The 144179-nt window shown below is 43.9% G+C and overlaps 1 protein-coding gene across 2 annotated transcripts; it reads left to right on the top strand.

The window, feature by feature from the left end:
• Positions 1 to 66362: 66362 nt before the first annotated feature.
• On the top strand, positions 66363 to 140261 carry SLC24A4 (solute carrier family 24 member 4). Of its 2 annotated transcripts, none has more exons than XM_072116542.1 (17): positions 66363 to 66701; positions 71410 to 71523; positions 94093 to 94169; positions 115141 to 115215; positions 117791 to 117875; positions 118978 to 119081; positions 119161 to 119235; positions 121648 to 121673; positions 124350 to 124403; positions 125933 to 126081; positions 133263 to 133435; positions 135566 to 135719; positions 137386 to 137552; positions 138351 to 138465; positions 138793 to 138905; positions 139009 to 139074; positions 139439 to 140261. In XM_072116542.1, the coding sequence occupies exons 1-17, from the start codon at positions 66545 to 66547 to the stop codon at positions 139589 to 139591; spliced, it is 1857 nt and encodes a 618-aa protein (XP_071972643.1). In that variant the 5' UTR covers positions 66363 to 66544; the 3' UTR covers positions 139592 to 140261. The 2 variants fall into 2 exon arrangements, with proteins under 2 accessions (XP_071972643.1, XP_071972644.1); XM_072116543.1 differs by having other exon boundaries at positions 66367 to 66701; positions 125933 to 126018.
• Positions 140262 to 144179: the final 3918 nt, after the last annotated feature.

Raw genomic sequence — 144179 nt, 5'->3', positions numbered from 1 at the left:
GTCTCTTCCGCTTCAGCTCTAATTCAACACCAGGCGTTCACGTGCACGATAGACCTGAAGGACGCCTACTACCACGTCCCAATATACCCCAACTTGCAGAAGTTTCTCAGGTTTGCAATTCTGTCACCAGAAGGCGAGGAAGTTCACTTTCAGTACAAAGCCTTTCCCTTCGGAATATCTTCTGCACTGAGAACTTTTTCGAAGATAATGGTCGAGGTAGTAGCGTTCCTGAGAAAAGAAGGAATATCCATCATTCCATACCTAGACGACCTTCTGGTAGTAAGTGCCTCACGACAGGAGCTGATTATTCACAGAGATGTCACTATGAAGACTCTTCGACAGCTAGGCTGGATTATCAACACAGAAAAATCCAACCTAGACCCGAGCATGAATGTAGTATTCCTGGGAGTACTAATAGACTCCACACAACAAATGTCCTTTCTCTTGCCGGAAAAAAGAGAAAAGCTAATTCTCCAGGCACAGACATTCCAGAAGAAGAGGTGCTGCTCCATAAGAGAAGCGATGAGAATCCTTGGACTCATGACTGCATGCATCCAGTGCGTGCCATGGGGTCAAAGCCTAACAAGGACACTACAAAACTGGGTGCTGTCTTCCTGGGACAAAGATCCTCGTCACCTAAACCAGAAGGTGGAAATTCCCCCTTCAGTCTCACGATCCATGGATTGGTGGACAGATCCGGCAAATCTAAGGAAAGGAGTGCCCTGGCATCCTTGGCCAGTTACAGTTATACAGACGGACGCAAGTCAGTCAGGATGGGGAGCGATTGTTGCAGATCATCCTGTTCAAGGACTGTGGCCAGATTCAGTAAAATCCCGTTCCTCAAATTATTGGGAACTAAGAGCTGTGCTAGAAACCTTAAGATCCAGCACACAACTGCTGAGGGGGAAGCACATCAGGATATTCTCGGACAACGTCACTACGGTGGCATACCTACGTCACCAAGGGGGAACCAAAAATCCGGATCTCCTAGCTCTCTCAAGCAAGATCTTTGCCTGGGCAGAAGACAATCTTCAATCCCTCTCCTCCATTCACCTCAAGGGGGAAGAAAATCTGGCGGCAGACTTCTTCAGTCGGAGAAAAATCGATCAGAACGAGTGGTGTCTGAACGAGGACATCTTCCTTCAGTTAATAAAGAGGTGGGGACATCCGTCAATAGACCTGTTTGCCTCCAGCAAGAACGCGAAGCTCCCGCGTGTCTTTTCTCTGGAACCCACAGTTCCATTCAGCCAAAGGGACGCATTCAGCCAGTCCTGGGGGGGGGGGGGGCTTTTACTGTATGCCTTTCCCCCCAATACCACTCGTGTCCCGAATCATACAAAAAATCAGGGAAGACCGGTCGGAAGTTATCCTCATCGTTCCTTGGTGGCCAAAGAGGAACTGGTTTCCTTGGCTAAAGAAGATGGCACTGGCAGATCCATTCCTGCTACCGCCTCGTCCCGATCTCCTGTTCTAGGGTCCAGTCCTTCATCCCAAACCGCAGGCTCTCCAGCTCGCTGCATGGATCCTGAAAGGAAGATACTAACAGCCCAGGGGCTATCCGACAAGGTAATCTCCACAATGAAAGCCAGTCGCAAGGTGGTCACCCACAGAATTTACTCCAGAATATGGATGAAATTCGTGTCCTTTTGCGGCTCAGATCCTCCTAACCAGTTGTCTCCTAACATATCGCAGATACTGGATTTCCTGCAAGCAGGATTTGAAAAAGGGCTGAAGACAAGTTCGCTCAAGGTCCAGGTGTCGGCCCTTAGTGCTTTCTTTGATACCTCCCTGGCGGAGCACAAGTGGATCCAGAGGTTTGTGAAAGCTACTTCCAGGTTAAGGCCTCGCTTAAAACAAAATATCCCAAACTGGGATCTGTCTCTGGTGTTGAATCACCTGATGGGGCCTCCATTTGAGCCTTTAGAGCCTAAACCTTAAGCAGACCTTCCTTATAGCCATAACCTCAGCTAGACGGCTAGGGGAGATTCAGGCTCTCTCCCTCAGAGAGCCCTATCTTAGAATCACTCTATCTTCCAGAACTCTAACTCTAGATAAGACTTTCGCACCCAAGGTGTCTTCCAGTTTTCACCACAATCAAGAAATTGTGTTACCTTCTTTTTGCCAGAACCCAAAGAACAGTAAGGAGTCAGCATGGCATACTCTGGATGTGAGGAGATGTCTTCTTCACTACCTGGACATCTCTAGACCTTGGAGAAAGGACGACAACATCCTCCTGCAATACACGGGGAAGAACAAGGGGAAAAAAGCTTCCAAGGCGTCTATTGCCCGTTGGATCCGAACTACCATCAAAGAGGCATATGATGCCGAAAATATGGACATTCCAGGGACTGTGAGGGCCCACTAAACCAGGGGGGTGGCAGCCTCATGGGCTGAAAAACGTGGGGCTTCTCTAGTAGACGCCATGGAAAAGGAGAATTATTCTCACCGTTAATTCAGTTTCCATTAGTCCACCATGACGGCCCATATATTTTCCCATTCCTTTTTCCTTTATAAGACAGAGTAGTCTTAGTATTGTTATGATTGTTGTATCTGTGTGTGACTATAACATACAATAAATGGGTTGCATCCACAGCCGGTGTAGTTATTTGGTAGCCACTGTGGATGCGGGGGAGGGGCATTTAACCTCTCTGCTTCCTGTCCCTACAGAGGTCAAGCGTCATCCTCCAGTTGGGGCCGTCATGGTGGACTAATGGAAACCGAATTAACGGTGAGAATAATTCTCCTTTTGAAGGTGGGGAGCAGAAAATTAACGTAAAAAGGCTGCAATGCGAATGGGTTAATAATCTATATACATTCCCCCCAACATCTATAAATAGTGCTCCCACAGTCTACAAGCAGACCTCTCATAGTCATGAGTCCCTCCAGTTTATTTATATGCATCCGTCTGATTGTTTAAATATATACAGCACCGCCCCCCATTTTTCTATACTATCCCCCCAAGAAAATTAATAAATAATAAAACTAATATTCATTTCCCTGTTCCTGCGCCACTGTGGCTCATCTTCCTTGGATCTTCTGTTGGTTCTCGGCTCTGTACTATCACAAGCCACCTGGGTCCTCCAGAGCGGCTCAGACAGTGGGGTCTGTTCTGTGCTGCTCGGCATCTCAATGCCACCTTAAACACACCGATGCAATTCATAGGTGTTGGATAGTTCGGACTCACCGGTGGCAGATGCAACTGATAAGTGATGGATAGTTCAGACTCCAAAATTACAAATGGCAATTCTGCCGCCCCCCCTGGGCCAAGTCATCTGCCTCCTGAAGTGGGATGCATTCAAGTTGCTTAATTCATTTGGGGGGAACTTATGTTCACTGTGAGTTTCCTCAGTTTTGGAATCTTGGGTCAGCTGGACATGGACAATTAACCAACCTGGATTTCTAATGGTTGCTACATTCAGATGGGAGGGATATTAATTAATCTTAGGACAGCTGGGCATGGACAAGGAACCATCCCGGTTTTCAAATGGTCGCTAGATTCAGATGGGACCCTCACTCTCTGAGCAGTGGAGGTCCTAGCAGTGGAAAGGAGGATAAGTTTAAAATGTGGGGAAACCCCTTTAATACTGCCAATACAGGGTAGAATAATACAAGTTGTCACTTGTCACATGCATTATAATACATGCTTATTACTCATTGTGTGCCTTCATCTTCTCTTTGTCTTAAAGGGGTTTGCCCACAAAAGAAAATGATCAAATTTCAGTCCCCTAGTGATGCTTACACAATAAAGATCATTTTTAACCCCTTACTTTACAATTTTATTTTAGTTTTATAGCTGTTTTAGCTCCTATAATTTAGTGACGGTCAGTGAAAAATTACAGGGTGTGGGCGGGGACTCTCAGAACAGACACTTCGTGATCCATTTAGTTCTGTGAGCTGGCAATTATCAGGGTACAGGTTTAAATACTTTCATTTAGCTTATGAACATTGTATTAGTATCTGACACACAGAAAGAGAGACGAGACAGAGCATAGATGTGATCCATGAGCTGCATATTACACATAATGACACAGTCAGCTCTGCTACGTCCCTGCTCTCACACTATCAGATCTGATTTGCCTCCCTCACCCGAATAAAGAACTTATTTGCCTGTTGCTCTCCTCTCCTCTCGCTGTGGCTGTTGTTTGCTTCCAGGATGTCAGTGTCTGTGTATTAGTGTGAGCTCCTCCTGGAATGCAAAGGAGGGGGCTGCTGCAGGGAGAAGGAGCGAGAAGCTCAGCTTTAAGGCATACTGTGGTGCACACCTTGAACCCATTGATGTTCCCATATGCCAATTATCCCGATTAAAGAAATGATGATGAAGTAAGGAACCTTAACCCGCACCTTGACATAGAATTATGTCACGACGATCACCTGGGCTCAGAAGATGAGCCCATGGGGTCCCGGCGCTACGTGGTAGCCGGGATTCCGCAGTAACAACTAGGATAGTGACTATCGCAATCCTGGCTGTTTAACCCTATAGGCACCATGGTTGTAGACCCTGATAAGGACCCCAGGGCTGCCTGCAGTAGCAGCCTGTTAGGATTGTGCTGAATGCACGATCTAACAGTGCTAATGTCAGCCTATGCAGAATACATTCGCCGACTGTAATATGCTGCAATACATTATTATGATCAAATGAAAAAAAAGTTTATTTTTTTTTAAAAAGTGCAATTTAAAAAATGATTAAAAAAGAATAAAAGTCCCCTGAAGTCCCATCCCATGTAATAATCAAATAAAACATAAAAAAGTGAAAATCACCCCAAAACCAACATATTGGGTGTCACAATGTCCGTAAAAACCCGTTCAATAAAATAAAATTGTCACTGAACCCGTACAGTGAACGACTTTAAAAAAAAAAAAAAAAAAAAAAAAAAAAAAATTCACATCATAAGTAAAACAGTTACATGAAGTGTTAATAGCTTATCTGCATGGTGAAGTGGCTTCGGCAGTAATGTTTGTGTTGCAACATTTTCAGGAACCCTGGAGACTTAATACTTTTTGCTTAAAACTGGTGGATAAGGATCAGGTGTCTTCTCAAATAAGGGAACATTCAGACTTTAATGTGGGTGTGGTTGTGGGCTTGCATGAAATCTTTTTTTTTCAGGGAATTCTTTTGTGAGAAATTGCTTGGGTAAGGATTAGGTCAAAGATGGTAGGGTCAGCACTGTGTGCTGTTGTAGTGGATAGGAAAAGCAATATATTAGGCATGGAGGAATCTGAGAGAAGGTAGAAGCACAGGAGCAGCTGACAAAGCATCACTTAGAGCAAGCAGATAACAGGCGCATGCTTACGAAGCAACAGTTCTATATGGAAGGGGAGCAGACGGGTTTCCTGCTGGTGCGAATGGCGAAGGCTAGGAAGCAGAGGTCGCACTAACATTTTTCCATAAGGGTAATAATACTCCTCTCAACATTTTTGAGGAGTAATCTCAGCCGAGGAGGAGTATGAAATTTTCAGTAATACAAATATATAACTCCTAGTCGTATATAGTGTTAATAGACTTTTGTTCCATATGACTGTTTTTACCCTGTACTGTCTTATTTTATTTGTATATGTCCCCTATGATTTGTAAAGCGCTACGGAATATGATGGCGCTATATAAATAAAGATTATTATTATTATAGATGTCTATTTATAGAAGAAAATTTGTTACAGCCCCTGTTTTTGTAGCTTCTTGGGACAATTCTAGTACTATTTGGGTCCGACGCCGACCCCAGACCCCCAACCACCCACAGAGTTGCCCAAGGCTGACGCTGCGCCCCAGACCTAACCCACAGAGAGGGCCAGAGCTGACGCCCGCCCAAGACCCCTCCACCCATAAAGTGGGCCAGAGCTGACGCTGGCCCCAGACCCCCACCACCACCCACATTGCGGGCCAGGGTTGACGTTGAGCCCCAGACCCCTACCATCACCCACAGAGCGGGCCAGAGCTGACGACGGCCCAAGAACCCTCCACCCACAGAGCGGGCCAGGGCTGACTCTGGCCCCAGATCCCCCCACCACCCAAAGAGCGGCCCTGCGCTGACACTGAGCCCCAGACCCCACCAACAGAGAGGGCCAGAGCCGACGCCGGCCCAAGACCCCACCACCCACAAAGTGGGCCAGGGCTGCCGCTGAGCCCCAGACCCCACCTACAGAGCGGGCCAGAGCTGACGCTGGCCGCAGACACTCCACCCCCAGGACCCCCTCCCCCATAGACCTGGCTGATGCCTGACACCGCTAAACTTATTTAATTTTTTTGGGGGGGGGTTGGGGACATATCGCTTTTTTTTAAACTGTTTAATTTTTACTTTTAATGTCATTTTTTTGGGTTTTTTTAATTACATTTTTTTTTTTTTTTACAAGGTCGCATGTGTTCCCTGCTAAACTTATATATAGATCACAGATAACAGTGACCTAATGGTAACAGTCTATTGGATCACTGTTATCAGTGATCTGTATACAGAGTCATGCAGGGAGGATGCATATAGCACCTTCCCTGCAGCCTCTCACTGTATACAGGGGCTGCTCTGGCTACAAGATTGGTCTGTCACATAGACAGCCCAATCTTGTTCATAGCTCTGTGTGCACGGTCGCACACGGCCATGGGGGGGATGAGCAGAGCTACTCACTGCTTCAGCCCGCTGCCGATGTAGAACGTCATGTGACCTGTGCTCCGGTCACATGACTTTCCATCGGAGCCGCAAGATAGCTCGGGAGGAGAGGAGGGACGGCACTATATTGTGGGTGATGCCGAGTGTTGCGGGCGTGAGCTGCGATCCTGGGCAGCAAGCGCCGGCAGCCAAGCACCCAGCCGGCAGATAACCACCAAGCGTATCTATACGCTTGGCGGTTTTTTGGAGGGGTAAATCAGCCTCTACAAGCGTCATAGACGCTTGTAGAGGCGTTATCGCGATCTCTGCTAGGAAGGATAGCACTTTTATACATGGGGTTAAGGGCTCACAAGGGAATTTACAGTAGTGTGTGATACAGCAGTTGGACAGTTTTTAGTTTACCTCCATCTTGTTATGAGACCTTTAGGTAGTTCTGCTCAATGAATTCAAGGACGCTCGGCTTCCAGATTCCTACAGACTGGTTTCTTTGCTGACGTCAGACATAAGGATACCGGCTGTAGTCCTATCTAATAGGCTGCTACAGGTGGTAAGGTCTGTGGTGCATACAGACCAATCTGGGTGCTGTCTAAGTCTGCTGCTAAAAATTTGAGATGCCTATTTGTGAACCTTCAGGTAGACCCCTGAATTCTACTGTGAGAGCAACGTTATCTCTTGACGCCGCTAAGGTGTTTGATACTGATCTGGTGCTGCTTTTATATACTGAGATTGGTTCTGGTGCTGTGTTCTTTTACTAAGCTGCATCCTGATGCTGTAAATATGTTCAAACTTGGTTTTGGTGCTGTATTTACTGTATATACTGGGCTAGTTTATGTAATTGGGGTTTTATTTATCATAAGATCTTGGCTCTATATTCCGGATCTATGCAGTTAACAGCATTATTATTATTGAATTTTTATTAATATATTCGTTGTTTTAAAGGAATGTAAATGTCTATAAGATGATATACATTTATAGTTAAATAGCCAAATAGGTATGTAAATTATTCTATTCATAGAACGCTATAACTTTAAAATGTAAAAATTAAATTGTTCTTAGATACAAAAGATTGCTTGAAATATCATATTAATATGTATTTTAAATATTGTAATTATTATAGTAGGTATCATTTTATCACGCTTTGCACTACTTAGCTGACTTCCTATTCCTGTTGTTTCATCTGACCATGTTATTGCTCTGTAATGTCTTATTTAGTTTGTATATGTACCCTACGATCTGTAAAGTGGTGCGAATAGGATGGAGCTATGTAAAGAAAGATTTATTGTTTTTGAACCCAGGGCCGGCGCCAGCAGTGGTCATACCTGGGCAAGTGTCGGGGCCGAGGAATGCTGGGGGGGCCCATATAACGCTATTAAGGCTGTACAAAAGGAATCCATTGGGGTTAGGGAGGCTGCATTTTATGAATCCATAGGTGGGTGAGGGGATCTGTATATAAAATAACCATGAAAGTTCTGTTTGGTATGAATAACTAGGGATTGTTTTAGGGAACAGGAGACTGTTTTCGTTTCTGAATTTTTAATGCCGCCATGTGAGTTCACTGAAAAGGGGCCCACTGAGGCTCTGTCGCCCAGGGTATACTGAAACCTTGAGTCGGCTCTGATTGAAATACTGCCTTACCAAGCCCTACTTTTGTTTTTACATGTGTATTTTTTACTTGCTGAGTTCCAAAAGCTATAACTTATTAATTTTTGCATTTACAGACCAGTACAAGGGCTTGTTATTTGTAGGACAAATTCTTCTTCTTATTGGTACATTGTAATATTCCATACAGTGTACTCCAAAGCTGGAAAAAAATCATAGAATGTACAAAAAATGTAGTTGTGCTATTTTCTTACAGGCTTTGTTTTTACCTCTAACACTACATTGTCCAAATGATATATTTTTTGTGTGTCTGAAAACAAATAAGAGTGGCTGAGAGAAGGTCGGGCCAGCTTGACTGTAACCTGGAGCTGGCCCACCTCCTTGACTTCAGAAATCAAAAGGATGAATAAAAGTTATTTTTACAGCAATGGTGGCAGCAATAATAAAACTAAATTCAGCGAATGAGCGCTATTAAAAGCTAATAAACATTATATCAATTGATCTAACACCCCCTCCAGCAGAAGGTGAGGAGGGCTGAGCCACAGAACAGTAAAGAGATCTCACATATCAGTGCAGCAGAGTACTCCATGTCCAGCTACAATCTTGGAATATAAATGCATTTTTCACTGTCCTGCTGCTACTAACAAAACACCTAAAGGTATGACTACACAGATCTCCAGGGCTTCTACCTAACTGCTGACAGATTCTCTGAACATGATTGGATACATATAATTACATATAATTTTCCAAATTTTTTATTTATAATTTGTTGTTTTGAGGTGTGACCTGAAGTTACATGACAGAATGTGGGCTTGTGGCCAGACCTCACATGGGATTTTTAATCTGGAACTATTATGTGAACACTTAAGAAATGAATACTGTAATAATGTATCAATGCAGTCCAAATTGCATTTAAATTATTGAAGCTTTTACATTTTTGAATCTTTCTCTATACCTATTATACATATTCTATTTTAGCATTCTTTTGCTCCTTGGAGACATTTTTTTCAAAAACAAGACTATAGTGGTGAGCTGAAATATTTTTCTTTTTTGGCGACTACAGGCAGTTTTGTTCTTAAGTTGAATTTGTATGTAAGTCGGAACTGTATACTTTATAATTGTAACCCCAGCCAAATGTGGCCTATGTGACACTTGGATTTTAAAAATGTTGGATTGTCATAAGAACCAGGATTAACAATAAAGCTTAATAACTGTTTTAGCTGATCACTGTAGCCTAGGGCTAAGTACAGTGAATTACCAATTACCAGAGATCTGTTTGTAACTAGGAGTCGTCTGTAAGTCGTGTGTTCTTAAGTAGGGGACCGCCTGTATCAACATTTTTGTTTGTACCCACTAAGTGATTACAACTCATTTTTACCTGCAAAGTGACATGGTCCTTGGGTACCCTGAGGGGGTAGGGCTTCAGTTGCAGACAGTTGCCACACTGGCTATACCCTAGGGGTCAGGGGATGTACCTCTAAATAATTAACATTTTTACAGACTTTTTAAACCAAAGCATCAAAATTGGTGTACAGTATGTTTCCCTTGTTCAATGTTGTTTCAGCTGTTTTGAGGCCCCCATCTACCATTATATTAATAGTCACCCAGAAACAGATTGACATATTTTGAGTCCTTGACCTCTTTATGTAGTAGATTTCTTGGCAGTGGATTAGTAAAGTATGCCCCGTATTTACTCTATATCAAGCAATTTTATTCTTGAAATGATGCCCCTCTGCCACTATATCCCCAAGCTATTGGTGCTAATCATGTTCTCCTACATGGCTGAGTCACCTCCATCTGTAGCGGGTCCCCAGTGGCCAGACAGACAGGTCATCCGTGCCTGATCCGCAGACCACACGCTGATATTGCGTCGGCTTTATGAGGTGCAGACTGAGGCTCAGCACACTTCAACTTTCCTTTTCAATTATCCAGAAACTGTCAATGTGACAAATCGTTTCTGCAGGGTCAGAGCGTTGAGGGGGCGGCGGTGGGCGAGCGACTGGAGGTCTCTTCTCTTTTAGGAAAAATAGAAAAAACTTTTTAACACATTTTCTCTTTTTATCTGAAGTTTCTGTTTTATTTCTTTGTGGCTCTTTCTACACTGAACCTCCGACAGTTTCTTAGAGCAACCACTTACTTTTAACATGGAAACAGCAAGAACTTCTCTGCCTGGAAATAACTGTCCTATAATGTTACACTTTCTAAAACCTATTTTTTTGAGCGGATTCAGACATAGGCTATACAGAATGTCAGCCAGCTTTAATTAAACCTTGAATTATATGTAATTATGTTTCTTATCCAGTAGCATCCTCTAACCGTGTCCTAGTGCTGCTACTGCACATATTGCATTAAATCAGTATGTACATCCGCATCAAATATGCAGACTTATTATGTGTTGTGTGTTTGTGACATGGATTTACATGCATTTTTTTACTTTTTTTTTCAACTGATCTGCTGTCATTTCAAGGAATAACCTACATCAAATTCATGATGCGGATTGAGTGGGCCCCCAACCAACTGTTTTACCTGCAAAGGCACATACTACTATTTGAGTGCTGCTAGCAGTCGGCAAGTCCTTGGCTGAAGCAGAAGAACGCTGTGTGTGCTGTGAACTCTGCCCATGTCAGAGCGTCATTGTGTTATGACCATCACAAGTGTCTCCTACTGACCAGAGCTCCCAGCACACACAGCGCTCTTCTGCTTCAGCCCAGGACACAGGGGGCGCAACCGGGCACGCCAGTAAGGGGATGCAAAACTCACAGTAAGTTGTCCTGCTGTGAGTGGAGCGTGCAGGCTGTTTGCACAAATACTTCACAGAATCTGCTGCTGATGCTTGCTCCCGACTCTTGCCCCTCCCCGCCCAGAATCCCCTCTTAGGGCTCATTCACACGGCCGTTCATGGGGAAGTACATCCCATAGACGGCAATGGCGGCCTGGAGGCAGTATCCGCGCCGCACACTGCAAAAATATAGAGTATGCTGCAACATTACATCATGAACCTGAGCTACTATTTTATCACAAAATGTTGCCTTTATACTAGAATCTAAGCCAATATATATATATATACAGGGGCGTTGCTAGGGTGGGAAAAGATCCGGGGCACGGGCCCCAATGCGTTTGTATCAGACTTTCAGTAATGCCCCCTCCTGTACATAACCCCCTCACATGTGGTTGCGCCAATAACAACTTTACTGAGGGTGTATATAGCTACAGAAACACAGGAGAAATCCTGACTTACATCCAGTGACTGCAGGTGACATGTCCACTTCACTATTAGGATGGTGGCACACGTGACGTTTTGAACCTGTTTTTTCTCAAGCATTTTCAGTCTGTTAAAAATGCATTCGTTTTTGTCCGGTTTTCCCAATTATCTTAATTAAAAACGGACAAAAACGGATGCGTTTTCAAAAAACGGACTAAAACCTGGATCAAAACGCCACATGTGCCACCACCCTTAGGCCCGGCATCACCACGTCTCCTTCCTGTGGAGTTCACCGCACAGACATCTTATGTCCTTCATTGTCCCGAAATCTTGGTTCTCCGAAGTTGCGTTCACATGTTGCAGTTACAACTGCATCACAATCAGTTTTGAGAAGGTTTTAGGTTCAGTTTTGTTATTTTATCAAGTGAAAGACATTTGTGGAGCAGGTTTCCCCTTTAATCTCAAATTCACACATTCAGTTCATGTCTTTCACTTGTTAAAGTAACAAAACTGCACCTAAAACCACCTCAAAACTGATTGTGATGCAGTTGTAACTGCAACGTGTGACTGCACTCTGACAGTGTTGTCCTGCTGCTGCCCCTAACACTCTCCCAAAATACTGTAAGGCTGCGCACACAGGTTTGCATCTAAACAAATACAAGACACCAGGTGCTCTTATCCATCACATAACCATCACTGGAAACTCATGTATGAGCAAACCTAGGCCCTTCCTACTGCCACGTGTGAACACGCCCCAAGAAATGTCCCTATAGCCCCCAGTAATGTCTCCCACACAGCCCCCACTAATGTCCCCCACACAGTCCTCCCAGTAATGTCCCCCACATAGTCCTCCCAGTAATGTCCCCCCCCAAGTAATGTCACCCACTCATCCCCCAGTAATGTCACCCAAACAGCTTCCAGTAATGTCTACCACACAGTCTTCTAGTAATGTCACCCACTCATCCCCCTGTAATGTCACCCACACAGCTCCCAGTAATGTCACCCAGGGCCGCACCTGCCATGAGGCGAGATGAAAATCTCGCCTCAGGCGGCAGATGATGAGAGCGGCAACTTGGGTGAATGCAAAAAAATTTCATGATGGGTGATTCGGGCGGCAGCACAGCAGCTGCCCGGGCCGTAGATGGTGATGGGGGTCCGTGCAAGTCAGCCCCGAACTCTCACAGCTGCTGCTCCTTCTGCTCAGGATACTGGCACCATCGGATCCCCACTGATGTATGTATATGATATATGTATATAATGTGTCTATGTGTTTACGCTGTGTGTGTGTATATATATGCTGTGTGTGTGTATATGCTGTGTGTGTGTATATGCTGTGTTTGTATATATGCTGTGTGTGTATATGCTGTGTGTGTATATGTTGTAAATTGCGATATATATGTACAGAATGTGTGTATATGATGTCTATATATTGTGTGTGTATAAATGTATGTGTACATATTTTGTGTGCATATATTTTATGAGTTTATATATAATGTATATATGAATGTGTATAAATATATATATATATCACTACATAAAAGTGTGCGTATAAGTTTATACATTTGTGTGAGTGTATTAATGTGTGTATGACTATAGAACTTTATGTAAATGTACATAAATGTGAATGTATGAGTTTGAATGAGTGTGATTTTACAAATCTGTATAAATCTGCTATTGAGCTGTGTGGGAATGTAAACAGAGGTTTATTTGGGGGGGGGGGGGCGCGCAGCATTTTCAAGTTTCGCCTCAGGTAGCAAGAAGGCTAGAATCGGCCCTGATGTCACCCACTCATCCCCCAGTAATGTCACCCAAATAGCTCCCAGTAATGTCTTCCAAACACCCCCCCAAGTAATGTCACCCACACATCCCCTCAGTAATGTCCCCCACACAGTCCCCCGTAATGTCTCCAAACATCCATCCAGTAATGTCCCCCAGTAATGAGCCCCACACAGCTCGCCTGTAATGTCCCCACACACAGCCCCCCTGTAATATCCCCAGTGATGTCCCACCCACACAGCCCCCCCTGTAATGTTCCCCCCATACAGCCTCCCTGTTATGTGCCCCACACAGATCCCCCTGTAATGTGCCCCACACACATCCCCGTGTAATGTGCCCCATACACAGATCCCCCTGTAATGTGCCCCACACACATCCCCCTATGTGCCCCACACAGATCCCCCTGTAATGTGCCCCACACAGATCCCCCTGTAATGTGCCCCATACACAGATCCCCCTGTAATGTGCCCCATACACAGATCCCCCTGTAATGTGCCCCATACACAGATCCCCCTGTAATGTGCCCCACACAGACCCCCCTGTAATGTACCCCACACAGACCCCCCTGTAATGTGCCCCACACAGATCCCCCCTGTAATGTGCCCCACACACAGATCCCCCTGTAATGTGCCCCATACACAGATCTCACTGTAATGTGCCTCATACACAGATCCCCCTGCAATGTGCCCTACACAGATCCCCCTGTAATGTGCCCCATACACAGATCCCCCTGTAATGTGCCCCATACACAGATCTACCTGTAATGTGCCCCACACAGATCCTCCTGTAATGTGCCCCACACAGATCCTCCTGTAATGTGCCCCATACACAGACCCCCCTGTAATGTGCCCCACACAGACCCCCCTGTAATGTGCCCCACACAGATCCCCCTGCAATGTGCCCCACACAGATCTCCCTGTAATGTGCCCCACACAGATCCCCCTGTAATGTGCCCCACACAGATCCCCCTGTAATGTGCCCCACACAGATCCTCCTGTAATGTGCCCCACACAGATCCTCCTGTAATGTGCCCCACACAGATCCTCCTGTAATGTGCCCCACACAGATCGCCCTGTAATGTGCCCCACACAGATCTCCCTGTAATGTGCCCCACACAGATCCCCCTGTAATGTGCCCCACACAGATCCCCCTGTAATGTGCCCCACACAGATCCCCCTGTAATGTGCCCCACACAGATCCTCCTGTAATGTGCCCCACACAGATCCTCCTGTAATGTGCCCCACACAGATCCTCCTGTAATGTGCCCCACACAGATCGCCCTGTAATGTGCCCCACACAGATCGCCCTGTAATGTGCCCCACACAGATCCCCCTGTAATGTGCCCCACACAGATCGCCCTGTAATGTGCCCCACACAGATCACCCTGTAATGTGCATCACACAGATCCCCCTGTAATGTGCCTCATACACAGATCCTTCTGTAATGTGCCCCATACAGATCCCCCTGTAATGTGCCCCACACAGATCCCCCTGTAATGTGCCCCCCACAGATCCCCCTGTAATGTGCCCCCCACAGATCCCCCTGTAATGTGCCCCCCACAGATCCCCCTGTAATTTGCCCCATACACAGATCCCCCTGTAATGTGCCCCCCACAGATCCCCCTGTAATGTGCCCCCCACAGATCCCCCTGTAATGTGCCCCCCACAGATCCCCCTGTAATGTGCCCCATACACAGATCCCCCTGTAATGTGCCCCACACACAGATCCTCCTGTAATGTGCCCCATACACAGATCCTACTGTAATGTGCCCCACACTGATCCCCCTGTAATGTGCCCCACACAGATCCCCCTGTAATGTGCCCCACACAGATCTCCCTGTAATGTGCCCCACACAGATCTCCCTGTAATGTGCCCCACACAGATCCCCCTGTAACGTGCCTCACACAGATCCCCCTGTAATGTGCCCCACACAGATCCACCTGTAATGTGCCCCATACACAGATCCCCCTGTAATGTGCCCCACACAGATCCCCCTGCAATGTGCCCCACACAGATCCCCCTGTAATGTGCCCCAAACAGATCCCCCTGTAATGTGCCCCACACAGATCCTCCTGTAATGTGCCCCACACAGATCCCCCTGTAATGTGCCCCACACAGATCCCCCTGCAATGTGCCCCACACAGATCCCCCTGTAATGTGCCCTACACACAGATCCCCCTGTAATGTGCCCTACACACAGATCCCCCTGTAATGTGCCCCACACAGATCCCCCTGTAATGTGCCCCACACAGATCCCCCTGTAATGTGCCCCACACACATCCCCCTGCAATATGCCCCACACACATACCCCTGTAATGTGCCCCACACAGATCTCCCTGTAATGTGCCCCATACAGATCTCCCTGTAATGTGCCCCACACAGATCTCCCTGTAATGTGCCCCACACAGATCCCCCTGTAATGTGCCCCACACAGATCCCCCAGTAATGTGCCCCACACAGATCCCCCTGTAATGTCCCCCACACAGATCCCCCAGTAATGTGCCCCACACAGATCTCCCTGTAATGTGCCCCACACAGATCTCCCTGTAATGTGCCCCACACAGATCCCCCTGTAATGTGCCCCACACAGATCCCCCTGTAATGTGCCCCACACAGATCCCCCTGTAATGTGCCCCACACAGATCCCCCTGTATTGTGCCCCACACAGATCCCCCTGTAATGTGCCCCACACAGATCCCCCTGTAATGTGCCCCACACAGATCCCCCTGTAATGTGCCCCACACAGATCCCCCTGTAATGTGCCCCACACAGATCCCCCTGTAATGTGCCCCACACAGATCCCCCTGTAATGTGCCTCACACACAGATCCCCCTGTAATGTGCCTCACACACAGATCTCCCTGTAATGTGCCCCATACACAGATCCCCCTGTAATGTCCCCCACACAGATCCCCCTGTAATGTGCCCCACACAGATCCCCCTGTAATGTGCCTCACACACAGATCCCCCTGTAATGTGCCCATATACACTCACCGGCCACTTTATTAGGTACACCTGTCCAACTGCTCGTTAACACTTAATTTCTAATCAGCCAATCACATGGCGGCAACTCAGTGCATTTAGGCATGTAGACATGGTCAAGACAATCTCCTGCAGTTCAAACCGAGCATCAGTATGGGGAAGAAAGGTGATTTGAGTGCCTTTGAACGTGGCATGGTTGTTGGTGCCAGAAGGGCTGGTCTGAGTATTTCAGAAACTGCTGATCTACTGGGATTTTCACGCACAACCATCTCTAGGGTTTACCGAGAATGGTCCGAAAAAGAAAAAAACATCCAGTGAGCGGCAGTTCTGTGGGCGGAAATGCCTTGTTGATGCCAGAGGTCAGAGGAGAATGGTCAGACTGGTTCGAGCTGATAGAAAGGCAACAGTGACTCAAATCGCCACCCGTTACAACCAAGGTAGGCAGAAGAGCATCTCTGAACGCACAGTACGTCGAACTTTGAGGCAGATGGGCTACAGCAGCAGAAGACCACACCGGTTGCCACTCCTTTCAGCTAAGAACAGGAAACTGAGGCTACAATTTGCACAAGCTCATCGAAATTGGACAGTAGAAGATTGGAAAAACGTTGCCTGGTCTGATGAGTCTCGATTTCTGCTGCGACAATCGGATGGTAGGGTCAGAATTTGGCATCAACAGCATGAAAGCATGGATCCATCCTGCCTTGTATCAACGGTTCAGGCTGGTGGTGGTGGTGTCATGGTGTGGGAAATATTTTCTTGGCACTCTTTGGGCCCCTTGGTACCAATTGAGCATCGTTGCCATGCCATAAAGCTGGAATCATCTCAGACTGGTTTCTTGAACATGACAATGAGTTCACTGTACTCAAATGGCCTCCACAGTCACCAGATCTCAATCCAATAGAGCATCTTTGGGATGTGGTGGAACTGGAGATTCGCATCATGGATGTGCAGCCGACAAATCTGCGGCAACTGTGTGATGCCATCATGTCAATATGGACCAAAATCTCTGAGGAATGCTTCCAGCACCTTGTTGAATCTATGCCACGAAGAATTGAGGCAGTTCTGAAGGCAAAAGGGGGTCCAACCCGTTACTAGCATGGTGTGCCTAATAAAGTGGCCGGTGAGTGTAGATCCCCCTGTTATGTGCCCATATAGATCTTCCTGTTTATATGTGCCCATATAGATCTCCCTATGTTCTCCCTCTCACCTGACTCGTGCAGCTCCGTGCACTGCTTCCCCCTGCAGGTCATGTGATCGTGACATCGTCACAGGTCCTGCAGGGACTGTACTGTGCCTGTCTCATCACGATCTATGTCCAGAGGACATTCACACGTTGCGCTAGTGTTGCATTTACAAACCCAATACTAGGGACCAGGGGTAGGCCTCTGCCAGATTCTTTATTTGTTTCCAGTGGTTATCAATGGCATGCGTTTCCTCAGAAATGGATATGAGATTGGGCTGTGGCGCGCCCCCGTGCGCATTGATTTGGCTTCTAAACTGAAGCAAAGTAGTGTGTGTGACCACATCCTTAGGGGGAGGGGGGCCCTGTTAGGAATTTTGCCTTGGGCCCAGATGACTCTAGTTGCGCCACTGCCAGAACCTGCCGTCTGCTAGCAGTGCTCAGAGCGCACGTCCTGAGATGTGCAACATCCCCCCACCGGGGCCTAGCCCTTGAGGTGAGGCCTGGTGACAGCCGGGGCCCGCGGTACCGGAGTGGCTGGCGGTTGCGGCCTAAGCACGCTATTGTCACGGTGCTTGGTACGGGGGAACCGGAGGGCTGTCCTACAGCCTGGCAGGTCTCCAGCAGGGTGGTGTTGGCAAGAAATGATGAGGGAGAGGCTGCTATAGCGAATCTCCCTGGGGCAACCCTTTGGTGTCTAGAGTGTAAGTCTCTGTGTGGTGGACAGGGTGCCGGTGATGATGGTAGTTGTAGTAGCAGGGACCAGACGGAGGCAGAGGTTGAACAAAACAACTTACAGTTCTTTATTGGAACCGCAGGAACTTCAGCAAACGTGCCTTTAACAGAGTAGATGGAGTGCTGGAGAGGTACTTGGAGGGAGCCGCAGGAGCAGAGCACCAGCCTGGGTGCAGATGGCAGGCTGGGCGGTAGCTGTGTCCTAGTAGGATGCTTCAGCTTGTTCTCAGGGGCTTCAGGTATCACCCTTAAAGGTAGGATGATACCCCTTTCCTCACTACACTAACTCCTAACTTCCCTCTTCAGAGGCAGGGGCTAGGCTCTTCCTGCTCTGGGTCTGGTGTGCTGACTGACTAGAACTCTAGCTGGTGTCCTGCAGACCCTCAGGTCTGACCAGGACCGGTCTCTTCTCCCTTGTGGGAGAGACTGCTCTCTTCTCTCTCCTGAGAGAGACTCCTCTAGAACATTCTGAGCAAGGGGTTTTGTAACTCTCCTTGGTCAGGTGGTGGCTGCTCCTCCAGTTACCTCTCAGCTTACAGAAACAGAATGCAATACATGTGATTGGTTGTTATGCTTTTACATCACACATTACATTTAACTTCTGCCTTGCCAGGCAGGATTAACCACTGCAATGTCCCCTGTGTTATGTGATGACATGCTGTGGGGCTCATTCGCAAGCACTACCTCGCCACTTGCATTGGCGAGGGTGTTGCATACCCCGGGGGCAATTGAAAGAGCCGCCCTCGGCTCGACTACAGATGGCTTGGGGCACGGAGGGGGCTAAGGACACTTCTGGGAAGTGCAGGCTATGTGAGGTGTAGGGACAAACCGCCCATGGTCCTGGAGACAGGCACCTGGGTTGGTGTCGGACTAAGACAAAAATATGTAGCTGCATGACAGTTGGTCGCTGACGCCATTAAACCGAACTGTACAGTAGGAAAGGTGTGGTGTCATGTCCTGTAATCCACCCCTTGCACCAAGGCCTGTATATTTGTTTTGTAAACACTTCTTCCCTGGCGACAAATATATAATGTGTCTATCTGCATTGCCGTAGCATATGCGACACGAGTACCTCCTGACGTCCTTACCCATAGAATGAGTGGCATCCAGGTGCTAACTCTGTAACACCCCCGGTCCCCGTAGGACCCGCAGTTTACGGACTACCCCCATGTGCAAACCTCGGTTTGGGGTTAAGGTAACAATCAGTGTTTAACACAAAAAGACGGTCCGACACAGCCACACTACAACCTGGAAAGCCTATGAAAGGGTTAATGCATACTACTAGCGTATAGACAGAGTACAAGCTTACTGTAAGCTCACATTGGCTTAGGAGCCCAATGGGTACAAATCTTTAAACGTTGCAAACGTTACAGAGGTAAATAGGCTACTCAGGGTAGCAGCATAAAATGTCTCTTTTCCTGAAAAGGAAAGGCATGAATGTGCAAACAGAATGTCCGTACCTAAAAAAGGAAGGCATTAAGTGCAAAATGATAATAAATAAATGGCAACTTTTCCTCAAGATTGGCAACAGTCTCTCAGAAGGTCTCCAATAGGAAAGTCCATCTTCTGGGCACAGCCCTTGATGGGGGGAAAAGTGCAATAGAGTTGCAAAGGGTCTCCTCTAGTGTAGAGGGACAGAGTCCTTTGAAGAAATCTCTTGACTGAGATAAATAAGGGTAAGAGTCTCAGAAAAGTCTCTGGCTCTATAGGGATAATGGACGGAAAGATACAATATGTACATGGGGACAAAGTACCTGAAGAAGGCTTTCAGCCCATCAGGGGTCACTCAGTATCGCTGAGTTCAGGATCCAATGGGGAATCCTGTATCTCCCAAGCAGTAGGAGATTCCGGCTGGGGACACCCGGTGGCAGTAGCGGGTACTGCAGGTGCAGCAACATCCTCCTGACTTTCAGGGGAAGGAGCGCTGTCGCCCGGGATGTCGGCTGTTCCAGCCGGGGGCTCAACTGAGCCAGGGACCACAGAGGGGTCCAGTAGTACATAAATGGGGGCCTGCGGCAGCGACGAGGCTCCTTCCAGCTCCGGTTCTTCCGGGGCCAGGTCATCACCCCATCGGTAACCAGCAAGGGGAGATGCGGGCCTAGACGGAACCTCCGGACAAGGTTCGCCAGCCGGGACGTCCTCTCCCACAGAGGAGCTATGGGACCTAGCAAGGCTCCCAGCAGGGGAGACAGCGGGGGTGGCGCCCTGTATCAAGCCCGGCCCATGGATGGCAATGGGACCCGTACTCACAATTATTGTGGATGGGGCATTTACATGGGTCACCGCCTGTGGACTCGCAGCCGAAGAGGAGGAAGTGTCTGGAGACTCCGGCCACTCGTCGTCCTCGTACGGGAAGTAGCGGTCCTCATCCGAGACAGCGTCCCGGAGTCGCTGGCGGGTGGCCTCACCTCGGCCTCGAGGCTGCGGAGGTGCCGGTGCTGGGGCCCGTGGCTCCGGTGCAGGCTCGGATCTCCTCGTGGGTCGGGCAGGTGCCGGAACAGGAGCGGGAGCAGCCGGAGGATCTGGAACCATCTCAGCAGGGCTGGCAGGCCGAATAGCAGGTACAGCAGGCCTCGCAGCTGGTGGTGCCGCGGCAATAGGCCCAGGCGCGGGCTCGACCGGAGTCGGGGCCTCACCACGTGGTGCCTCCACGTGGGCCCGGGGCATCGGCCTGGCCACCGGGAGAGGCATGAGGATCCGCCCGGGATGCAGCTGGTACTCCGTCACCGTTTGGACGTACCTCCTGGTGACGAAGGCCCGGGTCAGTCCTCGGTGCAGCCGATGCCCAGCAAAGGGCCTCCGGACCGGCTGTGCAGAAACCACGACCATGGACTCGAACATCTCATAGAACTCCGGACGCTCCACAGAGGGAAGTGGCGGAGGACCCCACATGATGCAGTCCTCACTGTCCAAAATCCGCATGAGTTCTGGCGTTTCTCTGAGGCGGGGCAGGAAGTCCGCGTCGCGCCAGGGGGAGGAGTCCAAGTTCTTCCCGCCAAGAGCTGTGGCGGGCTCTAATTTTTCCTGCGCCACAGGAGGCGGGGTTCGCGCCCTTCGCGCATGGGTGGAGCTTGGTGTGTCGTCTGGGTTTCCCGCCAGTGAAGATTTTGGCGGGCTGGAATTACTTGCTGCGCCACAGATTCTCTGAGGTAAAATCTCGATGTAGCAGAGCTGGTACAGTTCGTGTAGGGATTAACCTCTTGTGTGCTGGAGCGGAGCTTCGACAGCACGTGGCAGCAGTAACACAGTCCAATGCAGAAACACACAAAGTCTCTTGGGCCTATACCCGAATGGCAGCAGGGTTAGGCAATGCAGTTTTTAGTAATAAAAGATAGTCTTTGAGCCGTAATAAGGCACAGAAGTAAATATCCTGTTCGTGACGCCACTTGCAACATCCCCCCACCGGGGCCTAGCCCTTGAGGTGAGGCCTGGTGACAGCCGGGGCCCGCGGTACCGGAGTGGCTGGCGGTTGCGGCCTAAGCATGCTATTGTCACGGTGCTTGGTACGGGGGAACCGGAGGGCTGTCCTACAGCCTGGCAGGTCTCCAGCAGGGTGGTGTTGGCAAGAAATGATGAGGGAGAGGCTGCTATAGCGAATCTCCCTGGGGCAACCCTTTGGTGTCTAGAGTGTAAGTCTCTGTGTGGTGGACAGGGTGCCGGTGATGATGGTAGTTGTAGTAGCAGGGACCAGACGGAGGCAGAGGTTGAACAAAACAACTTACAGTTCTTTATTGGAACCGCAGGAACTTCAGCAAACGTGCCTTTAACAGAGTAGATGGAGTGCTGGAGAGGTACTTGGAGGGAGCCGCAGGAGCAGAGCACCAGCCTGGGTGCAGATGGCAGGCTGGGCGGTAGCTGTGTCCTAGTAGGATGCTTCAGCTTGTTCTCAGGGGCTTCAGGTATCACCCTTAAAGGTAGGATGATACCCCTTTCCTCACTACACTAACTCCTAACTTCCCTCTTCAGAGGCAGGGGCTAGGCTCTTCCTGCTCTGGGTCTGGTGTGCTGACTGACTAGAACTCTAGCTGGTGTCCTGCAGACCCTCAGGTCTGACCAGGACCGGTCTCTTCTCCCTTGTGGGAGAGACTGCTCTCTTCTCTCTCCTGAGAGAGACTCCTCTAGAACATTCTGAGCAAGGGGTTTTGTAACTCTCCTTGGTCAGGTGGTGGCTGCTCCTCCAGTTACCTCTCAGCTTACAGAAACAGAATGCAATACATGTGATTGGTTGTTATGCTTTTACATCACACATTACATTTAACTTCTGCCTTGCCAGGCAGGATTAACCACTGCAATGTCCCCTGTGTTATGTGATGACATGCTGTGGGGCTCATTCGCAAGCACTACCTCGCCACTTGCATTGGCGAGGGTGTTGCAGATGCTTTCATACGAGGTCAATAGTGTTACTTAGTGGCCCAGCAGGGCCGGGACAAGGCATTTTGGTCCAGTAGGCAGACATGCAAAATTGCACCACACCCCTCCCCTGTAAAATTGTAGAAAATTTCACTGTCAATGTAATGATCCAATGTAACAGCTCCACAATGTGCCTGCCCCCTGCATATACAGATAATACACTTAGACCACTCAATATTTTATTATATAAACTACTGTATACTTCCCTCTCATTCATTCATATTTAACACCAACAAATCCTCATAGATAGCAGAGCACCCCACTATATGTAGCCCTAGCATATTCCCCCCACTATATATATGTAGCCCCAGGCTCTCAGCACATGCCCAGTATACAGGTAACCTCTAAAGACGCACACCTCTCTCTGATCACTATGAAGGGCCGGGGTAGGTTAGGCGATCGCCTGCCTCACACCCGGGGCACCGGAAATCCAATGGCCCAGAGCACCCGCTCCCCCTGCTCTCCTTCCCTGGTAGCTACGCCAAGGGTAGCAACCCACAGCAAGTATACATAATGTCAAATAGCAGATGATGAGATGGAAACAAACTAGTAAAAAGACTTAGGACCATACCGAAGAATGACACTAGGTGTCAGTATTATCTCTGAAAGAAAGCCTAGGGAGATTTTTGAACAGAAACCCACAGAAAAAAAATACCAATGTACAAATGTCAAAGGAAATGGCTACTGCTAGATCATAGAGTTCCTAAAACTCACCCTGAATGGTCCCAGTCAGTGCCCCGGCACGCTTTTTGTGGTAACTGTCCTTCAGGAGGCGTCTATAGAGGGGCTAAGTGGCTGGATATTTAAACAGAGGTTGGACCATTGATGATTGAGAAATGGGATGATGTGGAAATCTAAAACGTTATCTGAGAACCTAAGAGAGATCTTATTGGTCGGTGCACTGATCAGTGCCTGTCTGCCCTCATCCAACCTGGACAGCACATGTATAAGTTCCCGAAACAAGGCTTTAATCGCCTTCTGCAGTCTTTTTTAGCAGGATTGTCACAGCCTTCACACCATCTATAGATTGGCAGAATCCCATTACACCTAGATTACAAATATACCTTTCTGCCTTCTGTGAGCATTTGCATTAAGAGATGATTGTGTGTTATAACTTACCTTGCACCCTGTGTAGCCCCAAGGGTTGGGCTTTGGTTTTGAGGCATTTTAAAAAACAACATGTGACTTGTCTGTGCTGCTCACTCCTCAGCTCTCAGCCCTCCTTTTGGGCTTATTGTAACAGCCTGTGAAGATACAACCATTAGAGGCCTTCTGACTCCTTAGCATAATTCTAAAAGTTGATTTTAGAAGAAATGGATAACAAATATAAGAAGATTACCACTGTCATAGTGCTTGGATCTATGAGTAAGTGTCTGTGGTTTATCATGCTTGATTTTGTCGGTAGATTTTGATATGAAGGTAGTGTGAACACTATGCCTAAGCAGCCCGGGACTACCAGACTGCAGTAAAAACTCCACTTCCTTCTCTATGCATGGGTGATATTTAGAGCCCAATCTACTGGCTTCAGGGAACCCTTGCTGACCCCAGGTGGTTCATCAAAAGAGATGTCCTTAGGCTTGTACAGTACAGCAAAATTCCAATAACCCCTTAAAGACTCAGCCTTTTTTTGTATTTGCGTTTTCATTTTCACTCCCCACTTATTTTTCCATGTGGAGAGCTGTATGTAGGCTTGTTTTCTGCATAACAAATTGTATTTCCTAATGTTGGTATTTAGTATTCCAGGACTTGTATTGGGAAACTGGGATTATGCAGCGAAATTGATAAAAAAAACACATTTGTGCCCTTTCCCTTTTGGACCTACTATTTTGGCTTTCATTAAGCATTCCAAATGACACCTCTCCATTATTATATGATTATGGAGATACCAAATTTATATATGTTTTATTAGGTGTCAGTAGAAAAAAAATGAAAGGGGTTGTCCGATTGTTTTTAAAATTCTGCAAGCGGGCTGGAGAGGGATTTAAAAAAAAAACCAAGCCTATACCCTCCTGCTCTGTTGCTTCCAGAGTCCCGCGGTGAGGTCAGCTGGTCACGGGTGTGGCCGGCCGGTAGCTGACCTTAGCGCAGCTTCCATGCCCCTGTAAACAAACAGGGGCACAGCCCGGCGTGGCGGCGACGGGGGATGCCAGGAGAGACAGAGGAAGTATTTTTTTTTAATTCCTCCCCAGCTCGCCTGCAGAATTAAAAAAAAAATGTGACAAACCCTTGAAAATCTTTTGTACAAAAAATATCTTCATATTCTGAGGCCAATTTTTTCAAACTTCGGTGGATGGTATTGTGTAAGGTTTCATTTTTTGCCGGACGTGACGTTTCCATTGATATCATTTTGGGCACTGTATGATCTTTTGTTTGCTTTTTATTAGAATTGTAATGTGTAGCAAAATGGCAAAAAAGTGTCGTTTTGATCATTTTCCGTTATGGGGTTCAATTACAGGAATAACCTCAAACATCAAATACATGGATATACAGGCAGTCCCCGGGTTATGTACAAGATAGGGTCCGGAGGTTTGTTCTTAAGTTGAATTTGTATGTAAGTCGAAACTGTATATTTTATAATTGTAGATCCAGACAAAAAAAATTTTGGCCCCAGTGACAATTGGAGTTTAAACATTTTTTGCTGTAATGGGACCAAGGATTATCAATAAAGCTTCATTACAGACATATTACAGATGATTATTGCAGTCTGGTACTATAGTAAAGCATTCAGAAAGCTTCACCAGAGGTCAGAGGGGTCTGTCTGTAACTATGGGTTGTCTGTAAGTCGGGTGTCCTTAAGTAGGGGACCGCCTGTAACATCAAACTCTCTTCTCTTCTACATGTATATATCTCGGATTGCTGAATAAATTTACACCCATCTACTTTGTCTTTAAATTCAGTCTCACTTTCTGCAATGGTATAGATCTCTGATTGCCCTGGTATTGCATGTGTCTGTTGCTTTCTGTAACATTTGACCCTTTTATGTCCTACCTGATTAAACCCCTTATCACCGACACTCAGAACGCTTTAACATATCCAGTTGATTTTAAGATTGTTTTCTCGTGACACACTGTACTTCATGTTAGTTGTAAAATTTAAGTGAAAAGTTTTGCGTTTCGTTCTGAGTAAAAATAAAAATTTGGCAAAAGTTTGTAAAAATTCTTCATTTTCAAAGTTTAAAATGTTTCGCTTTCCAGGCAGGATATAAAACTACCAAAAAAGTTTGATAATTAACATTTACAGAATATCTGCTTTATGTTGGGATGATATTTTATGCTTCCGGTCATTTTTCTAGGAAGTTATGAGGCGCAGAACTTTAGGTGCAATTTTTCTCATTTTCATGAAAATTGCCAAAACTCACATTTTGAGGGACAACTCAGCTTCCAAGTGACTTTGAGAGGCCTAAATATTAGTAAAACCCCATAAATTACCCCACTATAGAAAGTTCACGCCTCAACATATGTAAAACAACTTCTATTAAGTCTATTAACCCTTTAAGTGTTTCACATGGGTTTAAAAAATATGGACCTGCGATTTAGAAACTTTAGAATTTTTTGGGAAAATACATTCATTTAGGCCAATACTGACTGTTTCATAATGAATAAAATGATGAAACGCTCTGCAAAGTTTGATACCCAATTTCTCCCGAGTGTAGCGACACCCCATATGTGGTGGTAAACTGCTGTATGGGCGCACGGCTGGGCATAGAATGAAAGCAGCGCATTCACAGCAGATTTGTATTGTCACATTGTACAGGCTATAAAATTTACATTTTTTTGGTAATGTGAACATATGAGGCTTATTATTTGCGGGGTGAGAAACACTTGTAAAAATAATTCACTTTGGGGGTCTATAGCTTATTCATGAGATTTTATTAACTATTTAAAGGGGGACACAAACAAAATCATACATTTTTCATGATTTTTAGCACTTTTCCCCCTGCTGATCATAATGTAAAACTAATATTATATCTTTATTCTCTGGTTCACTACGATTGCGGTGTTACCTCATTTATATAGGTTTTCTCATCTTTGCTCTATTTTACTGAGCAAAAACAATATTTTAGAAAATCGCATTGTTTTTACTATCAACAACTTTTCAGGGCCATAACTTCTGTATTTTTCTGTTGTCAGATCTGGTTGGGGGCTTATTTTTTGCGAAAAGAGTTGTTCTTTTCTGTCATATCATATTAAAGTGCATAACTTTTTTTGATCACTTTTTAGGACATTTTTTGTGATGGTGTTTGATGAAAAATTGTATATTACGGGAAGTTTTTCGTGTTTTTTTTTTTACGTCGTTCACCGATCGGGTTCAATATTGATTTAGATATATTGTAAAGTTTAATACGGACGCAGTGATACCAAATATACACTCGAGTATAAGCCTAGTTTTTCAGCACAAAAAAATGTGCTTGGCTTATACTCCAGTAAAAAAATATATATCAAAACTCACCTTTCTGGATTCCCCCGCTGCTGGATATATACTGGGGGAAGGCTGGGCTGGCTCTATACTACAGGGTGCTGGCTATATACTACAATGGGCAGGCTGGGCTGGCTGTATACTAGAGGGGGCAGGCTGTCTGTATACTATAGGGGGCTGGCTATATACTACTGGGGGCTTGCTGGCTATATACTGGGGAGACTGTGACCAATGCATTTCCCACCTTCGGCTTATACTTGAGTCAATAGGTTTTCCCAGGTTTTTGTGGTAAGATTAGGGGCCTTGAGTATATACGGTACGTTTTTTTGGTGTTTTTGTGTTTTATATACTTTATTTGCATTTTATGTGTAACTGGGGAGATTATGGGACTTTAATTTTATTTATTTATTTAATTATTATTAGAAAATGATTTTTACTTTTTTAAAAAATTTTGTACACATTTCATATAATGTGGACCGATGTGTGTTTTCTAAAAACAGGCAGTCCTGGGTTACATACAAGATAGGGTTTGGAGATTTGTTCTTAAGTTGAATTTGTATGTAAGTCGGAACTGTATATTTTATCATTGTAATCCCAGCCAGAACTTTTTTGGTCTCTGTGACAATTGGATTTTAAAAATGTTGGGTTGTCATAAGAATCAATATTAACAATAAAGCTTCATTACAGACATATTTGTAACTGTTACAGCTGTTTATTGTAGCCTAGGGCTAAAGTACAGTAAATTACCAATATCCAGTGGTCCGTTTGTAACTAGGGGTTGTATGTAAGTCAAGTGTTCTTAAGTAGGGGACAGCCTGTATACTACAGTGGAGTGGTCTCTGACATAGCCTTGCAACCCTGGGCAGCTTGCTTTCCTTCTCTGCGTTTCACAGCTTTCCCAGATTTTGACTTTCCCCCAGTGCTGGGCCTTTCTGGCTCCTTGGGGTTCTTTTTATACTACATTTACCTCCTTTCCCATTCTAAAAGCTGCAATGGTTCCATATGATGCCTTCTACTAAATAGGTCACTCCCTCACCTGCATTAGTCTGCCTCTCTTTCTTTAAGTGTTAGTAAACTTTCGAAGATATTTTTGTATAGCAGAAATTACATTGAAATGTAATGTGAGCAGTTTATCTGAGGTCCCATAAACAGCTAAAGATACCTCTTCCCATACCTGGAGCAGTTTTCCTTTGATGATTCATCTGCAACACTCCTGCCAATACATAGGCAAGGGAGTAGTTGCGAACAGTGCCCTCTCCAGGAGGTGACAGAGGGAGTCGCGAACCCTCCAGGAAGGTTCCAGAACCTGAGCACTGAACAGGCAAGGGTTTATTGGATGTGATCCTATCAACCAATGATGTTCCACCATATGCACTGCAGTGTTATTGGAGAGTTAGCATCCACCTGACCAGGATAATAAAACCCCCTGGACAGGGAGGCGTGAGGTCTCTTAGGTCCCAGCTCTTACCACAAGAGCACAAGGCCTCTTGGAACCCAGCTGTCACTAGAGAGCACATCCTGTCACACCATCAGCACAGATACTCAACTTAACCCAGGACAAGAGCTGCAGCATCCACAACTGAACAGTTACATCTCTTAGAGATTTTTATCTGGGGCTCAAACCCCTAATCATTGTAAAGGTGACTTTCAAATTATAGAGTCTTTATTCCAGCTTGGAGTGGAGTAAACCAGGAAAGACACACTGTCCTTTCTGAAGATTTGCTCAAGACTGCTTTATTCTCTTTGGCACTGAAACTCTTATCTGGAAAGTCATAACACACTCTGCAAGGGGTGTGCAAGTACACAAGCGGGCAATACTATTGGGTGGTTTGACCCTGGAAATGTAACACTATTGGATGTAAGCACACAAAGGAATGTAGAGCCATAGGCTGTCTTCACATAAATAAAATGCCCAGATGTTCACCTGGATACCTTCCTCTAGGTGGTGCTAGCAAGCACTAAGTCTTTGTGTGCTGAGGAACAAACCCCACCCAAACTTTAGTGAAAGTTATGTGAAATGAATGCTGAGTCTTTAAAATGTCTGACAGTATGTAAGATGCCATCCAAGACCAGTGTGATATCCTTAACACATTTAAGCCTGCATCTACTACCAGACTGGTGAACCATTCCTGAGGACCACTCTCATCCTTACTACACTAACCCTCGGACTTGTATAGGGGCCCAGTGGTTTTACCTTCACTTACCATTGCAGTAATTTATGAAGATCATAAAACATTACAAAACTTTATAACATAATAATGGTGTACCAGGAGTAACAGTGTGGATGGCATGGTGACATTAGGTAATCCTCCATTACATGTCTTTGGATGTTATATGTTGGTTCGGCATAGATACATTTGTGCATATAATGCTAATGACTTATTACCTTAGCCAGACAGGACATTTTGGCGGTAAGATACACATTATTATTGTTTTTTATTTATTTATTTATTTATTTATTTATTTTTGCTTTTGATGACATTCTGGGAGGGGGGGTTGGGGCGGGTTAGGGTGGGGTTTGGTTGGAATATACTACTTTCTATAACAACCTGTATTGTGTATTATGGGGTCTACAGGTACTCTAATGACACTAATTTCCTTGCATAGTATGTTAAATTTGTTTTTTTTTCTATCTTGAATTGTAGTAATTTAAAAAATAATATTTATTAAGTGATGTGCTCTTTTTGTAAACCCAAATATTGCTGTAATGTAAGGTTTTAAGATGCAAGTTTTTTAGAGATATTACATGTTGAATGAAGATTGTATAATTTTTTGTAAAATGAAATAAATGATAAAAAAAAAAAAAAAAAAGATACACATTATGCTGAGCTTAATGAAAAATATAATTTAGCTAGAGATTTTTTAGAAAACCAGTACATGTACAAATCCGATCTTATGAAGAAAGTCTGCTTTCCTGTAAATCTCACTCCATTCTTACTCCTCCTTGCACCAACCTGATCCCTGAGCCTTTTTTTTCGTAACCGTCAAGCAGCCTTCCTGCATTCCTCTAATCCGAGCCCTGTTAACAATGCAAAGGAAAAGCAAATGGAGTTTGGTTCTAAGAAACAAGTTTGATGTATTTCTTGATTTGATTTTAAATTAAAAAGAGCAGAGAAGAAGAGGCGATGGTGGTGGCGGTGGAGGCGGAGAGTAATTGGTTGCAGAGGGAACCAGTGTAAGTGAGACGGTGTTATACAGCTCTGAGGTTAAGTGATTCATCAGCAGCCTCATATCATGGAGGGGGCTACAAGCCTCCCACCTCCTCTGGCATCTGCTGCGAGGTACAGAGGACCCCCCCTTTTTGCCGTATTTCAGTGTGACAAGGCCTCTGAAACCCAAGGTATTGGAAGCCCATGGGACCTGTTAATTCACTCAGCTTCTTCCAAAGAAAACCACACAGAGAAATTAAATGAGGCTTGGGAATGATATGATCAGCAGCAACCCGTAAAACCAAAATCTTCTTATTATTTGACTGCACCTAGGGAGCTGATAGAGAGAAACCAAATATTATGTATACAGTAAATATTTATCTTTTCTGTCACATGATTTGTTATGATCCTTTCAGTCATTGGCTGATGCCCACCCTCCCTTTAGTATTTACTGAATACCGTTCAGGCATATGTTTATGTCATCACAGAAGCCTTGTTCACTTCTGTCCCATTCAAAAAATAAATTATTATAGTGACAACCTACATGGCCACCTACCTCTCAACTTAAGGCCCCTTTCATCATACTGCCGTTGTGGGGGCGTGTATCCAACTGCAAATTTGCCTCTGAATATACATCCCCATCAGAGTTGAACTAGCCCACCAGTGTGGCAGTGAAAACACTGGTGGGCCCTGATGCCTATGAACTCCGCCCACCCCGTGTTTTGGCTCTGCCCCCCCCTTCCCTGACTCCATCCCCTGCCGCCCATGTTTGGACTCCAACTCTATCTGTGTCCGGAGAGGGCACAGATTCCCCGGCATCACATCACAAAGGAAGATGAGAAGAGGGGAGCTGCTGGGGAACAGGGACAGGTGAGTATGTGGTATGAGCGACCACATTGGCAGGAGGAAATCAGAGGACCCAAGATGAAGGGGAGATAAGAGAAGCCGCAGTATGAGCGGGAGATGCTAGAAGCCACAATATAAGGAGGAGATCAGAGGGGCCACAATGTGAGGAGGAGATGAGGGGCAGTGGCGTAACAACAGCCGTAGCAGCCATAGCGGTTACTACGGGGCCCGGGCGGCACAGGGGCTGGGATAAACAGCTGAGACAAAATGCCTCCCCTGTCCGCCCACCTTATCTGCGCCCGCCCGACTCGTCCTCTTCATTTGCGGCCACTCCGCCTTCCCACTTCATTTGGCGCTGACCGCCCCTGACAGCTTCAACAGCGTCCCCCATGGCATGGCCACTTCATCTGCTGCCGGGCCACCTACCCGGTCCGCGGGCGGCCGCCGGCCTATTCCAACCGCGGCCACCCGGCCCATTTGTGGAACAAGTTTCCCCTTCAAAATCAATTTAAATCATTCAGTTCATGTCTTTCACCTGTTAAATGAACAAAACTGCACTTAAAACCACCTCAAAACTGATTGCGATGCAGTTTTAACTGCAACATGTGACCGCACCCTAAGGGGGAGGGGGGCCCCATGCAGAAATCTGCTATGAGGCCCTGCCTCTCCTAGTTACGCAACTGATGAAGGGTCACAATATCAGCGTCCACAATATGAGGGGGAGATGAGGGGCCACACTATGAGGGCAAGGTGAGACATTACAATATGAGGGGGAGGAGAGAGGCCACAATATGATGGGAAGATGAGAGGACACAATATGAGGAGAAGATAAAATGAGGCCGCAATAAGAGGAGAAAAAGATGAGGGGGCCACAATATGAGGGAGAGGTGAGGGCCACAACACGAGTTTACAGAGTTTTCCATAGGTCTTACCTAATGTTGGACCTTACATCCATGTTCACAAGATTGAATTACATTTTAGCCGCATCTGGGGAATCTCCTCCCTGATGTCTGAATGCAGACGCTGCAGAAGGATATTCTCCAGATGTGCCTAAAATGCATTTTAAAACACAATTCAATCGCATCTTGTGCACAATGGGGGTCATTTACGAAGGGGCCGATTCGCGTTTTCCCGACGTGTTACCCAAATATTTCCGATTTGCGCCGATTTCCCCCGGGTTTTTGGCACACGCGATCGGATTGTGGCGCATCAGCGCTGGCATGCACGCGACGGAAATCGGGGGGTGTGGCCGAACGAAAACCCGACGGATTCGGAAGAACCGCTGCATTTAAAAAAAAAAAAGTGTTGCGAAACTTGCACTTACCTTCACCAGGTATAGGCCGGTGAATTTCAGGGCATTCCAGCGGGCCTCGGGGAAATTCAGCACAGCAGTGACATCTGGTGGACGGCGGAGGAACTACCTTAGTGAATCCTGGCCGGACCCGAATCCACCACAGAGAAGGCGCCGCTGGATCGCGAATGGACCGGGTAAGTAAATCTGCCCCATTGTCTTAAGCTGCTTTGGGGCACATTTACTAAGGGATTTGTGCCGCATTTTTGATGGACTTTGCACATTCTTTCAAGTGAAAACAGCTTGAACGGGTATTTAAGAAGTGTCTGCGCCACATTTGTGTCGCACACAACCCTTTTGTGGCGCAGCAGCGCTGGCTTCCATGCAACACACATTAGGGGGCGTGCCGTGGTTCGGTCCGACTGATATGTTAAAGTCGCACTACAAAACAGTTGGTGAACTCTGTTGGGCCACAGATTCATGATTTCTGGCACACCCAGTATTATAGACGGGCAGAGCACTTTTAGTGAAATTTCCGTCTTTCTAAGTAAATGTGCCCCATTGTGTTTGCATTATGCTTTAAAATACATCTCAAAATACATCCATGTTTTTACTATCATTAAGGCCCCATGCACACTTCCGCATGAAGGCAGCTGTGAGCTAGGCGCAAAAACTGAAGCTAACTCACGGCTGCTATTGACATGCATTGCATTCGGACATGTTTATGAGGCCTTATGTGTTTTGTGATGCATTTTACCTGATGCATTTGCTGTGCCTTTCAAAACGAAATGAAAATGCATAAACGTGGACTACCTGAATAATACCCAGGTAATATTTTCATGTAGCAGAAGGTGGGCCCCCAGAATCAATTTAACTGGTGGGTCCTAGGCCCCCCGGTCCAACCCTGATCCCCATAGACAGCTTATGGCACTTGGCCGCACTATGGCACATATGGCACGCAACTTAAAGCATGCTCTATCTTTTCCCTTGTTTTCGGCTAGGCTTCAGCGAGTAACTGTATGCTATGGCAGAGCGAGCATACGGCAATATGAAAGCGACCTTAGTGCCTTTTACCCCAACCATTATTGCTCCTCCCCATTGTGGACCCTCCTAACCTTTACACTGTAACCCCCCCCCCCCCTATGATATTATGTTCCCCAGATGCATCGGCCCCCTCATATTTTGCACCTCTCATATTCTAATGCCCCCCCAGCTTTTTCAGATATTGGGGCACATTTACTTGCCCAGTCCGAGGAGTTCACAGAAAGTGCATTGTCCGATGATAATGCACTCTGGCGCAATTCACTAAGATTGTGCGCCCGATATCCTGTATATGTCACTTCCCCGCTCAGGTCCGACGGAGTTCACCTTCTTCTTCCTGGTGCATGTAAGTGCATTGTCTTGCGACACAATTTGAAAGTTAAATCCAACCCCCAGTCCCAATCTGTTGGATCATCCAACGGCAACCCCCCCCCCCCCCCTCATTTCTGTTGCATGCAAGCCAGCGGAGGAAAAACTATTGCGTACGACACAATCCCAGTGCAGACACCTGTTAAATACCTGTCAAAGTCGTGCAATCCCCGAAAACAGTGCAAAGTCCAACAAAGTGCGATCCGCAATCCTCCCTCTGATGCATACTGCACCTCCGCATTGTGGACCCTCCTACACTTTACATTGTAACCCCCCTGATATTATGTCCCCTAGACACCGCGGCCTGCTCATAATGTGTACCCCATCTCCCCCTAACATATAATGGTAACTTCCAGGGCCCCCTGATTTGTGTCTGTCTCAGCTCCCCCTGATCATAGTATCATAGTATATAAGGCTTGAAGGAGACACAAGTCCATCAAGTCCAACCTTTAAGAATTAAATAAATGTTTTATCCCCATAACCCGTGATATTTTTTCTCTCCAGAAAGGCATCCAGGCCTCTCTTGAACATGTACATAGAGTCCGCCATAACAACCTCCTGCGGCAGAGAGTTCCACAGTCTCACTGCTCTTACAGTAAAGAACCTTTGTCTATGGTGATGGTAGAATCGCCTCTCCTCTAGGCGTAGAGAATGCCCCCTTGTCCTGGTCACAGGCCGAGGTATAAAAAGATCTTTGGAGAGATCCTTGTACTGTCCGTTCAGGTATTTGTACATTGTAATGAGGTCTCCCCTCAGTCGTCTTTTTTCTAAACTGAATAATCCCAAATTTTTTAATCTGTCAGTGTATTCTAGTTCCCCCATTCCCCTAATAATCCTGGTTGCTCTCCTCTGCACCCGTTCCAGCTCTACTATATCCTTTTTATACACTGGTGCCCAAAGCTGTACACAATATTCCATGTGTGGTCTGACCAGGGATTTGTATAAGGGCAAAACTATGTCTTTATCATGAGAATACATTCCTCTCTTGATACATCCCATTATTTTATTTGCTTTAGCAGCAGCCGCCTGGCCCTGGTCACTAAAATTAAGTTTACCATCCACCAATACCCCCAAGTCCTTTTCAGCTTCAGTTTTACTAAGTAATTGACTGTTTAGAACATAATTATACTTTTTGTTTCCATGGCCCAAGTGCATAACTTTACATTTATCTACATTAAACCTCATCAACCATTTCTCTGCCCATCCCTCAAGCTTCCACAAATCCCTCTGTAATGCTAAACTATCGACCTCAGTATTTATTACTTTACACAGCTTAGTATCATCTGCAAATATTGAAACTTGACTGTGTAAACCCACTACGAGGTCATTAATAAAAATATTAAAAAGAAGTGGCCCCAATACTGACCCCTGTGGCACTCCACTGGTAACATCAACCCAATCTGAGAATGTGCCATTAATGACCACCCTCTGTTTTCTATCACTAAGCCAATTACTTACCCAAATACACAGATTTTCTCCTATTCCCAGCAGTCTCATTTTATATACCAACCTTTTATGTGGCACGGTGTCAAATGCTTTTGAAAAGTCCAGATATACAACATCCACAGCGTCCCCCAGATCCAGTCTTGAACTTACCTCCTCGTAGAAACCAATCAGATTAGTCTGACAGGACCGATCTCTCATAAACCCATGCTGACGCTGGGTTATAAGGTTGTGCACAGTGAGATACTCCAGGATAGCATCTCTAATAAACCCCTCAAATATTTTCCCCACCACAGCAGTTAGACTCACGGATCTGTAGTTTCCAGGATCTCTATTTGATCCTTTTTTGTATATTGGTACCACATTTGCTATGCGCCATTCCTGTGGAACATAACCAGTCCTCAGTGAATCTTCAAATATTAAAATTAACGGTTTGTCTATCACCGTACATAATTCATGCAGAACCCGGGGGTGTATGCCATCTGGCCCTGGTGATTTATCTATCTTAGTGGTTGCGAGGCGGCGCCGTACCTCTTTCTGGGTTAAACTGTTGACATTATAAAAAGAATTAACATTATTCCTCATTGTGTCTTCCACCAGGGGATTTTCCTGGGTAAAGACAGTTGAGAAGGCGACATTCAGTAGATTGGCCCTTTCCTCATCTCCTTCCACCATGACCCCCATGTTATTTCTAAGGGGACCCACACTCTCTGTTTTTAGTTTCTTATCATTTATATACTTGAAAAATAATTTGGGATTATTTTTGCTCTCCCTGGCAATATTTCTCTCAGTCTCTATTTTTGCGGCCTTTATCTGCTTTTTACAGGATTTATTTTTCTCTCTATAATCCTGTAATGCCTCATCGCTACCTTCACGTTTTAGCACCTTAAACGCTTTATCTTTCTCGCTTATTGCTTTCCTTACAAGACTAGTTAGCCACATAGGGTTTTTCTTGTTCCTTTTATGCTTTTTCCCATAAGGTATGTGTTTCTCACAGGACTTTTTCAGAATATATGAGAAAAAGTCCCATTTTGGGGGGGGGCTTTTGTCTTTGAGAACATTATCCCAGTCTATGCCTTTAAGGTCTTCCCTTAGTTGCTGAAAATTTGCCCTCCTGAAGTTTAGAGTGTTGGTTGCCCCTTCACTAACGCTCTTAGTAAAGCGTAATACAAAATCAATGATATTATGATCACTATTCCTGATGCTTTTTAATAAAATATCAAACAGAGATATTCAACTCACTTCTTTTTGTTCCCACTGCAGCTCTCCCCTACCCTGCTCCTGCTGTCTGAAGTTGGCACGCTGTAAGGCACAGTGATGGTGCAGGGAGCTGTCTGCTCTCTGCACTAGCTCTGTTTTTAGCTCTGGCAGCATCCGGAGGAGATTCAGATGTTTGGGAGGTATGCATTCATACATTTCACATATCAGTCAGGTTTATATGAATGTGCTATAATATCAAAATGGAGGGGGAGGGTACAGCTGGGGGTTCCTCTATAACAGATGAGTGGGGGTACAACATACAAAGATCCAAAGGTCAGTTCTTCACACATTCCATCTGGATTGCATTTCAAAACGTAATCCAGAAGCACGTATGTGCTTCAACAGGTCGTCCGTTACCAACTGCATGTGTTGATGTTGAAACACATATGCTAGCGGGTTGAGTGTCACTCAGGAAACTGGGAATGTTTGGTAACTACCCCTGTGATGTGATGTGCCAAAAGCAGAAGATCCATGCAGCATCCTGTAATCTATAAATACTAATCACCGTGAATTGGGCCAGTGAATGCAGTAAAGTAATGTATTACTTAGAAATGCAGCCTACAATGCCCACCCCACACACACACATACCTATTCTTAATTCTGTGGCGTCCTGCGCGGGATTCGCCCACACAGCTTTTCTGCTCATTAGGCTGAGATGATAAGACCCTGTCTGTATGCACATAAATTATTAGTGACGAGCCATGTTCCTGGCAGATATAGGTCCTGATATTCCCACCGGGCATTGACAACTTCCAAAGAAAGGAAAAACTCTACACAGAAATGCCAAGCGCTTCCATAGGAGGCCCACCGCCCACGCACATAACATATGGATCAGCATATTGCTTCATCTACGTTCCAGCGGCCTCCACTAGTTATGTCCTTTTTACCAGTGAGAAATCCTTTGTGCGCTGTGTACCAACTGCAACTGCGCAAAATCACAATATGACATCGGGGAGAATCTGCTCGGGAGACACGATTAGATACAGCAGCTCAGCAGACAGTATAACACATACGTTTGTTAGATACACAGCTCAGCAGACACTAGCACACAATATGGGCTTGGATTCAGCACGGCACCTTCTAGGACATTTAACCTCAAAATTTGCGCAATGTTGATAAGTTGCCCTTAGTCATAAGGTCAATCTTCTTGCAGGATCCCTTTAAATACTAAGCAATTTTGCACTTAATGTTAGTTGGAAAATATTGGTGATTAGAGATGAGCGAGCACTAAAATGCTCGGGTACTCGTTATTCGAGACAAACTTTTCCCGATGCTCGAATGCTTGTCTCGAATAACGAGCCCCATTGAAGTCAATGGGAGACTCGAGCATTTTTCAAGGGGACCAAGGATCTGCACAGGGAAGCTTGGCCAAACACCTGGGAACCTCAGAAAAGGATGGAAACACCACGGAAATGGACAGGAAACATCAGGGGCAGCATGCATAGATGCCTCTGAGGCTGCTTAAACGCACCATTATGCCAAAATTATGGGCTACAGCATGGCCATGACAGAGTGACCGAATGAAGCTAGATAGCATCTAAAACATGCAATAATTGACCCTGACACTATAGGGGATGGCATGCAGAGGCAGCGGCAGCAGCGGCAGGCTAGAGAGTGTCATGGCGACATACCCTAAATGGACTCGGGCTTCACCAAAGGAGGTGAGCAAGAAGCGCTGAAATGATTTCCTGTGTGAACAAAAGGTTGACGGTATATTTAGTTGATAACACAGCATGGTGGCGACATAGTGACCAAGTTCCATGACGTATCTGGTGAAACACCCGAAAAATGAGCCTGACACAGCTCTTTTGATAAGGGGACGACATGTGGAGGCAGCCATGGAGACGACTTCCATGATTAAGAGTGACAGTATGGGGCATTCATATTGCGCTGCTATGATTGCAACTTCAGGTCTCCAGCATGGCGACGACAGATGGGCCGAGTTCCACTATGTATCTGGTGAAACACCTGAAAATTCTGCCTGACACAGCTCGTTTGATAAGGGGATGATGTGCTGCATATCCTCTCATGCTCCAGCGTCTGGGGTATAGAGAGTTGAAATGAGACATTGGTGGACGCTGTGGAGGATCGTGGAGGCAAAATGGACAGGAAACAGCAGGGGCAGCATGCATGGATGCCTCTGAGGCTGCCTAATCTTCGGATGGAGCTGGCGGTCCACTGCCAGGCGAGCTTTCGCCTGTCCAAGCCCCTGTCTCTCAGCTCCTCCCCACCCAAAATGGGCCTGGGGGCCAGAAGCGTTTACTTTGAAAAAATTATAATTTTCAAAGCAGGCCGGGTCGTTTGAATATTTCACCTAGGAATAATGGAATAGCATAGTGGTTCTATTTTTAATTGTTTTAATTGTACGGAAATGGTTCCATGATTAAGAGCGACAGTATGGGGCATCCATATTGCGCTGCTATGATTGCAACTTCCGGTCTCCAGCATGGCGGCGACAGATGGGCCGAGTTCCACTATGTATCTGGTGAAACACCTGAAAATTCTGCCTGACACAGCTCGTTTGATAAGGGGATGATGTATGGAGGCAGTGAACTAGTAGTAGATTAAAGGTGCTGCAGTTAAAACTATGTTAGTTGGATCTTGGGATGTAGCTGGCGCTCCGCTGCCAGGCGAGCTTTCGCCTCTCCAAGCCCCTGTCTCTCGGCTACTCCCCAAACAGCACTTCTAAGAACCTTTTGTATAAGATCAAGTGTAGTAGCGTTCTTATAAGTTTGGGATATGGCGGGTGAGGGGAATGTAAACAGATGCGCAAGAAGCGCTGAAATAATATCGGTAAATGATAAAAGTTTGCCAGTATATTTTGTGGATTACACAGCAGGGTGGTGACAAAGTTAACAAGTTTGATGTGGAAGCCATGAAAACAACCCAAAATTCTGCCTGACACAGTTCGTTTGATAAGGAGACCATGTATGGAGGCAGCTATATGGACGACTTTTGGAGGCAGCTATGGCGATGACGTGTGGAGGTAGCAATGGAGACAACGTGTGGAGCCAGCTAAAAAGACGACATGTGGAGGCTGCTATGGAGACAATTTAATTTGGATAGTGCCTGTATGTGGCAGTCCAAAAAAGTTTTCAAACCAGAGGAGCAGGTAGGTGGTCCTCCAGAAAAATGAAATAAATTGAGTGCCTGTATGTGGCAGTCCAAAAAAGTTTTTAAACCAGAGGAGCAGGTAGGTGGTCCTCCAGAAAAATTACATAGATTGAGTGCCTGTATGTGGCACTCCCAAAAATTGTTTAAAACAGAGGACCGGGTAGGTGGCCCTCCAGAAAAATTAAATACATAGAGTACTATAGCTAGAGCCAGTTGGCCCTGGAAAAAAATAGCCAGTTTCCTCTGCTTTAGTGTACAAAGAGGAGGAGAAGGAGGACAATGAGGAGGAGCTTCTTTCACCTGGTGGAGAATGGAAATTCTGAGAAATCCGGGCTTTATTCATCTTGATAAGCGTCAACCTGTCAGCGCTGCCGAGACTGGGGACAGGTGACAGTGTCTTGCTGTGGTGACATAAAACTGGCAAAGGCCTTGTAAAGCGAACCCCTGCCAGTGCTGGACAAGCTGCCTGCTCGCCTACTCTCCCTCGCTACTTGTCCCGCAGAAGTACGCCCTCTGCCGCTAACGCTGTCAGAAGGGAAATACTGTTTCAGCTTGTGCACCAGGGCCTGCTGGTATTCATGCATTCTCACACTCCTTTCCTCTCCAGGGATGAGAGTGGAAAGATTTTGCTTGTACCGTGGGTCCAGGAGAGTGAATACCCAGTAATCGGTGCTGGAATAAATTCTTTGAACGCGAGGGTCACGGGATAGGCAGCCTAGCATGAAATCTGCCATATGCGCCAGAGTCCCAACACGCAAGAATTCACTCCCCTCACTGGCCTGACTGCCCATTTCCTCCTCCTCCAACTCCTCCAACTCCTCTTCGTCTGCCCATACACGCTGAACAGTGAAGGACTGAACAATGGTCCCCTCTTCTGTCTCGCCAACATTCTCCTCCTCTTCCTCCTCATCCTCCTCCACCTCCTCCGATATGCGCTGAGAAACAGACCTAAGGGTGCTTTGGCTATCAACAAGGGAATCTTCTTCCCCCGTCTCTTGTGACGAGCGCAAAGCTTCCGACTTCATGCTGACCAGAGAGTTTTTCAACAGGCCAAGCAGCGGGATGGTGAGGCTGATGATGGCGGCATCGCCACTGACCATCTGTGTTGACTCCTCAAAGTTACTCAGCTCCTGACAGATATCAGACATCGACGTCCACTCCTCATTGTAGACTTGAGGAAGCTGACTGACCTGACTACCAGTTCTGGTGGAAGTTGACATCTGGCAGTCTACAATCGCTCTGCGCTGCTGGTAAACTCTGGATAACATGGTTAATGTTGAATTCCACCTCGTGGGCACGTCGCACAACAGTCGGTGAGCGGGCATTTGGAGGCGGCGCTGCGCTGCCCTGAGAGTGGCAGCATCTGTGCGCATTTCAGGAAGTCCAGCACAGATGCTTCTACTCTCAGGGCACCTTCGTGAGCAAATCAGACAGATTGGGGTATGTCTTGAGGAAACGCTGAACTATGAGATTTAACACATGGGCCAGGCATGGCACATGTGTCAGTCTGCCGAGTTGCAGAGCCGCCACCAGGTTACGGCCGTTGTCACACACAACCATGCCTGGCTTCAGGTTCAGCGGTGCCAGCCACAGATCAGTCTGCGCCGTGATGCCCTGTAATAGCTCTTGGGCGGTGTGCCTTTTATCGCCTAGGCTCAGCAGTTTGAGCACCGCCTGATGGGGTATGGAGAGCTGAACGCTGGTGGATGCTGTGGAGGATCGTGGAGGCGAAGATGGGGTTTTCGCACGGGAGGTGTTTGGGCCGGGGTCCTGGGCAGGGGGCTGACTAGCAGATGACACAGGGGAAGGAGCAGTGGTGTGCCCGGCCGGAGGTGAACGGGCTTGGTGCCATTGAGTGGGGTGTTTAGCATTCATATGCCTGCGCATACTGGTGGTAGTTAAGCTAGTAGTTGTGGAACCCCTGCTGATCCTGGTTTGGCACAGGTTGCACACCACAGTCCGTCGGTCATCCGGTGTTTCTTTAAAGAACCTCCAGACTTCTGAAAATCTAGCCCTCGCCACGTGAGCTTGACTACGGGAAACATTTGGCGCTGATGCACCAGCTCTGGCCCTGCCTCTCCGTCTGGCCCCACCACTGCCTCTTCCAACCTGTTCTGGTCGAGGACTCTCCTCCGTCTCAGAAGCACTGTGTTCACCCGGCCTCTCAACCCAGCTTGGGTCTGTCACCTCATCATCCTCCGATCCCTCAGTCTGCTCCCCCCTCGGACTTCCTGCCCTGACAACAACTTCACCACTGTCTAACAACCGTGTCTCCTCATCGTCCGACACCTCTTTACACACTTCTTCCACTACGTCAATAATGTCATCATCACCCACAGACTGCGACCGGTGGAAAACCTGGGCATCGGAAAATAGCTCAGCAGCAACCGGACAAGTGGTTTGTGACTGTGGGAAGGGTCCAGAAAACAGTTCCTCAGAGTATGCCGGTTCAAATGCCAAATTTTGCTGGGAGGGGGCAGACTGGGGGGAAGGAGGCTGAGGTGGAGGAGCTGGAGGAGTGCTGATTTCGGTGACATGGGTGGACTGCGTGGAAGACTGACTGGTGGACAAATGGCTAGAAGCATTGTCCACAATCCACAACATCAACTCTTCGCACTGTTCTGGCCTCAACAGTGCTCTACCACGAGTCCCAGTAACTTGAGACATGATGAACCTAGGGAGTGTAGCTCTGCGGCGTTCCCCTGCTCCCTCATCAGCAGGTGGTGTCTCATTCCGCCCAGGACCACGGCCTCTGACCCCTGCAGTAGTTGGACGCCCACGCCCTCGTTCTCTACCCCTAGCCCTCGGGTTAAACATTTCCCAAATTAAAGTGTAAACTTTAAAAAAAAATTTTTTTTTATTTATTTTTTTAAACAAAACGATGCTATCCTATTGCTATGGCTAGTTTCTAACCTACACTGACAGCACACAACTGGATTTTGTGCTGTGCCTGATGACTTTGAGTTATAAAAAGAAATAAACGTAAAAAAAAAATAAATCAGCAGACTGTGCCTAATTCAAATCAAACCCCTAATAAATTGTCCCACTTCGGTGTTTGAGGTGGATATGCGTGTCACTAAGAGCTAAACACAACGGTCGCAAGTCTCCCAGCAAATTCCTCACAATATGGTACTAGCTGCACTACTAATGCCAGCAAGCCCAGCCACAAGCAAACAAAAAAAAGGAAAATATAACGCTATTGTAGGCCTAAGTAAGCCGTTGGGGTTCTCCTATGGCTATTTTCTAGCCTACACTGAAAGCACACTGCTTTGCCAGATTACTTTGAGCTATAAAAAGAAATAAAGGTAAAAAAAAATAAATCAGCAGACTCTGCCTAATTCAAATCAAACCCCTAATAAATTGTCCCACTTCGGTGTTTAAGGTGGATATGTGTGTCACTAAGAGCTAAACACAACGGTAGCAAGTCTCCCTGCAAATTACTCACAATATGGTACTAGCTGCACTACTAATGGCAGCAAGCCCAGCCACAGGCAAACCAAAAAAAAAGTAAAATAAACCGTTATTGTAGCCCTAAGAAGGGCTGTTGGGTTCTTGTAGAATCACTCCTGCCTAACACTATTCTAATAGAACACCCTAACGCTTTCCCTGACCAGCAGCAGCTCTCTCCCTAGCGGCATCCAGACAGAGAATGATCCGAGCAGCGCAGGCAGGGGCTAGTCTATTCCAGGGTCACCTGATCTGGCCAGCCAACCACTGCTATCGACGTGTAAGGGTACCACGTCATGCTGGGTGGAGTGCAGAGTCTCCTGGCTTGTGATTGGCTCTGTTTCTGGCCGCCAAAAATCACAACGGCGGGAGATGCCATTTTCTCGAGCGGGCGAAGTATTCGTCCGAGCAACAAGCAATTTCAAGTACACTAATGCTCGAACGAGCATCAAGCTAGGACGAGTATGTTCGCTCATCTCTATTGGTGATATGTCTTTTAATGGAAATTTGATAACATTTTAGAAAAATTCTCCATTTTCAAATTTCAAAATGATATGCTAAATAACTTGATAAATATAATTTACTGAAAGCCTGCTTTATGTTGGCATGGTTTTTTATGCTCCCCCTCCCCGACAGTTTTCGGGCTCCTCCTTTTCCCTGCTCTGCCTCAGACCATTGGGCTCACACAAGATGGCGCTGCAGTGACGTCACATACTGTGTTGCCAGCGCCAATAGGTTGGCGTGCATCGGGGGAAAGTGAGAAGCCTGTAACACACTACCAGGAAACAGAGGTGTCTTAGGCCTGCTGCCTGACACCTTGAGGCTGTCAGGAGACTAAGCCCCAGAGCAGAGGTGCACTGTCTGGACTGGCTGCCACCTCCCAGCCCAGTCTGAAGTTACTACCAGGCTGTGAGCAACCCTTCCTGCAGACATGCTGTCACGGATGCTCCCGCAATCCATGTCGCGGATCGCGGGTACACCCGTGCTCTGCTGCCTGCCGGTCCCCGTCTACCTGCCCTCACTTACCTCTCCTGGCTCCTGTCTGTGCTCCAGCTCCCGGCGTGTAGACCGCACGCCTCCTTGCCTGTAGTCGCGCACTCTCGCCACTAGGGGGCGCATGCGGACTTCTCCCAGCCTTAAAGGGCCAGCGTCCTCCTGATTGGAGTTCGCTAATCCGGCTTGCCCTTATAATCCGGCACCTCCCTTCACTCCCCACCGGATCTTCTCCTAGGATCTCCTATGGTTTCCATGCCAGGCTTCCTTAAGCCGTTCCTGTGGAAGGGAAAGCCCATTAGCGTTTCCAGACGCTTTCCTGTGTTTCTGTGTGTCTCCAGCGTTCTCATACGCTCCTGGTGTGTCCTGTCTTCCAACGTTTCCAGATGCCTCCGTGTCTCCTGTCTCCAGCGTTCCCATACGCTTCCTGCTGTGCCTTCCAGGGTTCCAGTCCAGCGGTGTCTGCAGTCGGTGCCAGCGTTACCAGTGTTCCTCTGTGTTGCTGCTGTCATTCCAGGCTTGGACTGTTTCCTGCACGTCCCTGTACCTTGGCTGCCACCGCGTGTCACATACCATTCCCCCCGGTGGTCCAGAGGGTCCACTGGTCCACAGACTCTTCCCTCCGGACTCTTCCCATAGAGACTTTTGGTTCCGTAGTCTGTGTGACCCGATACACATGCTATCTTCTACCAGCTTTTCAGCTTGCTGAACATGTTGTTCTTACATTTATACACATGTACAATACATACACATCATATACACACATAGAGGGAGATTTATCATACGCCGGCCCCTTGATGTATCTGGCAGGTGTCGCAGCCATCAGGAAAACTATGCCCGGTCCGAGCTGACATTCTTTTGCACTAAAACCTGTGCACAAAAGTTTGCATTTTTTCAAAAAGTACACAGACACAGGGCAAGAACGGCCCATGGCTGCCTACTCTGCCAAGTCCCTCTACAGCCACATGGCGTGGAGGTGGCGTAGTCACATAATAAGTGCAAATTCTTGTCGTATTCTTGTATTTTACTGTTTCAGTTATAAATACCCTATAGTATATAAACATTGTATACACACATTCTGTATAGTATATGTATCATATAAACACATATACACAATATATATATATAGGTATACAGTATTTACAAACCCTATATACACACACAGTATAAAAACAACATATAAACACATACTACATATACATATAAATAGAATATACACATACGTACAGTATATTTACAGCATATATACCGTATATACATACCATATATCATATACATGCACATACAGAACATACTCACAGACATACAGTATATAAACATCATACAAAAAATATATATATATAGTTTATACACACCATACATCATATACACACACATGCAGCATATACCCAGCATATACTCATTCAGATACACACCATTAACACACACACACATATATATACCAGACTTGGCCCTCTTTGTCTCCACCATGCTCCACTTGGCGTCGTAGATGTTGCTTGGGGGGGGGCGACGACTATGTATTTAGGGCCATGTATATATATATACATATATTTATTTGTACTGGGGGGGACTGTGTATATAGGACCGTGTATGTATGTTTGTTACTGAGGGTGGGGGGCTGTGTATTTATGTGCCGTATATATTTTACTGGAGAACTGTATATAAATTTGTTCCTGAGAGGGCTGTATATTTTTATTACTGGGGGGTGGTCATATATATTTATTTCAGGTGGCTATATATATGCAACATCCCCCACCTAGCCTTTTCTTGGGACCTGGAAGAAGCCGGGGCCCAGAATACTGGAGTTGCTGGCTATTGCCGCCCAGGGCGCGCTTATGTCACGATACAATACATTTTATTAATTCCATAGAGGAAATTGTTTTATACATGGTGTCTGGTCATCATAGAAAAGCGTACAGATTAGATACATAGCTACTAGAGATGAGCGAACACTAAAATGCTCGGGTACTCGTTATTCGAGACGAACTTTTCCCGATGCTCGAGTGCTCGTCTCGAATAACGAACCCCATTGAAGTCAATGGGAGACTCGAGCATTTTTCAAGGGGACCAAGGCTCTGCACAGGGAAGCTTGGCCAAACACCTGGGAACCTCAGAAAAGGATGGAAACACCACGGAAATGGACAGGAAACAGCAGGGGCAGCATGCATGGATGCCTCTGAGGCTGCCTAATCGCACCATTATGCCAAAATTATGGGCAACAGCATGGCCATGACAGAGTGACAGAATGAAGCTAGATAGCATCTAAAACATCCAATAATTGACCCTGACACTATAGGGGACGGCATGCAGAGGCAGCGGCAGCAGCGGCAGGCTAGAGAGTGGCATGGCGACATACCCTAAATGGACTCAGGCTTCAAACCAATGGGTGGCAGAGAGGAACCAAAGGAGGTGAGCAAGAAGCGCTCAAATAATATCGCTACATGATAAAAGTTTGCCAGTATATTTTGTGGATTACACAGCAGGGTGGCGACAAAGTTAACATGGAAGCCATGAAAACAACCCCAAATTCTGCCTGACACAGCTCGTTTGATAAGGGGACCATGTATGCTTACAGTTCATGCCAGTCGCTGCACTTGCTGCCAGTCTCCTTTCGAATAGTTTAAAATAATAATAACCCTCATCCATAAAGCTCTGTATAATGCTGCACCCCCCTACCTCTCCTCTCTTATCTCAGTCTATCGCCCAACCCGTGCTCTTAGATCCGCCAGTGATCTTAGATTAACCTCTACCCTAGTGCGGACCTCCCACTCGCGTCTCCAAGACTTCTCTAGAGCTGCACCAATTCTATGGAATGCTCTGCCCCGGACTATCAGACTAATACCTAACCTCCAAAGTTTCAAACGTGCTCTTAAAACCCATTTCTTTAGGCAAGCCTATAACACTCATTAACTGCATGAAGTTTTAACTCTTCTACTAACCCGTCCTGTGTCGTCCTCCCATCTGTTATCCAGCAACCAACAGGCACCAGACTTCTCTGCAGTCCCATTCACCCTGGACCTGGTATATAAGATGACGGCTGAGTGTTTCAAGCGACAGCAATTCCATTTATTATATTTTTTTCTATTCCCTAAGAAGAATGGCTTGACCATTAAATATTCTTTTACCTCGTGTTACCCCATCATCTTCATAAACCGTAAGCTCTGGCGAGCAGGGACCTCACTCCTGTTGTTCCATACAAATGTTGTGCTCTGTTACATTACATTTGTATTTGTTTCCTATGATTTGTAAAGCGCTGCAGAATATGATGACGCTATATAAATAAAGATTATTATTATTATGGAGGCAGTGAACTAGTAGTAGATTAAAGGTGCTGCAACTATGTTAGTTGGATCTTGTGATGGAGCTGGTGCTCTGCAGCCAGGCGAGCTTTCGCCAATCCAAGCCCCTGTTTCTAGGCTACTCCCCAAACAGCACTTCTAAGAACCTTTTGTATAAGATCAAGTGTAGTAGCGTTCTTATAAGTTTAGGATATGCCGGGTGAGGGGAATGTAAACAGATGCGCAAGAAGCGCTGAAATAATATCCCTAAATGGTAAAAGTTTGCCAGTATATTTTGTGGATTACACAGCAGGGTGGCGACAAAGTTAACAACTTTGATGTGGAATGCCCTGTAATAGCTCTTGGGCGGTGTGCCTTTTATCGCCTAGGCTCAGCAGTTTCAGCACCGCCTGCTGTCGCTTAGCGACGGCACTGCTGCTGTGCCTAGAGCTACCGACTGATGGCGCCATGCCCACGGATGGTAATTCGGAGGAGGAGGAGGTGGAGGAGGGGTGGGAGGAGGTATAGTAGGCCTTTGAGACCTGGACCGAGGTAGGCCCCGCAATTCTCTGCGTCGCCAGTATATGAGCAGCCCCAGGGTCAGACTCGGTCCCAGCCTGCACCAAGTTAAGTGTAGTAGCGTTCTTATAAGTTTGGGATATGGCGGGTGAGGGGAATGTAAACAGATGCGCAAGAAGCGCATGATGCGCATGGAGCTGGCGCTCCGCTGCCAGGCGAGCTTTCGCCAATCCAAGCCCCTGTCTCTAGGCTACTCCCCAAACAGCACTTCTAAGAACCTTTTGTATAAGATCAAGTGTAGTAGCGTTCTTATAAGTTTAGGATATGCCGGGTGAGGGGAATGTAAACAGATGCGCAAGAAGCGCTGAAATAATATCCCTAAATGGTAAAAGTTTGCCAGTATATTTTGTGGATAACACAGCAGGGTGGCGACAAAGTTAACAACTTTGATGTGGAATCCATGAAAACAACCCAAATTTCTGCCTGACACACCTCGTTTGATAAAGGGACGATGTATGGAGGCAGCTATATGGACGACTTTTGGAGGTAGCAATGGAGACAACGTGTGGAGGCTGCTATGGAGACAATTTAATTTGGATAGTGCCTGTATGTGGCAGTCCCAAAAATTGTTCAAACCAGAGGAGCAGGTAGGTGGCCCTGCAGTAAAATGGAATAGATTGAGTGCCTGTATGTGGCAGTCCCAAAAATGTTTCAAACCAGAGGAGCAGGTAGGTGGCCCTCCAGTAAAATGGAATAGATTGAGTGCCTGTATGTGGCAGTCCCAAAAATTGTTCAAACCAGAGGAGCAGGTAGGTGGCCCTGCAGTAAAATGGAATAGATTGAGTGCCTGTATGTGGCAGTCCCAAAAATGTTTCAAACCAGAGGAGCAGGTAGGTGGCCCTCCAGTAAAATGGAATAGATTGAGTGCCTGTATGTGGCAGTCCCAAAAATTTTTTAAAACAGAGGACCGGGTAGGTGGCCCTCCAGAAAAATGGAATAGATTGAGTGCCTGTATGTGGCACTCACAAAAATTGTTTCAAACAGAGGACCGGGTAGGTGGCCCTCCAGAAAAATTAAATGCATGAAGTACTATAGCAAGAGCCAGTGGGCCCTGTCAAAAAATAGCCATTTTCCTCTGCTTTACTGTACAAAGAGGAGGAGAAGGAGGAAAATGAGGAGGAGGAGGAGGAGTGGATCAATTATTCAGGTTGAGCTTCCTTCACCTGGTGGAGATTGGAAATTCTGAGAAATCCAGCCTTTATTCATTTTAATAAGCGTCAGCCTGTCAGCGCTGTCAGTCGACAGGCGTGTACGCTTATCGGTGATGATGCCACCAGCTGCACTGAAAACCCGCTCGGACAAGACGCTAGCGGCAGGGCAGGCAAGAACCTCCAAGGCGTACAGCGCCAGTTCGTGCCACATGTCCAGCTTTGAAACCCAGTAGTTGTAGGGAGCTGTGTGATCATTTAGGACGATGGTATGGTCAGCTACGTACTCCCTCACCATCTTTCTGTAAAGATCAGCCCTACTCTGCCGAGACTGGGGACAGGTGACAGTGTCTTGCTGGGGTGACATAAAGCTGGCAAAAGCCTTGTAAAGCGTACCCTTGCCAGTGCTGGACAAGCTGCCTGCTCGCCTACTCTCCCTCGCTACTTGTCCCGCAGAACTACGCACTCTGCCGCTAGCGCTGTCAGAAGGGAAATACTGTTTCAGCTTGTGCACCAGGGCCTGCTGGTATTCATGCATTCTCACACTCCTTTCCTCTGCAGGGATGAGAGTGGAAAGATTTTGCTTGTACCGTGGGTCCAGGAGAGTGAACACCCAGTAATCGGTGCTGGAATAAATTCTTTGAACGCGAGGGTCACGGGATAGGCAGCCTAGCATGAAATCTGCCATATGCGCCAGAGTACCAACGCGTAAGAATTCACTCCCCTCACTGGCCTGACTGTCCATTTCCTCCTCCTCCAACTCCTCCAACTCCTCTTCTTCTGCCCATACACGCTGAACAGTGAAGGACTCAACAATGGTCCCCTCTTGTGTCTCGCCAACATTCTCCTCCTCTTCCTCCTCATCCTCCTCCACCTCCACCTCCTCCGATATGCGCTGAGAAACAGACCTCAGGGTGCTTTGGCTATCAACAAGGGAATATTCTTCCCCCGTCTCTTGTGACGAGCGCAAAGCTTCCGACTTCATGCTGACCAGAGAGTTTTTCAACAGGCCAAGCAGCGGGATGGTGAGGCTGATGATGGCGGCATCGCCACTGACCATCTGTGTTGACTCCTCAAAGTTACTCAGCACCTGACAGATATCAGACATCCACGTCCACTCCTCATTGTAGACTTGAGGAAGCTGACTGACCTGACTACCAGTTCTGGTGGAAGTTGACATCTGGCAGTCTACAATCGCTCTGCGCTGCTGGTAAACTCTGGATAACATGGTCAGTGTTGAATTCCACCTCGTGGGCACGTCGCACAACAGTCGGTGAGCGGGCAGTTGGAGGCGGCGCTGCGCTGCCCTGAGAGTGGCAGCATCTGGGCTGGACTTCCTGAAATGCGCACAGATGCGGCGCACCTTCGTGAGCAAATCAGACAGATTGGGGTATGTCTTGAGGAAACGCTGCACTATCAGATTTAACACATGGGCCAGGCATGGCACATGTGTCAGTCTGCCGAGTTGCAGAGCCGCCACCAGGTTACGGCCGTTGTCACACACAACCATTCCCGGCTTGAGGTTCAGCGGTGCCAGCCACAGATCAGTCTGCGCCGTGATGCCCTGTAATAGCTCTTGGGCGGTGTGCCTTTTGTCGCCTAGGCTCAGCAGTTTGAGCACCGCCTGCTGTCGCTTAGCGACGGCACTGCTGCTGTGCCTAGAGCTACCGACTGATGGCGCCGTGCCCACGGATGGTAGTTCGGAGGAGGAGGTGGAGGAGGGGTGGGAGGAGGAGGAGGCATAGTAGGCCTGAAACACCTGGACCGAGGTAGGCCCCGCAATCCTCGGCGTCGGCAGTATATGAGCAGCCCCAGGGTCAGACTCGGTCCCAGCCTCCACCAAGTTAACCCAATGTGCCGTCAGCGATATATAGTGGCCCTGCCCGGCAGCACTCGTCCACGTGTCCGTGGTCAGGTGGACCTTGTCAGAAACGGCGTTGGTCAGGGCACGGATGATGTTGTCTGACACGTGCTGGTGCAGGGCTGGGACGGCACATCGGGAAAAGTAGTGGCGGCTGGGGACCGAATACCGAGGGGCGGCCGCCGCCATGAGGTTGCGAAAGGCCTCGGTCTCTACTAGCCTATAGGGCAGCATCTCCAGGCTAAGCAATCTGGAGATGTGCACATTAAGGGCTTGGGCGTGCGGGTGGGTTGCACTATATTTGCGTTTCCGCTCCAGCGTCTGGGGTATGGAGAGCTGAACGCTGGTGGATGCTGTGGAGGATCGTGGAGGCGACGATGGGGTTTTTGTGCCAGGGTCCTGGGCAGGGGGCTGACTAGCAGCTGACACAGGGGAAGGAGCAGTGGTGTGCACGGCCGGAGGTGAACGGGCTTGTTGCCACTGAGTGGGGTGCTTAGCATTCATATGCCTGCGCATACTGGTGGTAGTTAAGCTAGTAGTGGTGGAACCCCTGCTGAGCCTGGTTTGGCAAATGTTGCACACCACAGTCCGTCGGTCATCCGGTGTTTCCTTAAAGAACCTCCACACTTCTGAAGATCTAGCCCTCGCCGCAAGAGCCCTCACCACGGGAGCTTCACTAGTTGACAGTGGCGCTGATGCACCAGCTCTGGCCCTGCCTCTCCGTCTGGCCCCACCACTGCCTCTTCCAACCTGTTCAGGTCGAGGACTCTCCTCCGTCTCAGAAGCACTGTGTTCACCCGGCCTCTCAACCCAGCTTGGGTCTGTCACCTCATCATCCTCCGATCCCTCAGTCTGCTCCCCCCTCGGACTTCCTGCCCTGACAACAACTTCCCCACTGTCTGACAACCGTGTCTCCTCATCGTCGGACACCTCTTTACACACTTCCACTACGTCAAGAAGGTCATCATCACCCACAGACTGTGACTGGTGGAAAACCTGGGCATCGGAAAATTGCTCAGCAGCAACCGGACAAGTGGTTTGTGACTGTGGGAAGGGTCCAGAAAACAGTTCCTCAGAGTATGCCGGTTCAAATGGCAAATTTTCCTGGGAGGGGGCAGACTGGGGGGGAGGAGGCTGAGGTGCAGGAGCTGGAGGAGTGGGGATTTCGGTGACATGGGTGGACTGCGTGGAAGACTGACTGGTGGTGGACAAATTGCTCGAAGCATTGTCAGCAATCCACGACATCACCTGTTCGCACTGTTCTGGCCTCAACAGTGCTCTACCACGAGTCCCAGTAACTTCAGACATGAACCTAGGGAGTGTAGCTCTGCGGCGTTCCCCTGCTCCCTCATCAGCAGGTGGTGTCTCACCCCGCCCAGGACCACGGCCTCTGACCCCTGCAGTAGTTGGACGCCCACGTCCCCGCCCTCGTCCTCTACCCCTAGCCCTCGGGTTAAACATTTTTAAAATGAGAGTTATAACTTTTTTTTTTTTTTACTTCTTTTTGTTTTTTTTTGTGTTTTTTTGTGTTTTTTTTTTTTTTTGTGTTTTTTTTTTTTTTTTGGAGTTTTTAAAACCAAACAATCCTATCCTATTGCTATGGCTATTTTCTAGCCAAGTATCAAAGGAAGCACACTACTATGCCAGATGAGATGACACTGAGTTAGTGCCTAATAGAAATCCAACCCCTACTGAATTTTGCCACTTCGGCCTTTGCTATGGATATGTGCGCCACTAAGCGCAGAACACAGCGGTCGCAAGTCTCACTACAAATTGCTCAGAATTGGCAAGTACATGCACTGCAGAAACTACAGCCACCAGCAGATCAACCAGAAATCAAATATATAGAACGCTACTGTAGGCTTCAAGAAGCTGTTTGTATTCTCCTATGGCTATTTTCTAGCCAAGTATCAAAGGAAGCACACTACTATGCCAGATGAGATGACACTGAGTTATTGCCTAATAGAAATCCAACCCCTACTGAATTTTCCCACTTCGGCCTTTGCTATGGATATGTGCGCCACTAAGCGCAGAACACAGCGGTCGCAAGTCTCACTACAAATTGCTCAGAATTGGCAAGTACATGCACTGCAGAAACTACAGCCACCAGCAGATCAACCAGAAATCAAATATATAGAACGCTACTGTAGGCTTCAAGAAGCTGTTTGTATTCTCCTATGGCTATTTTCTAGCCAAGTATCAAAGGAAGCACACTACTATGCCAGATGAGATGACACTGAGTTATTGCCTAATAGAAATCCAACCCCTACTGAATTTTCCCACTTCGGCCTTTGCTATGGATATGTGCGCCACTAAGCGCAGAACACAGCGGTCGCAAGTCTCACTACAAATTGCTCAGAATTGGCAAGTACATGCACTGCAGAAACTACAGCCACCAGCAGATCAACCAGAAATCAAATATATAGAACGCTACTGTAGGCTTCAAGAAGCTGTTTGTATTCTCCTATGGCTATTTTCTAGCCAAGTATCAAAGGAAGCACACTACTATGCCAGATGAGATGACACTGAGTTATTGCCTAATAGAAATCCAACCCCTACTGAATTTTCCCACTTCGGCCTTTGCTATGGATATGTGCGCCACTAAGCGCAGAACACAGCGGTCGCAAGTCTCACTACAAATTGCTCAGAATTGGCAAGTACATGCACTGCAGAAACTACAGCCACCAGCAGATCAACCAGAAATCAAATATATAGAACGCTACTGTAGGCTTCAAGAAGCTGTTTGTATTCTCCTATGGCTATTTTCTAGCCAAGTATCAAAGGAAGCACACTACTATGCCAGATGAGATGACACTGAGTTATTGCCTAATAGAAATCCAACCCCTACTGAATTTTCCCACTTCGGCCTTTGCTATGGATATGTGCGCCACTAAGCGCAGAACACAGCGGTCGCAAGTCTCACTACAAATTGCTCAGAATTGGCAAGTACATGCACTGCAGAAACTACAGCCACCAGCAGATCAACCAGAAATCAAATATATAGAACGCTACTGTAGGCTTCAAGAAGCTGTTTGTATTCTCCTATGGCTATTTTCTAGCCAAGTATCAAAGGAAGCACACTACTATGCCAGATGAGATGACACTGAGTTAGTGCCTAATAGAAATCCAACCCCTACTGAATTTTCCCACTTCGGTCTTTGCTATGGATATGTGTGCCACTAAGAGCTAAACACAACGGTAGCAAGTCCCCCTGCTAATTCCTCACAAAATGGTAATAGATGCAAATTAAAATAAAAAAAGTAGAACGTTATTGTAGCCCTAAGAAGGGCTGTTGGGTTCTTTGAGAATCACTCCTGCCTAACAGTAAGCTAATAGAACACCCTAACGCTTTCCCTGACCAGCAGCAGCTCTCTCCCTAGCGGCATCCAGAGACAGAATGATCCGAGCAGCGCGGCCAGCGGCTAGTCTATCCCAGGGTCACCTGATCTGGCCAGCCAACCACTGCTATCGACGTGTAAGGGTACCACGTCATGCTGGGTGGAGTGCAGAGTCTCCTGGCTTGTGATTGGCTCTGTTTCTGGCCGCCAAAAAGCAAAACGGCGGGAGCTGCCATTTTCTCGAGCGGGCGAAGTATTCGTCCGAGTAACGAGCAGTTTCGAGTACCCTAATGCTCGACCGAGCATCAAGCTCGGACGAGCATGTTCGCTCATCTCTAATAGCTACACATACGACATTCACATATATTGTAGGTCACAAGTTATAGACATTCATTCCATTTTGGTCACACCTGATATAGAGCATGGGATTTTGTCAGTGACTTCTGCAGTCCTCCCCCTGCATGTAGTGGTCAGTGGACTCTTGAGCCCTCATTACTCATTCTCAGGACGCTTGCAGAATTTCACAGGTTGCTCTGCAGTATTTTCCATTACGGCTGGATATATTACGCTCTGACCTCTTGGTCTTCGAGAGGCATCACTTGATAGTATTATAAAATTCCTCAGCTTTCTATACTATGGATGATAAACCCAGTTGTAAGGATCTTGTTGCGGTGAGTATAAAATGGATTAAACAGAGCTGAGTGTATCCCTCCTCATCTACAGATGCAGTTGCACTTTCTTTGCCAGGGCTGAACATGTAAATGCATTCTACATGCAAGTGCAAACTACTGATCTCTATTATCAGATATTATTTTTCAGGTCCCTTCTTTTCGCTGTCAGTACACGTTCTTGATCTGTGACACAAAGGTTAAAATCCCAAAGCCGCCTTTTGGCTTGACTACCAGGGCTCTTCTGGATTTCAGAGTTCTGGTCCCTAGGGACTCTAACATCACATAAGAGGTTTGTCTGTCCATTCTAACCACTTTGCCTGTTAAAGACCTAGTTCTTAACCCCTTAAGGACGCAGCCATTTTACAGCTTAAGGCTCAGTCCCATTTTTTAGATTCTGACCTGCGTCTCTTTATATGGTTATAACTTTTGAACACTGTTACTTATCAAAGCAATTCTGAGATTGTTTTTTCCCCACATGTTGTACTTCATTTTAGTGGTAAAGTTTGGCTGATAAGTTTTGCGTTTATTTACAAAAAAAAGAAAAAAATGATGAATTTTTAGAAAAATTTTCCATTTTCGAAATTCAAAATCCCCGCGTTTTCAGGCAGATCGATTTACCACCTAAATAACTTGCAGAATATCATTTCCCATTTGTCTACTTTACATTTTCATAATTTTTGAAATGTTTGGATAATTTATTTTGACGTCACGCGGCCTACAAATCGAATAGCGATTTTCCGTATTTTCAGAATTGACTATTTTGGGGATAAATACTGTTTGAAATAAAATTTTAGATATTTAGCAACAAAAACCCCCTATATAACCAATCCATTTTCAAATCTGCACCCCTCAAACTATCAGAAACAGCATTTACAAAGATTGTTAACCCCTTGAGATCTTCATAGTAATTGAATCAAAATGGCGGTGAAATTTAGAATGGTCAAATTTTGTCGGTTATACGTTCATTTAGCCCTAAAATTTACACATTTCCAAAAGATAAAAAGAGAAAACTCACCATAAAATTTGTTCTACAATTTCTCCTGAGTGCAGCGACCCCCCACATGTGGACATTACTTGTGTTATGGGGGCACAGCGAGGCGCAGAAGGGAAGGAGCGCCCTGCAGCTGCCAGGATTTTAGTTTTCTCGTTGCCCCCTTTTGAAGGCTATAAAATTTTCGCTTTTCCGTTATTTGGGTCATGTGACGGCATTTTTTTTGCGGGATGAGATGCTTTTTCCAGTGTTACCATTTTGGGGTTGGTATCACCTATTGTTGAAAATTTAGGAACTTTTTTTGAGGTCATGAGTAGAAAAGCATCAATTCTGTACTGGATTTTTTACTTTTTTTTTTTTCGTGTTCACCGTATAGCCTAATAATCATGTTATCTTTATTCTATGGCTCGATACGATTACGGGGATACCAGACATGAATATTTTTTCTTATGTTTTACTAAATTTGCCAAATAAAACCCTAATGTGGGGAAAAATCTATCATTTTTGCATCGCCGTCTTCCAAGTGGCATAACATTGTTACGTTTTTGGCTACAGAGCTGGTTGATGGCTTGTTTTTTGCGGGACATGTTGTTCTTTGCAACAGTATCATTCTGGAGTACATATGTTTTGTTGATCACTTTTTATTGCATTTTTAGTGGGATATAATAGGTAAAAATCATAATCTGATTGCTTGTTCTTGATAATACTCTGCAATACTAATGTATTGCAGGGTATTATCAGTGCCAGCCTATGCAGATGCATAGGCTGACACTTTGCCTTTAAGATGACGTCACAGACGCCATCTTAAAGGCAATCCCTCCAGACTTCTCTGGGGTCCCGATCGGACCCCAGAGGTGCCAAAACAGCGATCGCCCCCCTCCCCCCAAAAACGGTGCGGGGGGTTGGGGGGGCGATCGTGGGGTAAAGACCCCCAGAAGGCATGTTAAATGCTGCGGTCGCGTTGACCGCGGCATTTAACGGGTTAAACACCCGCGATCGGAGCCCACTCCGACCGCGGGTGTTAGCCGGGGATGTCAGCGGTAGATTACCGCTGAAATCCCGCGGCTAACGATGCCGGTTCGGCTGCTGTGCAGCGCTGAACCGGCATCGTCTCTGCGCCGTAGCTGTACTGCGCTGAGCGCTAATCGTCGGAAGCTGCGCAGTACAGCTAGGGCGCGGAGCGCTAATGGGTTAAAAATGCTCCTAGTATCCTGTTATTTCTCTGCAATTCTCTTCTTGGTTCTGACTTGGCTACGGTGACTATTCTTCTATATTTGTATTGTATTGTATTCATTTATGTATTTTGCACTTTGGTGCAAGAAGGGAACATCGACTAGTTGTCCTTTACTGCCTAGGTAAGATAAAGTGGCAGGGACAGTAGTGAAGGAGGTTTAGTCTCAGGTGTCAGTCTGTGCACCGGTCTGCTCGCACAGCCTGCTTCCTATGTAAATAAAGGTAGGTTCTTGTATAATTCTGACACTTTCTGAGTGTAGGATCTCTGCATGCTGTCAATGAATATAAGCATTCTTCCTTAAATCCCAAGACTATAATCCTGTCCTGATGTGACGCAGACAGGTGAGGATTAGGGTTCCTCAACTTTCCGCACACCATCGTAGTAGAAGCAGCACGTCCACATTCCCCAGCAATATTCCAGCTCAGAATGTTTACATTACACGTTCAGAGATGGCTGGAAATATGTTCTCATGGAAACGATCTGGCAAGGAATGAAATCCACATAAACACAATTGTGTCAATAAACAGAAATTTAAGACTTTACATGAGCGGGCAGAGATTTTTTATTTATTTATTTTACAAATAAAAAAACTTATAACCTTGTAATATGAGGAAAAAAAGGACACAACATGAACCATGGTCCTTGTGCAGGTACATCATGTGAGTGATGAAGATTAATTCATACATTATGGCAATCCACATATAATGTTCCCTATATACTGTTTATACAGTGGGTATGGAAAGTATTCAGATCCCTTTAAATTTTTCACCTTTTTTTATTGCAGCCAATGGGTAAGACTTTGGCTGTTGATCTTACCCATTGTTCTTTTTTCTGCTCAATAATGTACACTCTACCCCAGAGGCGTAGCTAGCAGGTCAGCATAGAGGAACAAAACTCACCCAAGTGGGCTCCCAACTTAATGGTGTACCGTATTCCACCATACAGTGACCATATAGTGGTAAATACTGGTTCTCCTCAGGCCTCCATATTAATATTCATATTATAGAACAACATAGTAACTTATAGAAGACATCTCTGTACTCATTCCTGTTACAATACACATTTCCTGTCTCTTTCGTATCACCAGTGCCGCCCTGACTTCTCTTGGAATTGTTAGAGAGAACCTGTCAGTTAGATGCAGGATACTAAAACGCCCACAGGTCCTTATGGGCGTTTATACTTATCCAGATGTGAGTCTGATAAGGCACAGAGGACTGGTATATGGAGCTCTCGCTCCTCCTTTCTCAATGCTTCACTAAAGCTGGACGCTCCAGCTAAGTAGTACATGCTGCATATTTGTCCCCCTTAAACTTTTCTACCTTTTGCCACATTTCAGGCTTCAAATATAAAGATATAAAATAATAATTTTTCGGTGAAGAATCAAAATAGGACACAATTGTGAAGTAGAATTACACATATTGGCTATTTTAAACTATATTCTTTTTAGACAATTACAGAACGCACAGTTTCTGAGAGGTGCAGGAAGTGATTTAAAATTGTCCACACAACTTCCGGATATGGCACAACAATAAATTACAACCCTGAATAGCTATAAGATTCCTCTCACTAGCCTCAGTGAAACAGAACCTTATCAACCCAATTAAGCTGCCACCAGTTCTCCTTTAATATAAGCCCGGTCCGTAACGGAATTATATAGGGTGAGGAACCAACCCGGTAGCATGTATATAACAGAGACACGGACATTGGGGTTCGGGGATCGAGATAAAAGAGCAACACAGGTTAAATCTTATATTTAACTGCCTTAAAGGGGTATTCCCATGAATTTGTACTCAGCATAACAAAATATAACATTCTCTAATTCACTGTTATTAATAAAAATGCAGCATTTCACAGATATAAGTCCAACCTGTCTCTATCCGTACACAATTTCAGTTTCCCCTAGACACAACTTCTGACTTAGGGTCAGGTGGCGCCCATCTTGGATTTTTGTGTGAGATCATGCAGATGAGATTTCTGTCTGTGCTGTGTTGATGTAGCCAGGCCCCCTGCCCGGAGCTCAGAGACACTCACTAATCAAATCCTGTCAGCACATGGTGAGCAGAGAGAGAGGCTGCAAACTACAAGCGACAAGGACACAAGTGATCCGGGGGAAGGGGGAGGCAGGCACATATCTGTGAGATGTAGCAGTGCTCACAGTGTAACACTGTAATGGTCTGTCAGCCTGTATCTGCCTCTGTGTAATCATCTCATGCACCTCTCATCATGTGTCGGTGTGTTAGTACAATGTCAGAAGCCAGATGAAAGGGCATATAAACCCTGTACCCTGATATTGTGACCACATTGTCACCCCACAGATGTTGATGGAAAATACAGTAATGTGTCTGCTTAGTGAGGCCCCGTCCACACTCCACGTCCACACTGAGCAGCATAGTGAGTGATAGGAGCTAAAACAGCAATAAAACTGAGAAAATTGTAAAGTAAGGGGTTAAATGATCTTTATTGTGTTAACATCACTAGGGGATTGAGATGTAAGAATTTTCTTTTGTGGGAAAACCCATTTAAAGGTTAACCTCAGTGAGGGTGCTGTCACATGTTTTAGGATTAGTTTTGTTAATTTCAAAGGTGAAATACATGAACTGAACGGAATTTGATATTGAAGGAGAAACCTGTTTAACAAATGTCATTTACCTGTTGATTTGATGTCTTTCACTTGCTAAAATAATAAATTGCACCTAAAACCAACCCAAAACTAAGGGATATGGATGGCTTGATGAACAGGATAATGGGGCGCATTTACTTACATGGTCCATTCGCGATCCCGTGGCACGTTGTCTGACGCTGATTCGGGTCTGCCGGGATTCACTAAGGTCCATGCACCTGATATCCACTAGGTGTTGCTGCTGCGCTGAAGTCCGCCGGAGTTCACCTTCTTCGTCCCAGTGTATGTAAGTGCTATTCTTGCGACACCAATTTTTTAAAAAATTCTGCGGTTTTTCCAAATCCGTCAGGTTTTTTGACGGCCACGCCCTCCGATTTCTGTCGCTTGAAAGCTGGCACTGATGCACCACAATCCGATCGTGTGCGCCAAAATCCCGACAAAAATACGCGATTTGGACCCTTAGTAAATGGGCCCCAATATCTGTCATGTGGATCTCCCTTGTTCATCACACAGCTCAAGCTCAGGAAGGTCGGATGGAGAGCGTTTGTGAACAGCAGTTTTCACCTCTTTCCACAGATTCTCGATTGGATTCAGGCCTGGACTGTGACTTGGCCATTCTAACTTCAGGATATGTTTATTTGTGTACCTTCCATTTTAGATTTTGCTGTTGTTTAGGATCATTGTGTTGTTGGAATGTAAATCTCCCTCCCAGTCTCAGGTCTTTTGCAGACTCTAACAGGTTTTCTTCCAGAATGGTCCTGTATTTGGCTCCATCCACATTCCCATCAATTATAACCATCTTCCCTGTCCCTACTGAAGAAAAGCCCACACCATGATGCTGCCACCACCATGTGTGACAGTGGGGACGATGTGTTCAGGGTGATGAGCTATGTTGCCAAAAAGTTTCATTTCAACAGACAGAGCACCTTTTTCCACATGTTTGGTGTCTCCTGGGTGGCTGGTGGCAAACTTTAAACTATACTGATTATGGACATCTTTGAAAAATGGCTTCTTCTTGCCACTCTTCCATAAAGGGCAGATTTGTGCAGTGTACGGCTGATTGTTGTCCTATGGACAGACTCTCCCACTTCAGCTGTAGATCTCTGCAGTTCATCCAGAGTGATCATGGGCCTCTTGGCTGCATCTCTGATCAGTCTTCTCCTTGTATGAGATAGGTTTAGAGGGACGACCAGGTTTTGGTAGATTTGCAGTGGTCTGATACTCCTTCCATTTCAATATGATCGCTCAGTGCTCATTGGGATGTTGGCTCTAAAGTTTGTGAAATATTTTTGTTTCCAAATCCGGCTTTAACCCCCTTAACGGCGTGCGCTATAATAATACGGCACGCATTGAAGCGGGTACATGGAGAGGACTCATGGGATGAGCCCTCTCCATAGCCGGTAAGTCTTTGCTGCAGATTGCAGCAAAGACTTAACGGTAACAACCGCGATCGCCGCCATCTTGCCGAAGATCATTGCTCCCCGTGACGTCATCGGGGAGCAGCGATCTGTTGCTATGAGGCTGTCTCATTTTAACCAGTTCATTACAATGTGCTAATTGCACATTGTAATGGCTGAGGAAGAAAATCCCCATATACTGCCATACTGTAGTATGGAAGTATATGGTAGGATCAATCAGACAACCTAGGGTTAAAGTCCCCTTGAAAGTCTGAAAAATAAAAAAAGTTAAAAAAAAATTAATAATAAACAGAAGTCATATAAATAAACAGTAATAATCATAAACACATTAGGTATCACTGTGTTCGATCTATCAAAATATAATGACGGTTTTTCACTGCGTTTAATCCCATAATGGAAAATAGCGCCCACAGCTCTGTACACCAAAGTATGAAAAAGTTATTAGCGTTACAAGAGCACAAAATAAAAAAAAAAATTGTACAGGAGGTTTAGTTTTTGTAAACGTACAAAAACATTATAAAACCTATACAAATTTAGTATCTCCATGATCGTACTGACCCAAAGAATAAAGTAGACATGTTGTTTGGGGCGCACAGTGAAAGATGTAAAATCCAAGCCCACAAGAAATGCTGTGCCCAACTCATTGGGAGTAGTAGTACAGTGTTGTGCCCATATATAGAGAGGATGGGAGAAGTAGTACAGTGATGTACCCATATAAATAGAGGATGGGAGTAGTAGTACAGTGATGTGCCCATATGCAGGGCATTAGTAGTCATGCAGTGCTTTGTCAATATATATACAGGATGGGAGTAGTAGTAGAGTACTGTGCCCACATAGAAGATGGGAGTAGTGGTGCAATGCTGTGCCCATATATATAGAGGATGGGAGTAGTAGTAAAGTGTTGTTCCCATATAAATGCAGGGTACAAGTAGTAATGCAGTGATGTGCCCATACATATATACAAAATGGGAGTAGTAGTACAGTGATGTGCCCATATATACAGAGGATGAGAGGAGTATTACAATACTGGGCCCATAAATATAGACAATGGAAGTAATAGTGCAGTGCCCATATATAGAGAGAATGGGAGTAGTAGTACAGTACTGTTCCCATATAAATACACACACAGACACACAGAAAACATACTATTTACCTGACACCTGTCCTTACTTCACCCTCAGCAGTGCCACACAACCAGGACCTGCGAATGACGTCATCTCACAGGTCCGGGAAGGTCAATAGGAATAGACGTATGTTGAGAGCCATCAAACATGTATCATTAAAGATAGTAGGGCTGTCCCTGCATACAGCCCTAACAGTGTTCATCCGTGTGGGTCCCTCAAAGCCACCAAACCCCCCAACCCCACCCGGTAGCTACGCCTCTGCTGCACCCCATCTTGACACAAAATAAACAGAAATGTAGATATTTTGCTAATTTATTAAACAAGAAAGACTAAAATAACACATTATCATAAGTATTCAGACCCTTTGCTCAGTAGTGAGTAGAAGCAGCTTTTGAGCTAGTACAGACATGAGTCTTCTTGGGAATGATGAAGTTTTTCACAACTGGATTTGGGGAACAATTGTCATTTTTCCTTGCAGATCCTCTCACATTCCCTCATATTTGATGGTGAACATTGGTGGAAGCTATTTTCAAGTCTCAAGTAGCAGAAAAACACCCCCCATAGCATTATGCTGCCACCACCATGAGTGACTGTTGGGCTGGTGATGAGCAGTGCAAGGTTTTTCCCACACGTACCACTTAGAATTAACACCACAGAGTTCAATCTTCATTTCATCAGACCAGAGAATCTCATAGTCTGGGATTCCTTCATGTGTTTTTTTGCAAACCATATGCAGGCTTTCATATGTCTTGCACTGAGGAGAGGTTTCCAATAGCACACTCTGTCATGAAGCCTCGACTGATGGAAGGCTGCAGTTATAGTTGACTTTCTCCCATCTTCCTACTGCATCTATGGAGCTCAGCCACAGTGATCTTGGTATTCTTCTTTATATCTCTCACCAAGGCTCTTATCCCGCGATTGCTTAGATTGGCTGGGTCAAGCCAGGTCGAGGAAGAGTTGTGGTCGTCCCAAACTTCTTCCTTTTAAGGATTATGGAGGCCACTGTTCTATTAGGAACCTTGACTGCTTCAGAAATTCCTTTGTAACCTTGGCCAGATCTGTACCTTGCCACAATTCTGTCTCTGAGGTCCTTGGGCAGTTCCTTGGACCTCATAATTCTCATGTGCTCTGACCTGAACTGTGAGCTGTAAGGTTTTATATAGACAGATGTTTGCCTTTCCTAATCAAGTTGAATTAGTCTAATTAAACACAGGTGGACTACATTCTACACGTAGAATCATCTCAAGAAGTATCAGAAAGAAATGGACATCATGTGAGTTAAACTACATATACTATGAGTTCTCCCATAATTCATTGTTCTTCATCTGGAATCTTCCTGCTCCATGAACAGAATGCTAGAAGATCAAGTAAAGACTGTTACACATAAAGGAGTAAGAGAAAATGAAAGCAACTTACTACCTGCAGGAGTATACACAGTTCAGGGTTTATAGAAAGCTTGATAACAATGCCTGTGGATATGCAAGAGTTAAGGTATTCAGGGAATTTCTTTTCTCTTTCATTTTACGGGTACATTAACTGGATGGTATGGGGGTTTATAAATATCTCCAGGTGATAAAACGTAGGGGGATGTTCTGTAGAGCACAACTGCAATCAATAATGATATTCGTTATATTTATTAAAATAGATTATGGGGTGGGTGGGAGAAAGAGTCTGCTGAAACATATCTATTTCAGGTAGATCTATAGAGATGGATATAGATCAGAACAAAGTTCTGCAGCTTGGTGTGGTATAAAAATATGTAGCATATATCACTATGTATCAGTCAGAAGGTAGAAGACAGATTAATATATTTTAGAAGATAAATGTAATAATTGGGAGAATATATTCATATGCATCTATGAAGGTAGCGGAACAATCGCATTGTTATACACATGAGATCAATGGTGTAATAATCTGCAGATTGTACCAATATGCATTAGTCCTGATGTAGAGGTCAACATCTGTGCCATCTGCCCTGGGGCACATTTTTTAGTCATTATGGCCCATTCAGACCTTTGTGCTGCAGGGTAGACCCTTCCTCATCACATGATGCAGTGGAGGTCTGTAGACATGGGTGACTGCTATGAGTGCACTTGTAGCCCTGGACAAAATGAACAATCAGCTGGTTGTTAGAAGCGGCGATGTCTTGGCCTCTCGCGGTATGTGAAGAGTTTCCACTAATTCCGTCGTCTTGTGGAAATCACAAGGAAAGCATTATGGAAACCTATAAAAACAAAGCATCAACAAAAGAAGGCAGACAGAGGAAAACAGCTTGGAACGCAACCCTGTCCTGTGTCCTCACTACAAATACAGCTTCATCCACGACTACAGCTACACCCAGAGGCGTCATGTGTCATGTGCAGGACATTACCTGCTTCCGCAGATTAATAACAGATCTATTCAGCTACTGAAGGAAATCTACCACCGGATTTTGCCTTTATTAACCATTCATGATGCTGGGCATGTGTTTATTTAGGAGCTCTGCTCCTGTACTTTACTTATATACAGGTAGCTCCCAGGTTACGTACAAGATAGATTCTTTAGTTGTGTTCTTTACTTGAATTTGTATGTAAGTCCGAATTGGTATATTTTATAATTGTAACTCCAGAAAAAAAATTGTCCCTGTGACAATTGTATTTTCCAAATGTTCTGCTCCCATGGGAACAAGGAATCATTAGACACCTAAGTCACACATTAGTAATGCAACACTAGTGCACTGGGGGGGGGGGAGGGGGGGGGTGGATATTAAATATGCGCTTCCAGAGAAACGCATGCAATCGATAACAAGACCCCGCTATCTTGTATTTTTTAAATGCACAGTGATAACTCTATGAGTATAGATAATGTAGTGGATGATACCTGCAGTCCTATGTAACACCACAGACAAGGCACAGTGATAACTCTATGAGTATAGATAATGTAGTGGATGATACCTGCAGTCCTATGTAACACCACAGACAAGGCACAGTGATAACTCTCTGAGTATAGACAATGTAGTAAAAGATACCTGCAGTCCTATGTAACACCACAGATAACGCACAGTGATAACTCTCTGAGTACATGTAAGCCCAGTTCACACTACCGTTTAAATCTCCGCTCCTAATCTCCGTTTAAAAAAGGAAAGAAAGGAGGTTTAATGCACTTAACACTTAGGCAGTGATCCATATTGCAGGCATTTTTTTGACAGAAAAAAGCAAATGTATAATGGATGTTACAATTTTTACATTGAAGTCAATGGGGGAAAGATAGTTAGACAAGGTGTCAGTATTTTCTAATCAGTTGTCTTAAATAGAGAGATAGAGATACATAGAGAGAACTAGTAAATCTATATATATTATAATAGATAAATGTGAGAAAACAGGTGATATGCTGAGTTTGGGTGGGTTTCATCCAGGTCCTCCGGTTTCCTCTCACACTCCAATAACATACTGGTAGGTTGATTATATTGTGAGTCCCATGGGGTCAGGGACTGATCTGACAAACTCTGTGCAGTGCTGCGTAATCTGTGTGCGCTATATAAAAAAAAGGAATTATTATATAGACATGACATATAGATTGATTATTTTGTATAAATGTTAGACATGGACAGTAACTGATGTCTTCAGATAATGTTCAGTTTATTTATCATTCGTTTTTTCGGAAACGGAAATGCTGACAGTAGTGTGAACTTAGCCTAATGTAGATATTACCTGGAGTCCTATGTCACGCCACATATGACACACACTGATAACTCTTGGCTGTGTAAACTTTACCCCTTTGGGATATATTCACATGTTCGATTTTTGCTGCAGGAAAATCCTGTTCAGATTTTGCATTAAACCATGGCGGGTTTGTATATTCAAGGAATTTATGCGTATAATGCACAGATTATATGGTTTGTTGCTCCTTTCTTTACAACAGAACTGATTGGAAAGAACTATGATTAAAATCAGACCAAACTAAGATAAATCTTTTACAATGTTCAGTGTCCGATTTGACACTTTCTGGAGTGCAACTAGTCTGTAGCCTGAGTGAAGATGTGACAGGGAACCCTCTAATGTAGCCAGGGAACCCTCTAATGTAGTCAGGGCACCATCTAATGTAGCCAGGGAAACACCTCTAGCTCCATGCACTCTGTCTCTTTATTAAATCATATCATTTCACTTGGGAATGAACCCTTTGCAGAGCTCCAGATGAGGGCAGCAGGTAGAGGAGCTGTGCTCCGTGTGATGGCACTAGTGTGGCAGGGTAAGTTTCCTCCAGTGATTGGCAGGGAGGTGGGTGAGGAGGAGGGATCAGTGTGCAGGAGAGCAGCCTGAGGAGCAGTCAGTCCCCCTGTGCTGGGCTGCCATGCTGTGTGGGACCCTGCGCTGCACCTTGCGTCCATCCAGCACCCAGCTGCCTTAGGGGGTCTCATCAGCTCTCTGCACCCCACACCCTGCTGCAGCAGCCGGGGACATGACGGGCTGGGGAGGGTGGACATGCAGCCAAGCCGGGACCCAGCTCCTGAGAATGGGCAAGAGGAAGAGGAGGGAGAGGATGCTCCAGCAGGGCGCCTTCATCTGCTGCCTCCTGTTCGCGGTGTGGTGCCTGGCTGGCATACTGCAAGGACCAGGTGAGTGCCAGCATCGTCTAGCCTAATAACATGTCACTACTAGTGTCACAGGCTGCTGCCAGTGCTGGGGAATCCCGGGATTCTGCTATATTGTATTAGTATCGTACAGATCTGATTGTATGAAATCTGACCGATGAGGTCTGCCACTGCTAGAAATGAGGGATTACTCGGTAGCAGAAGAGATTGGGACACAGTGTTCTGTGCTGGTGTCTAGTGACAGATGGTGGAATAGGTGGAAGATCCCAGTACAACCACCCCCATCAGACAGAATCATTCACTATCTGGATGCTCATTTTAGTACAATTCAGGGGACTGAATGTTTGAAACCATTAAGCTAATTATATAGGTAAGATTCTAATCTATAGGACAGATATTATAGAGGATGACTGTGGAAGTCTGTGATCTTATAGCTGCTGATTTCCCAAAAGATGGACACTAGAGAGAAATCGCTAGCTAGTGCCAACAAATCAGATCTTTAAATACGACCTTTAAATCGCCATATTGACTGGATTTCCCTTTAATAAACTGTTCTTGGTCACAGGTGGCACAGTTAGGTCTATGGTCAGTCGTGGTAAGGAGGGTTCTGGAAGTTTGGGGTGAGTGAGTTGTACGTGGGCATTACCCCCGCTACTCTCTGTTTTAGCTTTGTGATCCAGCCATCATCTTCATCACCAGAATGGATTAGAAAGGTGATGACCTTTAAGCTAAATGTGAATGATGCTAGTTGTTGAGTGTTGTCACCCCCCAACTACAGCTAGTGTTTCTAAGCAACAGCCTCAACTTATTTATATACCACATCTATAAAAAAAACTGTAAAACAACCACATCACCATAAATAAAGATACACTTTCTTTTCAGACATTGTGCATGCAGGAAAAGCTGAGTGGCAGCTATTATGGTGTTCCTTGATCACTCAGCTTTCCTAGATTCTTAAATAGAAACTTTGCTTTGCTATACCATGGTATATCTCATTCAGGCTAAGCTGGATAACAACTTCTTTAGGGACTTTAATGGCCATATAAGGTCTTCACCCAGCTTTTCCAGAAGTAGGTGAAACTGACCAACATGTAAGTTTGTAGATTCTATAGCGTATTCTATAACCATATTGAAGTTGGAGGGGTGTTCCTTTTCTGTGCAGGGCATATCTCCACAGATGAGTTCAGACATCAGAGGTTTCCCTCTGATGTCCCTGCCGTTTGACCTTTTGGTTACGTAAAGGAGATTGTCATCTGAGTAATGCTATGTTAAAGTCATAGCTAGGCCCTCCCGCCGCACACTAGGCAGGATTAACCTTGCGGCTTTGTTTCAAAAATAAACTCAAAGAAGAATCAATTTGTAGCAATCTGAATCAACCTGAGGAGGAGGCCGCCATTTCTTCCAAGAATGTGCAAGAAACCATAGGGGATAGAGCTGTTATAAGCCTCAAACCTGGTGATTTACCACAGGGAATTTCCTTATCTGCTCAGTGAGGTCCCATGTTTTCAGTGAATTCATAAGAGCCATTCTAATTTTAATAATGTGGTTTCTTGTCATGTATAACTCAGGGCCATATTATACCTCATAACCTTCACTCCTCTACAGACAGTGTCATTTGGGTGCTACTCAGCTTTTCAAGATTACTGAATCTTTTAACGTTCAGTTTTTCAAATGCAGTTTTCAAAGCCAAAAGCAGGTGTGGATCACAATGGGTGAAAGTACATAATTGAGAGGTGCCTTTTTTTCACTCCACTCCTGGTTTCGACATTGAAAAATGCTTCTTAAAAACTGAGCGTGTGGAATGCCAAAAAACTGATCACGGAAAAGTTTGCATTCTTTTTGGAACAGTATGAATGGTCATATTGGTTACTACTCAGCTTTCCGAGAAACAGATAAACAATACAAATGTTTAATAGAATATCAAGGTTAGCTTAGTAACATCTGGGGAAGCTGACAACACAACAATTATCATTACGACTGAAATGCAAATCTGCCTTATTATTTAACAGTATAATCCCATATGGGATGTATCACTGCATAACAAGGCACATTTTCCGTTCAGGTGTGTGGGAATGCTGGGTGAAAAACAGCTATCTGAGAAGCAGAAGTAAGACTTAATAGTGTTCCTGTGGGCAGTTATCATCCACATCTACAATGTTATGATGAGGTTTCTCTCTTCCTGAAGCTGCTGCGGCTCTACAGTTTCTTCTTGTCCCTTTGAGATTTTTTCATTTTTTAATCAAGAAGCATGTGTTAATTTCTCTTAATTAAAATCGGTAAATGTCATGTGACTCAGCACTGTGTGTTATGAGAAGGCCCAGTGACGTGTTCTAGGGTCTATTGATGCACTGTTGTGCGCAGGGGATTCACATGACTCCTTTTAAAAAAAATACTGAATCACGGCTTAAAGGGCCAGTTCACTGTTATGTAAATGTGACTTTCTTAATATGAAATATTCTGCTTTTATGGCTCCATTACTCACCATTTATAACATTTTTGCTTCCCTCTCAGTAAGTATAAGTTCTGACCTAGTACTGCTCACTTTAGATTTTGACTAGGCATCAGCAACAGCATTCTTTTTTGAGCCAAACTAAACAAGAGCATAACTCCAATTCATTTTGGATTCAGCAGGACAGTCCCAGATTTGGGTGCTCTCCTGCTGTTCTGCTGCTCTAGATGTCCCAACTTTACTTAAAAGATAAATTACAAATGGAGCAGGAAGCCGCTAGCTCCCAACTCTACCCGTCTGTGGCACTTCTGTTATCGTCTCTAAGGCTACATTCACACGTTGCATTTACACTGTAATTAACACCATGTTAATACGGTTTAAACGCACACAATGTAATGATACCATTGTGCCACAAGGGACACCATTATACAGCATTATAGAGGAGGGTGAGCAGTGTGGAGACCACAAGGGATGGGGGGGGGGGCAATATAGAGTATGGGGGACACAAAAGGAGGGTATTATACAGTGTGAGGGCTACTTATAGATGGTGTTATAAAGTGAAAAGAGCCCTTAAACTATACAGGAAATAGGCATTAAACTATATACAGGATATGGCATTAAACAGTGTAGGGGCCCAAGTGGAATGGATTTTACTATATGAGGTTCACAGCAGGAGGCATTATACATTAGGGGCTACAAGCGACAGTAATTATACATTTTGTGGTTCTAAAAAGGAGGGTATTATACAGTATGAGGGTCACTAGAAGGAGGCGTTATACAGTGTGACGCAAGAGGGGCGTTATACAAAATAGGGGCCACAGGGGGGCATTATGTAGTGTAGGGGACACAAGAGAAAAGCATTTTACAATATGAGGAGCATCATTTAATGTCAGGGGGCATTATACTTTATAGTTAACTTATTTAAATATACTACAACCTCTTCCTCACTCATATGAAGTACACTTTTTCCAATGCAGGCAGATTCCGTGTAGTTGCCCTGGTTGTTTGGTTAGGTAACAGAATTTTTTCTCTTAATTTGGATCTAATGCACCAAAGACATGACAAATGCAATTGTGACGCCATGTTCCTCTCTCATGGCGGATGCTTAGTCACAACTGCCAAGGCTGAAAACGCATTGCACAGGCTTCACCTCAACATTAACTTTTAGAGAGGAAAGAATCCTTTATATTATATCAAAAGCATCAACTCAACATAATGGCGCAACAAAATGAGCTGATAAACTGCAGATTGACCGCAAGGCATTAAGAGTATGACAAGCGGCTGCTCACAAAGCTGGAAACAGCTGACTGCGGGAATTAGCACAGTTTTCTATTCCTCAGAGTCAGTGACATTGTGAACAAGCTAATCCCCACTAATCTTTAAATCCTAATTTTTTCCTAAAAACAAAAAAAAATCCAGTTTGGTATCCTCCCACAGCGGTGTACTGCTCTGTACATCCGTCATATTGACCATTATTACATAAATGTTGATAGTTTGGAATATACCGGTAATTAGAATTTATGCAGCATTATAGAATTTTCCAGAATATTATAACACCCAGTTTTTTCAGGCTCCTGAATGGCAAATCTGGCACTATAGATTGTATAACGGCTGTGAATGGCAAACCTGGACACCACTTAAAAAAATAAAGTTTTAAAGTTTATTTCAGAAATATTACGGTACATTTAAAGTAAGGGTCGTTTGTGTGCATCTGAAAAGTTTTCTTTAGTTTTGTTTCTATGTCTACAAAAAAAACTGAAGGTTTGGATGATAAGATTGAAGTGAAAAAAACTGACCTGTCATCAGTTTTTTTTGTGGACCCATAGACTTCTGTTGCCTTGCTCGATCCGCATCAGTGAAAATCAATGGACATGTTTCAAAATTCTTTCCACGGACAAAGGATCAGTGAAAAAATAAGCTAATCTAAAAACACCCATTTCACACATTGGGGGATTTATTAATTTTGTTGCAACCTCGACAGTCGGCATCTGAGATCCGACGACGGAAAGCATAGCCCGATGTATTAAAGTAGCGCACGGCTGTAGGTAATTAATGCACAGACGGAACCAATCACTCGGGCGCCATAATAATGCCGACACAAATGAGATGAGACTTTTGCGCCTAAAAAGAAATGCGTTCCCAACACTTTTTTGGCGCATATACGATACTACATCTGCCCCAATGGCATCCATGGAAATCACTGAACCATGGATGTGAAAAACAACGCCAATGTGAAAGAGTCCTAAGAGTGAGGCGTTCATGAGATGTATCACTGTGTTTCAGGACGAGGAAGATCTTCAAAAGACCGCACAGCAGCATCAAGCTCCTTTATATGGCGGCACCGTAAACTTATGGCATCAGGCAATGGATCCATAGAGAAGAATTGCACTGAACCAGGTCAGTACAAAATATCAGTCAGATGATATACAATTGGTGACTGTATGAAATAATTGCATGCACTTAGGTTCATCATGATGAACTACTCTGGTCTCATCCAAAATTTCGGTATAGTAGATGCCTCATTACTGTTGCTTTTATTGATCTAAATTGTGATATGTCTCACATAAAGCCAGCAAGTTAGTGCAGTAAATATTTATTAAAGGGAACCTGACAACAATTATTGACTAAATAAACCATCAAGCATCTTAACACCATACAGATCAAGTTTGATTCACAGTGTTGTGGCATCATCCAGAAAATCAAATTTGAAGTGATATATATATATATATATATATATATATATATATATATATATTGATGGACTTGCATCCACAGTGTTGGGAAGACGTTCAAAGTCAGGGAGAGCTTGACTTTATGCAACCAATTTAATGTACATCTAACTCCATTATCTGGATGGTTTGTAGCTGCTTGACATCACGCTGATAGTGGTTTGACATGCTTTGACTTAAAGGTAGAGATTCCCTTTAAATTCCTGATATTTGCATTGGTGATACCAATCTTGTGTAAGGGTATTAAAGTACAGTGGAGTCATAAAATATACATTATACAGGAATAAATCTATAACTTCTGCTGCCTCTCCTCTCAGATTGCATGTTCCTGTACTACAAGATTTGAAAGAGAACGTTACCTGCCGTGGGCTAAAGAAGTTCTGACAGTCAGTCACAGGGTGCAGGGAGAAATACCTGATATTAGGACAGATTTAGGGACACATTTAGGGACACATTTAGGGACACATTTACTAAGCTCTGTGCGCCAGTTTTCTTGTGCAAACTGCTTGCACAGGTATTTAAGAAGGGTCTGCACCACCTATGTGATGCACACAACTCATTTGTTGCGTGGCTGCACTATTCTTCATGCAACACAAATGTCTGCACGTAAAGGGCTCAGTCGGTCCGTGCGCCAGATTTAACATGGCAAGTCTGACAGAATTGTGTCGCACACCCCATGTTAAAGGTGCACCAAAAAAAAAGTGGTGCACTCTATTTGGGCAGTGCAGGGGGCACTAGATTCATGAAGAATGAGCGCCACAAATTCTGAATCTGGCGCCCTCTGCACATGAAATAGGCAAACTGCCCTTAGTGAAATTATATATTTGTACACAAATAAACATTTGCATTCTGCTATGTCAGTGTGAGCCGGATGGTTCTTGTGTTCTCCTCCAGTACAGTGCACTAAATGTCTGTCCTTCCCTTTACATTTGCATATGAATTAATAATAGCCTATTTTATATTTTTGTAACCAATTGTCTGAAGTCTGGCATTTTTTGTAGGGTATATATCAGTGGTGGCTAACCTATGGCACTGGTGCCAGAGGTGGCACTCAGAGCCCTTTCTGAGGGCACCCAGGCCATCAACAGAGTGGAGTCCAGATATCTTCCTGCAGTTCCAGACAGCCCAGGACTTGCTGTGCACAGAGCTATTTTAAATTGACAGTGCTAACTGGGACTACTGGAGGAGTGGGATGGTGTGGACAGATCTGGATTATCGTTGTAGCTCATTGTAGCTCCTGCCCTGACAATTCTTCCTGTTTATGGGACCCTGGAGGGAAGCTACAATGATCATCCAAAATTATTCTATTTTCTGCTTTACTGGTGTCCTCAGGGTGCAGGTATCAATGAAAGCTGTGACAGAGAAGGGAGTATAAATCAATAATTAAATTTTTCTGTTGGCACTATCTGATAAATAAGAGGGTCTTGGTTGTAGTTTGGGCACTCGGTCTCTAAAAGGTTCTCCATCACTGGTATATATGTTTATTGCCAGTCTAAATTTGGTTTATATAGGATGGAGGAATCTTGTAGATAATATACCAACTACAAACTGGTATACTGACTTTTTTTTTCTCTTTTGGAAGTATTCCAAGTTTGTTAAACTGCACATGTGCCCTATAAACTCTAAACATTAAGGTACTTTCAGAGATTGCAGTATTAACATGTTAATTTTGAGTGGCCTGATGGGGTGTAGAAGCTGCGAAAGGAGGGAGGATCAATATCTAGTTGGTCCTGTTGTAGGCCCTGTGTCTGGCATTATATGAGTGGATATATACGGTAATTGTCATTCTAAATCCACAGCATACTACATCAGCAGTGTAGTCTGAAGGATTTATCCAAATCCCATCCAAATTCTGTGTAAAAAAAATCAGGAGCGGAAACAGACACCTTTGTTGATTTACCATTTGTACTATAGGATTTTTTCTGCAGTAAAGATGTATCTGAAAACCACATCAGAAAGCAGCTGATTGGTACTCTTAGGGAGGCACTAACTATGGCAGTAGTTGCTAGCTATGACTGGCATTGGTATGGCAGCACTGACTGTCTGGCAGTTAAATGGAGGCACAGACTTTTTCTAGCAATTAAAGCATTTTTCTAGCATTTTTCACTCCATCACTGAATAAATATGAGGCTATGAGGCTGATTTTCATTAGGCAGGTGTCTTATTCCTAGCTTTTGGTGCATCATTTGAGATCTTCTGTTATATTTTGTACATCAAACTTTTTATGAAGAAAGGATTTCCAGCGCAAACTCTTCTCCGGTTAAAAACTTGCTTTATTGGTGCATCAGTACATCGGGTATGTTCACAGTGAAGACAAAACGATCAACGCGTTTCGGCTATGCAGCCTTAGTCATGATCAAACTTTTTATAGTGATCTAGGCTGCTTAATAAATGTGGTTTTATTTTGGCACATGATGTGTTAATGTCTGCAGTGGATTTGTACTTATTGACAAGAATTATGCAGTAAGCCACAGGCTGTTCCTAAGTTTTTCCAGAACTGGCATGGATTGTGCCTAAATTTCTGACTTTTTAATAATTCCGTCTCCCTCATCTAGATTCACATGATAGATCTGTAGTAAGTCGTCTGAGATTTAAATTACAGTGGGTTGGTGCATTTGAAAAAGCATTTTTGGGGTTAATTGCGCCAGCACATGATAGCCCCCCCCCCCCCCCCCCCAGCATCTGGCTCTGACCTCTTGATGTATCTGATGGGGGCCTGTGCAGCGTTTATTTCGACGCCAGACTAGAGCGAGTGTGCAGGCCATTCCCGGCCACTCCCCGCAGGCTGCGCCCCCTCTTCACGCCACTACATGGCGAGGTGGCGGAAAGAGGTAAATAATTGCAGGTGCTAGCAATAAGCTCGCATTTGCCATTATTTCAGGGCTTCTATGCCACTAGCGGGAATACACCCCAATAAGTTTATATAGAAAATATAACTGCAATGACACATACCCTGTGACTATAAATGCTAAGTAGGAATTGAATATAGCTGAATATAGCCATCTAAGGGAAGCGCGGCGTCTGACCCAGTACCTGCGCACCGGGAGCTTCCGGCTGGCCAATGTGGCCAGCCACAGATGGTGCTGGATGGGAGCTTCTGGCCGGCTGGAAGCTCCAAGTGCGCCCCTGTAAACAAACCGGGGCACAGATCAGACAGACATCAGAAGCACCGGAGGAAGTAAGTACACATTTATTTTTTTTACATAGCCCATCCCAGCCCGGCCCTAAATTATTTTTTAACTCGGATAACCCCTTTAAGGCAATGTCCATGGCTTATCATGTTAGGAAAGGATTCACTGTAGGTGGCAGTTACATGTAGGTACTGTCTATGGCTTACAATGGTAGGAAGGTAATGACTATGGCTAGAAGTGATATGTAGGTACTGTCTATGGTTTACAATGGTAGGAAGGCGATGACTATGGGTAGCAGTGATATGTAGGTACTGTCTATGGCTTACAATGGTAGGAAGGCAATAACTATGGGTAGCAGTGATATGTACGTACTGTCTATGGCTTACAATGGTAGGAAGACACTGACTATGGGTAGAAGTGATATGTAGGCACTGTATATGGCTTACACTATGGGTAGAAGTGATATGTAGGCACTGTATATGGCTTACAATGGTAGGAAGGCACTGAGTATTGTTAGAATGGTAGGAAGGCACGGACTATGGGTGGCAGCGATATGTAGGTACTATTATTTATGGCTTATGGTGGAAGGAAGATACTGACTATGGGAGGCAGTGATACATTGGTTATGACTATGGTTTACAATGGTAGGAAGGCACTGACTATGGGTGGCAGTGATATGTAGGCACGTTATATGGTTTACAATGGTAGGAAGGCACTGACTATGGGTGGCAGTGATATGTAGGCACGTTATATGGCTTGCAATGGTAGGAAGGCACTGGCTATGGGTGGCAGTGATATGTAGGCACGTTATATGGCTTACAATGGTAGGAAGGCACTGGCTATGGGTGGCAGTGATATGTAGGCACGTTATATGGCTTACAATGGTAGGAAGGCACTGGCTATGGGTGGCAGTGATATGTAGGCACTGTCTATGGCTTACAATATAAGGAAAGCACCGACCATGGGTCGCAATGATACGTAGCACTTTCTATGGTTTACAATGGTAGGAAGGCACTGACTATCAGTTGCAGTGATATGTAGGTATTGTCTTCGGCTTACGGTGGTATGAAGGTACTGACTATTGGGTTGCAGTGATACAATGGTTCTGACTATGATTGGCTGTGAATTATAAGGGGGTAATACATATTGCTGGCAGTTCTATATAGTCATATGGCAATACACGGCAGATATTTTTCACTCGCAGCCATGATAAATTCACAAAATTATATTTCTGTACTATATATCCTTGTAACATATTAGAGAATTGCTATGCATAAACACTACGTTTACCGCATCTGGATGTTTTCTACGAGATCACATCTCTTCTTAGTTTTATCTCATTAATGTATTTATTATAGGATAAGTGTCTTGTAGTCCCTCATTATATCCCCCCACGTCACCCCCACCTACTCCATGCCCACGCATTATGTTGCTAAGAAATTGTAAAATTAGGTTTTCTTGGTGTTTTTTTCAGTTAATTTTTTTGTGGCTTAAAATTTTTCAATTCTCTACAAAGCATCTAGTGAATTTACATGACCTTCCTACACTGCCATGCGATAATGAGCCTCACTCGCATCTCTTCTCGTCCTAATGACCCTCTAATGTCTGAAATTCCATACAAATTTCACACTCATTCTACAAAAGACATAGCGATTCCTTCGTAGATTACGTGTACAGGGGAGAGAAAAGATTCCTGCAATGTTAAAAGGCCACCAGAGCCTAGTAGGTCCAGCAATGAGCACTAACTAACCTAAGGCTATAGAAGAAAGAAAGTTGCTTTTTCCATTCACATCCAGAGCTGCAAACAGTTTCACTCCTTCCTTTAGTCAGGTACAGGTTTTACCTTTGTAACTTATTTGTGCTTTCACAGTGCACTGTTCTATGGTGCCAAGAGAACAGCAGAAAAAAGCTTTGGATGTGAGTAGAGGAGAAACAATAATGCAAATGACAAGTAGAACAAGATATCAGGGATGTAATTTTGGCTTTGCTGATCTAAAGATGAATAGAAGGATCAAGGTTTACATTAAAGATAGAGGTCTCCCAAATGTTTATATTCATTGAGAGCAAGCAGTTGTTAATTTGGGGTTTCTGTTGGTAATGACAATAACAGTCTAGATCAGTGATGACGAACCTTTTAGAGACCGAGTGCCCAAACTGCAACCCAAAACCTAATTACTTATGGCAAAGTGCCAGTACGGCAATTTAACCAGAAAACTGACGGTTTAGTTTAGAATCAATTTACACAGGACTGCCTGAGCTCGGATTCCAGCAGTCCTATACACACTGAAACGCCACTTTTACACCATTTTACATCACATAAAAGAGTAATAAAAAGTTATCAAAAGGTCACGCAGTCCTCAAAATGGTAGCAATGAAAACAACGGCTCATAAAGCAAAAAAACCACACCTCCCCAGCTCCGTGCACTAAAGTTATTAGCGTCACAAGATGGCGAAACTATTTTCTTTTTCGTACACTGTTTTAATTATTGAAAAAGTATTAAAACACAATAAAACCTACAAATCTGGTATCACTGTGATAGGACCGAACCAAAGAATAAAGGAGACAAATGATTTGGAGCGCACAGCGAAAGTATTAAAATCTACAGCTTCCCAGTAAACGACATGGAATAGTAAATGAGAAGTAAAATATGTTACGCAAAAAATAAGCCCTCACACAGGTATAAATATATAATATAATATGCATATACATAAATACATACATAGAAATACATGTTACTTACTCTTTGGTTGTCCAAGGTGGCGGCCATGCTGGCGGGCAGAAGTTCAGGTGTCTGTTGTTCCGGGGGGGTCAGTAGGGTAGATGGGCAGAGGGTGGGCGGCCAGAGTTAGGGCTGGGGGGGGGTAATGCAGCATCTGGAGTTCGGGGCAATGGGGTTATGAGGCATGAGTTCCAGGGGAGGGGGTGATGCGGGGCAGTGACCGGAGTTGGGGGGGGGGGGTTTAGTGAGAGCGGCCGGAGTTCGGGCAGGCAAATTGCAGTAGTGGGCGGAGTTTGGGCGGGGGGGGGGTAGGGGTGCGATAGCGGGCTGGGGTTCAGGCACGGGGGCTTGTGGTAGCGGCGCAGTGAGTTTCGGGCCGGTTGCTTAGTGGAGGGGAGGGGCGGGAGCGGGCAGGAAATCAGCCTCCTGCTGATCTATGCCCCGTGGATGCGCTGAGTTAAAAAAAAAAAAACTCACCTCAGGCTCGGCGTTCCTCCGGCTGATCACTGCAGCGCACACGGAGTAAGGTGCCCAGCGCTGGCAGCGTAATTACATCATTTCGCTGCCAGCGCTGGGACGCTTACCGTCTTGTGCGCTGCTGTGATTGGAGTGACAGAGCAGGAAGTGTCAGCACCCTGCTCTGTCATGGCCGTTAGCAGTATCGGAGCACAGCTCCGATACTGCCAGCAGCCATGACAACCAGGTGTGGACAGTGGTTGTCCGCACCTGGCAGTGGTTAGGAGGATGGGGCGCGTGCCAGCAGTGAGGGCTCTGCGTGCCCTCTCTGGCACGCGTGCCATAGGTTCGCCATCGCTGGTCTAGATCCTCATACTGGTATATACCCCTTATTTGTATCCAGACTAAAACACTGATAAAGGTAAATGTCAGCACAGGAAAGACAATTGTTTCCTTTCATAAGATTGTTCAGACTGGATACAACTTCAGCAATCTGTCAGATGTGTAAAATGATAGGCCTGTACAGCTTTTTATATTTCCAGTCACTGACACCAAACAGAGATCTTATAAGTGGTAAAGAATTGAAACACAAAGTATATACGTACAGTCTGATAAGCAAAGCTGTAATGGCAACTTGTCAGAGACGGAATGGCTGCAGATTTCTGCTGATCTGTCCCCCTAGCACTTTATTTTATATGGCCGCCTCTATTGATCTCACTTGGATATAAAAAGCCTTGCAGAAGGCTTCACATGACCCTGCCTCTCATACCCAGGATGACAATACCTCCATTTTAAATTTTTTCTCTCCTCCATCCATTTTTTTTACCATCATGCTGTCTCATCTCCTGAGATAAAATGTCAACCAGGAATCCTTCAGCTTAGCTGGGCTTGTGTGACATGGATAATGCCATGTACAATTATGGGATTAGCCAGCGTTGCACTATGTCTTGCTGCCAGCTTAGATGCCGCCCCGTGCCCATGCATGTGCCGTTTCCATCACAGCTTTCACCAAGGTATTTAAAGGACCTGGGAAAGGAGATTTTTAGGGCATTCACAAATCTTCGTGGAAAGGTTTGAGGAAGAACAAAGGGTGGTTGTGGGGACAGTATCTATATAGTTCTCCTGTCCACTGATCCTACAGAAACACAATACAGGAGATACATTCCCGAGCTAAAAGGTTCATTATATAGATCATCAGTTATACAGTGGATATAATTTATAACACAACCTCTTATGATAGCTGCTGGGAAAGTGTTTATCTGTTTTGGATACTTTCACTGTGGGTCATGGTTTGTCTATAGCTGATGTTAAAGAGCTTGTTGTCTGTGGACCTACTATAGACCATCTGTTATATTCCTACTAATCCGTCATGGGACTATTCTTATCATATACTCACTTAACAGAATCTGTACCACCGGGCACATCATGGAGCTAAACAGGATGGATTCCAGATTTGCCTGTGATGATACATTCTAACAAACTAATTGGACAGGATTATGATAAAGGCTAGTAGGAAACTGAAACACACATATGGGCAGATGTATCTTGTGGGAAATAAATAAATGCAAAAAAAGATACATCTGCCCTATAATCTTTTTAGAAAGTTGCATTACTCATTATACATCTTATTTTACATATAGCCAGAGAATGTCTTTAATAAAAGCTGATTGATGTTGGTTAATCTATCATCAAAGGCATCACCGCTTTAATCACTGAACCCCCAGCGTGGCAGGAATCAAACTAGCATGGTATAGCTTATTATTATATAATCCGGAGAGAGTGGGCATCAATAGGGCAGGTAATTGAGTCATTCCCTGTAGTTTATAGGTGGCATAATAGCAGAGCTCAATTAGATTCATCCCTCCAAAAATTATTGTTACAGCTGAGAATCCTGCATCCCCTACAGTTGAAGGCCCTATTTCATGTAACCATCCCCCCATCCCATCTATATGTTTGTCACTAGCTATCTATCTGTATCTGACTAACTATTTGATATTTATATAGCAACAAGCAAAAAATAGGCTGTACTTGCATTGCTTTAAGTAAAAAAATAACAAGAGCACTTTATTCAGCCACTCTGCAATGTTTTGGCTCCTTCTCTAGAGCTTTTTTGAAGCCATGAATAATGTACTTCTTTAATGTTTTACTTGAAGCATCCAAAGTGCCGCCTGTTTCTTGCTTGTATATTTTAAGGAGCCCTTGTCCAGTCTCCAGGGCATGCACCCATGGGGATTTTACACTATCTTTCTCTCTGTTAAAGGGAACCTGTCATCAGCAATTGGCCAAATACACCACTACCAGTATATTGTCAAACAGCATAATACCTTTTAACTTTTGTTTCTTTCATAGTCTATTATGATGGCATCATCTTGAAAGTCAACTTTGAAGTGAGATGTAATTTGATTGACATCATGCATCGGAAGGTCTGGTTAGTGATGTCTCTGGATGAAGGACCGTCATTTATAGGGTTCAAGGCTTTCTGAAGAAGAGAGAGCTTGACTTCAGTGTTAAAATCTCCGCCTCCTTGACTTTATGCAACCAGTTTACATCTCACTTCAAAGTTGATTTTCTGGATTATGCCACCACATGAGTCATGAAAGAATCATGATCTTAAAAGTGTTCAGCTGCTTGGAAACATACTGGTAGTGGTTTATTAGGCCAATTTCTGCTGACAGGTTCCCTTTAACTGCTTTGTCCACTTAATTCCAAGCCCATCATTTCTCCAGCTTGTGTTCTGCGCCATTCTTCAGATGGCTGGTTTTGGCTGGCATCCGGTTGAGCGCTTTCCAGCACTCATGGTCTGGATTTGCTTCCATTTGACAAGCACATTAGCTCCAGCACAAGCTGTTCAGCATAGAGAATGCCGGCATCACAGGCTGAGCAGGGGATCCTGTCACACAGTGTGTTACATTAGATCTCAGGATCAGTCAGTGCAGCTCTGGGGCAGACTCTCCCACAGTCACAGACTCCTGGGATCCATTAGGATAATTAAAAAAATATATACATAGACTGATATTAAAGACTTGGAAGAAAATGCTCTAGACTGCTAAATCTGGTGCCACCATGGTGAATTACATTACATTGCTAATAATGTACATCCTACCATGTACAAGCAGTTTTAACCATTTTAGACCCCCACAATCCTAGTACCTATTTGAGGCAATGAACATTATCCCTGCCTTAGGATGAGGGATATGGCACTGCCAGCATTTCATCTATTTATGTATCTACTTACAGGTTTCAGTAGATGAAATATCAGCAGTATCTTTGTAAGACATGAAAGCTGTAAAATACTCTCATCCTCTTCTAATGGGGTGGAAAGTAGAGATAAATACAATGAATTACCCTGGAGCCTTATAAGAAACTGGCGCTATAAAGAACTTAGCAAAGGTACAGAGCCTGCCTCATCTTTTATAGCCTCAAGGAGGAACAAAATATGTTCTGAAGGAGATATGATCTGCCTTTACTATTCATTACCCATCTCTTTATATCTATCAAACATTTATTTTTGGAAGGCATTATCTATCATCTATTTATCTAATATATATCTATATATCATCTACCTCGTATCCATATCAATCTATCTATCAAAATAGAAAAAAGCAGCCCAGCTTTAGGAATGTTGGGTGCTATCCTAGGACCCTATCCAAAATGGCCAATTGTAACAAAACAAAAATAGGCAGCACTGTAACTTCTATCCATGTACTATCACATCTGTTCATCTTTCTACTGATTTTATTCTATGACAGGAAGCAGATATTTTGAAAAAAGTGGAAGATTTTATCTGAAACGTCGGGGTCATATGCACCAGGAAAACATGACTTCTATGTAATAAATTATGCATCATTGTGCCAGTACAGGGGGCTATCAAGACCAATGTAAATGTTTAACAAGCACCCAATATATATTAGGTAGATTTTCATCTATTATTTGCATAAAACAATTAATTCTTTCATTATACATTGTGTAGTATAATGATATAATTAGTATAAAATACAGTGTAACATTCATGACCTTGTTGTTTTTGGGCATCTTGCAGTTCTGTTTGGTGCTGGGGAGGAGATGTGAATGTTCCTGCTCTGCTCGGTGGAGGGTTTCTCTCTTTAATGAACTGCTGGGATGTATGGCGCGTTTCACCTTCTTCAGCCGCTTTGGCACTGTCTGCCGAGCTGCGTTTGCAACCTTGAATCCTTAGTTAAGACTAGCCCCCGGTGAGACCTTCATGAATTTTACATGTGTTGGGACTAGGGGCTGATAAGCGCAGAACATGATCATTCTCCCCTGGTTCAGCGGGTCCTGCAGTCTTACTGAGCCTTGTATCTACTGTGAAGCGATGGTCAGGCTCACAGGAAGTGGTTCTGCCACAATACACACTGTATGTTGTAAATGGGATTAACCCCAGACTTCTCTGGTCAAAATTTGCTCTATAATAATCTGAAGGGCGAATAGACTGCACCAGTTGCAATGGACCCAAATACACCTCCTCTTATGTGGTGTAGTTTTGCGATTAAATTAGCAAGGGGCGTTGCTAAGGTGGTAAAAGATCCAGGACACGGGCCTCAATGTGTGTGTATCGCACTTTAAGTAATGCCCCCCCCCCCCTGTACATAACCCCTCACATGTGGTTGTGCCAATAACAACTTTACTGACGGTATATACAGCTACAGAAACACAGTAAAAAAAATCCCTACTCACATCCAGTGACTGCAGGTGACGTGTCCTCTATCTTCTCCATTAGGCATAACCACATTTTAAGTGAGTACTATGCCTCACACCGCCCCCAGTAAGTAATGTGCTCACACAGTTACCCCCCAGTAAGTAATGTACCCACACAGTTACCCCCCAGTGAGTAATGTACCCACACAGTTCCCCCCCAGTAAGTAATATACCCACATAGCCCCCAGTAAGTAATGTACCCACACAGTTACCCCCATTAAGTAAGTAGGATAGCCCCCCCAGTAAGTAATGTGCCCACATAGCCCCCAGTAAGTAATGTACCCATGCAGTTCCCCCCCAGTAAGTAATGTACGCACAGTTACCCCCCAGTAAGTAATGTACGCACAGTTACCCCCCAGTAAGTAATGTACCCACATAGCCCCCAGTAAGTAATGTACCCATGCAGTTACCCCCCAGTAAGTAATGTACCCACACAGTTATCCCCCCAGTAAGTAATGTACCCACACAGTTACCCCCCAGTAAGTAATGTACCCACACAGTTACCCCCCCAGTAAGTAATGTACCCACATAGCCCCCAGTAAGTAATGTACCCACATAGCCCCCAGTAAGTAATGTACCCATGCAGTTACCCCCCAGTAAGTAATGTACCCACACAGTTACCCCCCAGTGAGTAATGTACCCACACAGTTCCCCCCCAGTAAGTAATGTACCCACATAGCCCCCAGTAAGTAATGTACCCACACAGTTACCCCCATTAAGTAAGTTGGATAGCCCCCCCCCAGTAAGTAATGTGCCCACATAGCCCCCAGTAAGTAATGTACCCATGCAGTTCCCCCCCAGTAAGTATTGTACGCACATAGCCCCCAGTAAGTAATGTACCCACACAGTTACCCCACAGTAAGTAATGTACCCACACAGTTACCGCCCCCAGTAATTAATGTACCCACATAGCCCCCAGTAAGTAATGTACCCACACAGTTACCCCCCCAGTAAGTAAGTAGGATAGCCCCCTCCCAGTAAGTAATGTACCCATATAGCCCCCAGTAAGTAATGTACCCATGCAGTTCCCCCCCAGTAAGTAATGTACCCACATAGCCCCCAGTAAGTAATGTACCCATGCAGTTACCGCCCTGTAAGTAATGTACCCACACAGTTACCCCCCCCCAGTAAGTAATGTACCCACACAGTTACCCCACAGTAAGTAATGTACCCACACAGTTACCCTCCCAGTAAGTAATGTACCCACATAGCCCCCAGTAAGAAATGTACCTATGCAGTTACCCCCCAGTAAGTAATGTACCCACTCAGTTACCCCCCCAGTAAGTAATGTACCCACACAGTTACCCCCCAGTAAGTAATGTACCCACACAGTTACCCCCCCAGTAAGTAATGTACCCACACAGTTACCCCCCCAGTAAGTAATGTACCCACATAGCCCCCAGTAAGTAATGTACACAGTTACATCCAGTAAGTAAGTAGGATAGGACCTGCAGGGGAAAGCAGTGAGTGCACACGTTCTTATCACGATCTGTGTCCTGAGGACACGGATCATGATTAGAGAGGGGAGGATGCCCGGGCAGCGGGGCAGATGTCCTGCTGACCCATGGAGATCCGAGGCACGATCCCAAGATCTTTTGAACTAACGACGCCCCTGCCTTTGAGGTTAAGAATGAAGTGAAAGATACATTGGGAGAGATTTATCTCTCCCACACTTTAAGAAGAGGGTGCAGTGGGTCAGGGCCATCAACCTTCTTCAAATTTATCACGCCCCCTTATTTGTGTCGATTGGGGGCTAGCGCAGCTGCGCCACAAAGAGGGTCACGTGCGACACAATCTCAGTGCAGACACTTCTTAAATACCTGCGCAAGCAGTTTTCCCCATGAAACCTAATAGTCTGATGTGACTAAGTTCTTGTCAGTGCTTCGTCAGCAGTTCACTGCACATAAGTTTTGGGGACTGGAGGGAAGCAGTCCCTCCCCTTGTGCTTGCAGATGCCTCTGGTCTGTGTTGTCTCATATACTCTGGAATAAGGAGCTTTGATCGTGATCCACATCTTTGCCTCTAATTACGCTCTCCCGCCACACCTCTCATCCCTGGAGTCTCGCTGCTACAGGGATGGCCCTTTAACCACTTTTTTGTGATTGCATTAAAATTAATAGGTCTTCTTTTTATTTACCTGGGTACAATGTATCAGCCTGTGGAACTAATTATAAATACATTCCAGATGAATAACACAGGTGGAGAGAACAAAGGAAGGAAAGAATGTTAGGTGGATAGTAGGATGTCAGGGAAGCTTATCTAAAACATCAAAGCAACGCTATGGAAGTAACCCTGAAACCTTTCCTGCAGTGAGCATCCTTTAATAATCCAGCACAGTTACTGCAAAATCCCTTTAATCTGACATCAGTAGATCTTGATAGTTTTTTGAAAGGGGCTTTCTGGATTATGAGATGGTCATAGAAAAATAATTAAATTTATCGGAGAAAATATTCTTTCTGAAGCAAGACATTTCTGCATCTTTGCATTTTACTTTTTGTTTCAAACCACCATGAACAAGCTTGGTGTGTTAGGACAGAGTACAGTTCATTGGATGGGAGTCTGTCAGCCAAAAAGGAGCGCCGACATTTAGAAGTTTGGCAGTCAGATGGGGAGTCCTTACATCATAATTCACTATGATGCAAGGACTCTCATTCACTGTAATGTTCTCAGTCCTTGGGATCTGACCATTATACATATCTGTTTCCGGAGACCAAAGTGGCTGTGTTTTTCTTTTCTTTCCTGTCTGCGCCTCTTGCCCCTGATTTCATGAAGTGTCATAATTGGTGTTTTTCGACACTCTCAACTATTTTTGTGCCCAATTTTTTGGCACCACTTGTGAATCCACAAGTTTCCTGGCACTTCTATCTTTCCGACACGTTTTTTGGAGCTTTTCGTTGCATAAAAATAGCCCAGCTAAAAACTTGGAGGGAGTTCTAAACCTTTCAGTCAATTTATTAATCCCTTGCGCCACAAACTTATATCAGACTAAAAAATATAGAATGGTTCTAGCGCCACCCTAATAATAAATAAATGCCCCTGCAAGTAATTTCATGTGCAGGAGGCCTTAGATCTAGAGAATGAAAATCTATAGCTAATAGGCACCGATCCACTGTAACAAAGGGGGTCATTTATTACTCACTTTCCATCACAAAAATGCCTTTTAAATTTGCCTTGCTGCTTCTGTTGCACCTTATCTATGAAATTTCAGTGCCACAATATTTCTTCTTTTTCCGACACTCCCGCTTTTTTTTTTGTAGAGCAAATTTTAAATTCTGACACTTTTCCTTTGCTTCTAGTTTCCCAACACTTTTTTTGCTGCAGACTAAGGGGGATATTTATCATACGCTGGTGCTCGTGCGCCAGCGTATGATAGCCCCGCCGCTGTAAATTCGCAGCCAACTGGCGTGAAGGTGGCGGATTGTGAAAAATAATCGCAAAAGCTAGCAATAACCTAGCATTTGCGATTATTTCAGGGCCTCTGCGCCACTGGCGGTGCGCAAAGGTTCTGATAAATATCCCCCTAAGAGCTGCAAAAGCTGGTCTATGGAGTTCAATTTGGCCATCATGAATGTGGAGACCTTTTCAGGCGTGTGCCAATTCATTAACCCCTTGCGCCACAATTTAATGTCCCAGCATAAATTATAGCATGATTTGGGCGCCAAAAACATGGACCCTGTGGCAAAATTGATAAAATACCCCCCAAAATATCCTGAATTGGAAGAGATTAGTGCAGATGTGTTTAGAGGCCTGCTTAAGATGGATACAATGCTATATTGTTATAGATTTTAAACTCTAATAGAGGGTCACTTTAGGGAGGAAATGCATTAATTGCTTGTATAGAAAAGCAAATATTTGTTCAATGGAAGTAAAGCGAAAGACTTTGAAGACTTTTGGTAGTTGTTCTGTGGAGGGGACTTTAATACTGTCACTAGGCACTTACTAGTGCCCCTCTTTTATTTTGACATGTACCCCCCCCCCCCCTTATTTTGTATGCCCACTTTTTTTTTAACAAGTGTCCTCCTTTACCAAGTGCCCCCTCCATATTTGCAAATTCGCAGTGCAGCTTACATAAAATATTTTACATGCCTATGCCATGATGCTCCTGTGAGTGGCGGGTACTTTGGCAGCTTAAGGAAATTGCGCTTGACCCTCCTCCACACTTCTACACTTTTTTTGTCTAGCAATTTATTCAACCTGGCGTAGAAATATTCCGCAGCATGTGAACTTTCACTTTTGAAAGTTTGCTTGCTGCAATTTCTGCTCTGGCGTGGGACTTGAACGCCTTGTACCTGGCCACTCAGCCGCTACCCTCGCCCCCCTTCATGTCCCTCACGGCCCCTTGGTATGGAGATGGCATAAAGACGGAAATAATCCCAAGTGCTGGCGAATCGTTGGCATTTGCTATTCTTTCAAGGCTTCTATCTCAGTTTTCTGATTGCGTCTGTTAATAGCAAAATTAGAAAGTAAGGCCAGGTTTACACCACCGTGGCCTGCAGCAATGTGTGAAGAAAGGTAACTTGTATATAATCATAAGCCAGGGGCTTCTTTTTACCATCAGTTTAGGGTGTGCTTAATTCTATTCCCTAACAACATATTTATGGTCACCACTAGCGGTGGTGAGAACATAGCCTATGCAACACATGTTCATAACCTAATTACAACCCATATATACACTCACTGGCCACTTTATTAGGTACACCTGTCAAACTGCTCGTTAACACTTAATTTCTAATCAGCCAATCACATGGCGGCAACTCAGTGCATTTAGGCATGTAGACATGGTCAAGACAATCTCCTGCAGTTCAAACCGAGAATCAGTATGGGGAAGAAGGTGATTTGAGTGCCTTTGAACATGGCATGGCTGTTGGTGCCATTAGGGCTGGTCTGAGTATTTCAGAAACTGCTGATCTACTGGGATTTTCACGCACAACCATCTCTAGGGTTTCCAGAGAATGGTCCGAAAAAGAAAGAACATCCAGTGAGCGGCAGTTCTGTGGGCGGAAATGCCTTGTTGATGCCAGAGGAGAATGTGCAGACTGGTTCGAGCTGATAGAAAGGCAACAGTGACGCAAATTGCCACCCGTTACAACCAAGGTAGGCAGAAGAGCATCTCTGAACGCACAGTACGTCGAACTTTGGGCTACAGCAGCAGAAGACCACACCGGGTGCCACTCCTTTCAGCTAAGAACAGGAAACTGAGGCTACAATTTGCAAAAGCTCATCGAAATTGGACAATAGAAGATTGGAAAAACGTTGCCTGGTCTGATGAGTCTCGATTTCTGCTGCGACATTCGGATGGTAGGGTCAAAATTTGGCGTCAACAACATGAAAGCATGGATCCATCCTGCCTTGTATCAGCGGTTCAGGCTGGTGGTGGTGGTGTCATGGTGTGGGGAATATTTTCTTGGCACTCTTTGGGCCCCTTGGTACCAATTGAGCATCGTTGCAACGCCACAGCCTACCTGAGTATTGTTGCTGACCATGTCCATCCCTTTATGACTAGAGATGAGCGAGCACTAAAATGCTCGGGTGCTCGTTACTCGAGCCGAACATTTCCAGATGCTCGAGTGCTTGTTTCGAGTAACGAGCCCCATTGAAATCAATGGGAGACCCGAGCATTTTTCAGTAAAATTATAAACTGAACGAGCACAGTGAAAGAGCACAGTGCAGAACAGATTGCAGATGTTCGGGAACATCTGCGATCTGTTCCGGAGACACGCGTGCAGAACGGTGTTCTCCGCAATAGTATTTGAAGAACAATATGTGTGAAGAACAACTTGCAGATGTTTGGAAACATCTGCAAGTTGTTCTTCACACATATTGTTCTTCAAATACTATTGCGGAGAACACCGTTCTGCACGCGTGTCTCCGGGACATCTGCGATCTGCTCCGGAGACACCCGTGCAGAACAGTGTTCTCCGCAATAGTATTTGAAGAACAATATGTGTAGAGAACAACTTGCAGATGTTGCCAAACATCTGTAATGTGTTCTTCACACATATTGTTCTTCAAATACTATTGCGGAGAACACCGTTCTGCACGCGTGTCTCCGGAACAGATTGCAGATGTTCCCGAACATCTGCAATCTGTTCTGCACTGTGTTCTTTCACTGTTTTCTTCAATTAAACAATTAAATTAAATGTCTTAATTGTATACTCGCTCATCACTACTTATGACCACAATGTACCCAACATCTGATGGCTACTTTCAGCAGGATAATGCGCCATGTCATAAAGCTGGAATCATCTCAGACTGGTTTCTTGAACATGACAATGAGTTCACTGTACTCAAATGGCCTCCACACTCACCAGATCTCAATCCAATAGAGCATCTTTGGGATGTGGTGGAAAGGGAGATTCGCATCATGGATGTGCAGCCGACAAATCTGCGGCAACTGTGTGATGCCATCATGTCAATATGGACCAAAATCTCTGAGGAATGCTTCCAGCACCTTGTTGAATCTATGCCACGAAGAATTGAGGCAGTTCTGAAGGCAAAACGGGGTCCAACCCATTACTAGCATGGTGTACCTAATAAAGTCGCAGGTGAGTGTATATATGTCATATGCACAAACATAAATGTGTAATGTAGTCATATACAATGAAAATATATATGTATTAGTCATACACATCTGTATAATACAGACTTACGCAAAGACACACAAAGACACACATATAGACTTACACATGTATATGTATAATATAGACTTAAAAACACACACTTATATGTAATATATAGACCACTCAAACGTTTTTATACGGCCGCATGCTACCTGTACTGTTCCATTTTAATATGGGTAGCAGACAACCACATTCACTTAAGTGGGCAATACGCCAATCCATTTGAATGGCCGTATTGCCCACCTTGAGGATGCCAACTTTCTACGGAGATGGGAGGGGTGAGAAGATCTCTCCTGCACCCTGCCGTATGCTACACCCTGCCGCACACTACACCAAGGTATGGCCCCGGTGAGGATAGCGCTTTACTTACACATACTTATATGTATAATACTTACTCCCATGTGCCTCCGTGTGCTCCCCAGGGCTGCTGGTAGTCTCACTTACGTTTCCCTGTTCCAGTGGTCTCTCTCGCGGCTCGGTGTGTGCGTCCCCTTCTCCTAGGGCGCACTTGCGCTGGCTCTGTAAAATTTAAAGGGCCAGTGCTCCACTAATTGGCGCTGGCCAGCTACCAACTCTGTTAAATAGCCAGCCCCTTCCTGTGTCCCCTGCCAGATCTTTGTGCTTCTATGCCTAAGAGAAAGCTGTGTTCCATGCCCTTTGCGATTATCCTGATTTCCCGTTGTGACCTTGATTCCATTCCTGACTCCGTTCCCGTGCTGCCTGTCCTGACCTACCTGGCTAGCTACATACTAGGCTAGCTACATACTAGGGGGCAGGGGCTGACTACATATATACTGGTGGATGATTGGTTTGTTGGCTATACACTGAGGGCCATGAGCTGGCACCAATGTATTTCCCACCCTATTATTCAAGTCAATAGTTTTTCCCATTTTTTTTTTGGCAAAATAAGGTACTTCGGCTTATATTCGGGATAGCTTATACTTGAGTATATACGGTATGTTTATAATCCATAATCTGTGTATAAAATAATTTTCAGTGTGTTGGGGGTTGTGGTTTTTGTTGTTGTTGGGGATGGTTTATGTCAATATATGCATAACTCTATAACAAAATTTGTGGGCTGGTGTTAAATATTCTTCATATTGGTATATTTTCATATTAATTACCATATATTAATCACTGAATGTTATGTCATTAAGTTGTTTATATCTTAATATGTTTTTTACAGATTTTTTGTAACCATTCTTATGTTTTACGTTGGATTTTTGTAAAAGGCCTACAGTAATAGTAATCTGCGGTTTGTTTTTGTTTTTACTTTCAGCAGTGGTGCATATCTTTATATTTGGCTGTGGGAATGGAGCTTAGAGATACCTGCCACTTATTAGAGAATTTTTATGTTCTAACATTGTCAGATAAAATCTAGGGCAGGTGCTGGAAATCAGAAAGCGAGAGCAACGGCCATGTCCTGTGTGGCGTCCACGCTGCGCTGACAAATGGCTTAGATGTAGAGAGCTGGAGAAGGAGAATCTGCAGCACTGTCACATCATTAATGAGAAGAAATACGATTATATCATATGCTGGTGCTAGCTGACACAAATGGGCTGTTACCCATAGCAACCAACACATGATAAAAGAGGGGATCACTGAAGCCTCAGCCCCCTCTGCTCATTCCAAATCAAGATTTAGACGAGCATAGCATGAAAGTAACAAGCTATATGGCATATTTGTTACAATGATTTGATCACCAAATGATTTGATCACCAAATGAGTATCAGTTCCTTCTTAAAACTGACACTAAGGACAGGGCAATGATACACGGTAACTGGGTAAAGAAAATAACAATAATAATGATGACCCACTGACACATGGGCAGTCTGAATAATGATACAGTGACAGGTACAGGACAGCACCACACTCACACTAGGAATACTGGACAATGACACACTGACACCAGGGGTTCAGGAAAACGACACAAACAAACCAGGGGTACAGGAAAACACCTCATTGACACCTGGATTACAGGGCAACACCCTACTGACACCTGGGGTACAGGACGACACACTGACACCTAAGGTACAGGACAACTCCACACTGACACCTGGGATACAGAGCAACAGCACAATGAAACCTGGGGTACAGGGCAACATTACACTGACACCTGGGGTACAGGACAATGACACAATGCCAACTGGGGTAAAAGACAAAGACATACTGACAACTGGGGTGTGGACAATTTGGGTGCAATACAAAGGTCAGCTGTAACTGGGGTTAAGGACAGTGAGCTGCTGACACTGGGAATAGGGTATATAATGGCCTATACATGATATGTCATGTCTGCTGTTCTGAGTTCTGCCGGTAACATTAGTATATCTCCGGGGAGCCACATGCTGTGTGATCCCTGCCGTGTTCTGTCAGCCTGGCACTGCTTTCCTCAGTAATGAGGCTCAATCCTTCCAGCTTGTTTCCCATCAGTAGCCATTTAGAACCAAGACATACAACATCCCCATATCTCAGCTTGTCCCTGTCTGATGCAGCGTTCCCGGGAGCAGAGACTATTATACGTGTAAGTCTCACAAACAGAGATGTAGAATTTACTGTATTCTTTTATTTATTAGTAATCATTATATGACATTGAAATAGTGTATGTCATCAGATGTGATGAGATACATAGTTCAGCAGAGAGTATTTCACAATTAATTGGTTGCTTAAAAAAACATTATTTTATTGGCATCCAATAAAATAAATTTTTTTAAGCAACTGATTAACTTCATGGACCATTTCCATACCATCCATTCACTATCCCTGTGCGCCATCCAGTCAACATTTCCTAGCGATATCCATATTAACAAAAGTATAGCATTTGACAGATATAATTCCAACCTGTCTCTATCAGTCCTGGTGTTTACAATTTTGGTTGTTCCTGGATATGACCGTAAATCTTCTCACTCTGGTCGAATTCTTCTCATGAATAGCTTCTCTTGTCTCTCTGCTGCAGTGCTCTCTGCCTCCTGTCCCTCCCCCCTGCTTTACAAGACCAGCTCAGACACAGGCACTTCCTGCTGGCAAGCAACAGTGTGCAGAGACTTACCCTATATACTCGAGTATAAGCCGACCCAAGTATAAGCCGAGGCCCCTAATTTTAGCACCAAAAACTGGGAAAACCTATTGACTCGAGTGTAAGCAGGGTGGGAAATGCATTGGTCACAGCCTCCCAGTATATAGCCAGCAAGCCCCCAGTAGTATACAGCCAGCCCCCTGCATTATAAAGCCAGGCAGGCCCTAGTAGTATACAGACAGCCAGACCCTAGTAGTATTCAGCCAGCCCCCTTTAGTATATAGCCAACCAGCCCACTTTAGTATAGAGCCTTCACCCTGTGAGGTGAGTATCTACGTTTATTTTTTTTATTGACTCATGTGTAAGCCGAGGTGAGGTTCTTTCAGCACATTTTTCTGCTGAAAAGCTCGGCTTATACACGAGTATATACGGTACTCTACTAGCTATAGACATATAAGCAGAGATAACTGTGTGCTTTATTAATTAGGTGAGGGAGCAGAGCTCAGTGTGTCATTGTGTTTTATATACTCATGACAGAACACAGTATCTCATAGCACAGTGGAGTTATGAAGTGTCTGAGCCCGAATTTTACAATGACCTTCACTGAGAGTTATAGGCTATAAACCTGAGTAAAATTGTAAAGTAAGGGGCAGAGCTGTATGCCGAGCTGCGTCCCTACTCCCATGGGAGTGGCCTGTGAGGAGTAGGGCAGACATGTATGACGTCCTGAGGGGGGAAGCGACAGGGGAGGAGATAAAGGGGACATGGGTGATTTTTTAAATTTGAAATTGGTGTATTAAAGGAAACCTACTATGAGGAATAATAGCCTTAGCTCCCAGTGCCCGGCCAAGCTAGTCCACACCCCAGTGGCCTCTGCAGTTTATTCACATATTACTAAAATAAAATTTTTAATAAAGTAGGTTAGGTTCCAGGGTTATTAAATTGCAGATTAAGGCAGACAGGAATCTACCCTCAGATCTACTTCTGATGGTAGATTCTTCATGGTAGGTTTCATTTAAGAAGCAGTTTCCCGAGGGTAGGGGGGGGGGACCACTCCTCACTGGCCAGGGACTAGGGCCACAATTCTGTATACAGAAAGGTAAACTTTGATCTAACTTATCTTTTTTTTTCGCAAAAAGACAGTTTTGCTATAAAAATTGTTTGGCAATGTGTATACTATACTCTACGGGCAGATTCTCGTTAAGGTATTAATGACCCATACATCATTATCTGTGTATTGCTGGTGTAGGGATTTCTCCACATTTTTATATTTTTATGAAATAATAAAAATTGTAATTTTACACGTTTTGGGGGCCGAACTGAAAATTATTTTCACAGGGAGCTGTATGTTGTCAACCCCTGGTGCAGGGAAGTGCAAATTAGCTCCTATTGACTTCTGTAGGAGTCTAAATACAGTTCCTGGTGACATGGCTATGGACTGTTACAGATTTCAACTGTGAAGCCTGAGAACTTGTTGTATGGTGTTTCTTAAGTGTTTATTTGCCGTTTTCTTCCTCCTGTACTGCTTATTTTATTGTTTTATAATTCCTGAGATGGATAATCATTGTTCTTTCATTTTAGCTATTAACGAATTTCCAGATGATGTATTCACCATAAAAGAAAGGCAGAAAGGAGCCATCCTGCTGCATATCTTCTGTGTAAGTTTGACTTGCAGGACATGAATGAAATGACTGATTATGAATGAGAGTTCCATTGCTGATATAAGAGATGTGTAACATGGAGAAATGTCTAGTATTAATGTCACTATATCATTTTTTGCTGTCAAAAGAAACATCATTTTGGATAAATAATAATCTGTTCTACCTTTTTGTAGTTGAAAGTTTGTTACATTTGTATCATTCTGGTAGCAGACCTGTCCTGTTGCCCACGTACCCAGATCATACAATTTTGGTTAGCAAAGTGGCGCTGGGCATATTGGCCCTGAGACTGCAATTTACCACGGTTGCTAATTAATGGCACAATTCTGCATAAGGTGGGACCTGGAGTAGAAATTCATGCTGCACAGCCGGTTGCCGGATCCAACGGATCATATACTAGCACCAGGGCCGGTTCTAGACAAAGTGGGGCCCTGGGCAAAACTTAAAGTGGGGCCCCAAAATAAAACCATTTTATGACCAGTCACAGTCAGTAATAGGCTCCCTTAGGTATGGTAAAACAAACTGTAATATGGGAGAATTTTATAGGAGATAGATGATAGGGAGATTGATAGGCAGCACGGTGGCTCAGTGGTTAGCACTACTGCCTTGCAGTGCTGGTCAACATCTGCAAAGAGTTTGTATGTTCTCTCTGTGTTTGCGTGGGTTTCCTCCCACACTCCAAAAAATTACTGGTAGGTTGATTAGATTGTGAACCCCATGGGGACAGGGACTGATCTGACAAACTCTGTGCAGTGCTGCGTAATCTGTGTGCACTATATAAAGAATTATTAATTATAATCATTATGATAGAAGATAAATATGAAAGATGATAGAGATTTCTAGATGCAGAACTATAAAGTAGATGATATAAACAGTAGATAGATATGAGAGATAAATACAGTAGAAGAGAAATAGAAGATTGATTAGTAAATAGAGAGAGAAAAAGTGAGATATATAAATGGTCAGCTTATAGGAGATAGATAACTGGACAGATGTATAGACAGAAGATAGATGATAGAGATATATACAGGAGATAGATGATAAGCATCTTCACCCTGGAAATCAACCAAGGGGTATTAACCCTTTCACTGCCAGGCATTTCTGTATATTTTGTCGCGTTATTGACCATAGCAATTTTTACGTTTAAAAATTAAATGGAAATTATAGCAAAAAGATATAAAGTAAACCCAACAAACCACATATTTTCTGAAAGCAGACACTTGCCCCATTTTCTACATTGCATTAAAGAGTTTATAGACATAGGCGCCCTCATGCAATTTTGATTCAAACTGAAACATTTTATAAAAAATACTTAAAATTTTACTTTGATGGCAAAAAAATATTTACCTTCACATCTCCTAAATGTAATAGATATTCACATAAATAACGCCACATAATATCACTAAAACTGTAATAACTAGATATCTGCTTTTCAGCTAGAAATTTTAAGACAGTCACAACCTGCAAAATAGAGCAATAAAACAGAATAAAAAGTAAAGGCGCCATAAAAACCTATAGAATTTTGAAAGCAGACAACCAGGCGATGCATTTGGCAATTAAAGGGGTTGTCCGAGTTCTTGAAAAAAAGCTAAAAGTGGCAGGTAGCCGGCTGCTTAAAAAAAATAAAGATGTACTTACCTCCCGGTGCCCTCCCGTATCCAGCGCTGCTGTCGCTCCGGTCCGGGCGCCATGTAAACAAACATGGCCGCCGGAGCAGCGCTGGATTCAGCTTCCGGCCGGCCGTGGCCGGGCACGCCTATCCGTCCCTATACACAGCATTGTGTATGGGGGCCAGAAGGTTGTCGGGTCCGGCCGGAACTGAGTCCAGCGCTGCTCCGGCGGCCATGTTTGTTTACATGGCGCCCGGACCGGAGTACAGCTTTATTTTTTTTAAGCAGCCCGCTCCCGGCCACTTTTAGCTTTTTTTCAAGAACTCGGACAACCCCTTTAACATTCAAAATTTCCTCTAAAATATATTCTCCTAAAACAGTAAGATGTGAGGAGATCATACAGACCCCACATGTGTATATTCACCAAAATATGCAGCAAAGGGAACATTAAATCCACAGGGAACACCAAACTCTGTGAGCGTCACACAGATCTATCATTATACAATGACCTTACACAATGGTAACCCAAATAAATAACTATATAACCATAACCCAAGCTAATGAGATAATAAAAGTCACTGTTAGATGTGCGCCATTGTATTATCCACACAATAACAGAACCCTCCGCGCTTCATAAGAATACGATTGAGAATGTCATAACATAGTTGTAAATAATGGAGGATGGTGTGAAATAAAAACTTTATTCCAGAACATGTGTGTGTTTTTGGTGTTACATATAACTTTATGGATATTTTCTGGGTCGCGGTGTTAATATATAATAGCAAAGAGGATCGAATGTTCATCGTATAAGTCAATTTTCGCAAAAAAAAAAACTATCACAAAATAAAAGGCATTTCTTAGATAGTTCTGCATTGAGAAGGGTTAAAACATGAATATTAGTTGATATTGTTCCTTCTCAGAATGTAGTAACTTATTAAGTGAATATTTCCATTTTCTGTGAGGTGCACAGAAAACCTGAATATCTCTGGATCCCTGGCACCTAGAAACACAATTCAAGTTCATTTGAAAGAAGAAATTCTCCCCTTTCAGGGGGCCCTGGCCAATTGCCCACTTTGCCTACCCATAGAGCCGGCCCTGACTGGCACAGGCACACCAGCGTAAGATGTCTGACTTGACCCATTGGGGGACATGCATCTTTATTTCTGCTAGTCAAAAATTATTTCTGTATGGTATCCTTGTAATCGTATCGACCCATAGAATAAAGATAGAATGATAATTAGGCTATACGGTGACCAACAAAAAGGAAAAAATCCAGTAGAGAATTTATGTTTTTCTACTCCTGCCCTCAAAAAAAAGTTCCTAAATTTTCAACAATAGGGGATACCGACCACAAAATGGTAACACTAGAAAAATCATCCCGCAAAAAAAATGCCATCACATGGCCCCAATAACGAAAAAAGCTACAAAAGGAGCCAATGAGGAAACTAAAATCCTGGCAGCTGGCATCCTGGCAACAAATAAAGGCCACAAGTGGGGGGTCTCTGTACTCGGGAGAAATTGTAGAACATATTGTATGGTGGGTTTTCTCTTTTTATCTTTTAATTGTCTTGTTTTTGTGACTTTTTACTGCAACCTTTGCTGTCGTTTTTCAAGTACGCCTTGGCCCCTTATGGCGAGTCTCTCTTTGATAGGATGGTAACAGATCAATGTACTGAGCAAAAAACATTGGGGCACATTTACTTAGCCGTTCATGTGGGATCCCCGATCCCAATGTCCGCCGGAATGCACATGTGCCGCAATTCAAGAAGATTGTACGCCTGATTTCCTGCTTGTGTCGCTTCCCCGATCAGGTTCGCCGGCGTTCACCATCTTCTGCCCCCTCCACCCCAAATTTCTGTCGCATGAAGGCCAGCGTCAATGCGCCAAAATTCGATCGTGTGCGAAACAATCCCCAGCGGAATCACTGAAAAGTTGGGAAACCCGACGAAAATGCGGCCGCGTGACCCTTAGTAAATAAGCCCCATTGTCTACGTGTGCATAGCACAATGGACTATTATTGAGTGTAGACTGATGTAGACAGCACTCGTATGGAAAAACCGTTTCTGGGCAATAGATTTCTAATATTTTGTTACCATATGACACATAATGCTCCAGAAGAGCTGTAGGCACCTTTTTAAATTAAATATTTAAATAACTACTAGCAAAATTACTAGATGATGATAAACAAATCAGTTTGTTTACATTTCTCTAATAAATATCCTCTTACTTACTCAGTTTTATTGCTGTTTTAGCTCCTGTCACTCAGTGATAATTAGTGCAAAATTCCAGGGTGTGGGCGGGGACTCTCTAAGCAGACACATTGGGGCACATTTATTTACCTGTCCAAGGAGTTCCCCCGAATTGCATTGTTCCGACAATAATGCACTCTGGCGCGATTCACTAAGATCGTGTGCCCGATACCGTGCATGTTTCGCTTCCCTGCTCAGGTCCGACAGAGTTCACCATCTTCTTCCCGGTGTATGTAAGTGCATTAAAGTCATATGAATAAAGTGTGAAATGGAAGGTAGATTACGCTCACCCGGCCAGGTTCGTCCTGGTGAGACTTCCAGCAAGGCAGCTCGGATCTCACGTGATCCAGCGCGTGAGTTAGGAAGAAATACCATGCGTATGCTCTCGAAACGCGTGGGCTGGATATTGTAGTCCACTACATGGACGCAGTGCTAGGGTTTATGTGATGTCAATATTTTTTATGGAAGCCAAATAAAAAGTCCGGAGTATTTCTTCCTAACTCACGCGCTGGATCATTTCTTTGGATTGTATGTAAGTGCATGTCTGTGAGAGCAATTGCACCAAAATCTGATTGCATGCGACACAATCCCTTTCTAAATACCTGTCCCACCCATGCAATCCCTGGAAACGTTGGGAAGTCCGACGGAAATGCGAACCACGAACCCATAATAAATAAGCCCCATTATGATCCATCTTGTTCTGTGATCTGACAGTGTGGTTTATTTGCACTTTCATTTAGCTTCTGTACATTGTACTAGTATCTAATACATAGAGAGAGAGAGATCAGACAGATCAGGGATGATGAGATCCATCCATGAGATGCTTATTGCACATAATGACACAGTCAACACTCCTACATCTAACTGCTCATGCTGACTGCAGGGGGACGGGGCTAGAGTGCAGGGAGCAGAGACACTCAGCAAGCACGGCCATCACACAGGTATCCAAGATGGCGGTCGTCCCTAAGTCAGATGTTACAGGGTCGTGTCTAGGGGGAACTGAAATTGTGTACAGCAGGACTGATAGAGGCAGGTTGGACTTATGTCTGTGAAATGCTCTATTTTTTTGTTAATAACAGTTTATCCTGGGTACATTCAAAAAACTTGTCTTTGTGGGAATACCGCTTTAAGCATAAGAAGAATCATCCTACATTAATGTATTTTAGAACACTTAGTAGTTTCTCAGTAAATCCTAGAAGCCTTCGGAACAGCTCCCACTTGCTGTATTATCTAAAGCCTTTAAGCACTCTGGGGTACCTGCTGCATGAAAAGTCAAGCTCATCACCCAGCTTTCCTAGGGTAAGATATAACAAGTAAACATAAGAGCACAACCCAAGGAAATAGAGCTTGGCTCCTTCAAAGACTGTCAGTCAGGCATTGCGGTACCTGTACTTGTCATGCAGAGGAGCTCCCCAGCGATGGGTGTGCTATGAAATCTTACAGTAAGAACTTTATCATGGGCAATTGGTATTCTCGTGAGTCGTCTCACTGTTTTAGATTAATGCAGCCGCTTCTGAAAGGAGAAGCTGTGTGGAAATAATGACTAGAGCAGGATGAATTGCCTTTATTCCGTTACAGACAATTATAAGCGGCGCACAGCTCGCAGGAGCCAGGGGAAATCCTTTTTCTTATACTCTCATTTGATTCATTTTTAATTACAGCAGCATTGTCTGCAGATACAGCATATGGTAGTAGCAGCATCCTCTGCAGATGTGTGATGCCATCAGCGCCATTTACAGACATGTGATGTCACCAGCATCATCTGCCAATGTGTGATGTCACCATCTGCCAATTTGTGATGTCAACAGCACCATCTACCAATGTGTGATGTCACCAGCATCATCTGCCAATGTGTGATGTCAGCAGCATCCTCTGCAGATGTGTGATGCCATCAGCCCCATTTACAGATGTCTGATGTCAGCAGCACCATCTGCCAATGTGTGATGTCAGCAGCATCCTCTGCAGATGTGTGATGCCATCAGCCCCATTTACAGATGTGTGATGCCATCAGCCCCATTTACAGATGTGTGATGCCATCAGCCCCATTTACAGATGTGTGATGTCAGCAGCACCATCTGCCAATGTGTGATGTCAGCAGCACCATCTGCCAATGTGTGATGTCAGCAGCACCATCTGCCAATGTGTGATGTCAGCAGCATCATCTGCCAATGTGTGATGTCAGCAGCATTATCTGCCGATGTGTGATGTCAGCAGCATCATCTGCCGATGTGTGATGTCAGCTGCATCATCTGCCAATGTGTGATGTCAGCAGCATCATCTGTCAATGTGTGATGTCAGCAGCATTATCTGCCAATGTGTGATGTCAGCAGCATTATCTGCCAGTGTGCGATGTCAGCAGCATTATCTGCCAATGTGTGATGTTAGCAGCATTATCTGCAGATGATGTTGGTGTCACCAGTATTATGTGAAGTCATCAGCATCATTTACAGATATGCAATGTCACCAGTATCATCTGCAGAAATGTGACTTCATCAATTTCGTTTACATATATGTGATGTTACAAGCAACACCTGCAGATATGTGATGTCATCAGTGTCATTTACAGATATGTGATCTCACCAATATCATCTGCCAATATGTGATTTCTTCATTGTCATTTACAAATGTGTGATCACTACATCACCTGCAGATATGTAGTGGCATCAGCATGATTTATAGATGGGTGACATTGCAGGCATCATTGTGCGGCCACTCCATTCACTTCTATAAACCTGCTGAAATTATCAAAGTGAAGAACCATGTTTGGCTAACTTTGACAGTGCTATAGAAATGTGAATGGATGATGTATGTCCAATCAGGGACCCTACTGATCTGCAAGTTACGTCCTGTCCTGCAGATATACAAATAGTTTATGTAATTGAAGTAACCCTTTAATACGGTAATAATAATAATAATAATCTTTATTTATACAGCGCCATCAAACTCCATTGCACTTTACAAAACAATGCAAGTAGATGCCGGGTGAGAACTAACTTCTTAACCCTTTTCCCTTTTTGTATTATCATTTTCTTTTTTTAAATCAGAACTTTTTTATTAAGGCATAGAGAAGACAAAGCCTTACATTTTTTAGTTTTTAGCGATAAAAGACATAAAAAAAAAAAAAAAAAAAAAACGTAAGAAAAGGAAAGCCCCCCAACTGGAGTATGTCTTGCAACATCAATTTCCCGGCTGCAACCGGATACCACAGCATATTTCCCGGACGCAGCCGGGTTACACATCTAGTTTTCCGGACGCAGCCGGTATTCATATTAAACACAGAATATAACACATACCCCCCTTAACCCCCCCCCCTCCCAACTCTTCCCTGGTCTGACGCCTCTATATATTTGGTGAATCTATTTCCGAATAATAGGCTCCCCTAATTTGTTCTAGGATATAGCAATTATTTACCCCCCCATAGAGCTTTTAGCAAACCATAGAGATGCTACTATTCACCCATTAAGCAGTGCCAACTTTTGTCTAATGGCAAGAAGTGCCCCTGATGGTAGTCCCGGTGTTGCCAGCCAACCTCCCCAGATCGTCTCAAATTTTTTGGTAGTTTTCCTTTTTAAATATACTCCATATTCTAATATAATAATGTTATTCATACGGTTCTTATATTCCCTCATAGTAGGAGGAGAGGTTCGAATCCAGTGTGAGAGGATTTCCTTCCGCGCCTGGTAAAGGGCTCTCTGAATGCCCAAACCTACAGAGTTATTCACTTCTATCTCAGGCATTATGCCTAGCACACATAGTCGCGGCTGAGCCTCCAGAGAGACCTGGAAAACCCTGGATAGTAGACGCATCACCTCCTTCCAATAATCACCCAGTTCATGACAAGACCATAACATGTGTAATAGGTTTGCATTGTCCTGCTGGCAACGAGGACATTCAGAGGTGGGGCGAAGATTAAACTTAAACAACATCTTAGGGGTTCTATAGACTCTATAAATAAGAAATAGCTGACTCAGTCTCTGACTTTCGCTAGGTGATAACTTTGGTACCATGTCTAATACATCATTCCATTGTTCATCACTTAATGGGCCCAGGTCAACCTCCCACTTTGGTCTCGATGGGAACTGAAGATTGTCTAATTGTTTACCTAATAACCATGAATACAAAAAGGATATCATCCCTGGTGTTTCCTGACGGTTGGCAATGTGCGTCATTAAAATACTGCTGGTTATAGGTGGATTGCCTTCCCCAAATTGCGTTGTTAGGGCATGCCGTAGTTGTAAATATTGATAGAAACATCTATTATCCAAACCAAACTCTTCCTTCAATTGTTCAAATGTTTTGAGTTGCCTGTCATGAAATATCTGTGTGAGTGTAATCACTCCCTTCTGTTCCCACGCAGAGAAGCCCTCCAGTTGGAGCACCTCTGGTATATTAATGTTGCGCCATATGGGGCTATAATCTGTTATCTGACCTTGACCTGTAAGTTCCTTGAACGTCATCCAAATGCGTCGCATCAAATGCAATGTGGGTAAGGATACATCATGAACTTTGGTGAACCCAGCTTCAATAGCACATAATGGTATTGGAAACTTAGACCACTGGCATATTAATCCGCCCACAATTCCTATGTTCTCCTTCTGTCCCCATCCTTTAAAATGCTGTAACTGGGATGCAAGGAAGTATAACCATGGGTCAGGAAGGGCCAGGCCCCCCGCCCATTTACACCTCTGCAAATATTCATATTTTATACGAGCAATGCCCTTTTTCCATACCAAGGAACGGAATAGACCCAATACTCTGCGGAAATATGATTTGGGAATCCATATTGGGGAGTTGTGTAGAATGTATAGCAGTTGTGGCATAAGGATCATCTTAAGTAAGTTGCCCCTGCCTACCGATGACATAGGAAGTTTACACCATGAATTTACCTTCTTTTCAAACCGGCAGAGTAGTGGAGTTAAATTGTCAGCTATATAATCTTTAGGGGATGTAGTGATCTGTATACCTAGGTATTTGAATTTTCTCACCACTTGTAGCTCTCCCGTGTAATATAAGGGGTCTGCGGTCTGTATTTCAAGGGGTACAATAACTGATTTCTCCCAGTTTATGCGGAAGCCAGAGTAGTCACCAAATTCCCTGATCACTCGCATCGCACCGTCCACAGAGCTATTCATATCCCCTAGATATATTAATAGGTCATCCGCATATAGGGATACCCTCTCCTCTCTCCCCCTGCCTGGGAATCCTCGGATAGCTGTGGTGGTACGCAGAAGACATGCCAACGGCTCTACTGCCAAGGCAAACAGGAGGGGAGACAGTGGGCAGCCCTGCCGTGTCCCTCTTCCCAAAAGGAAAGGTTCTGAGAGACCCCCGTTTATTCGTAATCTTGCCCTAGGATCCTTATATAGCAGCTGTACCGCTTTTATGAAGCGTGGGCCAATACCTACCTTACCCATGACGGCCCACAGGTACTCCCACTCGACGCTGTCGAAGGCCTTCGCAGCATCGAGTGAGAGCACCGCTCTGCCTCCCCCCCTAGCTAGTTGGGCTTGTATATTAACGTACAGGCGGCGTATGTTCTGTGCCGTCGATCTGCCGGGCATAAAACCTGCTTGATCCTCGTGTATCAGGTGAGTGGCCACCCCAGCTAGACGTATAGCCATGGCTTTTGCAATTATTTTAATATCTGTGGATAGTAGGGATATGGGCCGATAGGATTCCGGGGAGGTGGGATTTTTGTCAGGCTTAAGCAAAACCACTATTATGGCCTCTCGCATAGTAGTTGGCAATTGTCCCTTCTCAAGTGAGTCCTCAAAAACCGTCAGCAGCCTGGGTAGCAAAAGGTCTTTGTATTTTTTATATATCTCTATCGGGAGACCGTCCGTTCCCGGGGCCTTTTCATTCGGTAACAATGTCAAAGCTTCTTCTAGGTCCTCAAGTGTGAGAGGATTGTCTAACATATCCCTAGTTTCCTGTGTCAAGTATGGCATATCAATACTCTCTAAAAAAGTAAGGGGGTCACATTGTTCAGGGATTGGCCCAGGTGTATAGAGGGTCTTATAAAAGTCGCCCATAACCATCCTTATATCCTCATCCTTGACATATCTGTTCCCCTGCTGGTCACATATTTCTTTAATATACGGTGAGCCCCCTTGAGCCCTAACAATGGATGCTAGCAGATGCCCTGCACTCTCCCCTTGTTCAAAGTACTTCTGTTTGACAAAAAAACGCTTCTGGTCTGCTGTCAATAGTGTATGCTCTGCTAATGCGCCCTGGGCCTCTTTCCAGCTTGATTCTGTTATCGGGTTTGGAGAATTTACATAATCGCATTCCGCGGTTATGACCCTATTTTGAAGAGTCTCTAGGAATTCCTTCCCTTTTGATTTGTGTTTGCCAATTTGTTGCATATATATGCCCAGGATATGCCCCTTGAGCACCTCCCAGACCGCTGAAACAGATGCCGATCCTTCATTATGAGAAAGGAACTCCTGTATATACATGGCGTAGGCACCTCCACTATCTAATAGGTGTATCCAGAATGGATTAATTTTTCTTAACCCCCCTGGATGCCTTCTATTCTGGTCAAGGAGCAAGGTGACCCGAAGTGGAGAGTGGTCTGACGTAGATCTAGGCAAATACGTGACATCGGTGACGTATGGGAGAACTGTATGTGTACCTAGAGGGAGATCTATTCGTGATAGAGAGCCGTGAGAGCTGGAATAGCAGGAGTACTGCCTGTCTCGAGGGTGGCGCAAGCGCCATATGTCACACCATCCCACTTCCTCTATCAGTCTGGCCAGGGAAGTTGTTTGCTGTGCTGGTATTATGTTTCTAGCACTAAATTTATCCAATTCCGGTGAAAGATAATTGTTATAATCCCCTACTGCTAGAACAGGGACCTGGGGAGATGAAGAGACAAACGACAGCACCCTCTTCATGACCTCACAGTTAAATGGCGGGGGAATATATATTGCCACTATGATTAGGGGTACCCTGTAAATGGAACAATATATACATACATAACGACCCTCAGAGTCCACTTGAGTGGAGTAGCATTCATAAGGGATACTTCTAGGTATGAGTATACTCACACCTCTTGCATGTGTAGAGTAGGTAGAATGGTAAGAGGTAGCTATCCAGGCCCTGTTTAAAAGAGCCGTATTATCCGAAATTAAATGAGTTTCAAGCAAACACGCCACTACTGGAGCCTGCGCTTGAATAGTGGAGAAGACCGCGTATCGTTTGTTCGCATCTCCCATACCCCTTACATTCCATGCTAACACCCTAACTTGACCTGCCATAGACATTTAGAAGATTTATAGACATAGACCAATGTATTAATTGACAATGGACATATACATGCCCTTCACCCTGTTGAGGCGCCAGACCAATAACCCTCCCCCTCCCTATCCCTACCTCCCCTTCCCTAAAACTGAAAAGAAGAACATAAACTATACATATCAAAAAAAAGGACATGTTCCCCTATTAGGGATATTCAGGGCCAACGTATATTTCCTAGTCAGCAACTATATCGCTTAGAGCAACCGTAATAATGATACAATAATTAGTAAATATAACTCTCCCTCCTGCAGCTTATTGTAAGGATACAATTCTTGCTTTACTGTCAATCCTCGGCAGCCCGTTGGTTCCGCAGCCGTTCTTCATTTAAGTCCAACCAGTGAACTGCATCATTGGGCGACTCAAATACTTGCACTCTTCCAAAGGCCGTAATTCTCAATCGTGCAGGAAATAGCATAGCATATGGCACATTCAGGGTGCGAAGTCGTCTCTTTATATCCATAAATTGCGCCCTTCGCTTCTGCACTCCTGCAGAAAAATCAGGAAAAATAGCTATCTTCTGGCCTCCAATGGTAAGGTCATCTCAGTTTCTAGCTTGACGCAGGATGTTATCTCTGTCACGATAGTGCAGTATCCTCATTAACACCGGTCTCGGTGCGCTCCCTGGTGGTGGAGCTCTTGTAGGCACTCTGTGAGCGCGTTCTATTGCAAATAAAGGTGTAAGTGCGTTGTCACCAAACTTTTCTTTCATCCAGGATTCAAAAAAGTCCACTGCATGCATGCCCTCAGCCTTTTCTGGCACCCCTACCCAGGGGCGGACTGGGAATTTAAAATGGCCCTGGAAAAAACTGTAAAAGTGGCCCCATTTTATGGGCGGAGTCAAAACAAGTGGGTGTGGTCAGATAATGTGGGTGGGGTTATAACAGACAAATTGTTGGTAGATGGCCTTAACGCAAAACAAGAACATCTTTTACTAGTAAGTGAATCTGATGTGCAAAGAATGTGACCTGTCGATCAGTAAATGATGCAAACACACGACCCGGTAAGCCTTATATACCTTTCCCCTATGTACAGGAATATAACTACTATAATACTGCCCCCTATGTACAAGAATATAACTACTATAATACTGCCCCCTATATACAAGAATATAACTACTATAATACTGCCCCCTATGTACAAGAATATAACTACTATACTACTGCCCCCTGTGTACAAGAATATAACTACTATAATACTGCCCCCTATGTACAAGAATATAACTACTATAATACTGCCCCCTATGTACAAGAATATAACTACTATAATACTGCCCCCCCCCCCTATGTACAGGAATATAACTACTATAATACAGCTCCCTATGTACAAGAATATAACTACTATTATACTACCCCCTATGTACAAGAATATAACTACTATAATACTGCCCCCTATGTACAAGAATATAACTACTATAATACTGCCCCCCATATGTACAAGAATATAACTACTATAATACTGCCCCCTATGTACAGGAATATAACTACTATAATACTGCCCCCTATGTACAAGAATATAACTACTATAATACTGCCCCTATGTACAAGAATAGAACTACTATAATACTGCCCCCTATGTACAGGAATATAACTACTATAATACTGCCCCCTATGTACAAGAATAGAACTACTATAATATTGCCCCCTATGTACAAGAATAGAACTACTATAATATTGCCCCCTGTGTACAAGAATATAACTACTATAATACTGCCCCCTGTGTACAAGAATATAACTACTATAATACTGCCCCTATGTACAAGAATATAACTACTATAATACTGCCCCCTATGTACAAGAATATAACTACTATAATACTGCCCCTATGTGCAAGAATATAACTACTATAATACTGCCCCCTATGTACAAGAATATAACTACTATAATACTGCCCCTATGTACAAGAATATAACTACTATAATACTGCCCCCTATGTACAAGAATATAACTACTATAATACTACATATATACACAAACATGCAAAAAATCAGTATGTATCATATACAGCTACAGAAAACACATGACATCCTCACCTATTGCATCCAGTGACATCAGGTGACGTCTCCTCTGATTGTACTCGTTCCTCATCTTTTCCATTAGTTCCACCATCACCTTGTCTCTTCCTCCAGGTACACAGCTTTCCTGCAGAGTTTACCACACAGATGTCTTATGTTCTGCACTTTCCCATTGTCCCTTCTTCTGCTACCACCAATACTGTGCCCCAAATACTGTAATAGAGCCCCCTACAATATTAGCACCACACAAATAGTGTCCCATAATGTAAGGATAATGTATTTCTTCTTTCTCACCTTTAACCTCCTTAACCCCCCACTTCCACCTCACTATTGATAGAGCTCCGACTATGACCCAGGTGTAATAATAATGGCCCCGGCCTACCCCAGTCATAAAATTAATGCCCCCAGCCTGCCCCAGACACAGAATCAATGCCACAGACTGCCCCAGACATAAATTGAATGGCCCCAGCCTTCCCCAGTCATAAAATTAATGCCCCCAGCCTACCCCAGACATAGAATTTATGCCCCCAGCCCGCCCCAGACATATAATTAATGGCCCCAGCCTACCCCAGACATAGAATTAATGGCCCCAGCCTGCCCCAGACATAGAATTAATGGCCCCAGCCTGCCCCAGAAATAGAACTAATGGCCCCAGCCTGCCCCAGACATAGAATTAATGGCCCCAGCCTGCCCCAGACATAGAATTAATGGCCCCAGCCTGCCCCAGACATAGAATTAATGGCCCCAGCCTACCCCAGACATAGAATTAATGGCACCCGCCTGCCCCAGACATAGAATTAATACCCCCAGCCTACCCCAGACATAGAATAATGGCCCCAACCTGCCCCAGACATAGAATAATGCCCCCCCCCCGCCCCAGACATATAATTAATGCCCCCGCCAGCCCAAGATATACAATAATGCCCCCACCATATAATTGATGCCCCTTGCCAGCCCCAGATGTAGAATTAATGCCCCCTGCTAGTCCTAGATATACAATAATGCCCCCCTACCCGCCCCAGACATATAATTTATGCCCCTGCCCCAGACATATAATTTATGCCCCTTGCCAGCCCTAGATATACAATAATGCCCCCTGCCCCAGACATATAATTAATGCCCCCCCCACCCCAGACATATAATTTATGCCCCCTACCAGCCCCAGATAAAGAATAATGCCCTCCCCCCGCCCCAGACATATAATGTATGCCCCCTGCCAGCCCTAGATATACAATAATGCCCCCTGCCCCAGACATATAATTAATGCCCCCCCCCGCCCCAGACATATAATTTATGCCCCCTACCAGCCCCAGATATAGAATAATGCCCTCCCCCCGCCCCAGACATATAATGTATGCCCCCTGCCAGCCCTCAGGCCCCCCCCCCCTGCCCCAGACCTATAATTTATGCCCCCTGCCAGCCTTAATGCAGCCCCCTCCCGCCCCAGAAATAATTATTGTCCCCATTCTATCATTAAAAACAAAACAAAACATCATACTCACCCTTTTAAGCACAGGTTTCTTCCCTCGGTCTTCTGTGGCTTGGTGAAGAGGCGCGGGATAGTGACGTCACTGCTCCGCGCCTCCACACCAAGCCGCGGAGCTGCAGGGAGGGCCGGACAGCTGACATGGTACGTGCCAGCCTCCTCCACGCTACACAGGTCGCGCAATTACGTCAATTGCGCGACCTGTGTAGTTGCCCGTTATACACAGACGCAGAAGCAGCGGTGCTGCGCTGCGTCTGTGTACTAATCAATAGTACCTGCATCGAACGATCGTACGATGCAGGTACTGTAGATTAGATGAAAAGTTGTAGGGAGGGAGTGCGGACCGGCCCCGCACCAGCTCCGGACCGGCCCCACACCGGCCAGTCCGCCCCTGCCCCTACCAGGCGCAGGTTGTTTCTTCGCAGCCTATTTTCAATGTCCTCCGATTTGTCTAATAACATGGACACATTATTCATCACTCTTTGCAAATCCCGTTTTACTGGGGGCAGAGTATCCTCCAGTTCACTCACTCTGTCTTCCACCGCATGTATTCTTTCCTTCACCTTCCGAATATCATGGCGGATAATTGTTACATCCTCTTTCAGACCTCCAAAGTGGGTGTTCATAGTTAACAGAGCAGAGCCGCAATGTGAAATGGCGGAGAATAAATCTTTCAGAGTAGGCTCATCTGGTGTAGTAGCAAGGCCTTGCAGGGCCGCAAATTGAGTGCCATCAAGTGGGCCTACAGGTATGTAAGGCTGCGGCCTTCTGGAGTCAACTTCCCCAGGGATGTCATTGCTATTCCCCGGCGGGGTGTCACAGGATGGGGGTCTCGGAGCATCCTCCTCCGTTACTGCCTCCGACATTTGGGGTGCCATGGCTGAGGGACTCACCGTCGGATCCGTGCGGGCATATTTTTCCAGACGCGCTGCCACTTCCTGCTGCTTATTTCCCGCCGCGGCGCCATGTTTTCTAGCAGGAGCAGGTGGACCCGTGGGCTTTGTGTCTTTTTCCCGTGCTGTTTTCCGGGTACCCATTACAGCAGGTAAGTTGCGGGTAACCAAGGGCTCTGACCACCGAGAGTCAGCAACTTTTGTAAGCCTGTGAGTGTGCAAAGCGGATTAAAACAGGATCTGCTGCAGGAGCTGTGGAGAGATGCGTCCGCTCACATTGCTGGCTAAGCCACGCCCCTTATATTATCATTTTCTACTATGAACTTTTTTATTTTCCCTTTTAAATAGAGATGTGAGGGCTTCCTTGGGGCAGAATTTAATATTCCCTGGAAATTCCATGGAATCACTTTCAGTGTGTGGTTCAAATGACACATACTTTGGGACATTATTATCAAAGCATATTTATCAATTTAGTTTTAGTTAGGTATTAATACCTGAAAAATGAAAACCTGCTTGGTATAAGCTATGTCAGCTATTTTTTCTGCATGATCAGATCAGATGACATTTTCATTCATACCATTTTGAGAACTGAGCAACCTTTAATTTTTTTCTGGGTGGTGGAATATCTGTCCTGTGGATGTTATCTATAAATATGTGTGTTCTGGAAAGAGGTTTTTTTTCAGGCCCCTTTGGTTGTTTAAGCCATAGGGTGGCTGATCACTCATGTCAGGTCTTTGCTGTAGAAGTCTTTGAGCTCTCTCTGTACAACAGCGGGTTGTGCATGTATGTCTTGTGTTGTTAAAGTCACTTTAACAGGGTAAGTATAAGGGGTCACCCACATTATTTTTACCCTGTTAAATTTTGGCTTTCGGCCCAGGCAGCAGAACTCAAGACTTCCTGTGATATCCCATGTCATGCTGGCTTCTATTGGATGTAGTTGGACATGTACTAGACCCCTCCATCATAACCTCTCCCAAGTTAGTGATTGCAGGGGTGTACCAGGGAGTGTAATGATTGCACAGGAGTCCTGCTGCCTAGGGGGTCACGTGACAACCTTTATCAGGGTAAGGCCTCATTTACATGGGGCTACGGCCGGGCGAGCATACGACAACGCGCTGGAGAGGAGATTGGGTGAGCCGGCAAATTTGCGGCCGGTTATACATCTCCCCAAAGGCTGCGTGAATACAGCCTTAGTATAATATTATTATAACCTTTTTAGGTTATAATATTATATATATATTTATTATATATATTATTATACTTACCCTGTTAATGTTTGGTACAGCAGATTTGAATCCAATCCAAATGTTCATGCTGACTCTCGGATAAAATGAAGGATGCTGCAATGGTGCTTGTGTAATATCCAATAGATGTATGATTTATTGTTAAAACCAGTCCATTAGTAAAAGCAAAGAAGAAGAATGGCCCACATTTATTGAGGGCTCTGTGCCAGTATTCTGGCACATAAATACATGTGCAAACTGTGCAAACAACTTGTGTCGTGGCTGCACTGTAACTGCAGTGACAAAATACCATGCACCTAAAGAGGCGTTCGAGGGTGTTAACGTTCGCCACATTTCAAAAATTCAAAAATTATTCCCTCTGTACTGATGCAGCAGGCAGATAGATGTAATTGGAACTTTTATAATATATCTTATCAGAGCAAAACACTTGCTAAGCTTCCGCGTTCTTGGATGAGAGAACAGTGAGGCAAGAAGCACATGACCGTGTGCTGGCCAAACCAATGCAAGGAGTCCCTTCTTCCACCAGGAATAGATCTTCAAAATTGTAACTATATAAAACAATGATGCTTGGAGTCCTTTGCCCAGCACTCTGATCTCTGGTCTGTGAAATCATGCCAGGTTAAAGTCTGTGATACAAGGACTGATCAAATGTCAACATCATTGTCTAGTCCTGTGTAAATATATCCTAAGATAAGTAAAATTGTAATATTTTAAACTTATTTCAGAAATTGTATACAGGCGGTCCCCTACTTAAGAACACTCGACTTACATACGACCCCTAGTTACAAACGGACCTCTGGATATTGGTAATTTATTGTACTTTAGTCCCAGGCTACAATAATCACCTGTAACCTTTATCAAATGTGTCTGTAATGAAGCTTTAGTGTTAATATTGTTTCTTACGACAATCCAACATTTTTAAAATCCGATTGTCACAGAGACCAAAAAAGCTCTGGCTGGGATTACAATGATAAAATATACAGTTCCGACTTACATACAAACTCAACTTAAGAACAAACCTACAGACCCTATCTTGTATGTAACCCGGGGACTGCCTGTATATTCTAAAGTACAGAATTAAAATGTAAATGAGATAATTGTAAAAGAACACTGAACAAAATTAGAGAACACTTTCAGATACCTGCAAGTTATTGGTGTTAATCTGGCACCCGGGGCTAATTTCCATAATTATCTGAAAAACCCTTTTTAACCTGCAGCCTAAACTTTCCAGTTTTCACTGACTTTGCAAAAACGTTGTGCCGTTCCAAAGTGACTGAAGAGCGGCGCAAGGAGAAGAGAAGAAGCTGCAGTGTGGTGCAAGGAGGAGAGAAGAAGCTGCAGTGTGGTGCAAGGAGGACCACTCTAGGGGTCTCCAGTAATATCAGTGTTATGCCCTGAGGGTCTCCAGTATTTATCTGCACTTGGGGGTCTCCCATACTATTATTATCTTCTCTGGGGTCTGCACTTTTATTATCTTCTCTGAATGCGGTATTTGGTTTCTAGGGTGCTATTTATTGCTGTACTATTGCATTTATAATTTCTGTGGTGGCTGCTTACTGCTTACTGATGTGGCCCCTTAAAGTGGAGCAGTTTCATACTATGGCCCTTGGACCAATACATTTTGCTCATGTCTGGCCTAAATCCTTAGATCTGGAAAAGAACAAACATTTAAAGAAAATTTAAACATTTTATAATTTTATAATTTATTATATGACCCCGACTCTACCAGAATTTTCTCTGACCCTACAACTCCACACCCCCGCAGAGTGAATGCAAGTGTGTATCAGAACCTACTTCAGTAACACGTGGTTCCTTCCTTGCATTAATCATTCAATCCGCCAGCTATTGTCCTGCAGGACAAAGCCCCCGTCACACAGCAAAACGGGTAAAGCTCTTCCTTGAAACAGAAAATAAAAAAATTAAATGGCCAGCCCTGATCCCAATATAAAACCTCTGGAAAATCCTTGCTGATAAAGTTATGGCCAAGAAATCCACAACAGTCACAGAACTGTGCAGAGACTGGAAGAAGAGTGGACATAATCCCACCAGAGCCGTGAGAGACTAGTGATGTCCTGTGGCTGCAGATGTGCTGAAGTCATTCACAGCAAAGGCCTGAGCACTTCTACTGGTGACTGGTGTAACCTTCAGAATATTTAGTTATAATCTTTCTATTCTCTAATTATGATCATCAATTTTTGGCAAAAAAAGGATTTATGTTGATATACATTTGCTGTGGCTGTGTTTCTCCTACAGTATTCTACTCCACAAACATAATATCTATAGACGTGTAAAGTAGTCTGTCTTCACTGAAAACTATACTATACTATTGTGAGAATAGGGTAGTGTTATTACTACAGGGGGAATGCTACAGAGACATTATTACTAGTAAGGGAATACTATGGAAGTGGTATTACTATTGGGGGGATATTAGAGATACATTATTACTACAGGGAGAATATTAGAGAAACATAACTATTGGGGGTATGCTAGGGAAGCATTATTACTATTGGGGGAATACAGGGAAATATTATTACTTTTGGGGGAATACAGGGAAGCATTATTGTTTTTGGATAATACCAGAGAATATTTATTACTGTTACTATTCACAGGGGTGCATTATTACTATGTGCTGAAGCATTTGCAGTGCATAATTCTATGTACCTAATTCTATTACATCTGACTTGGTGAACTAAGCCTCTGTATTGTGTATCTCAGTTTATCATCTGTGATACTTTCTGCAGAGCCACTGGGGCAGATTGATCAGGACCTCTGTGCCACGTCAGTGGCGTAGAGGCCCTGAAATGATTATTGCTAGCACTTGCGATTATTTGCCCCAATCCGCCACCGTCAGTTGGGTGTGACGGGGGGCACGGCTGGCTGGTGGAGAATAAATGCTGCCCGATATATCAAGTGTCTGAATGCAGCGGTATGTCTATAATACACCCCCATATTTCTAAGCCTATCACATAGCATACTGCCTACTATGTGTATGTATCCAAGCCAATCGTGTGACATACTGCCTGCTATGTGTATGTATCCAAGCCAATCGTGTGACATCCTGCCTGCTATGTGTATGTATCTAAGCCAATCGTGTGACATACTTCCTGCTAGCCTGCTATGTGTATGTATCTAAGCCAATCATGTGACATACTGCCTGCTATGTGTATGCATCTAAGCTTATCGCGTGACATATTGCCTGCAATATCAATGTATCTAAGCCTATCATGTCATTGTATGATGCATTTCTAAGCCAATGGTGTATAATACTTTCAGCTTAATTACTGTTGTAGATTTATCAAAGTGTCAGTGAATAGACCGGTGCAAAGTTAGACTACACAGTCTTATTCTGAGCCAGATAAATCATGTTTGGTGATTAATCCGGAGTACTTTAAAGGGGTTTGCCTGTCTTTTACAGTCTTCTTTAGATCAGCTATTAGTTGGTCTACTTTATGACTGTATTTTCTAGCGCTGGGGTTAATTGCAACAAAACCACACCCTCTGTACACAGTCACGCTCCTTTTTGGAAAATTGCCTAAAAATCCCTTAAAAATGGGGTGCAAGTGCAAATTAGTCCAGAATGATGCTGATAAATCAAACCCACAATATCTAATCCTATAATGTATAATAGTGACTGCTAAACTATTGCCATGTGTGATACTGTCTGCGAGTTGCTTATCTAATTAGAAGTTTGCCCCTCTTGCCGCCTCTTGTTTGTCCCATGATGTGAGTATTGAGCGTGGAACTGGAGTCAGCGGTCTGAGATCTCTGTAGCTCCTGATAGAGATAATTATTACAGCCTTGTAACATAATCAGTGCTATTATCTCGCCTCCAGAATCCCACCGTCCTCGCATTACTGATCCGCTCAGGAGATCGATAGTAAATTTAACCAGATCAGATGTCGTCTTTTCTGCAGGAAAAGTCATATGTCTCTGACATCAAAATGCATTTGCACTGATTTTTTCAACAATTTACGTCCGCTTCATATGAATGAGACAAGTGTGGCGGCACTTATTATTAACTTATGTTATGGGAAACCTATAGAAATGTACAATGTGTCTCTGCTGTCAGGGGGAATAAATTGTAGCACACTGAACCCCTGAATTATTCATACCCCACAATGTGAAGTATCTGATGTGTTAGATGGAGGCAGTGAAACGCCTTATTCTCTTTGATCACAGGCTCTGTATATGTTTTATGCCCTGGCGATCGTGTGCGATGATTTCTTTGTTCCATCCTTGGAGAAGATCTGTGAGGTGAGTTGATTGATTTCAGATAATATCTCTTCACACATTCCTCCACATCTTTTCTGAATCTACCCACTATTCCATGTATTTCTATTGAGAGAACATGACCTACAAGTGTTCATCCTGAACCTCCTGGTTCATTAATGATAGAGCTACTGTAAAGAGACACAAGCAATTCACTAAACAGAAGACAGAAAACTAGGGTTATATTTAATAGGTCTGGCTTCTGTATTATTCAGGTTTAATAGAAAGCTGGGTATTACTATATGGACCCTGCCTGTATGGCATATATCACCTTGCAGGATATCAAGGTTATTCATTTATTCTAATTATAGATTGTAATTTGTTGTAAAGTGCCACTCAACCGATTTAACTAATCTCATATGCCACACCCCTTTATGGACCCTCTAATCTGTGCATATTTTTTAGTAATTTTTTTGGTGATTATATTTTCACAAAAATGCTCTTATTAGAGCTCTGGCATGCTGAAAGCCCCCACACTCATGGACAGAAAATGGAAGATATAAACAATTAGAAAATAGACACAGATTAGAAAAAAGGGATATTTTTTTGTCAGTAATTTAAAAAAAATTGTGACAGATTTCCTTTAAAGGAAATCTTTCACCAGAATCAAGGATAGTAAACCAAGCACACTTACCTACATGCTTGTTTGTGCCCCCTCTGGTAGGATCCATTCTTCTTTTCAATTCTTATGTGCTTGTTTTTTGTTTTTTTTTTAAAAGAAGCTCTAGAAATTATACAAATGAGCCTGAGGCTAATGGGTCAATTAAAGGGATTGGCCACTTTACCTCAGTTTTTTTTTTTTGCAAAATGTCTAATAATTCTAGGGGGGCAGGATATTAGGTAATTTACCCATATTCTTCTTCAAAAAGTTCTCCATCGCTTTATTACTATGTAAATTGAGCCTCCTTTCCTTTTCCTCATCAGCCAGACATTCCACACCACAAATTGGCCACTCATGAAGGGTCATGGAATCTGTATTCATCCACGAGCAATCACCCTGCAAGGACTTAGGATGGTATTCATGAATATAAGATAAAGGTCCTGGCAGGGCGATTGTTCATGGACAGATCACATGACCTTCCATCAGCTGCCATTTTATGGTCAGGAATGTCTGGCTGATGAGGAAAAGAGGCTCAATTTACATCAAGAAAGCAGTGCAGAAATATTAATAGATGTATATTGGTGAATTACCTAATACCCCCCTACAATTACGCACAGAATTACAAATAACATAAGGTAAAACCCCTTTAAAATTTATGGAGCCCGGAGCCTCTCAAAGTCGTTTGCATAATTTCTAAAGCCTTTTTTTTGTATAAACATGGGCAAAAGAAGCTAAAAGATGAGCGGATCCTGCCAGAGGGGGAACACACCAGCATGTAAGTGGCCTTGGTTTACAATCCTTGATCTTGGTGATAGATTTCCTAACTAAACTCCTGACTGGGAATTTTAATGCCTGCTTAGAATGAGCTACTTTAAATTTCAATAGAAATTTAATAATAATAAACAATTTTTATGTGAAATATCAATAATTAAAAACAAAGCCAAAGCATTTACAACTTTAAAAGGGGATTTCCCCAAGCTATAGGTGTTGTGTCTGATTATTGTTGTGCACCACTGGACCCACAGAGGGTGGTTTATAGTATAAAAATAGATTTCCAGATAATAGGAAAAAAATTACCCTGCCATCTCGCTGCTTTCCATGAGACAAGATTTGTGTTTGAAGTTGGGCAGATTTAGTCGCTGCTCAGAATCTCAGCGGGAAGTAGCTACGGTATGTTGTCACATGGTAATGAGAGGTGACAGAGAAAAGTAGGAACAAAGATGTACAGGCACAATGGTGAACGCTGATGTACGAAAACAAGGGGTGCAAGGACAGGACTGAGACGCCAGAGGCATGAAGATGTACAAATTAAAACTAAATGAAAGTTAACCCCTTTGAGGCTAAATATCCCCATAGATTGTTAATAAAGGTATGTCACAGTATCTACACAATCCGGGAATTCCGCAATGATTCCAACTACGTCAGATTCTGAACCTACAGAGCAAATCTTTTTGCCGTGCATGTGGATGGGATTTATATAATTCCAATCTATTATGCTGCTATTGTAAAGCTGTGGATGAATACTGGTGATTCTTCTAGAGTAAACCTGCAACAACTATGTAGTGTATGAAAAGGCTGCAGTAATGGTTTTTTTTAAAGTTATTAACAAAAATTAAATATTCTGCGAGAATATACAAAGGTTCCCATTCATTCTTGGCACCAGGGCTGTCAGAGTATGAGATAGCATCTGTAATCACCAGACCTGTTGTGCATTTGGAGTTTGTTCAGAATCTTAAGAGTTGATCTTGAATCTATGCAGGAATATTATATTTGCTGCATAATATACCACATTGCTGCCAGCTGCCTCCTCGGCTCACGTCAATCACTACCCATCTCCTAGAATCTTCTGCCCACAGTTACTGGCAGCATCTGCTTGGCAACTGGCACCTGGCACTGCCTGAATATCAAGCAATTGATCTGCTGTGAATCGTCTCTGATTAATGAGAACTTTTCTTACAGAGGCTGCACCTGAGTGAAGATGTGGCCGGGGCAACCTTCATGGCGGCAGGCAGCTCCACTCCTGAGCTATTTGCCTCTGTCATTGGTAAGTTTACAATACAGTCAATAGGTTGCAATGAGCCATGAGGTGCCGTGCGCCTCATTGGTTGTTTATTAGATTTTACCAATAGTTTTACTTTCAAATGAGAACATCGTTAAATCAAAGACCCTATAGCAGTGGTGGCGAACCTATGGCACGGGTGCCAGAGGTGGCAATTAGAGCCCTTTTTGTGGGCACACAGGCATTCATGCCAACAGAGAGTTAGTGGTCCAAGACAGCTCAGGACGTGCCATGCTCAGCGGCATTTCAAAGCAATATCCTTGGCTGCCACAACTACAGGAGGAGCGAGAAGGTTTGGATACATATGGGTTATCATTCGAGCTTCTGCTCTGGTTCCCCTGATTCTATCTCTTCAGGGGACCCTGGAGGGAAGCTACAATCCAAATGTCTCCATCATCGTATTTTTGAACTCAGGATGCGAATACGATTGAAACCTGGGATCAATAAGTTACTACTAAAATTGTCATGCTGGCACTTTGTGACATGTAAATGGCTCTTGGTTGTAGTTTGGGCACTCCAAAAGGTTTGGCATCCCTATAGTTTCTATACCTCCATGCAATCCATTCCTATTTAATGATTATTCTTCAATTTAGGATTCCTTTAATCCATCACTTATAATAAATCTTGATAATCCAGCACAGGATGCCTTCTGTTCAGTCTCAGCCTTAGGAGACCCTTCCAAAATATCACCACCTGCTCTAGCATAACTTTTCTGTGCCGCCAGAGTCACTGTAGATGCCAGAAAATCACAGGCAAGAAAGCGAGAAAACTGAGATTGAAAATTATCTCTGAGCCAACACTTACACATTGATATAATCCACAGTGAGATCCATGTCACAGGTGATAAAAAAGTTCTATGGGAGGGAGTAGATCGCCACCTTCTGGTTAGGACTGGAACATCAAGATGAGGGCTTTGAATTTATGAGAGTAAAGCTGGAAATAGCCTCACATCACTACAAAACATTTAATACCTGACAGGAACATTGAAAAAGAAATCTTATATAGAAAGCATCTAGACTGCTGCTTTCTCCTGGCATTTATGTAATGGGACAATAAAATGGTTATAACCCTCTCTCTCATCTTTTAGGAGTCTTTATCACCCACGGTGATGTCGGTGTTGGGACCATTGTTGGTTCAGCTGTGTTTAATATTTTATGTATAATTGGTGTTTGTGGAGTTTTTGCTGGGCAGGTAAGAAATAGTTTCTAATTGTATATCTATGATCTATCTTTTATTTGTTTCCATCATTAACCCTTTTCTGTTCCTACAGGTGGTACGCCTAACATGGTGGTCTTTGTTCCGGGACTCCATGTACTACATTTTAGCAATAATAGCATTAATAATCGTAAGTAACATCACTTCTGATTGTACATATTCATGGCGATATCTCCAGAGCTGCAGAATGTGTTATTATCTAGGACAGATTTTCATGAATAATTAATTGCTAAACATCTAGGATTATGTATTCATCAAGCATTCGATGCACACAACCAAAACAGAAAAACCCTGACTAAATTCAATAATTACCCCAATATAATGATTGTGGGTTCTTCCCCAAACCTCTGAGGCTGCATTTACATTACTTTTTGAAACACAATACGACAGGAAATTTGCCTAATTCCATTGCTGTTAACATTTGTATTTACAAAACACAATGTTAACACAATATGTTAATGTAATGTACCAATATGACAATGCACTGTGCCGCGATTCAATAACATTGTGCGCCCGATATTCTGCATGTGTCGCTTCCCCGGTTAGGATCCTTCGGAGTTCATCATCTTCTTCCTAGTGCATGGGTTGCAACCCAATTTTTATCTTAATTCCGTACTCAGTCCGAATCAGTCGGATCGTCCAACGGGCCGCCCCCGATTTCTGTTGCATGATAGCCTGCGCCGCTGCAGGCGCCAAAATGCTATGCCAAATCCCTGTCCCAGCGGCGCAAATCCTGAATACCATGAACAGTCAGACGGAAATGCGATATGCGGACCCTGAGAGTGATGTCAGACGTGCCGTTTTGTCTGCGTTTGTAAACGCAGATAAAGCCGCACCCACCATGGCAGGCCGCGACCCAATCACATCGGCGGTTTAAATTAACGCAAAACACCGGCGGCTCGTTCCCGATCGCAGGTTTTTCCATAGAAACGCCGATGCGATCGGGCCGCGGCACACCCGATTGGGGCGGCATTGTTTGCGTTTGCAAACGCAAACAAAACGGCACGTGTGCCACCAGCCTTAGTAAATAACCCCATTGCGTTTCAAAACGCCACATTTGAACACAGCCCCTAGGGCAGTGATGGGCAACCTTTTGAGCTTGGTGTGTCAAAGTTTGCTAAAAAAAACTAGCATAACTCGGGTCGTGTGTCACCTTTAGAAAAAAACAACAACAAATTTTGTGATATTTTGAGTTTAAATAACAAATATGTATAATTATTTATGCCATCACATGACCCCAATAACGAAAAAGCAAAATTTTTATAGTCTACAAAAGGGGCCAATGAGGAAACTAAAATCCTGGCAGCTGCAGGGCGCTCCTTCCCTTCTGCGTCTCGCTGTGCCCCCATAAAACAAGTAATGGCCACATGCGGGGGGCCCCTGTACTCGGGAGAAATTGCATAACAAATTGTAAGATGGATTTTCTCTTTTTATCTTTTGGAAATGTGTAAATTTTAGGCTAAATGAACGTATAACTGACACAATTTGACCCCCTTCCCTAAAGCAGTGCACATTAACCCCCCCTGTCTAAAGCCCTTAGACAGAGACAGGACTGGCAGTGCTCAATTCCTCAATTAAGATCCCCCCAAAAAATAACAAAAAAGCAGTGTACCTTTTAACTAGTTTTAAGGACATTTGTTTCCTGAGAAGTGCCCCCCATAGCTGTGTACATCACAGCGCAGCCGGCAGAGCTCAACTCACTTACCTAACTGGCAGAGGCTCCAATGACGCCTCCGTTACTCCTCTTCAGGCCGCTTCAGCTCCTGTGTAGCTGATGTTCCTGCGTCTGTACGAGCCAGGGCTGCTCTGTCTCCACGCTCCACTCTGACGTCTTGCGCGGCCTCCGCAGAGCAGAATGGCAAGACAGGAGCAGCAGCTGCGATCTCTCTGACTGAGATGCAGCCGCTCGCTGCAGAGCACATCACTGGCTGGACCCGCCAGACAACGCGACCGGAGACAGACAGCCCCGATCAGTCTGCCACTGCACTACAGCACGGCAAGCGCCGTGTCACTGAAAATGGCTACACGTGTCAGTGCTGACACGCGTATCATAGGTTAGCCATCACTGCCCTATTGGGATATTTATCATGTGCCTGCGTATGATAACCTTGCCACTGCATTTTCGCAGCGTTTCAGCCTCTTGATCTATCGGCCATAGAAATAAACGCAGCCAACGACATCACATGTGAAAAGTCGCTGTCTGCAACAAATGCGCAGGTGCGGGGACAGTAATGCACCACGCTGGTCCCACTGGCTTGAAGGTGGCGGAGAGGGCTAAATAATAACAAGTACTATTAATAAGCTAACATTTGCAATTATTTCAGGGCTTCTATGCAACTGACGTGGTGCAGAGGCCCTGATAAATATGCCTCATAGTGTGTATTTTAGAAAGTGATACATTAAATAACGTAATTAAATTTAAGTAACTATTTTAGCAAATCCTTAATTGGTGCTTAAGTTGATAGAAGACATACACAGAGTTTAATTACCAGATCCCTGTATAAACACAGTATGACGGTAATTTTTGTTTTATCTCTTACAGTTTATTTACGATGAAGTTATTGTTTGGTGAGTACACCACTCATTCATGTGAAGCAGCTTATCTCTTCACTTACTTGAGCTCCAACCAGCAGATTAAAGGGAATCTGTCAGATGTTTCATCCATACAAAGCTGCAGACAGTTTTAGGTTAGCAGCCCTGAAGATCTGTGTAGCCATACTACACAGATCACTTTAGGTTTGTAGTTTAGAGCAGTGATTTCCAACCTTTTTTGAGCCGCGGCACACTTTTTATACTTAGAAAATCCTGGGGCACACCACCAACCAAAATAGCACAAAATTACACTAAAACAGTCATAAAAGGCCTCCCTTTACTAATAAAAAACCCGTAGCGGCCTCCCTTTACTAATAAAAACCTCTAGCTGCCTCCCTTTACTAATTAAAAGACCCGAGCGGCCTCCCTTTACTAATTAAGAGCCCCTAGCGGCCTCCCTTTACTAATTAAGAGCCCCTAGCAGCCTCCCTTTACTAATAAAAAGTCCCTAGCTGCCTCACTTTACTAATAAAATGCCCCTAGCGGCCTCCCTTTACTAATAAAAAGTCCCTAGCGACCTCTCTTTACTAATAAAAAGTCCCTAGCTGCCTCACTTTACTAATAAAATGCCCCTAGCAGCCTCCCTTTACTAATAAAAAGTCCCTAGCGACCTCCCTTTACTAATAAAAAGTCCCTAGCTGCCTCACTTTACTAATAAAATGCCCCTAGAGGCCTCCCTTTACTAATAAAAAGCCCTTAGCGGCCTCCCTTTACTAATAAAAAGCCCCTAGCGGCCTCCCTTTACTAATAAAAAGCCCCTAGCGGCCTCCCTTTACTACTAAAAAGCCCCTAGCGGCCTCCCTTTACTAATAAAAAGCCCCTAGCGGCCTCCCTTTACTAATAAAAAGGCCCTAGAGGCCTCCCTTTACTAATAAAAAGGCCCTAGCGGCCTCCCTTTACTAATTAAGAGCCCCTAGTGGCCTCCCTTTACTAATTAAGAGCCCCTAGTGGCCTCCCTTTACTAATTAAGAGCCCCTAGCGGCCTCCCTTTACTAATAAAAAGGCCCTAGAGGCCTCCCTTTACTAATAAAAAGGCCCTATCTGCCTCCCTTTACTAATAAAAAGGCCCTAGCGGCCTCCCTTTACTAATAAAAAGGCCCTAGCTGCCTCCCTTTACTAATAAAAAGGCCCTAGCGGCCTCCCTTTACTAATAAAAAGGCCCTAGAGCTCCCCCCCTTTACTAATTAAAAGGCCCTAGAGGCCTCCCTTACTAATTAAAAGGCACCAGAGGCCTCCTTTACTAATTAAAAGGCTCCAGAGGCCTCCCTTAACAAATAAAAAGCCCCAGCCTACCTTTACTAATAAAAAAAAAGACCCTAGCTGCCTTCCCTATACAAATAATAAATACTTATATACTATATACTTACCCTTGATGTCTTCTTCCACGTACCTTCACTCCTAATGGCGATCCGCCCACCTTCTGTAGCTCCTGCACCGCGCGCCTCTGGTCACGTGACTTAAGCGACCTGACGTCAGGTCGCGTCAGTCACGTGACATGGGCCGCGCGGTGAAGGAACTACAGAAGATGGGCGGATCGCCGACGCGGGGCTTGGAGGTAAGTATGGGGGCAGAAATACACAGGGGCAGCTCTACACAGGGGCAGCGTAGTTCGGGGAACTTTCCCCGCGGCACACTCAACCTTGTGTTGAAAATCACACAGGTTGAAAATCACTGGTTTAGAGAACCCTAGAGGAAGGCCTGTGCTATGTTCAGTGAAGATATCTCACACACCAGTGCACCAGGGTGCTCCAAATCCAGCTACAATCCTGGAATATAATTGCATTTTCCACAGATCTGCTGCTACTACTGTAAAAACACACACAAAAGGTATAACTATACTGACAAATTGCAGCTCTGGAGCACACTGATTTGAGCTCTGGAGTATAATATGGGATATAACTAAGACAGAATAAAAGATAAGTAATGTAATCTAAGCAATCCAACAAAATTGTGAATGACAGGATGCCTATCCTGTACAGCTTTGCTAATTATGTAAGTAAAGTACAATCAAAATAAATAAATTGTAACTGTAAAAAAAAAATTTTGTTAAAATGACTCAATGGGGTTTCTCAACCAACCACATACTTTTCCCACTGATAACCTGTCCTTAGGCTTCTTCTTTGGCTCCGTCCCCTGAATAGGTTCTGATGCCAGAAAGTTTGAACGGTTTGGGGTCCAAGTGTTGGAATAAGCCATAAAAATGCCTAGGGGGCTAGAAAATTCAAAAAATGGAAAAAAAAAACCCACTGACAGCTGTTATTTTTATATGGTTTGTAAAATGAAAGTAAAATAAAGTCCACTGTGCAACTAAAGATTCCCTCCTAGTTGCCAAATATAAGATTGAAATGAAATCTCTGCTGCTACATTGTACATCTCAGTTCTCAGTCTAAAAAAGGGGTAGTCATAAAGTACATTAAATAAAAGGATCTAACATAAAAAATCTGAAGTGAAACATGCTGTAGAATAGTTGTCGCCAACATGTAGTTCAGCTTGATGTCAGGGCATGCCATGCGTTGTAGAGCCGCAGGTTGGAGTTTATGGCTACAGAATAATAATCCCATATTATATGAAACACCACAAGTCCCAGCAGTAATATTTAGTGTTTCAGATAGTGTGTTCTCATTGTAATAAAATGCCATTTGTGATTTGCAGGTGGGAGAGTCTGATATTAATCATCATGTATCTGATTTACATACTCATTATGAAGTAAGTGCATCACATAGTAATTATTTTACATCAGTGTCCCCCATGGAAATTGGGAGTTATAGTTTTCCAAGAACTGGAACATTACAGCATGGAGTTCATATTTTATTCAACATTGGTTTTTCAGGCGTATAGTCTTGAGGGGCAAAGCCAAGCAATCTTAGAGCCCAGTTAATTTTCTGAAACCTCCCAATTCCCTGTGGTCGCCACTTTCTATCTTTAATCTCCAGTGCTAGGGGAGAGGAGAGGGGTTATGCTTTGTAAAGTGCTACATGAATAAAGATTATTATTATATATATTATTATATGAATTACGGTATAATATTTACTGCCTCTCATGCTGTTGACCAGAAATTTCTACAGTCTCGGACAACACTTTTTTTGCACACTGTATTGTGGTTTTGTAGTGCAGCTTAACTTTCCTGAAGTTCTCATTTATTGTACAGTAGATGGACTGTTATATTGTGTATTCTGGTTACACATGCCATAGCTATGTCCATAGCATCCTAAAGCACCAGTAACCAGTGTAACAGCCACTCACGTATATGTGCAGACAGATGTAAGTTTCTCCACAAAAAATGGCAGTGTGTCAGTCATGGTGTCAGGTGGACGGAGGCCAGAATGGCCCCCTGGACTTCTCCTCTCGTACTATTATAGATACACAGAGGGGCCAGATTATTATATTTGGCATGAAAATATATTGCACCAAGTCCCACATCTGAATGAGGAGCTATGGAGTTTTTCCTTTGGTACTGGCTCAATGATCAGGTCTGGCCCCACATTTGAGAACATGGGGTACATTTCTGTGGTCTGCAGTGGGAAGGAAGGAGTTAACAGTGACTGATTAAGTGGGGATGCTGAAAGTGTGAGCTCTGCGCATCAGTCTCCTGAGGGGATAATCACTTATAATCTTTGCCGGCCAATCAGATGCTTGTGTTTGGGATCACATGGTTATTACCAAAGATTAGACACTTTGTATTCATTGAGTAACAGATTAAGATTGCTGCTGTAATGTAGTCTAGTGTTACAACCTGCAGAATTGTTCGTTGTGAATCGATTTATTTGTTGGTCTGCCCATTTACCTCTGACTTCTAGCTTACATTTATCTCACATCTATGTATGCATCTATTTATCTTTTCCTATTTATCTTTTTATGGTTTCTTTTATTTTTTGCCACAAAAATATACATAATTCCCAAAATTCCCACTGCATTCCCTGCCTTTTCAGTGTCTTCAGATACCATATTATTCCCATTTCCCATTGACCTTTACGACGTGCATTGTACAGGCATAAGTGTGTAGGCAAAACTAATCAGTCTCCCCTGTATTATACTTGGTAGGGAGGTGAATGTTCCCAAGCTTGTAGCGATCAGCAGAATTGTGGATTACAGCACTGGCGTATAATACAGGCTCTAACTTGTAAATGCTGTATAAGTACTTTGTATTTATATATATAATGTAACATTCTGAGATGAGGTGAATACGTTGTTTTAATTTCTTTTTGTGGGGGATTCTTCTTGCTTTTCTTTTACAGATACAATATGAAAATGCAGCACTTATTCACCATCAAACGCAAGAATTTAGGGAATGGCTGCACAATTGGGAGTGAGCTTCAAGATGGTAATGTGTATTGTGATTCACTGTGTGATGATCCCACAGTCCCTCTGTTGTGGAAAAGTAAGGGTAAGCAGACTGGAGAAAACCACCAATTTTTGAGAGATTTGGGGGTAAATATGCTCCTCTTCAAGACCCCTTTAGTCACAGTTACCTTCTCAGTCCACTTGGTGCTTCCCCCATTGACCACAATACATATGATATCCCCCAAGAGCAGTAAATGTGCTGAAATTTCACCAAACATTTGGGCAGTTTCCCTATTTTAAAGGGAACCTGTCACCGGGAGACCCATTTTTAGCACTCCCCCAGTTCCCACAGAGCATAGTACATACACTGCCAAAGTGTTTTTGTATTAAAAATAGGTTTTACAGAAAAAAAGATATGTTATATTATATCTTTCATAAGCATGTGCTGTGTGACTAGGCAGTTGCCAAATGGGAGGGGCTGGAAAGGAGCAGTTCCCCCCCAACCTTGGGGAACAGCTACTCCATGTGACCTTTTCAAATATATGAAAACACAGATCACTGGGCTTTGCGACGCCCCCTGCTCCTCTACAGCCAATCCCGAGTGTTGGGAGGTATTCATATATTTGAAAAGGTCACAAGTTTCCCAAGGGTGGGGGGGGGGGGGGACTGCTCCTTTCCAGCCCCTCCCAACTGGCAACTGCCTAGTCACACAGCAGATGCTAATGAAAGGTACAATATAATCTTTTTTTCTGTAAAACCTATTTTTTATACAAAAACACTTTGGCAGTGTATGTACTATGCTCTATGGGGACTGGGGGAGTGCTAAAAATGGGTCTCCTGGTGACAGGTTCCCTTTAAGTTTCCAGGATATACATTTCCTTTTGTATAGCCCCAGGCACCTGTAAAGGATTATATGGACATTTAAGGGTTTTTCTGGACTAAAAATATTGATCCATAGAATTGGTCCGTGATACCAAATTGGAAGGGTGTCCAAATCCTGGTACCCTCATTATTGGGTTTATGATCAGTTCTCATTCATTTGAATTAAAGAGAACTGTCGCTTCCTGCTGCATTCTGATGTTGACTATCTATCCTTAGATACTACAGCAGTATGTTATAAGGTCCTAAGCTTCCCCTAGTGCCAGAATTTTGAGGTAAAGAAAAAGGATTGCATGGCCATTTTGTCAGGGATATTCTGAGTTCTTGCTTAAAGGGTTTGGATATATGTAACCATATGTCACAGAATGTGGAATAGGTTAGTTTTTATTAGCATAAAAACCCTATTAGTCTAACAAGTCCACTTACATTCAGCAATTTATATCTGATACCCAGAACAAGCCATATAAATAGAAATAGGGAACTGAAATTCATAAATTAATCATAAGTAAAGATGACTCAAGTTAGTGACGTTGATTATTGTGAGTAAACAAGACAAAGTTAGAAATCTAAAAAACTTCCACTACTGGAAACAGTACAACACTATGCAGTGCTTGTAATGTAAACTAGGGGGAGCTGTTTAGTCAATTCTTCTGTAAATGGACATTTTATCTAAAGTCTTTTATCTGCCAGGGGTGAGCTGTTAAAGGGGTTTTCCATTTTCAGCAAATACATATTATTGTTTGTATAATGAAAAGTTATACAATTTTAATTCCAATGCACACTATGGGGCACATTTACTATAATGTACTGTGCCGCGATTAACTAAGCTTGTGTGCCCTATAACAGGAATGTGTCGCTTCCCCGCTCAGGTCCGACAGAGTTCACCATCTTTCTAGTGGTGGTACGTATTAGGGCTAGGGCATGCAACACAATTTGAACGTTAAATCCCGCGCTCAGTCCAAATCAGTTGAATCGTCCGACGGCGCGACCCCTTAATTGTGTCGCATGAAAGCCAGCGCACACACTTCTCAAATACCTGTGCAAGCCATTTTAGCCCCAAAAATGGTGCACAGTCCGTCAAAAGTGTGCGTGCGACCCTTAGTAAATGAGCCCCTATATATCAATTCCACACATTTTTCTACATCTCTGCTAGTTGACATTCTATAGAAAGCTTCATTGTTTACTTCCTGTGAATAGAAATCTGTCCCTGGTCATGTGATGTCACACAGGTGCACAGCTCGTTAGTATCATAGAGAGTAATCAGAGCTGTGTGGTATAACGAGCCTGATTGGTTGCCATAAGTCATGTTAACCCCTTCATGCACCTACTATAATATCCCGGTGCTGCAGGGGGGTGTATGAATAAAGCGCACAGGCTGAGCTCTCCTCATACACAGCGGGTGTCAGCTGCATAATAGAGCTGACACCCACCTCTTACTTACAGTTAACCTGTTAAGTGCCACGATCGAACACAAGCGCAGCACCTAACTTAGCATTCTATGGGCACCGCCATCATGTATGGCAGCTTGACGCCCCCAGTAGTGTCATAGTTTGCCGGCGTTTGGTTCCTATGGCAGCCTACAGTCCCATTGAGACTTGTAGGCTTGCCCTGTGTAATAATCTCTAATAACCAGCAGATGGCACGCAATTAGAGATCAGCAGTAATATTGCTATATAATTAAATGGGTTTGGCGGTGCAAGAACAATAAAATGTTGTACTTATCCCCCTCTGGGTAGGCACCCCCACATAACATGCATGTCACACTGCACCCCAAAATTCCCCCCTCCACCCCCACATAACATCCATGTCACACTGTACCCCCCCCCATAACATCCATGTCACGCTGCACCCCCACATCCCCCCTCCACCCCCACATAACATCCATGTCACGCTGCACCCCCACTTTCCCCCTTGCACCCCCACATTACATATATGTTGCACAGCACTCCCACACACACCATGCACCCCCACATTACATGGATGTTACACTGTACCCCCACATTATATACTTGTCACACTGCCCCCCACCCCATTATATACTTATCACACTGCCCCCCCCACATTATATAATTGTCACACTGCCACCTTGACATTATATACTTGTCACACTGCCCCCCCTCACATTATATACTTGTTACACTGCCCCCCCCACATTACATGGTTGATACATTGTATCCCCACATTATATACTTGTCACACTGCCCCCCCCAGATTATATACTTGTAACACTGCCCCCCCCACATTATATACTTGTCACACTCCCCCCCCAACATTACATGGATGATACACTGTACCCCCACATTATATACTTGTCACACGGCCCCCCCCCCACATTATGTAATTGTCACACTGCCCCCACATTATATTCTTGTCACACTGCCACCCCCCACATTATATACTTGTCACACTGCCCCCACATTATATACTTGTCACACTGCCCCCCCACATTATATACTTGTCACACTGCCCCTCCACATTACATGGATGTTACACTGTCACCCCCACATTAAATACTTATCACACTGCCCCCCCACATTATGTAATTGTCACACTGTCCCTCCCACATTATATACATGTCACACTGCCCCCACCCCCACACTATATGGATGTAACACTATACCCCCCCATTATGTCACCTGCTACAACATCCTCCTTTGCCAACCCGAATCCCCCCCCCCCCCCGACACGCAAAGGGCACAGAGGGCAGGTAGTTACTGACAACTTTTTAAATAAAAGTTTGCTTCCCCTGGTGATGGTGACCAGAGGGGGCCCTACCAGTGTCGGGGCCTATGGGAGGACCCTGTGGCTCAGTGTGGTGGCATCATTCAGAAAATCAACTTTAAAGTGCGTTGTAAATTGGTTGTATAAAGTCATGGAGGTGGAGAGCTTCGCATTGAAGTCAATCTCTCCTCACCTCAGAATGAAGGAGATCTGGTGAGTGATGTGTCCGGATGTAGCACCATCAATTACAATGAAGAGGGTTTTTTGAAGTGAGGAAAGCTTGACTTCAGTGTGAAGCTTTCTCCGCCTCCTTGACTTTAATTACATCTCACTTCAAAGTAGATTTTCTGATGCCACCACACTGGGCCATGAAATAGACATGATCAAGTTCCGCTACTTGATGATGTAGGTTGTGGTTTATTAGGTCAATTTCTGCTGACACGTTCCATTTAAAGGCTCCACTTAGTACATCACCTTCCTGCACCTTTAAACTGCAGTCATCTTCTTGCCTGCAATGGTTGTTTAACCCTTGCATTTGCCTTCTATCTAATGTGTGCACTTTGTTGATTAATTAATAAAATGACTAACTTTTCCATATATTTGCTGTCTGCTAATCCCTCTTTCTTAAATTATTTTATTATAAAACAAATTTTAATTACATGCAATATTGTATCCATAAATTATTATGGGGGATGCTTGTACTTTGAAATACATTTCTTTGAATAGCACAAAAAATACAAAAAGGGGAATATGTATCAGGGCTTGTATGCCAGTTTTTTTTGGAGCAAAAGCCGTAAAATAGGCACTAGCTATATCCTGCTCTCGTTCAGGTCCCAGAAGATGCAGGATAAAGCACAATTCTATGCCAGCTGCCATCAGAAGGCCTTAGCAGGGCAGGGGGAACATCATAAGCCGAGGCACATGAATAATGTACAGGAAAAATAGTACAGATGGGGTATAACATGGCATATTGCACCCATAATGTAGAGGCTTTAAGAGAACTTTCCAAGACTGGTAGAACAGCTGCACATAACCACTGATTCCACCTTAAACTAAGAGCAGGTGGCTGGACTGCCACACCCTCATAGATCACCCACCATTATGGAATTTTGAGGTAAAACCTATAGTGAGAGTGGCTGGACTGCCACACCCTCATACATCACCCACCATTATGGAATTTTGAGGTAAAACCTATAGTGATAGTGGCTGGAATGCCACACCCTCATAGATCACCCACCAATATGGAATTTTGAGGTAAAACCTATAGTGATAGTGGCTGGATTGCCACACCCTCATAGATCACCCACCATTATGGAATTTTGAGGCAAAACCTATAGTGATAGTGGCTGGATTGCCACACCCTCATAGATCACCCACCATTATGGCATTTTGATGTAAAACCTATATTGATAATGTCCAGTAGTGGAGAGTTTTGTGCTGGTAGAGGGGTTGTAATGGTCTGGCAAGGTGTCTGTAAATCAGTATGGGAAACCAGAAGATAAGTAAACATCTTGCCTTCTATCTAAGGGGAGGATTTTATTGACTAATAATTAACACAACTAACAAAAGTGGGAACATTTCCACATATTTGTTTCTATTTAAATCTTCAATAACACTAATCTTATTTCTATTATATTTTATCTCCTGTCTGCTTATCCCTCCGGTGGTGGTAGATATACTCTGCATTGTAATGTATTGTGGTCACACTTTTTTCATGATGTTACTGCTTTAACTGTTTAGTTTACAGGCTTTCATTTTAAAGGGAACCTGTCATCAGAAGACCATTTTTCTGGTTCCCCTATGTCCCTATAGAAAATGGTGTACACATCGCCAAAGAGTTTTTATAGTAAAACTGTCTTTTTCTGAAAAAAAGATAAGTTAGATGAAATTCTACCTTTCTGTATGCAGAGCTATGTCCCTAGTCCCATGGGAGGGGCTAGTGAGGAGTGATTCCCTCACCCTCAGGAAACTGTTCCGTCAAATTTTTAAAATTCCCATGTCGCCCATATATCCTCCCCCCATCTCTTACCCCCCAGGTCGTCATACATGTCTGCCCCACTTCTCACTTGCCATGGGACTAGGGATACAGCTCTGCATACAGAAAAGTAAACTTTCATCTAACTTTTTTTTTGTGGAAAAAGTCAGTTTTATTATAAAAAAAACCCTCTTTGGTAATGTTAACACTATTCTCTATGGGGGCATGGGGGAACCAGAAAAAGGGCTCCCGATGACAGGTTCCCTTTAAGGGACTTTCTAGTGTGTGTTCATGAGGAGCACTGTTTTGGGGTTATGTAGTTTCTAATCTTAATTTTTTCATTGACAAATGACCTCCAACGTCATATACCAGAATCATTTCTCATATTAATGCTGAGAATCGCATCTTTCAGATCTGAGCCACAAAACTGAAGTACAGTTGGGAATTGGATCTTTATCTACTTCATTCATTCCCAACTTTGTCTTTAACTACCTGTATCTCCAGTTGTATAGTGATTTGAACCACAACCATTGTTCTGGCTGCTGTAGAGCCCAAGCTATTGACATCAGTGATGCTCCACTCTATATTTTAAAAGTGACTAATTTCAGGCAAAAATTTCAGCTAATTTGCATATGACTTTGGAGGTGATTTTTCAATAGGTAAAAGCGTGAGATTTAACATATATGTATGCATGCTAGAAAGGATATGTCATAACCTATCTGAGGGTCTGGAAGAATAAAGCTGGAAAACAGGGTTCCTTTAAGGTCCCTTTAATCATGCTTTTGGCTAACAACTTCTGTAGCAATGTGAAAATGCCTTGCACCTTTTCCTCATAGAGTAACATGCAGTGCCTACTGTATGATGAAAATGTTTGCAGCTCTAACTGAAGACAATGGGGGGGGGGGGGGATTTACTAATCCTGACGCAAGCACGACTGTCGGCATGGGAGATCAGTCTCCGGAAAGCACAGCCCGATGTTTTAAAGTGGCGCACGGCTGTAAGTAAATAATAGGAAGAAGGTAATAATCAGTCGTGCGCCATAAAAATGCCGACATCAATGAGATGTGCGCCAAAATCTTACATGAAGTCCGCCTTAATTTAGCCCTCTGACCATTTTTTTCCTGGTCTATTGTACGCCAAAAAATGTGCCTAAAAATGCCGACAAAATACACATAAATGTGACGGATAATGTGGAACAGTTAGGCCACGTCCACTTGCGCCAAAAAAAAGACAAAGGAGTCGGGATAGTCAGAAACATCTGTTCTTTCTGGCGCAAACTCATAAATTATCCAAAACAATTGTGCGCCCCAAAAAACTAAAGATCCCAGCATTTTTTAGGCGCAGATACGATAAAACATGTCCACCAATGTTGTATAAATAGGGGAAAATGTATAACGCTATATAAAAGAAAGATTGTCTATTTGTTCTATAATAATTAGCATTTTCCATTCTGCTCTGAATACATATGGTTGGGGTGTGATTGGTTATTATGGGAAAAAAATAAATCCAAACCTAATTAAACTTTTGCTACATTTCTATATATCATTATGTACTTTTTATGTATGGTCTGTCATCTGTGACCAACAGATTATAAAATACTGTACACAGTTCAGGATAAACGAAAAGCACTTTACACACATGTACAGACCATTGATACTAAGAAGTTGTAACTGTGATTCTTTCTAAAGAATGTAACACTTTTGTTCCAGTAAGGGCAGAGCAACAGTATCATGGCAGGAATTCTGTGGTAATGGTTGATGAGATTATATGCTCCAGTCCCCCCAAATATCGCTTTCCAGAGGCTGGATTACGCATCATGATCACCAACAAGTTTCCACCGAGGACCAGATTACGGATGGCAAGCAGGCTCATAATTAATGAGGTAGCTTTACATGTGATGGTTATCTCTGATCTCTTACCATGTAATAACCTTTCCACCATGTGCAACAGGCTTCTTCTCATATGCAATACATGTGTGAATGTGCCATTTATAATACAAGCTTTTTGTGGTAGATGGGCACCTGGGCCTTGGTTTAACTTCTGTCAATGCACACCCCTTAGCCATACCCCTATAGTTATGCCTGAGCATGTAAAACAGGTGCACCAAGAATGTGTCCCTGAAAAGGTCTTCTCTCACATGCAGGAAGATTTCTTGCTCATTTGAGGGATATTAAAGGGAACCTGTGAGGGCGATTTAGGACACTAAACCACCCACAGGTCCTTGTAGACTGGTGGTTTAGTGTTACAAATCATCCGGTATGATTTCTGTGTGATCAGTTAAAAAAAAAAAACTTTATCCTCACCTTGTCCCTTGTTCCATTCAGCGCCTGCAAGTTGCTGAAAATGAAGCTTGTGTAGTACCAGCCCTAGGTACAGAAGTAAAAAATGTTCTCCTCTTCAAAAAGGTCGATTTTGGACCCTAAACCACTGGTCCATAAGGACATGTAGTTGGTTCAGGGGGCCAAATCGACCTGACAAGTTCCCTTTAATATCCATCAAATTAGCTGGAAATCACCCTCATCGCAGGGAATGTTTCTGCATGTAAGAAAAGAACTATTCAGCGACACCTTTACTTCACTTCACTCTAGTAACACCCCCTGTAGCCCTTCTGGCTCATTAGCATTATTTTAAAAGTTGATTCTAGAAGGATGGATAACAAATATAAGAAGATTACAACAGGTACTGGACCACATTTATCAAAAGTAGTGGAAACTGCCCTATAGACAGTTTGCTTGTGGAGTGTGCAAAATTCACCAGATTAATTAAAAATGGTGCACAGTCTCCATAAATATGGTGTACCTTGCACCACACTGGGTCATGAAAGAAACATGATCTGGAATGTGTTCAGTTTCTTGGCATACAGGTAGTTGTTTAATAGGTCAATTTCTGCTGACAGATTCCCTGATTTCTGCTGACAGATTCCTCTGGTTTCTAAGGGATAACTTGATTATATTTATGAGAAATTATTTTCACACAGGAACATTTTTTAATAACATGCAATTGAAGAAATGTATATATGACAGATGCATTGAATTGAATGTGAAAGCCAAGATTAGAATACCCCTTTAAGCTCACTGCCAGATCCTAGGGGATCCTAGAATGGTTGCAGCAAGAAGGAGTAACTGCATTAACATAATGCAGAAGCGCATTGCTTCATCACTTAGACCATTTTCATTGACCCTAAAGCTAAGTGAAGTGGAGAATTTTGGCACCTTCTCTTGCTATGTAAGTGCATACAACATAGGTTCCGTAGGTTTGTTCTTAAGTTGAATTTGTATGTAAGTGGGAACTGTATATTTTATAATTGTAGCTCCAGACAAATTTTTTTGGTCTCTGTGGCAAATGGATTTTAAAAATGTTGGATTGTCATAAGAACCAGGATAAATAATAAAGCTTCATTACAGACACCTTATACAGTATAACTGTTATTGCTGATTATTGTAGTCTAGGGCTAAGATACAGCAAATTGCCAATTACCAGGGATCCGTAACTAGGGATCGGTAAGTCGGGTGTTCTTAAGTAGGGGATCTTCTGTAGTAGATTATCACTATACAGGGTAGTCGTAGTATGTAGCAGCACCGCTGAGCCAAGCACACATGTGTATAGAGGAGTGATCCGAGATTTATGTTATTTTTAATCATGCAACTCACAGTTAGCCAAACTGTATTAGCAAAGGGTGTATGGTCTATCTAAATCTTAGGGCTTATTCAGACGGCCATGTGCTCGTCCGGACTAGATCCCGAGCAAGCAAAGGGCTTGCAGAGTGGTCATGACGTGATCATAGTGTGGTAATGCACCGCATGCTCACCACATCATGACTATTGAAATCTATGGGGGCGTAATCAGGGTTATACATTTTGCCTTATTTTGTTGACTAAAATCGACTACCCTCCAAAGTTGATTAGTGTAGCAAGTAGCAATGTTCAGCAAGTTTTGCAGAGTAAGAACATTTGGAGTTTTTTGTGTTCTGGCAACTCCTGATAACCCCCTGCTTGTCCCCCCTTATTTATAGAGGCAGCGACTCCTCCAGTCTGCAAATGGCATGAGTTCTATGACCCTGGATGGGAAGCAAGAACTGCTGGAAAATGGTCTGTTGCATGGAGACAAAGATGAATATCAGGAAGACAATGATGCCACCACTTATTTGGTGCCATTTTCAATACCCAGTAAGAAACTTGATGCTTTATTAAAATACTCCTAAGACATTACATGTCTTACCATATTTATATATATATATATATATATATATATATATATATATATATACACACACACAAACACACACACAGTATTTTTCGGACTATAAGGCACACTGGAGTATAAGGCGCACCATCAATAAATGCCTGCTAAAACGTCTTGGTTAATATATAAGGTGCATCTGATTATAAGGATGAATGACCAGCAGGTGGCAGACCTGTGCACAGTTCAAGGCAGCTGTTGTCTGTCAGTACGGTTATATAAGGCCCACTGGACTATAAGGAGCACCTTTGATTTCTGAGAAAATCAAAGGATTTTTTGTGCGCCTTATAGTCCGAAAAACATGGTATATGTATATAAGGGCACAGCTCAGTACTATTATGCCTATCATGTATCTATAGTAAGAACTTAGTACTACTACTCATATTCTGTATCTATGGGCACAGATCAATACTACTACCCCTATCGTCTATATATAGCCACAGATCACTACTCCTACTAAACCTATTCTGTATATATGGACACAGTTCAGTACTACTATCCCTATCCTGTATACACTACTGCTCAAAAGTTTGGGTTCACCCAGACAATTTTGTGTTTCCATGAAAACTTGTACATTTTTTTTTTCAAATGATTTGCAAACTGAATAGAAAATATAGTCCAGACATCAAAGAATGTCCCCTTTGCTGACAATGACAACATTGCAGATTTTTGGCATTCTAGCTGTTAATTTTTTTAGGTAATCTGGAGAAATCTCACCCAATGCTTCCAGAAGACCCTCCCATAAGTTGGATTGGCTTGGTGTGCAAAATGGAGGTTATAGCCTTCTATAAATCCCTTTGAACTTGTAAAAATCCCCTATTAGTACTACCTGGAGTAGTACTACCTGGCTTCACTGCACAAGAGCTGTAGATACACAGCATGCACTATGAAGCCGGAGTAGTACACCCTGGCTTCACTGCACAAGCGGTGTAGATACACAACATGCACTATGAAGCCGGAGTAGTACTCCCTGGCTTCACTGCACGAGTGCTGTAGATACACAGCATGCAATATGAAGCTGGAGTAGTACAAACCGGTGTCACTTTACAAGTGCTGTAGAAACACAGCGTGCACTATGAAGCTGGAGTAGTACATCCTGGTGTCGCTTCACAAGTGTATCCTGAAGCGTGAGCTTTGAAGCATTTGCGTTCCCTTTCCATTGAAGTATTGTGAGAGGAGGTGGCGAGAGCTCCACATGTGAGTCCAATGTGCTGTATCAGCAGTGGCATAACTTGGGGACGGCTTAGTGTCCCAAATTCACCTGACACCTGTAACAAATTGGAGATAGTGCTGGTAAAAATCAGATGGAAGAGACAGGGAATGTGTATGAGTATAGAGATGTCTCCTATAAGTCACTATGTTATGTCCTGCGGTTATTAATAAGGAGGCCTGCGGAGAACCAGTATCTATCACTATATGGTCTCTGGATGGTGGAATACTGGTACACCTTGGTTGGGGACCCACTTAAGTGGGTTTCGCCCCCCCCCCCTCCCATGTGCTGAACCCCTAGCGACGCCTCTGATCAAGAGATACAATAATTCATAGAGATTCATGTTTGCAGAAGATTAAACTTTGTCCACTATCCTCCCTCAGGTGGCTGTGTGAACCAGTTTAAGTGGGCCTTTTCCTGGCCCTTAATATGCACGTTATATTTTACCATCCCAAACTGCAGCAAGCCGCGATGGGAGAACTTCTTCATGCTTACCTTCATCCTGTCCACCGTATGGATTGCCATTTTTTCCTACATTATGGTCTGGATGGTGAGTAATACATTTAATTAAAGTAGTATATTGTATTTAGATGGCAGATCAAGGACTATTAGAGGGGGTCAAATTTGGTGGTGCTCATCGTTATCACAAAAATCTCATATCCTTTAACTTTTAAAGAGAAACCAAAAGATATAACCTAGTTTGGAAAAGCTGGATGACCACCATTGCAATTCCTATAGGCAAGGGTATAACTAGTAACCTCAGGGTCGCATAGAGAAGCTACAGATGGAGCCCGCATTACAACATGAGACTTTAAGTAGCATGTTTCAAAGTGCTTAACTGCACATTGTTAGATCACAGTAGAGATATAATGTACAATACATTGATTATACACACTGTGATGTTACAGTACATGAATAATACACACAGTGATGTCACAGTACAGAGCTAATGAACACATTGATGTCACAAAACAGGGATAATACACACAGTGATGCCACAGTAGATAAATAATGAGAAGAAATTATCTAAAAAATGAATACTGCAGTGAATAGATAATTGATATACACACTTTCATAATAGAATTTAGTAAAGCTAATATAAATGTTGTATGCCATCTTCTATGGTCATCACTCACTTCTTCCTATTGAATTGTAATGGGCCCCATAGTAGCTACTTTGTCTGAAATACTGGTACTTCCACCCATACCTATGGGGACAGGTTTCATCTATTTTTATTCTCTGGGACATTTTTGGCTTCTTTTATATGCCAGCAGATTTGCCACTCATGTACAGTCTCATAAGTTATGTCTGCCCTACTCACCAACCATGTCTTCTCCACTCTGCACAGGTGACGGTTATTGGATATACCCTCGGGATACCTGATGTTATAATGGGTATAACATTCCTGGCTGCCGGTACCAGTGTACCTGACTGTATGGCCAGCCTGATTGTAGCCAGACAAGGTACACTACTCTGCTTGTCTTATCTGTCCTCCTTTACTTGGGTATGTTTGTTGTTGATCTTGTAGGAGCTGTTATTGTCTGTATAGATGGTTTTGAGGCTCACTGACAATTCAAGATGGGGTGCAATGTATTTACCATTGTTATCTCAAAAAGTGAGAATGTTCAGTTCATATAGTCTTCAGTGTGGGGAGTGTATTTGGAAGCATTAGGATGAAGAACCTGGAATTAGAAATCATTAAGCCACTGGCAATGGGGACTTGGGTTACTATCATTGAAGGTAGGAACAAGATTGTGGCCGCCAGTTAATCATTCTGTTTTTCCTCACAGGTCTAGGCGATATGGCTGTATCCAATACCATAGGAAGTAACGTCTTTGACATCCTAGTTGGTTTAGGGGTCCCCTGGGGACTGCAAACAATGGTCATTCACTATGGATCAACTGTAAGTTGTAAGCTGGTAGCCCTTGTTGGGGTTTGGGTTTCTATGAACCCTAAGTGGGTATTATTGGTAGCAATAATTCATATTTCTATCTTTTTTATATTAGGTGAAAATTAACAGCAAAGGCTTATTGTACTCTGTCATACTCCTGCTTGGATCTGTGGCCCTCACTGTGAGTATAATGTACCCTGGAATAACAATTTAAAGGGACACCATCATCAAAAAGTTTGACAGTAGGATGTGAAAGGAGACAGTGTTTTTGAGTGGAGTTCAAACCTCTAATGGCCAATGTAAAAACAGAATAATTTATACCCGATGCACACTGCAAATTTGGGATCTGTGTCCATGAGCAACTTAACATTGCACCATGGTGCGTTGACCACTCAGTTCAGGATTTCACATAATACAATCATTATAAAGTGAGGGGAGTTACTAAACAAATGCTTAAACCTGATTTACATTCCTATTCATTCTTATGGAAAATTCTAGGGACTTACATTTTCCTAGGGTCATATTTTTATATTGTTTTGTTGCAGGTCATCGGAGTACACGTCAATAACTGGAAACTGGACAGGAAGCTTGGATACTATGTACTATTCCTGTACGCCATCTTCCTTTGTTTCTCGATACTCATAGAATACAACGTCTTCACTTTTGTCAACTTGCCAATGTGTCGTGATGACTTCTGATGGCCAAAGAGCACAAGACCCTGTTTTGACCTTATGACCAAGACTCTATGGAAAAACCTAAACTCCACTTAAGGCTGTGGAGTCCAAAAAACAAGGCGATTCCTAGAATGTACCGGAAAATTAAGTCATTCAGCGCCGAGGTAGACAGCTGTGAAATGTCCAGATGAGGTTATGTCTTCCGAAGAAGTGTATATTGCTGCTGATTTCTATTTTATTAAAGTCTATAGAAACTTTTCTTTCAGGTCATCTTGAAGACGATGGGGCTGGATTCTCCTTTCATTAAATTGGTGCACTGTATGCCCATGCAGTATTATTAGCGATAATTATCTGGCGCTGCCGCAGCAGGTTGCATGCAAGTTCATCTTTTTGTATGTCACACTTTCTATTTGCTACAACTGCAAACCCAATGGACCTCCATGACTTCTGTGATCTGTTGCGTAATTGCTGTTAATCAGTAATCCACAAGGAGAAAGCACATTTTTTCATTTTTTTTTTATAATTGGACAGGAAGTTAAAGAAACTTCAGAGATGCACATTAAAAATACAGAGACTTTTACAACCATATCCTAGAACTTCTTTGTAATTGTGCTCAATATTTGATAAGGAAATGTCTATACAAAATGGAATGTTTATTTATATGCACAAATACCAAATATATTGTCTGTGGTTATTCCAGCATGCTCTGTGTCTTGGGGGTAGCAGTAATATCATAAGTGGGGATGTGCTTGGCTGTCGGCTAAGACAGAAATTGGAGTGAATAAACCCACTAATGATGCAGAGTCGCATAATCGAGAAAGAATCTAAAATAAAATGTAAAACGTGAAAAAACACTGAATACTATATCTATCAATATCAATAAGTTACATAATTGTATTCCAAGTAAATACATAAATGCCCCTTATCAACCACAAACAAATGACAATTCATATCTTTATTGTTAATAAATATAAATAAATTTTAAAACACCTACAAATTGAACAAGAAAAGGGAGGAAGAGCGTGCCAACCCTACATGGTGCGTGCTTTGGCCTTGTAGACACCGGTGTGAAAGTGTTTGCTAGCATGACCTGCATTGGGTACTTGAGATTGATGTAGTCGCCGTTTTAAGACTCCGGGTTCACCACTTGGATTTAATTACAATTTGATTATATCATGTATATGACTGATGGATTAAGATACAATATGGATTGTGCTAGAGTTGTTATATAGGGTATGGTTGATTATGTGACTATATTATATTTGTATATTGACACACTCATATGCCTCAGCTCTCCCCCTCTCCCCCTTTTTTTGTTCAGGTTGTCCTTTTGTATCACTTTTTGTAGATATTTTAATGAGCTGTCCAAATTTATTTACAATAAAGATATGAATTGATTTATTTGTGGTTTATCATTTATGTATAAAATTCTGTGAGTAAGATATTGATAGGTAGAGAGTTTGAAATGAGCAAATAAGGAACTTGAAATGAGCAGAGGTGGAGCTTTAAATCAACATCAGAGTTTAAGGTTAGCAAAGGAAAGAGTATGAGATTAGCTGAGATCGAGTTGAAGGAATTGTCTATATGAATATACCAAATATAATTAAATTCTACTGTTGCCTGAGCCGGATATTTCTCTTAGACATTTGTGCATTCTCTGTATTGTACTGTACCACCTTTCCTCATCTCAAGCTCGCCGTATCATGTCTGCAGCCAGGACTCCATATGTGGTGAGCTGACAAGAAGCTTTTTATCATGAGTGGGGATGACGGCAGAAAAGTTTGGAAATGAGCAAGGATAGCGCCTGAGAATAGCAAAGGTGAAATTTGGGATGAGTTGAATTGGGACTTAAGATCAGGAAAGATGAAATATCTAGAAGAACAGGGAGATTAACAAAAGCAAATCCTGGAGATGATTAGCTTCAAACCTTAAAAATGAGCAGATAGGAATTTTAGAGAAGAGGCAGAGCCAGAGGCATAACTACTGGGGTAGCAGCCATAGCAGCAACTATGCGGCCCACAGTGTCTGGGGGCCCTGGCATCTGACCTGGCACACTAAAGAATGGAGGATGTGCACCATTATATACATATTGGGGCACATTTACTTACCCAGTCCGCGGTGTTCACCGAAAGTGCATTGTCCGACAATAATGTACTTTGTCACGATTCACTAAAATCGTGCGCCCAATATCCTGCATGTGTCGCTTCCCCAATCAGGTCCGACGGAGTTCACCTGCATGTAAGTGCATTGTCTACCGACACAATTTGAAAATTAAATCCTGCGCCCCCCAATTTGTGTCGCATGGATGCCAGTGCAGATGCAACAGAAAACGCGTGCGACACAATCCTAGCGCAGACACCTTGTTACAGGGGATATTATTCATAACTGGACCCTCTGCTCTATTATTATATATATTACATATAGTGTAAATGGATACAGTATATACTGATAGCAGTCACTGATACTCTGTGGTGAGATGTCAGTGTGTACTGAAGCCATTGGGTCATTAACATATCAAAAGGCTTTGAACAGTAAGAAGCCACCATGAACCAGGTGTGAGATTCCCTACACACACTGGGGTCTATCCTAAGAGGGTCTTAGGGTGGAGTTATAGGTGGTGGGAAGGGATTACACACAAGGATATTTAAGCATGGTAAAAACAGAAATCACTCTCTTTTGTCTCTTGCTCCTGATCCCCCCCCCCACCCCCCACCCCCCGGACGTACAGCACTTACCTTAAGGAACCAGGTCATATATTGTGTGTGCTTTCTGTGTATGTATATAACTTTATAAGAGTAATTATAACATAGTACTTATTATAATATAGTAGACTTTATACGTGTACCTATAGATATTCCAGGTGTTATGTGTTTTACCATATATATACATAGCTAAGTGTTTACAGTGAGTGTGTATATATTAGTGTAACTACATGTATAACCTATAGCCGTATCCCATTCACACGTGGATCTCTGCCCTGCACGTGTATTGGAGTAGATATATAGATGCTATTGTGCATGAGTCTCTATATGTACATGTATATGGTCAGGTACTGGATGTGACTCCTGCGTCAGGATATATCCAGGAGCTTCTGTAGTGTTAACTATATATTGTATATACATACACATTACTGTGTCCAGGAGGGGTCAGGAGAAGAAGGTTTGTCTCTATGTATTTTGTATTGTATTTTATGTAGTTACTTTGTCACATGTATGTTGTTAGTAAAGTCTTTTTGTATATAAGTATCTGCGAGGGTTGTATGTTATTCCTGTGATGTATGAAGGACTGGAGTAGGTGCTTATGGTAAATAGCACAGACTAAGGGGCTGGACAGAACCACTGTAGCCTAGAGGAACTGAACAGAAACCCAATCCCCAACCCCCCTTTATCACACCTGTTAAATACCTGTACAAGCCGTGCAAACCCTGAAAAAGGTGCAAAGTCCAACGAAAGTGAGTAACTCGACCCCTAGTAAGTAAGCCCCTTTATGTTACACATTGTAGAGCATTTTATGTATATAACAGGGCACGTTTTCCATAATACACAGCATGAATCGGCAGCTTAGATAAGAAATGTTGGGGAGAGGGAGGTGATAGCAGAATGACAGGACTAGGGATCTCTCATCTGTAATTCCTGCCACGTACTTCCCCTATGTGGTCAGTAGATACTGGGGCAGATCTATGTAAGTGTATAAATGTATATATCAGTCAGTAGTGTATTATAATATAAGTGGTTTGAGCAGTAACTTTCTAGGGGGGCCCATGACCATGCAGACCCCCCACCAAATTTTAGAGTTAGAGGGCCTTCCCCCATGAAATCCTTGAACTTCTGTTCCTGCTCTCAATACACATGTACACAAGAGCTATTTCAGGACCTTTAAAGGTCTTTCCAAGGTCCTGAAATCACAGATTTAAAGCAGGAAGATGGGCACATCCTCCATTCCCCAAGAAGTAGGAATGGAAATGAATTCCAGACTTTTAGGGGTATTAAAATTCACACAGCCCAGGACCCCTGGCAGTCTTAATCAGCCCCTGATATCAGTGCATAAACGTGGATGCATAAGTGGATAAATGTATGTATGTTTGTAAGAGTTCATAACTGTGTGAGTATACAAATATGTATATTTTATGTGGGGGGGGGGGGGCATTCAGAAGTCTGCTATTGGACCCTGCCTTACCTGGTTACGCCCCTGAGCAAAGCTAATGTGTAATGTTTGAGGTCTCTCCTTGTTACGTCCCTGAGCAGAGCTAATGTGTAATGCCAGAGGCCTCTCCTGGTTACACCCCTGAGCAGAGCTAATGTGTAATGCCTGAGGCCTCTCCTGGTTACACCCCTGAGCAGCACTAATGTGTAATGCCTGAGGCCTCTCTTGGTAATACCCCTGAGCAGAGCTAATGTGTAATGCCTGAGGCCTCTCCTGGTTACACCCCTGAGCAGAGCAAATGTGTAATGCCTGAGGCCTCTCCTGGTTACACCCCTGAGCAGAGCTAATGTGTAATGCCTGAGGCCTCTCCTGGTAACACCCCTGAGCAGAGCTAATGTGTAATGCCTGAGGCCTCTCCTGGTTACACCCCTGAGCAGAGCTAATGTGTAATGCCTGAGGCCTCTCCTGG

The sequence above is a fragment of the Engystomops pustulosus genome, chromosome 7, assembly GCF_040894005.1.
Source record: "Engystomops pustulosus chromosome 7, aEngPut4.maternal, whole genome shotgun sequence".
Taxonomy (NCBI): domain Eukaryota; kingdom Metazoa; phylum Chordata; class Amphibia; order Anura; family Leptodactylidae; genus Engystomops; species Engystomops pustulosus.
This window is presented reverse-complemented; position numbering and strand designations above follow the sequence as displayed.

Excerpts from the sequence above, each read along its gene's own strand:
- SLC24A4 (XM_072116542.1), top strand. The coding sequence starts at position 66,545 with ATGACGGGCTGGGGAGGGTGGACATGCAGCCAAGCCGGGACCCAGCTC. Across the intron at positions 138,466-138,792 it reads CCTGATTGTAGCCAGACAAG|GTCTAGGCGATATGGCTGTA; the intron begins GTACACTACTCT and ends TTTTCCTCACAG. Across the intron at positions 139,075-139,438 it reads TTGGATCTGTGGCCCTCACT|GTCATCGGAGTACACGTCAA; the intron begins GTGAGTATAATG and ends GTTTTGTTGCAG.